At 40.7% G+C, this 144179-nt stretch overlaps 2 protein-coding genes across 2 annotated transcripts in view; both read left to right on the top strand.

Annotated features, from left to right (window-relative positions):
• dusp6 (dual specificity phosphatase 6) overlaps nucleotides 1–924 on the top strand; it is a 3460-nt gene extending 2536 nt beyond the window's left edge. Inside the window, exon 3 of the mRNA XM_058075410.1 lies at nucleotides 1–924. This exon is cut by the window's left edge and continues 260 nt beyond it. Within this exon, the coding sequence (XP_057931393.1) occupies nucleotides 1–54 (54 nt within the window). The 3' untranslated portion in view covers nucleotides 55–924.
• A 40998-nt stretch (nucleotides 925–41922) lies between these two features.
• Nucleotides 41923–116300, top strand: si:dkey-106n21.1 (solute carrier family 23 member 1). Its single transcript, XM_058076395.1, has 12 exons — nucleotides 41923–42040; nucleotides 60973–61119; nucleotides 69124–69281; nucleotides 73827–74010; nucleotides 76107–76288; nucleotides 83021–83138; nucleotides 85386–85542; nucleotides 90375–90628; nucleotides 98111–98275; nucleotides 102510–102618; nucleotides 113595–113690; nucleotides 114424–116300. Exons 1-12 carry the CDS (start codon nucleotides 41969–41971, stop codon nucleotides 114591–114593), a joined length of 1812 nt encoding a protein of 603 aa, XP_057932378.1. The 5' UTR covers nucleotides 41923–41968; the 3' UTR covers nucleotides 114594–116300.
• The last annotated feature ends 27879 nt before the right edge of the window (nucleotides 116301–144179 follow it).

The following is a 144179-nucleotide window of genomic DNA, read 5'->3' as shown; positions in this document are numbered from 1 at the left end:
ACCACCCCCACCAACCACAATGTCTTCCAGCTGGACCCCTTGGAGTCCACGTGAGAACTTACCGGCGCTGCCCCTGCCTCTCTCTTTGAAAACCAAGGTTTTGTGGGCCTCTGAGGTCTGGAAACGTTCTGAGAAGTTTCTCTTTTTTGTCCCGCCGCCCCGCCATGCGACTGGGCTCTTATTGACACAGCTGGATGCAGGCGACAGCTGCTGAGCGGTTCTGAAAGGCCGAGGAGGGCCGCTTCTAGAAAGAGGACAAAGTGGACAGTTTTTGTGTAAAAACTGCACTTGGCTCGGTGTGCCAAAGATTGTTCAAAGTGGACATTTTGTCTATGTTTGATTCTCAACTCAAACAGCTCCAGGACATCTGGACTCGTCTTCTGTGAAGACTTACCCGGGTGGGGGGCCGACTTATGCCAGTGTTACGATGGCACAAAGCGGACCGGTGGAGTCTTTTTATCATACAAGTGTACATAGCGGAGACGGGTGGACAGTGGACACAGTGGGGACTCCATGTTTGGTCTTTTACTTTGACATGTTCATTACTATGTTGATTATGCCAAAAAACAATCATAAAGGCGTGTACATGTGTAACATATTTATGTCATGTCAGCCAATGGGCCTTGTTATTGCACCTCCTTCTTCACAAATCAGTCCGATACGGTTAGTTTGCCTTACTTTTAACCTCCAGCGGACACCGACCATGTGCACTTGTCGTGTGACCCCCCCCCCCCTTGCCCCCTGCAGAGGACTGGTGGTGATGGTGATGTGGGTCCCTGGAGACTAACAGCATCAGGAAAAATGTGTGTGTGGAGATGATGATGAAAGTAGAAGAATGTGGATCCTTCCATAGCCCTGTCTCCTCCTCCTATGAATGTAAAGAAAATGATAAATTATTATTATTAAATGGATATTTTGTCTATACGTGCTGCTGTGTTTGTGTTTTTATGAGTGCTAGGTGTCTATTTGGGAGTTCCACAGCCTTTCACAAAGAACAAAGTCAGTCGCTGTAAACATGTAGACCAGTTTTGCCAGGTTGTGGTCCAGGTGGAACTTTTTAGCTGCTGCACACACAAACAGACACACCCTCAGGAACTTCCTGCCATCAAAGGACTACCTGAGTGCGTGTGTGTGTGTGTGTGTGGGAGGACATACACCTGCAAGAAGGAGGGGGTTTGTATGTGTTTGCACGCAAGCAGAGTGGCAACACACATAGATGTTTCCCACAGTCGAGTTACCTTGAATTACAGCTATGGTATGCTGTTAAAATAGTTATCACATTAACATTTTTGTAATTTCACATGCATTTTTCATTGTACAGTCTAATAAACAAACATTCATTCCTTCATTAATTTTCTACCGTTTATCCTCACGAGGGTCACGGGGGGTGCTGGAGCCTATCCCAGCTGTTTTTCGGGCGAGAGGCGGGGTACACCCTGGACTGGTGGCCAGCCAATCACAGGGCACATATAGACAAACAACCATTCACACTCACATTCATACCTATGGACAATTTTTAGTCACCAATTAACCTAGCATGTTTTTGGAATGTGGGAGGAAACCGGAGTACCCGGAGAAAACCCACGCATGCACGGGGAGAACATGCAAACTCCACACAGAGATAGCTGTGGGTGGAATTGAACTTTGGTCTCTTATCTGTGTGGCCTGCACGCTAACCACTCAACTACCGTGCAGCCAACAAACACATAAATCAAAATACCATTTATAGAAATTTGCAATTATAATTAGACAGATATTAGTGCACATTTGTATAATTAATACAACACACATTTTTAATCACTTTGTAACATGTATGTTATTAGATTATTTAAATTTGTAGACTTCTTTTATATCAATTACAGTACATACAGTAAGTATGTATTATACAAATTCAGTTAAAATGATTAATATTTTTTTACTACACATTATTTGTACATATTCATATAATTTATTTCGGTAACTATACCACATTTATGTCATGTTGGATTTTATATATCTATGATACATGTAGCCTTTTTTTAAACATAATTTGTTTTATTTTTTACAAAATAATACTGTGTGTAGTAAAGAAACACAGATATCCATATCAAGGGTTTGCACATTATGCAAATACATTATTAATCAGTATTCATATTATAATAATTATGCAACGCCCGAAGACAGCTGGGATAGGCTCCAGCATAACGGCAACCCCAGTGAGGATAAGCGGTACAGAAAATGGATGGATGGATAATGCAACAAACTCAAGTGTGTGTGTGTGTTTGTGTGTGTGTGTGCAATGTATCACCCGAGTCTGTTATACAATAAGAGTGGTTATGATGAATGGTTCTATACGGTTATATAATATTAGTACAAGAGTACTGCATCATGCTTTGGTTAGACATGAGTGTACGGACACTTTGGCAAAGCCAATAATAACAAGCTATAATTAACGGCAATGAGAGCTTTAAAAATAATTCAACTCAATGACAAATTACATGTGCCTTTTTTTAAAGGTGCGGCCTGGAAACAAAAGCAGTGAATCATTGACGACGTCACAAAGGTTTAAAGCGACACATGCACACATAATGAGTCATGAACACGCTTTCCACTGGTTCAGATATTTTACATTTTTTGGCCAATCATTTCAAGCATTAAAACACCGAGTGGTAACCAAGCAGCCGAGTGAACTTTATTGACACTCCATCACCCTCTCAGGCCAACATTAGCCTTGGTGATGTCATAGCCGGGCTGTGATTGACAGGCAGGGCCGGTGCTGTGAGGTGGGCAACGATGAGGAACGTGTGTCAATCCGAGCAAACGGTCGCTCTTCCTGTCTGCGGCTTGCTCGGCCCTTTACTTGTGTCAGAGTCAAGGATTAAAGGGCACAGGAAGCGACGGCCACTAATTTTAGGTTGGCATGTCGGATGCTTGGCGGGCGCCATCAGCACCTCATCACTGAGACACACACACTGTGGACCATACTTACAGATAGAAGTGGGTTCTTTTTGGGTGTGAGGTAATATCACACCTCTGCTTGGTGTGTCCACATCCACCCAAGTATGCTTTTATGGACCTTAATGTACATTGCAGTGTTATTGCAGTTGATACATGTTTTGTATAGTTTGATATTATGATATTCTGATGATGGGGAAGGATGGGCCTCTAAAGTGTGTGTGTGTGTGTGGGGGGGGCTGAGGGTGTGTTTGTTGTGTGGGCTTTAGCGTCCCGCTAAACTTGGCGCACCTGCTAATCCTCCACTAACACTTCCTGTCCCACCGACTTCCCACCCGGACGTGTTGACAGCTGGCCCCTCCCCCACTCTTTTTTTTTTTTACCTCCATCAGCTCACACCCTCCTCCCACACCCACCTGTCTCATGTCACATTGCTGAAACCCCCCCACCCCCCCGAACTTCCATCCATGCCAACAATTTCCTGTTGCCGTCCCAGATCGTGTTGCAAGGTCCAAAATGACAAATACACACATGGTGACTCTCAAATGCACACACACACACACACACACATAGTGTTGCATGCCAGCCATGCTATCATCCTTGTAAGCTCATCACTGACTCTCTCTGACACACACATGGACAGATTATTAATCCCACTCAGGGAACAGGCTGTGACCCAAAACCTCATCGGAAGCAACAGATGGCTCATGAAAACAAACAAAAAAAAACCAAACAAAAAAAGCCGCAAACACTTTCTGCTTTCACACACACACACACACACACGTGCACGCACACACCCAAACATATACTGACTTTGACTCCAGCAGTTGTTGTGACCTCATCTTGACCACATGCCAAAGCGATGACACTGGAAACATTCTGACCAAACATTTTGTTGTTCAACGTATTATTTTGTGTAGATGGCATGCAGATCCGAATCAGAATCAGAATCAGAATCAGAATCAGAATCAGAATCAGAATCAGAAATGGTTTATTGCCAGGTATGATCAAACACATGCTAGGAATTTGTTTTGGTGAAGTAGGTGCAGACACATCTATTAAAAATTGAAAATACAAAATATACAGAATAAACAGTATAAATATATGTACACAGTCTGTTGATTGATATTGATATGCCCTCTAGTGGCTTTGACAAACATATGCTGTAAGTGCTATGATCATCTGGGCACCATGATCGCTTTTCAAGAAAACTCTGTAGTTGTCATGTCGTTCAGTTTGGAATTTGACCTAAAACTTGGGGACGAACAACATTTTTCAAACTATAAACAAAGCTTATTTTTACACTTGTTTAACACACCATTATCTATGCAGCTTGTCACTAATGACAAAAAAATGTCCCAAATCTCGCCAAAAATTATTTTAGTTCACTTTGTTCACTGAAATGAGGGAATCCTTTAAAACAGCTGCAGGCTGAATTGGGAATAGAAAATACTTTGATATTTTGAGTCTTATAATAAGATAAAGATAAACCCTTAAAGGGGACCTATGATGCTTTTTCCACTTTTCTGACCTATAAATGTAGTTAGAATGTTGTATTCTCGTGTTAAACGATGCCAAAGTTTCAGATAATGAGGTTTGCACATTTGGAAGTGATCCCTGAAAGAAGTTGGGGATGGCTCAAAACACTCGGTTTCAAAAGGCGTGGTAAAACTGCCCCTTTGTGATGTCACAGAGGGGCAGACTTCCTTACATGGTTCATAGTTAGGAAGCACTTTGGGCGTGTGACCAATCCCAGAAAAGTTGGCATGCGGTCAAATTCAAACAGACCGTTTTGTCAGGAAGCACAAATCAAAGGAAATACAGCTGGAATAGGTGCAGATTCTGGAAAATCTAAAAAGTTTTCTGTGCTGGTTATTGTGTGTAGCTGCTCTAAAGGAGACCACAACTCAATACAAAGTGTAAAAAAATGAGCACAATAGGTCCCATTTAAGATTTATATTTTTAGACAGCTATTTTTACTAATTGAAGAAACAAACAAAAAACTTTCAAAAAGTTTTTGTCAATATTATTATTATTATTGCTAGACCCTGACATGTGTCAGTGACTGGTAGCATTCGTTCATTGCTATTTTTCCTACAGCATTAAAACAAAATCAAGGACAGAAAATGGCACTTTATGGCACTGCTGTGAAAAAATACAAAAAAGTAGCAGCATCTGGTGGACAAATATGAACATTTAAGGATGTGTTAGATTATTCTTAAACAAATGTATGATCAAACAAACCTGATTTCAAGAGGAACAAGTGTGTCAGTATTTGTGTAGCTTGGGACCCGATGCCAAAATGGCGTGAAAAAAAGCCAAAATGTCCCCACAATCTGTGATGATTCAGAATTGACAGTTTGGATTCTTGGTTTGTTTTTCTTTTATGTGATTATTATTGGTTTGCTGCTTTTATTTTTGTTTTCCTGTTTGACACTTGAATACTTCATCTTTACTCTTCTTTGAGGGTGCGGGGAGCGTACCTGTTTGCTATTGTTTGCTAATTGGGGTGTCTATTTTGGTAGAGTCGTGGATTCAGCTAGTTGCAGGTTCATTTGCTTTCATTGATCAAAGTAGCGAAGAAAAAAAAAAGGTTAGGCGCCAGGCTTCATGCAAAACTCACCATTGGAGGTGGAAACATGAATGCTCGCAAAAAGGAGAAAGGAAACATGGCAAAATGCAAACGGGAGCATCCAGCACATATGTACCATGTGTACACTCACTAAAAAATATCCAATAAAACAAAACCACCAGAAATAACCCCTTATAGCCTTGCATGGTGTACCTTGTATGAGTTCCAGAAACATAAACAACATAGAGTTGATCAGCTGAGCTGTAGGAGGAGCCAATGAGCAGACAGCTCGATTGTTCCTGACTGCATCTTTACTTGCTGTTAAAACCATCGTAGATACATCGGAGTCCACCTACGCCCACCGGAATTCTGGGAAGGAATGTGTGCAGTAGGATAGTCAGAATGAGGAGCTTTGTTTTGGTTGTTCTGAGTGGGTTCTTGTGTTGTAGTGCGGTAGTGTAGTGGTGTGGGCCCACGCTTGTTCCACAGCAGTGCAAGCAACAGCGCCTTCATTTGGCTCCCAGACCAGTCATTTTGCAACCTTTTCACTGATGATTGAGGTTCTGGGACAGAACATTCATACAGTATATACGATTATTGTTATCATTAATTATACTATGCACAAAAAAAGTCCAGACGAGTCACTTCTGCTTGGTGAAGTGAAAAAGCAAGCCTCAACGTAACCTGAGTCACGATGCAGAATTATGAAAGCTTTTCATGAAAAACTATCTTTGGCTCCCTCATCAGCCTTGAGTCACCACGTCCCACCGCCCACTCAGCGTCCTCTTGGAGAGACCACAATGGCCAAAGCACTGAAAAAGGTGATCTGTAATGGCCCTGAATCATGTGTGCTGTCTCCACCCAACCCACGCAGCACCACTGCCGGAGTATTAATAGCCAGCAGTGCTTAAAAGACACTTAGAAGACACTCCAACGCCACAACATGGACAAACAAATGGCAGAGACGGACGTTTTATATGCTTCTTATGTCCATACTGTCCGTAGCAAGGAATAGTAGGGCAATGGAAAGGTTGGTAAGTACAGTATTTGCGAGTACAGCCCTCTATAACAGTGATTTTCAACCACTGTGCCGCGGCACACTAGTGTACCTTGATAAACCGTCAGGTGTATTCCGTGAGGAATTATCCAATATCACTTTTTATAATCAACATTTATTAATCATCATTTGCAAATATTATGTATTTGTATATGTATATACATGGACCCAAATATTCCAATTGCATTTGGTATATTTGCTCAAACGGAAAGAATTGAACAGGGATGGAATATTCCTTTAACCAATTCGATTGAGGTATCTTGTGCCCGCTCAAACGGAAAATTGTCAGGGTGCCTTCTTCTTCGTGGTGTTTTTCTTCTTCTGTTGTTTATTGGCGGTTGGTAAGCAGCTTTCGTATGCATTACCGCCATCTGTGGAACAGAATCTAAACCCTTCTATACTTTATTCACAAGTGCAGTTTTATTAAAAAAGAAAATATATATCTATATAAAACATGTCCTGAGTTTAATTATAAAATATTAGCAAGATTGAATGTGATCTTTTCCTGTTTAAATTGATCCCGGGTGCGTTCTTTCAGCGCATGCTCAGATATGACGTAAAACGCAGATCCAGATGTTCTTCAGTTTTAAAAATGGAGGCAAGCAATCGGCACTGGACTAAGCAAAGTTTGTTTTTGATTCAAACTAAATTTCAAGACTGGACGAAGGAAAAACTGGCAATACGGAGTTATTCCAACAAGTGAAAGAAAAACTTGGGGAAGCCGGTATCACATGATGTTGGCGTTTACGTTTTACTGGGCATGCCCCATTGACTATTCTGGTTGATTTTCATGGCGCATGTAGACAAGAGATTGGAATATTCCTTTCCGTGGATGCCATTGTTTCCCGAAAGGTCATTCGGAAAGAGAAAAACTGGTCATGTAAAAACGTGGCTACTGTCGAGTGTCTGTGGTGTAAAGACTGGCAGAGCAATGTAATATTGGTCCGTGTGGCAACACCTGCCTTGTTCCTCCGATAGACTTTTTAATGCACGTGTGAGGTCGTGGTGACATTTTGTAACATTTTTGGTTAGTGGTGTGCCACAAGATTTTTCCAATGTAAAAAACGTGCCGTGGCTCAAAAAAGGTTGAAAATCACTGCTCTATACAGTCCATACTGAAAGTAAAGGCAAATAGAGACAGAGCAGAATAGAGTGGAAGATGCCGAGTGTGTTGCTGAGAAAGATGAAACTGAACCCAATTGAGCACCGGTGGGGCATCCTCAAACGGATGATAGAATCATAAATCCACCATTCAACGGTAAAGTGGACAAACCTAAGAATAAAATTGTCCAAACAACTAAACTCACACGCGGTCAGCCATAACCAATGCACATTGATGTGTAAACAGAGTTGGTAGAATGCCATTAGAGATTACAGAGGAAGAGAAAAAAACTGTTTCTCAGTCTGTTTGTTTTCGCTCTCATTTATTTGATCTACAGCGCCTTCCTGACTGTAACAATGAGGAACAAGAAAGGTGGTGATGCAAGGTGTGTAATGTCCACCAGCTCCACCAGTGACGTCATCATGGAGGAGTGGAAGTGGATTCCAGGAACAATCTGTGCAATTCATGTTCACTGTGAGGTGTAATCATTTGTGTTGCTAGTTGTTTACACAGTAATAGCTGTGTGTTATTTTCAGTGAATAGAAAATGTAAGCCAGGGGTCTCAAACTCAATTTACTTGGGAGCTCTGGTCTGGGTGAGACTGGGCCGCATCAGGTTTTCCAAATAAAAACAAAAAAAAACCCATTTATTAAAAACAAAAAAATTAAAAAAACTATGCTTTGGTTTCAAAAAAGAAAAGCTCTGATAAAACATTCCACTGTTCTCAAATATCTTAATTTTTATTTTTCTACACAAAATAAGATGAAAAATAAATAAACAAATCAATCAATCAGTAATAAATAAATAAATATAATCATAATAATAAAACGGCAAATAATAAAAAATTAAGAAACCACATATAGTTGGTGGGTAGACAAATTATTTTTTTCAGATTAAAATGAACAAAGCATTATTAGAGCCCTGTAGACATGACAAAACACGACTATAGTCACATTTATACTCTTTATTTACAACATATTGCGCGGTCTTGAGACACATGCTAACTCGCAAACTAGAGAGCTAGCGACCTAAACGGTAGCCTCCAAGTTATTTCCTTTAAACTTAAATAGCCAAAAACTTACCACTTCCACACGGATAGGGAGGATAACTATTAACAGTTATTTAACCTTTAACAAGAACATTAATCAAACGTAATATTTTTTTCTGGGTACATGATACCATACAGCATCCATATCAAACAATAAACTTTCATATCAAGGCGGGGGCCTCAAACTAGTGTCCTGTGGGCCACATTTGGCCCGCGGGCTGCGTGTTTGAGACCCCTGTTTTACAGAGACATATAGTATTGTTGCTTAGCCATACTCACTTGCTGTAGGTTGTGATTTGTGGGCTATTTTTCTACGCCGACATACGTCATCAGCTTTCACCCACGCTGGCTCATTGCCATGAAATATAGGAACAGGAAGTAAAAACCGTCCAGCTTTCCTTCCTTCCTACCTGCTCTCAGCCATGATGACTAACACTTCACTGCTGGCACAACATCAGCAACACAAGATGAGTGAGGAAGGCAGTGGGAGGAAGCGGCGCCTCATGACTTCAACACAACACTTCGCTGCAGTATAAATAGAGACAACGACTCCATGCTTGAACAGCAAGCTGTTGTAATAAAAATAAAAATAAAAATAAAAATAAAAATAAAAATAAAAATAAAAATAAAAATAAAAATAAAAATAAAAATAAAAATAAAAATAAAAATAAAAATAAAAATAAAAATAAAAATAAAAATAAAAATAAAAATAAAAATAAAAATAAAAATAAAAATAAAAATAAAAATAAAAATAAAAATAAAAATAAAAATAAAATAAAATACATTAATATAATATGAATGTTAATTTTCTCCTGGTACTCCGGTTTCCTCCCACATTCCAAAAACATGCTAGGTTAATTGGTGACTCCAAATTGTCCATAGGTATGAATGTGAGTGTGAATGGTTGTTTGTCTATATGTGCCCTGTGATTGGCTGGCGACCAGTCCAGCGTGTACCCCGCCTCTCACCCGAAGACAGCTGGGACAGGCTCCAGCATGCCCACAACCCTAGCGAAGATAGGTGGCATATAAAATGGATGGATATTAATGTTAATAATATTATTAGTAGTAGTAAATCATTTTTAGAAAAATTAAGTGGCCAAACATGATTTATGGTTGCATTTTTTTTTACCCACCTTCAAAGTTTGAGCGACCTTTATGTCTGTGAGAGCAACAACTCCGTTGATGATTACTGTACAGCAGGAGGTGAAATGTCAGATTATTGTCATATCATCATAAATCAACTATAGATGTTACTTTCCTTCTGGAAAGTCATTGATATGATCTGCTCTTATCAGAAACTAACCTTTATTATTATATTATACTGTATATCCTTTTTACTTATATCATTTAACAGCTTTTATTTGGATAAATGTGGAATGAGTGGATGTCAGGGCGCCATGGCAACCCGTCCCGCTCCTTTTTGTTATCAGCCATTGTAAAATATGTTGCCAGATATGGTGAAACTTCCAGTAATTAGCAGAGCATATTGCAACATGAAAGAGGCAAAGTACAAGTGTTGATAAAATTATTAAAGCGCTCATATTCGCTACCATCCATCACTGTTGTCCACAGAGCACAGTGGACACGATAAAAAAATGTTGCTGGGAATGGATTGCACTGACCAAGCCGACCTTGAATCACAGATAGAAAGCAGACACTTTATAAATAAGGTAAGCACATTTTTGTTTCTGGGACCAAGAGAAGACATCAGACTGCAAGGAGGAGCTTTGATCAGCATTTTGGGCAGTAGATCTTTAAATACAGCATAGTGCTCCTGTCTTATAGTGGATCTTTGACTAGGGTTATTGCATCAAGTCCTTAAAAACAGCGAGTTTTTAATAATAATAATAATAATACATTTTATTTGTATAGCGCTTTTCAAGATACTCAAAGACACTTTACAAAAGAATGAAGTTGAATAGAGCAAGTAAACAGAATAAAAGACACACCAAAATACAACATTCATTCATTGGTTAGTACACAGTTAAAAAAGCGGGGGCGGGGCACAGCAGTCAGATATAGAAGGTTAGACATTAAAAACAGATTTAAAGAGGTGGGTTTTGAGTTGTTTTTTGAAGGTGGGAAGGTCAGGGCAAGCACGGAGTGAGTGGGGCAAGGAGTTCCAGAGAGTGGGGGCAGCGATGGAGAAGGCTCTGTCTCCCCAGGTTCGGAGCTTGGTCTTACAGGGGAGTGCCAGGAGGTTGGAGTCTGAGGAGCGAAGGGGACGCGGGGGATTATGTGGATGGAGGAGGTCTGTGAGATATGGGGGGGTCAGATCGTGGAGGGCTTTGTAGGTGATGAGAAGAATTTTGAAGTGAATGCGTTGGGGGACGGGAAGCCAGTGGAGGTTTTGGAGGACAGGGGTAATGTGTTCACGGGAGCGGGTGGAGGTGAGGAGGCGGGCAGCGGAGTTCTGAATATATTGTAGTTTGTTGAGGGTTTTGGATGGTGTACCGTAGAGGATGCTGTTGCAGTAGTCGATTCTGGAGGTGATGAATGCATGGATTAGGGATTCAGCAGCAGAGAATGTGAGTGATGGACGGAGTCGGGCTATGTTCTTAAGATGAAAGAATGCAGTCCGGGTTAACTGTTTGATGTGGGGTTCAAATGAAAGGGTGGGGTCTAGGAGGATACCAAGGTTGCGGATGAGCGGGGATGGAGTGAGGGTGGCGCTGTCAAATTGAAGATGGAAATTATGGGTGGGCGCCGTGGTGTTTTTGGGACCGATGATGATAATATCTGTTTTGTCACTATTAAGTTTGAGAAAATTTTGTTCCATCCAAGTTTTGATATCAGCTAAGCAGTTGGTGAGGGTGGAGTAGATGTTGGAGGTGATGGAGGTGGTAGAAATGTATAGTTGAATATCATCAGCGTAGCTGTGGAAGTTGAGGCCATGTCGACGGATGATATTGCCAAGTGGAAGGATGTAGAGGATGAAGAGAAGAGGACCAAGCACCGAACCTTGGGGAACACCTTGAGGTAAAGGGGCTATGGAGGAGGAGCAGCTATTTATGTGCACAAACTGTTGACGGTTGGTGAGGTATGATTGGATCCAGGACAGAGCAGAATCGGTGATATTGAGGCTGGTTTTGAGGCGGGACAGGAGGATAGAGTGGCTAATGGTGTCAAAGGCTGCGGTGAGGTCTAGGAGGATGAGGATGGTAAGATGGCCGGAATCGGAGGAGAGAAGAAGATCATTGGTGATTTTAAGAAGAGCTGTTTCAGTGCTGTGTTTGGGACGGAAACCGGACTGGAAGGATTCAAACAGGCTGTTGGAGTTGAGGTGAGATTGAAGTTGAGCAGCTATGACACGTTCAAGGATTTTGGACAGAAAGGGGAGGTTGGATATGGGACGGAAATTGGAGAGGTTATTGGGATCGAGACCAGACTTTTTGAGTGTGGGGGTGATTGCCGCCAGCTTGAGAGACTGTGGGACGGATCCAGTGATAAGGGAGGAGTTAATGATACTTGTGATCAGCGGGGAGATGATGTGGAGGCAGGGTTTGATGAATGAAGAAGGGATAGGATCCAGGGAGCATGTTGGAGTCTTCATACCGGTTAGTATTTCAGTGAGTTGCACGGGTGAGATAGGTGTGAATTTGGAGAGTCGTTGGGTGGAGCCAGATAGTGGAGGGTCAGGAGGAAGCGAGTGAGTCGAGGGGGGGTTTAGGGAGCTGTATATTTTGGTAATTTTGGACTGGAAGTAGGTTAAGAAGTTGTTGCATTTGGTGGTGGTGAAGGATGAGGAGGAGTTGTCATTTGGCTTTAGCAGTGTGTTGATGGTTGAAAAGAGGGATTTAGGATTGTTAGAACCAGATGTAATCAGATTGGAGTAGTATCGTGAGCGGGCAGTGTTTAAGGCATCTTTATATTGCTGTAGAAAGTCTGTGTAAGCTTGAAGATGAACAGTTAGGCCAGATTTCTTGTACAGTCTCTCAAGCTGGCGTTTACGGGACTTCATATTATGGAGCTGAGGGGTGTACCAGGGGGCAGTGTGGGAGAAGGAGACCAATTTGGTTTTTTTGGGCGCCAGTTCATCAAGACAGGAGGAAAGGGTATTGTTGTAGTAGGAGACAAGTTCAGAGGGGTCCTCAGACAGCGGGTGAGGGGAGATAGCAAATTTTGTGGTTAGAAGTGAGGTAAGGGCATGAGGGTTGATGGATTTGAGATTCCTGAAGGTTATTTGACGTTTGATTTTTGAGACACTGAGAGATGTGTGTAAATCAAATGTGATGGCCAGATGGTCTGATATGTGCAGGTTATGGCTAGTGAGGTTGTGAATATTGGTACCAGTAGTGCAAACAAGATCCAGGATGTGTCCTCTAGTGTGGGTGGGGAAGTTAACTTGTTGAGTGATGGAGAAACAGCTGAGAAGATCAAGGAATTCTGTCGCAGGTTTGGAGTTGGAATTGTCAATATGAAGGTTGAAATCACCGAGCAGAAGGATGGATGATGAGATTGCATTTAATTGGGTGATGAGGCCCGTAAAATCTGATAGGAAAGAAGAGTTTGGTTTTGGGGGGCGATAGATGACAGCAGTGACAAGGGGGGATGGACCGGACAGTTTGAAGGCAGTGAATTCGAAGGAGTGAACATTTTGGAGGGATATTGGAGAGACTTTGATGTCCTTTTTATATATGACTGCTGTGCCACCGCCACGTCCATCGGGACGGGCGTTTTCAAGGTAAGTAAATCCAGGAGGTGTTGCTTGGTTTAGGGAGAAATAGTCCAAAGGTTTGTGCCAGGTTTCTGTCAAACAGAGGAAGTCCAGTTTATTGTCAGTGATGTATTCATTTAGAATGAGAGCCTTGTTGTTGAGAGAGCGGACATTTAGGAGGGATAATTTGAGATTATAAGAGTTCATCATTTGATCTTGGCTGCGGGAGAGTGGGCGGAGATTTATTAAATTTGCATGTTTATTGTTGTAATAGCGGAGTCCAGTCGGGCGGTATGACCAGTGGGATGGGATCTTGTTTGTAGGTGAAAGAACAGGCTGAAAAGTAGAGCAAGCAGTAGCAGGGTGCAGTGAACGCTGTGGCCTGCAGGAGGAGCTGTGGGTAAAATTGTAGCCGGATATGGAAGAAGAAAAAGAAAAAGGGGGGCGTGTCTGACCAAATGTAAATAGTCACGCACTGTGAGTTCTCCTGTCATGTAGAAGATATCTGAGTAGCATTTTTGCAGTAGATCCTTAAAAACAACAGAGAGTGCTCTTCTCAAATGGAGCATCTCTGAGTATCATTTTTTGGCAATAGAACCTCAAAAACAACAGTTTTATAGAGGACATGTCAATAGTGTTTTCACTGTAGATTTTTAAAAACAGCAGAGGTCGCTTATCATGTAGGGTCAAATTCAATCACACAGGGTTCCAAAACTCAAAGATCACTTTGGGTTGTGGGCTGAACTGGACATTAACCCCCCCCCCCACCCACATGGACATTTATGGAAATGTGCCTTTATTTGTCTAATTCTTCCTGCTTGCGGATATATGATTATATGATGATATATGATAATAGTTAAAGTGCTGCTGTTTGTAGTCATTCATTCATTCATTCATTCATTTTCTACCGCTTTTCCTCACGAGGGGCGCGGGCGGTGCTGGAGCCTATCCCAGTTGTCTTCGGGCGAGAGGCTGGTCGCCAGCCAATCACAGGGCACATATAGACAAACAACCATTCACACTCACATTCATACCTATGGACAATTTGGAGTTGCCAATTAACCTAGCATGTTTTTGGAATGTGGGAGGAAACCGGAGTACCCGGAGAAAACCCACGCATGCACGAGGAGAACATGCAAACTCCACACAGAGATGGCCGAGGGTGGAATTGAACCCAGGTCTTGTTTGTAGACATGTATGGTTAAATTTCCTGACCCCCCCTTCACCCCCTCACTCCCACTCCGCAGTATTTTCATCTTTTCTGAAAACGTTGTCTTTTCTTCAATATGCTCAAGGTTGTGTCCAAGGTGAGAATGTATGCATGTCAGGAAAGAAGATAAGTATGACATGACACCATGAGCGATGCTTTAACGGAAGCAGTAATGATATTGATAAGAAGACTACCGTACATTAGTCTTGTGTCTGCAGTGCTGTAAAGACATAAAGTTTAAGATAGCAAAGTCGGTGAAGCCATACATGCTGGAAAGGTACTGGTACTGTCTTTGTGACACTTTCTACAAGCTTCTATGTCTTTGGCAAATTGTGTCCTTTTGTGAGGACCCGATGGACATCTACTGTAAACTTATTTGAGTATGCTTTTTTTTCTACACTGGGAACTAACTCACAAGATGAGAATGAGACGAGACAACATTTTAACATTCATTTTAAGACAATTGTAACAATTGTGGGCACGGCGGTCTAGTGGTTAGCGTGCAGACCTCACAGCTAGGAGACCAGGGTTCAATTCCACCCTCGGCCATCTCTGTGTGGAGTTTGCATGTTCTCCCCGTGCATGCGTGGGTTTTCTCCGGGTACTCCGGTTTCCTCCCACATTCCAAAAACATGCTAGGTTAATTGGCGACGCCAAATTGTCCATAGGTATGAATGTGAGTGATGAAGTGTGAATGGTTGTTTGTCTATATGTGCCCTGTGATTGGCTGGCGACCAGTCCAGGGTGTACCCTGCCTCTCGCCCAAAGACAGCTGGGATAGGCTCCAGTATCCCCCGCGACCCTCATGAGGAAAAAGCGGTAGAACATGAATGAATGAATTGAAATGTAACTATTGTAGGATTGGAAGTTGTGAGTGTGTGCAAGTGTGTATTTTTTTACTTCCATATTATACTGTATTATCATTCATAGCAGTTCACCGTCTGATTTGCTTCTGGCTGCACTATTCTCTATTTCTCTAAATGACAAATCTTGTGACATCTGTACCGGGAACAGAAAGTGACGTTCACAAAAAGTTGTCCAGAAAAAACAAAACAAAACATCCTATTGAGTAGAAATGAAAGTGTGTATATTATCATGTGTATGAGTCACTTTTCACACATACATGAGGCTTCTGCTCCAAGTCAAACGTCCGTTGTGGCGTTGCCGTGGGAGGAAAATGCTTTATGCAGATGGAAATTTAGCACATTCGGAAAACCCCGAACTGAGATCCATTCATGGAAACAGCCATATTTCCCCAAAATGGCAGGCGAGCAAGTTAATTTTTTTTTAATGCGGCCTACAGTGAACATACTAACTCCTTATTTCTAAAACACAAATACTTAAACTTGCTGATATAGTGTATAATTATAATGCATAAGGCTAAAAACAACCAATTAGCTAAAAATGTCATCCAATACTTCTCTACAAGAGAGGAGAAATATGATCTCAGGTAAGAACTACATTTGAAACACTTCTATGCTAGGACTACGTTAAAAAGCCATAGAATTTCAGTATGTGGAATCAAACTATGGAATGGATTGAGTAAGGACCTCAAACAATGCACAACGATGAGCCAATTCAAGAAACAATACAAGCAGTTGATGTTTGCTAAATACAAGGATGAAGAGTCTTGAACCAGTCATGATGTGCTATATATATCACTATATTGACACTTACTATGATACCCATTATGTCATTGGATGGTCATATCACCTCGTACTTCGGTACGAGGTGCATTATTAAAAAAAAAACCTTAAACTGTATTATGGAAAGCAGGAAGTGAACAAATATAACAGCTAGTGATTGTAAAAGTACCAGATGGAGGGGTAGGATTTAATAAGCTTTGCTTCTTCCTACTCCTTTTGGACATGTGGAACTGTGAACTGATTATGGGATGCACTCAATTGTAATCTGATGCATGTTCAAATGAAATAAAACCATTACCATTACCATTTTAACTTTCATAATGATTTGCAGTACATGCTAAAGATGAAAGGAAAATGTAGCTCGGTCTGATCACATGATTTAAAATGATGATTAATTCAAAAAGTTCAATATTGCAAACTACAGGTTCACATTCTCATCAGCAAATGAACTAAAAATCATCTTGAGCCCCTGGAATCAAAGAACTTGTGAAGTTGATTAAAAAAAATAGGAGGTTGTCACAGCCGCCGCTGTTTTTCGACCTCGCGTCATTAGAGACCCCAGCAGATATTTGCTTTTTAGGCCCCGCATGTGGCAGCTGTAGTTAGTTGAGATGTTAATAAGAGCTTTTATCATACATTTTTTGGTCATATATTCACTGATGAAGGTTAAAGGTCACAGTTATTGTGTTTCCACACAAAGATCGCCAACTAGTGGCCTGCTACGCATATTGCAACCTTTTTCACCACTTAATAAACTTGGCTAGGTCATTGTTGGGTAAAGTGAAATTCATGTTCAGGGGGGTGGTGTCAACAAATGGCCATATAGTGTGTGTGTGTGTGTGTGTGTGGTTGAGGGCAGCCCACTAATTGGTTTTCACACAAAGATGCAAATATGGAAATACGCCCCCCCCTTTGAATGCTAGAATGCAGAGCACCACCTGCCCGTCCCTGATCTCCCCTCTCTTCTTTTACAATGGAAGGGTGTTAAATTGCCTCGACCCCGCAGTCAACTCCACCAAAAGCAAGGTGGCTTGCTTTGACGGGCCAAATGGTTCAGTTTACACGAGGCCCTCGTTGTGGCTGCTTAGATGGGTGAAAAGAGAGAGTGTTTATTTATGATGCAGGAAACTAGAGACTGCACCCTCCCATCATATGCTATTAAAAGTCACGTCAAAATTTCATGTTGTTTACCATCATTACAATTTCCATTTTTTTTTTTAATTCATTCACACCATATGTGAGTGAGAAAGTGGAGTCACACCTGTTTAAGTCATCCACATCAACTTCCAAGAAATGTCACATACCATCCTGTGTTTCCTTCTCCTTTTTACGACCATGCTCGCCCCCCTCCAGGCTTCCGGAAGCTGGAAGTAACAGCTGCACTTTAACAGCCCCCGGAGGTCAGGGAGGGGTGGGGGCGGGACAGCAATGGAAACAAGGAAGTGATAATACATTCCATAACGAGTGAAGGAAGGACAGGCGTGTGAGTCAAAAGATTGCTGAGGTCAGAGCTCACCTTTGAAAGAGACTATTTGAGAGAGTTAGAAACACAAACTCTGAATTTTTGGACCAAATTCCATTCATTTTCTAAAGCGCTTATCCTCTCTAGGGTCGCAGGGGTATGCTGGAGAAATAACGCTGAGTCAACATGGTTGTTAGCATGGAGGTGCCAACACCACTGCATTCCTTCTGCACATGCTAATTATGTTCCGGTCACTGAAATGACTTTTTTTGAGCTCTCATACAGGTGTACCTAATCAAACGACTCATTAGCAAACTTTTTTTAATGACTTCCTGCAAAGATGGATTGAAAGCATCTCAGCGTGGGTCCACTCTAATCACTCTAGATGTAGACAAAGCCCACAGGAGATCTGTGGCAAACGTAAACCTGGGTGACCCCAACGTAACCTACACTTGACCCCGCCATCTGGAGGCGGCAACAACCTGACAGGAAGTTCATGTTGTATTTAAAGCAAACTTTCTTTTATTTCCCTTTCTGGCTTACTTGCATAATCATGTGAAATACGTTTTTTTTTTCCATATTTAATTTTTATTTTGAAAACAAAATTGTCTTGTCCTGAAGTGATGCATATCTCACAATAATATAATAATATAATAATAATAATCCCACAACAAGCATAATAATTCCCAATAAAAACACACATTACTGTTGCTGATATCACCTATGCCAAACTAAAACTCAACTCTGAACCTGTGACCTCACTTCCTGTCCACTTGCCACTCAGCTCATCTAGCATACAATAATAATAATAATAATAATAATAATAATAATAATAATAATAATAATAATAATAATAATAATAATAATAATAATAATAATAATAATAATAATAATAATAATAATAATAATAATAATAATAATAATAATAATAATCTGTGATTGGCTGGCGACCAGTCCAGGGTGTACCCCGCCTCTCGCCCGAAGATAGCTGGGATAGGCTCCAGCACCCCCGCGACCCTCGTGAAGAAAAGCGGTAGAAAATGAATGAATGAATGAATTAATAATAATAATAATAATAATAATGTTAAAAACCTTAGAGAAAAACTGGCTTACTTGCATAATCATGTGAAATATGTTTTTTTTCCATATTTAATTTTTATTTTGAAAACAAAATTGTCTTGTCCTGAAGTGATGCATATATCACAATAATATAATAATAATTATCCCACAACAAGCATAATAATTCTTAATAAAAACACACATTACTGTTGCTGATGTCACCTATGCCAAACTAAAACTCAACTCTGAAACTGTGACCTCACTTACTGTCCGCTTGCCACTCATCTCATCTAGCATACAAATGTATATCAGCACTATGTCTTGAATGGCTTATTTGATCTCTTCTAATGTCTACTATATTGGGTAATACAAGTGTAAAGATCACTATAATGGCTATAATTAGTTCATAACGAGCTGGCTTAATAATGTTAAAAGCCATATATAGATTGGAATCAGGTCCAAACTATTAAAATATTCTATTCACATTCAGGTGTGCAACCAATTAACCGTGATAAATTAAGGATTATTGTATATCAAAGAATTTAACAAAACAATAGCATAAATTTCTGTCTACCAAGAGAAGAAAACAAGCATAAAAATCCTTTTTAAAGCTCTTTAAAATGTGACATTCTTCCGCCTAATAATGCTTTATTTACTCAACCTCTGAGCCGGGGAGTGAGGGAGGCTCACATGCTCGGCCTTTTAAGGTTGGACATTTTCAAGTGGGCCGCTTGAGGAATTCCCGGCAAAGCTTTCATGTCATAAAAATTCCTCCACATCCTGGTAAACAGAGTGGACCTCATCCTCACAGGAAGTTCGCAGAGGTCGCCATTGATCGTGGAGGGGTGATGGAGGAAAGGAGGGGGCTTTTCACACACACTTGATAAGCAGCAGATTACAGGCCTCGCTGACCTTTGACCATTTTAGAGACAGACAAATGACCACACAGCAGCACGGTGAAATATTCCCATTAGATTGACCAGTGAGTGGGTAGAGTGCATAGAATCCAATACAGTACATGAAAAAGCAGCTGGGTCATAAAACAAGGACGCCATTGAGAGCAGCTTCTTACTTCCCATCATGTGTCATCATCAAGTCTTAAAGAGACACGCCTTTAGCCTCCAAAGTTTAACGCTCAACCCGATGCTCTCAGAGTCCAGCATGTGACTTGACATGACTGTAATGATATAATAAAGCTATAAGCAGAGGACTGAAAAGACATCATATTTCAAATAATGTCCAAAGTGTGGCCAGCAACTGTAGTTTTAACCGCTCTTGGCACATTCAAAAGATAAGTAAACAGGAAAACAAAAATGGAGGAAAACCTGGCTGCGTTTTTTGGTTTACATTAGTACTATTTTTGTATTACCCTTTTCCCTCAACACATTTGTATTCATTCACTCATTCATTTTCTACCGCTTTTCCTCACGAGGGTCGCGGGGGGTGCTGGAGCCTATCCCAGCTGTTTTCGGGCAAGAGGACTGGTCGCCAGCCAATCCCAGGGCACATATAGACAAACAACCATTCACACTCACATTCATACCTATGGACAATTTGGAGTCGCCAATTAACCTAGCATGTTTTTGGAATGTGGGAGGAAACCGGAGTACCCGGAGAAAACCCACGCATGCACGGGGAGAACATGCAAACTCCACACAGAGATGGCCGAGGGTGGAATTGAACTTGGAAGTGCAGGCAAACCACTTGACCACCGTGCAGCCCTGTATTTTAACTTGAATTTGTAATTCTATTTTTGATATTTAAATTATTATATTTTATAAAATTATTTAAAAATATTTGTATTTCTTATTAAGTTGAAATGTATTTCTTTTTTTATTGATTTTAATATTTTTTCATGTTACAAAATGTTTGAATCAATTTACAATTGATATTTTTTAGTGATTAATTAAAAAAAATACATATTTATTTTTTTAATATAAAAAAATTATATATATATTTTTTTTATTTGCATGGTTAATTACCTGACATGGCTAACATCTGTTAGCAAGCTTTCTGTCTTTCTTTGTACATAGAAGACAAACACTTGGCTGTTGGCTGCCCTTATACTTCCTATACTTCCACGCATGCACGGGGAGAACATGCAAACTCCACACAGAGACGGCCGAAGGTGGAATTGAATCCTGGTCTCCTAGCTGTGAGGTCTGCGTGCTAACCACTCGTCCGCCGTGCAGCCCCACATTTGTACTAAACGTTTTTTCAGTATCACCGTGTTCCTTTCTGCATCTTTGGGTCTTATAAGCAAAAGTGACATTATTTGCTTATTTTTTTTTGTCAGTTTCAGTTTGTCTGTATGCAGTTTGAACTCCACTGCTATAGTATAGAATATACAGCATATACAGTATAAGACTTCAAGTGTTTTTTGTATGCAGCCGGACCAGAGAAGACCTCTGTCTCCTTGTGGGTCATTCCTAAACATTACAGAAGTGGGTCAGGACTTAGTTTGACTTGAAAGACTTATGTGACTATGTCTAGAAATGTATGGCGACACAACAGGACCATTCACACTCTAAGGGGATGAAGTGAAGTCCATAGAAAGGATCATGCTCTTATGGAAGTTATGTAATGTATGTGGGAATGACTCAGTGGCTTTACACACTATTAAATAGAGCCTGTGTGTGTGTGTGTGTGCGTGTATGAGCACGTCACAGCTAGACACCCACTAATCATCACATTTTGAAGAAATGTTGTTTTAGTTGCCTTCATGCAACAAAGCAGACGTTCCAATTGGCCCTGTCTTGGCGTTTCCCTCGACGCCATGTTTAGTGTGTGACACTGTTGTGTAGTGTAAGCATAACGCTGCATCTACACCACAGTAATCTGATTACTCTTATCACGAGGACAGTATTAAAAGGTTTATGTATGGATTGTTTTAGGGCTCTAAATATTGGTGACATTGTACAACAGAGGTCTCAAACTCAATTTAACTGGGGGCCACTGGAGCTAGGGTCTGGGCAAGGCTGGGCCGCATCAGGTTTTCCAAAAAAAAAAAAAACGCATTTATTAAAAACAGAAAAATATACAAACTTTTTCAGTGCTTTGGTTCCGATTTTCTACAATAAAAGCTCTGATAAAACATTCCACTGTTCTCAAATATCTTACTTTTTATTTTTCTTCACAAAATAAGATGAAAAATAAATAAACAAATCAAGAATAAAGAAAATCAATCAGTAATAAATAAATATAATAATAATAATAATAATAAAACGGCAAATAATAAAAACTTAAGAAACCACATATACTTGGTGGGTAGACAAATTATTTTTTTCAGATTAAAATTAACAAAGCATTATTAGAGCCCTGTAGACATGACAAAACACGACTATAGTCACATTTATACTTTTTTATTTACAACATATTGCGCAACTGCAGGGTCTTGAGACACATGCTAACTCGCAAACTATAGAGCTAGCGACTTAAACGGTAGCCTTCAAGTTATTTCCTTTAAACTTAAATAGCCAAAAACTTACCACTTCCACACGGATAGGGAGGATAACTATTAACAGTTATTTAACCTTTAACATGAACATTAATCAAACGTAATAATTTTTTCTGGGTACATGATACCATACAGCATCCATATCAAACTTGTGCGGGCCGCACTAACGTTACACTTTCATATCAAGGCGGGGGCCTCAAACTAGTGTCCTGCGAGCCACATTTGGGCCGCGGGCCGTGTGTTGTAGACCCCTGTTGTACAACATTTGACCTTTTCTCCCGGTACAGTCCATCCTCGTTTTGATTTGGTTTCACAATAGTCCATTTGCGCTGTAGTGTGTCATTCTGCAGAATAAGGTGGCCATACAAAGCATCCTACGTGTTGGGGACTCCATGTCTATGCAGTTCTTTTGAGTGCAACTGCTAAATAATCTGCTATGGAGCCAAAGAAAGTTGTGAGGTCCAGCAATTTGGTAAAGAAGGTGAAAAACACTATTGAATTCAAAGGGGACCTATTATGCTTTTTCCATTTTTCTGACCTATAACTGTAGTTAGAATGTTGTATTCTCGTATTAAACAATGTTTCAACAAGTTTCAGATAATGTTTGCGCATTTGGAAGTGAACCCTGAAAGAAATTAGGGATGGCTCAAAGCACTCGGTTTCAGAAGGCGTGGTAAAACTGCCTCTTTGTGATGTCAGAGTGGGGCGGACTTTCTTATATGGTTCATAGTTAGGAAGCACTTTGGGCGTGTGACCAATCACAGCAGAGTGGGCATACCCGGAGGTGGGTCATGGGTGGAGTAAATTAAAACAGACTGTTTTGGCAGAAAGTAAATATCAAAGGAAATACAGCTGGAATAGGTGCAGATTTTGGAATATCTAAAGTTTTCTGTACTCGTTATTGTGTGTAGCTGCTCTATAGGAGTCCACAAATCAATACAAAGGGTCGAAAAATGAGCATAGTTGGTCCCCTTTAAGAAAAAACTAAAGAAACTAAGAAAAAATGCACAAAGATGCCATTCTTTGTACATTTGTAAAAGTTTAATTTTGATTTATTTCACATTGTTTACTATTTTTTTGTTTTTATCAGACCCGTTGTTACCAATTAATAATGAAAACTGAGGTACCAATGTAGTTTCTACCACACATTGTTTTGAGTAGCATAATCGACTTGAGCTATACCCCTGTTTGGCTACCAAGTGCAGTGGTGGGATACTGAAAGGAGCGGGCCTAAACACATTGAAAAGTGCTGATTGGTAGAAAGACAAATGCCCTCTTCCAGAATGAGACAAAGAAAGCAAGAAAAATTGTGATGTATTCCATAACTTGTATGTACGTATGTTCAAAATAAATGAACTATTTCCATTACCATAATAAGAGCATGGCTGATAGCTAGTTCGTTTACATCCTGTAGGAGCCTTAAGTCATCCCAAACATCGTCAGCAGAGAGCAGGAAACATGCATGATGTCTTCCTTAACATGGCAATGACGTCATCTTCATGCATTATTTAACTTCCTGGCTCACGCTGACGGCAGGACTTGACTGTTCCTGCTCTGCCAGCCATTTGTTACAAATGGCCCATGCTTTTTTAATGAAGGAGGCGGTGGCGGTGCTTTGGCAAGGGCTGGGAGAAGACAGTTTGAGGTTGAATCATCTGGCACAGGAAGTTAGCAGTCAGATGCACTTTCTCTAATTAGGTCAGGTCAGGTGGTCACATGACACAACTAGATGCTTCCTGCTGTCATCATGCTGTCTCTCCCCTTTACTAATCAGGCTTCCTGTGGCCTCTGTTTACATTTGAAAAGTGCTTTTGCAGTGCTGTAGAACTGTGCCATGATGCGGCATCTGTAAAGCTGACATTTAGGATTGAGTTTAAGGAGTGTAGAAAAAAGCAACGTTGCTAAACTTTTCCACACTGACCCAAAAAAGTACAATGCTGTGCACCTAATAGATGCCTGGTACTCTGAGTACATAAATTGTGTTGATTCTGTAGTTTTCATGTGGAAGGAAAAGATGGTGTGTTTAAACTTTGATGATGTTGTTGTAAGAATGACAGAGTGAACATTTTTCTTTTCAGCACAGCCTGGGAGTTTGTTTTCTGGCGCCATTTTGTCAAAGCAGCTGTCACTTTGGGGAAGTTGTGAGAGTTGAGAATGAGAAAGTCCTAAAAGACCTTTTAATGCCACTTTTTAAATTCACCAAAGTCACACTTTGACTTTTTAAAAGTCACTTTTTCTAAGTTACATTTAAAGGTTTTTAGAGTCATTCATTCATTCATTTTCTACCGCTTGTCCTCACAAGAGTTGTGGCTGGAGCCTTTCTCGGCTATCTTCGGGCGAGAGGCGGGGCACACCCTGGACTGGTCGCCAGCCAATCACAGGGCACATATAGACAAACAACCATTCACACTCACATTCATACCTATGGACAATTTGGAGTCACCAATTAACCTAGCATGTTTTTGGAATGTGGGAGGAAACCGGAGTACCCGGAGAAAATTAACATTCATATTATATTAATGTATTTTATTTTTATTTTCATTTTCATTTTCATTTTCATTTTCATTTTCATTTTCATTTTCATTTTCATTTTCATTTTCATTTTCATTTTCATTTTCATTTTCATTTTCATTTTCATTTTTATTTTTATTACAACAGCTTGCTGTTCAAGCATGGAGTTGTTGTCTCTATTTATGCTGCAGCGAAAACAAACAACCATTCACACTCACATTCATACCTATGGACAATTTGGAGTCGCCAATTAACCTAGCATGTTTTCGGAATGTGGGAGGAAACCGGAGTACCCGCATGGGGAGAACATGCAAACTCCACACAGAGATGGCTGAGGGTGGAATTGAACTCGGGTATTCTAGCTCTGAGGCCTGCGCGCTAACCACTCGGTTTTTAAAGTCAATAATTTTTTTTTCTGAAGTCATCCATCCACCCATCAATTCAGCCATTTTGTGATAAAACCTAGAACCTCTCCAATCATTCTATGACATTCTTCTAACAACCTTGTATTCCGGCATCCAACCAGTAATTCATCCTTCTAGTCGTTCATTCATCCGCCATAGTTTGATCCATCCATCCATCTGGTAATTCATCCAAACTTCCATTTTCCCACCACATTGGCATTCATTCATAGCCTCCATGTATCTTTCCATTCACCCGATTATCAATCCATCGTTCATCCATTCATCTTATTACATTTAAATCGCACATTAACTTAATGTGTTTGATCAGGTTTCTGACTTGTGTGTCTATGTGTGTGTGTTTGATGTCCAGAGAAAAGAAGTCTTCCCAGACAAGCTTATGCAAGGTGTTAATCATTACAGCGTGATTCATGGCTGGGAGTCCATTTATAACCCCCCCCCCATCCTGCATGTCTTCTTCCAGGGAGGCAAGGTGACACACTCCTGTGACACACATCTTTCTTGTTGTCTCTGGTGGCTGTGGGTGGAGTCTTTGTTTTTGGGTCAAGTCCATTTTTAATAAGTCGCAACGCTGTTAACTGTTGAATGCCCACACTATACAAAAAGGATGCAGCAGGTGGCGCTATAAGCCTTAACTATGCAGCAATTTTAGTCTCAAGAAAGTCATTTGACCAAAGACACAATGGCGACAACAGTGCTGAACGGGGGGAAAGTGGAACGTTTCATACTGATAGTGAACTGCACCTTTTCCACTTCTATAAATAAACTATTACTGTTAAACAGCAGCACTTCCTCTCTTGTGGCCCCACCCCCTCCACTGTGACATCATCAAGGACCCCTACTATCATCATCATGGCAGTGAAGGAATCACATCCTGTTGGCGACATTATCACTCGGCAGCAGGCTGGGGCAAGCACCGTCTCTCCCCGTCCTCCCCCAGCGTCCTTCACCCGACCTTCCCTCCCATCCCGAATCCTCCCCTTCGCTCCGCCTTCCTTATGTAACAAAGTGATTGCGGCTGCTCGCAGAGCCCACAGGCCATGATGTGAATGAAAGAAGAAAATGATGAATGAATAAGCATCCAGCATCCCTGTTTCTCTCTCTCTCTCTCTCTCTCATGCTGCATTCCTGCTCTTCATCATCATCAGATTAAGTGCCGTAATCCTGAAGGGATGCAGGGATGTGCATGTGAGCGTGCACGCAGGATGATGTTACTGAGGAGGCGGAGGAGGCTTGTTGGCATGCATGCATGAGATGGGGGGCGGTGGGGGTAAAAATGATGAGGTCATGCTTTCACTGCTCATTCATGAAATCAGCATGGGGGGGTGGGGGGGGGGGGTGATGATGATGATGGAGGATGTGTGATGAGTGTGTGTTGGGGGGTAATCTGCCTTCATACAGAACATAATATTATGACGGTGATGGCCTGGAGGTTAACCTTTACATTACTCCCAAGGACTAAATACTGTGATTTAGTGCTCTATAAAGAAACATTGCAACTACTGGCTTGGCCCTCTGCTGGTCATATGACAGAATGCAACAATGCGACATGAGTTCCACTTAATATAGTCGGGTGAGTATACTACCAATTTCAGTATGGATTCGATCCCAATTTTTTTTCAATTAAAACTTTAAGATTTCAAGTTTTCTGTTTTTGTGCAAAATGACCATGAAAAACACAAATTTAGGCAAACTAAATCTATTTTTTGCTATTAAAAAATATATATAACTACACCAGTATAATCATATCAACATTATACAATTGCTTGAGCAGTCAATTATTTGCAAAATAAGTAAAGATAAACAAAACCTAATATTGGCTCTCATTCAAATCCCCCAAATCCCAATAATGTATTCATAATATAAATATTTGAAAAAATAAACATACCAGTTGATCTCATTACTCTAGTATTGAACCGACACTACCATTGGTATCGATGTTGTCAATACCTGAGTCGATTTGTTTTCCTAAATTCAACAGTGCTGCATTGTGAGAAAGTATCATACAACATCAGTAGCTAGCAAACACCAGAAAAGAAGAAGGAAGGAAGAAGCAGCAAAGTTGAGACTCTGGTTGTACTTTGATACTTGCTAATATACTTGCTAACGCACAGCAACAAGGTAAGCTAGCGTTAGCATGTGTGTGCTAAATTGTACTTCTTGTTGGTATCATATTAGTTTGATCGCTTTGTTTTGTTAAGTATTTTATTTATCTTCACTTACCACTTGTATACACTTTGTGTATTTCACAAAGTTTGCTAGTTTTAGTTAGCGAGGCAAGCACTGTAGTGACGTCATCAGATTGCAACTCTCACTTGAGTTGTGATGATTGTTGCACAGAGTCAGTTTAATTGTGTGAATGAATTGATACTTCATTAAATTGCACTACTTAAATAGTAGCCCATAATTTTAAAGGGGACCAAATATGCTTTTCCCACTTTTCTGACTTACAAATGTTGTTGGAATGTATTCTCGTGTTAAACAATGACAAAGTTTCAGATAATGAGGATTGGACATTTGGAAGTGAGCCCTGAAAGACGTTTTCAGATGGCTTTGAATGCAAGGTTTCAGGTTTCAGGGTAGCCATGACATCACAGTTAACCGGGTTTCCTTATATGGGCATGCTCTGGGACAAGCTGTAAGGGTGAAGGGAGACTACTGAAGTCTGATGGCTTTCCGACGTTACTTGATCATGTGGAAGAGTCAGAAGCACAAGCTATAAGTAACAATTTATAAGTGCCCTAACTGTATTTGTTTTGTATAAGCCAGCGGTTGTCTGTGTAGCATTATAGAGTGTGCATACATGAAGTGGTGCGCAAATGGCAAGCTCACCGAGTTCTGGTTTTGCTAATAGCCTTTTTCCACCACAAAAAAGACGTTCTTTTTAAACATGGGTAGTCCCACAAAAAAAGGTGTAATGGCCACATTTCTACATTTCAAAACCTAAGTTACCACTCTTTTAGTAGGATGGAGTGGTCTTTGGGTACCTTGGAAATTGAAATTATTAATTAAAAACAGTTATTATCATTAATATTCTTAGAAAATATTAAAATATAAATCAGTAAAATCCACTATAAATCCAGAATATCTACTGTACACACCAAACTGTGAAAAATAAGCAGCCAATTGTGTGTTGGTGGTGATGAATGATGCTTACACACACATGCACATTTGTGAGGTCACATGACTGATGATAGAAGTGGGTCACTACAGTACGGTGGTGCCCTGGGCCGTTTTGTCACACACAACAAACAAGGAAGAGATGTTTTTTGATCGATTGGACGGGCTCCAACTAGTACACAAATGGTAACATAAAGTATAGTTTATTTCCAATTTGCTTAACAACGACATACTGTGCATTGTTTTTTTTTTTCATTTGTTTACACACAATTTTAAAAACGGGGCTCCTTTCTCTAGATATTCTCACACTTGTCCAAACACCACACTCAAATTTGCGTAACTCTAAAGAGAAATGACACATATCTGTGTGAACTAATACATGCAGTCAGTTACCCCATGCTGTAATCAATACAAAACACATTAGTAAAAAACCCTATTTCAGGAAATAGCATGCACTGGACTTGTTTTGCCTTGTTTTGTAATGAGGAGAAAGTCACCTCTCATAATCCTTATTTGTGTCTAAGGTGTGCAAAATGCATGTCGAATTTGCAAATCACTTTGCGTAATGTTTTGCAAAACATGTCTGCAAAAAGCTGAATAGCTTTTAAAACAAGACTTGTCCTGATTTTCATCAGATTATTCATCTCACAGTCCTTCCACAAATCTAATAATATAGAGTCAAACATTTATGCAACTCCAGCAATAATGATATTTTTTCATAAAAGTGGGCCATCAGCATTGTGCTATTGTAATATTGTGGTGACTCACTGATGTGAAAGAAGCCTGACCTTGGCATGGAGTGAAGTGCCTGTGACAAAGAAACTTTATCCTGCTTTAGGCTGCAGCGCTATCTAGTGGCCGTTGAGGATAATGATGTTGTTCAACAACCTAAGTCACTATCATTAGGAACAATTGCCAGTTTGATACAAGCATTAAATGCATTAAAATATTGTTACTATTTTTTAGTAAAGACTGAAATTATGTACTGGTCATTAGATGATCATTAAAGAAAAACTTTCTTGGAATTCCCCCCCCCCCCATCATCCACAACCCTTATTTGAAACATTGACCACACGTATTACTCTTACGGCATGTACAGTACATAAAATGATAAACATTGATGGAGTTTATTCATTCATTCATTTTCTACCGCTTTTTCCTCACGAGGGTCGTGGGGGGTGTTGGAGCCTATCCCAGCTGTCTTCGGGCGAGAGGCGGGGTACACCCTGGACTAGTCGCCAGCCAATCACAGGGCAAATATAGACAAACAACCATTCACACTCACATTCATACCTATTGGAGTCTATTGGAGCCTATTGGAATTTGGAGTCGCCAATTAACCTAGCATGTTTTTGGAATGTGGGAGGAAACCGGAGTACCCGGAGAAAACCCACGCATGCACGGGGAGAACATGCAAACTCCACACAGAGATGCACGAGGGTGGAATTGAACCCTGGTCTCCTAGCTGTGAGGTCTGCGCGCTAACCACTCAATCGCCGTGCCGCCTGTTGGAGTTTATTAGCGGGCTAAATAGCCTACATAGCCGTGTTCCATGACCTGACAACATTGTTAGCTCCTTCCTATTAACTGTTTTTTTCTCTTTAGAAAGAAAGAAAAGGGAAAGACACGGGGCTGCACGGTGAACGAGTGGTTAGCACGCAGGCCACACATCTAGGAGACCGACTTCCATTCCACCCGTACATTGTACATTCTCCCCATGCATGCGTGGGTTTTCTCCAAAGACTCCGTGCATGATTATTCAAATGCTATACCACGTGGAAATATTTTGTCGGGTCCCATGTTATTTCTCGCAGTCAGAACTGGGCTTCAATGTGTTGAAACCACGAACATTGGCTGTTAAGCGTCGCAGCATCGATAGAGCCGACTTTTGCCTGACATATCACTCACGTCAAATACGGAGATGTGAATCAGAATGAGACTATAGTCGAGAATAAGTGGTATAACATGTTTACTCTCCACTGAACAACAAGCAACAACCACTTCACAATGTTACAGTTGCTAACAACCATCATGTGACAGAGAAACGGAAGTGAAACTTCCAAATATCGTAAATCCCGAATTCTTATTTTTTGCATGTTTGTCACATTTAAATGTTTCAGATCATCTAACACAGGGGCCTCAAACTCAATTTACCTGTGGGCCACTGGAGCTAATGTTTGGGTGAGGCTGGGCCGCATCATTCGTTCATTTTCTACCGCTTATCATCACGAGGGTTGCGGGGGTGCTGGAGCCTATGCCAGCTGTCTTCAGGCGGAAGGCGGGGTACACCCTGGACTGGTCGCCAGCCAATCACAGGGCACATATAGACAAACAACCATTCACACTCACATTCATACCTATGGACAATTTGGAGTCACCAATTACCCTAGCATGTTTTTGGAATGTGGGAGGAAACCGGAGTACCCGCATCGGGAGAACATGCAAACTCCACACAGAGATGGCCGAAAGTGGAATTGAACTCGGGTATTCTAGGTCTGAGGCCTGCGCGCTAACCACTCGGTTTTTAAAGTCAATTGAAAAAATATATTTTTCTGAAGTCATGCATCCACCCATCAATTCAGCCATCTTGTGATAAAACCTAGAACCTCTCCAATCATTCTATAACATTCTTCTAACAACCTTGTCGTCCGGCATCCAACCACCTTGTCTTTTTACCGTATACCTGTCCTTCCATTCAGTAATTCATTCTTTTAGTCGTTCATTCATCCGCCATAGGTTGATCCATCCATCCATCTGGTAATTCATCCAAACTTCCATTTTCCTACCACATTATACAAATATAATATAGACATATAGACAAACAACCATTCACACTCACATTCATACCTATGGACAATTTGGAGTCACCAATTAACCTAGCATGTTTTTGGAATGTGGGAGGAAACCGGAGTACCCGGAGAAAACCCACGCATGCACGGGGAGAACATGCAAACTCCACACAGAGATGGCCGAGGGTGGGATTGAACTCGGGTCTCCTAGCTGTGAGGTCTGTGCGCTAATCACTCAACTGCCTGCAGCATGGGCTGCATCAGGTTAAAAAAAAAAACGCATAAAAACAGAAAAAATAAAAAAATTCAATGCTTGTGCTTCTGCTATACCCTACACTTTTTCAGTGCTTTGGTTCCGGTTTTCCAAAAGAAAAGCTCTGATATAACATTCCACTGTTCTCAAATATCTTAATATTTATTTTTCTACACAAAATAAGACGAAAAAATAAACAATTTAATCTGTCATTTCTGAGTTCATGATACCAATACAGCATCCATATCAAACTCATGCGGGCTGCACTAACATTAAACTTTCATATCAAGGCGGGGGCCTCAAACTAGCGTCCTGTGGGCTGCATTTGGCCCGCGGGCCGCGAGTTTGAGACCCCTGATCTAACAAATGTACATATTAGTTAGTGAAAACAAAACTCTACACAAAATACACTTGAATGAAAATGTATTATTAAGGGAGAAAAATCATCAAAAACTACATGGCCCTGTGGGAAAAAGTGATTGAAGTAAACTGGTTGGGCCACCCTTAGCAGCAACAACTGCAATCAAGCATTTGCGATAAATTGCAAGGAGTCTCTTACAGCGCTGTGGAGGAATTCTGCCACACTGAATTTTTTTGAGCATGAAATGCCTTTTTCAGGTCATGCCACATGATCTCAGTTGGATTCAGGTCAGGACTTGGATTAGGCAACACCAAAGTATGAATTTCGTTTTTCTTCATCCATTCAGAGGTAGACTTGCTGGTGTGTTTTGGATCAGAACCCAAGTTTATTTCAGCTTGAGGTCATGCTAACTTCCATTATGAGTGTTGAGTGTCTTCTGGTGAACTTAAATGGTGAGGACATTGTGTGTTTCCTGATGCATTTGTTCCCAGTGCAGCACAGGAACAATAGGCAGAATTTATGTGCGTTACGCCATTAAACCTTTTTTATGGATATTGTTGCATGACGTCACACACTAATGTCTTGTGTTATCAGCTTCAAAAGTAGAAAGTCATTGTCTTCTTGTGAATATAATGTATGTGACATTAGCCTCACTGTTGTTACTACTGTTATTTTGGTGCCTGTGAGATTTTAGTTTGGAAAATGGCCTCTTACTAGCCCAGGATAGCCATAGCATCTGAAATATAGACCAGACACCGGGGTTGAGAGCGCTTTAGATTTCTTCTGCAGGACAATCCAGCGGCATTTCCCCCAGCACACACAAACAGGGCCTCTCCAATAATTCACCCAGACCACTTTACTAGGGAGAGCCCAACCACAAGTCCCTATTGAGAGGGTGAGGCAATTCCCATAAAAGGTACCATATTTACATTTTCAAGATGCTTCCTTTATGTTACAAAAGCATTTCAATATTACTTCATTTAGGTTTTAATTTCTGTATATATTTTAACCCCTATATTACATTTACCTACATTTACAGAGATAAACTACACAGTTAACCCCCACTTCAGGTGACACTTGGGAGAGTCCAATCAAGGTGATGATATGCATCTGGCCTCCATGCTTGTGCTGCAACCAATCACCTCAAAGAAAGGACAAACTGATGAAATAAAATAACTTCTATATGAAAAACTAACTAACTACAGTGGCAATTAACAGCTTGTTATATTAACAAATGTAATATAACTAAAGTACTAACCAGAATGTGTGTGTGTAAATGACAGGAGAAAACTATATACACAAATAGAAAAAATGACAAGGTGTAGGCGGGGCATACACCTGATCAGTGTGGGAGGATTGGCAGCCCCCCCCCCCACAGATTCACATTAATATAAGCGATTGTTGACATAACTGAAACCGAAACTAGCCATTACTTGCTTTGCTTTACTTTACTTTGGCCAGCGACATAAAGAGAATGAGTGATAATAGGCATAGGCAATAGGATAATAGGGCTAGGGGGGGTCGGGGCCAGGTGGGTTGATTGGCGGGGTTGGTGGTGTGCTTCGGCAATGTCCTGGGGTTTTGCTGGGGTGTCCGATGTTCCCACTCTTCTTTTGTTGTTTTGTCTTATGTAAGATTCTGTGATTATATGTGTGGGAAAAAAATCACATATTGAATTGGTAACTGCTACGGCGTGGAGAAGGGGTAGGATTTAATAAGCTTTGCTTCTTCCTGCTCCTTTTCAGACATGTGTAGTAATGAGGTGTTGTGTGTATGTATATATATATATATATATATATATATATATATATATATATATATATATATATATATATATATATATATATATATTGTAAGTGTATTGTATTGTAAGTGTATATGTGAGAAAGAATAATGTAACATAGTATGCATGTCTGAAATAAATTACGAAAGAAGAAAGAAGAATAATAAAGGATTTTATTCTCCATTTGTGCATTGTTTTATTTAGATTCCTAATGGACACTGAAAATGCAGGTGACGGTTAATAGGTAGAATAGCATGATAGCGCAGCCTAGCACTCAAACATCTGACATCCAAAAATGCAGACTTCAAACTAGCTATGATTCTTTAAATCACGGGTCACCAACCTTATTTAGCCCAAGATCCCTGGTCTTGGCCGTGAACCTGCAACATCAACCCCCCCAGTGATTACAAAAAATAATATATTGATGCATTGATGCATTAGCTTCAAAACCCTAGCAGATAGCTCTTGCATCAAGACCAAAGTTATTTGTACCTACTGTCACTATGTTTGCGTTTGAGCATTTTTTTTAGATGTGAGATAATGTGAGTCAATGTGATGACAGTGGTTAAAGTCAAGTGTTGTGCTAGCATTATCTATTATTGTATATAGCAAATATAGCAATTGATCAATCCATATCAATTTCACACTTAAAATAATGTACTGATGTAAGTCTCCACCCTTTTCTGGTTAAACCATTCCCACCTCCACTCAGAGTACAGATACAGATAGCAACATTGTTGTCATAGTTCTGCTAAGGTAGTGTTCTATTTCCTGTGCATAATGACAATAAAGATGAATCTAATGTTCTGTGTAAAGCAGTCACACCTAGTGAGCAACAAGGCGATGGCTGAAACGGCACTAGTGAGTCAAGATGTTTAGTTTGTCCTCATTTCCTGTGTATTTTATCATCAAGCTGTCCTTTGTCATTTAGAACTGTAACATTTGAGGCGCCCACCCTGTCCCATGTCAAGTCAGCAGCTGTTGCCAGGACTCAGCATCACAAGGGTCCGAGGCTCATGTGAGAAAATAGCCCTGATCAATTCTTTACAATGGACGTCCCTTTAGTCACGGTCTTCTTCACTGAGAGTAGCACAATGTTGTGTTAAAGCAGACAAATACAGCAATGATGGGTGTGTTTTTCATGGTCGAGGGCTTTGGTTTTATCGAGTGAGCAAATCTCCACAACCTCCTCCTCCTGACCAGAAAGACTAAATACAGTAAGTCCAAAGAGTCTTTCTGAGTGGAACTGTGCCGAATCTCTTCAAACGTCATGAGTGCGGACAAACTAAAGGCAGCTCCAGCTAGCAGGAGTTACTGTACATAAAAAAAGACTTGCTTCTTTTTGGATCTTTTTTTTTACGCAACATGAGAAGATGGCCCAGATTGAAGCTGGCGTGAATGGTAACTTTGCATGTGAAAGCGTTCAAAGAGTGTGTGAGATCAGCACAAGAGCAGCAGGCCCCTCAATGCTGATCATCTTACTTACAGAAATCACACAACGAGGCGCTGTTTACTGTATATAAAACACCTTTTTTATACGCTTCTCTTCGTTCAACATGTTTTATGTTGTGTATGGCTACCTTTACAACACCAAAGTGAGTTTTGGGTAATTGAAGGATAAAAACAAGTCAAACCATGCGTGTTTGTTTTCCTCATCTCCTTCTACCACACATGCTAGATGACAAGAGGGTTGGTAATGGTAATGGTAATGGTTTTAATTCGTTTGAACATGCATCAGATTACAATTGAGTGCATCCCATAATCAGTTCACAGTTCCACATGTCCAAAAGGAGTAGGAAGAAGCAAAGCTTATTAAATCCTACCCCTCCATTTGGTACTTTTACAATCAGTAACTGTTACATTTGTTCACTTCCTGCTTTCCATAATACAGTTTAAGGTTTTTTTTGTGTTTTTTTTAATAATGTACCTTATACCGAAGTACAAGGTGATATGACCATACAATGACATAATGGGTACCATAGTAAGTGTCCATATAGTGATATATATAGCACATCATGACTGGTTCAAGACTCTTCATCCTTGTATTTAGCAAACATCAACTGCTTGTATTGTTTCTTGAATTGGCTCATCGTTGTGCATTGTTTGAGGTCCTTACTCAATCCATTCCATAGTTTGATTCCACATACTGAAATGCTATGGCTTTTTAACGTAGTCCTAGCATAGAAGTGTTTCAAATGTAGTTCTTCCCTGAGATCATATTTCTCCTCTCTTGTAGAGAAGTATTAGATGACATTTTTAGGTAATTGGTTGTTTTTAGCCTTATGCATTATTTTAGCTGTTTGAAGATGAACTATATCAGCAAGTTTAAGTATTTGTGATTTTAGAAATAAGGAGTTGTTGAGTTGAGTATGTTCTCTGTAGGCGGCATTATGAATGATCCTTACTGACCTTTTTTGCAGTACATTTAGCGAGTGAAGATTGCTTTTATAGTTATTAGCCCATATTTCCACACAATAAGTAAGATATGGTAGAACCAGAGAGCAATAAAGAGTGTGGAGTGATTTCTGATTGAGAACAAATTTTGCTTTGTTCAATACTGAAATATTTTTGGCCACCTTATGTTGTATATTTGTAATATGAGGTTTCCAGTTCATATTTTCATCTATTGTGATCCCCAGAAATTTATTTTCGTTCACCCTTTCAATGTCCACACCGTCTATTTGTATTTGCTGGTGCGTGTCCTTTCTGCTGTTACCAAACAGCATGATTTTAGTTTTAGCTAGTTTAGCATGCTAGTGCAGCTGTGGTTGTGTGGAACTCAGGCTGGATGAGTTTATTCCCACCTTGTTGTGTTTTACTGCTTTATTGTAAGAAGCGTTTTACAATGCCCAATGACAAGATCCAGTTTCGGAGTGAAAAAAAAAACAAAAAACGGGCATTACAGTTTGTTGAAGATTTAGTAGTAAAGTGTGCAGAGGCTAACATCCCATTAGAACAGTTAGCCAGGCTACGTCCATTTCTCAATTACTAGCAAAAAATGTCAATTTATTTACTGAAGCAATAAATGTAGGGATTTTTGCATTTAATTAACGGACATTTTATTCACTAACCCAAAAAAACACACACTCTATGCTGGTAAAAGTAAGTGTAAAATGTAAAAACGAAATTCTAAAAAAAATAAAAATAAAAAAATGTTGGCAATAATATTATTTATCAACAATAATTTCGGGGACACACGGCGGTCGAGTGGTTAGCACACAGACCTCACAGCTAGGAGACAAGGGTTCAATTCCACCCTCAGCCATCTCTGTGTGGAGTTTGCATGTTCTACTCCTGCATGCGTGGGGTTTCTCCGGGTACTCCGGTTTCCTCCCACATTCCAAAAACATGCTAGGTTAATTGGCAACTGCATAATTGTCCATAGGTATGAATGTGAGTGTGAATGGTTGTTTGTCTATATGTGCCCTGTGATTGGCTGGCGACCAGTCCAGGGTGTACCCTGCCTCTCGCCTGAAGACAGCTGGGATAGGCTCCAGCACCCCCGCGACCCTTGTGATGAATGGATGAATGAATGAATTTTGGGGACAATTATCATCCAGTAAAATTTATCGTGACAGGCAGAGTTCTGGGTCTGACATCAAACATTTCTGCACCATGAATACGGAGGTGTTTCATCATGTTGGTCGTGTACCTTCCTTTGGATGATATCACTGTGTTGCAAATGTTACACTGACCAGACCGCGCTGAAGTTTTTCTGAAGTTGTTGGTGCTCACTGGCCTCCCCTTGTTGGTCTTTGTGGCAATATCTTCCGGTTGGCGAAGTGGACATTGAAAGTAAAAAATGTGAATGATCCTGGGAGAATGGCAATATTAGTCCTGGTTCACAATGATGCTCGAAACATGACTTTTTTCCCCACGATGTCATCAAAACTTCAAAATCAAGATTTTGAGCCCCCATTCTCTTAAAAGTGGAGCCAACAAATTCGATAAAGAGATAAAGTATCTATCTGAACATCATTAAAATGCTACCTTTGCACGAGAGCTGACCGATTGTGTGTAGTGTTAGAACGTGAAGTCAGGACACAGCTAAAAGTATCTGTTCATTTTCACGTGGGAGAATATCACTCCTAACGATCACTTAACTCCACTTGACGCTTGACTGGTAAGATTTATTGGTTGATCTATGCATCTGTGCACCGAAACAACAAGACCATGGGTACAAGGGGCTAAAATAAGTTCCTTCGGCTGGACTCACAATAAGGGATCCAGGAGGGGGCTCAGAGTAGAGCCGCCGCTCCGTCACATCAAGATGAGCCACTTGAGGTCACTCGGGAATCTAGTGCTCCCGTACACCTCCCTGGTGAGGTGTTTGGGCATGCCCAGTCAGGAGAAGGCCCCGAGGCAAACTTATGACATGCTTGAGGGATTATGTCTCACAGCTGGCCTGGGAACGCCTTAGGGTCCTCTTGGGCTAACTGGAAGAGGTCGGCGGGGACCAGGAAGTCTGGACTTCCCTATTGACCGGAAGCGGAAGAAAATGGTATGGACACTTGATGGCATTCAAGTGAAACATGCCCTACTAATAATGTGAGCTGTGACTGAACCCATCATGTGTGACAAAATGGCTATCGCTCTAAACCTGCTCACCTCTCACGCCATGGGAGCCATCAAGCAGGCCTTCAAAAAGCCTTCTTTGCAGACACTCTCATGACTTGTGAATGTGCCATGGAACAATCCATTGGTCAGCCCTGGACAAGCCACACACACACTTGTAGACAATTCCAATAATCAAGACTTGAACACTTAAACAGGAAGTTGTGAATGCTTCCCGAAAGGTCAGCGTTCGGAAGAATTAAAGTCAGGTGATGGTTGACGCCTGACTCCATCGTGTTTGTCTCTTCTTATGAAAAGTCATAGCAGGACGTGTTGGACATCTTTAATGAACAAACTGAGAATTCTACAGTAGAGAGAATGTATTTAAATTCCTACCTACGGCCTTAACAGCAGTGTGGTTATTATTTTGTTGTTGACAGGAAATAGCAAAGGTTTTGAAAATGTGTCACAAAGCACTTGTTAATGAGTGGTGGCATCTGCGGGCCTCACTTGGCCCCGATGCCAGCGGACTGTAATGGGACAGAAGTGAAAATAATTCCTCGATCTTCACATTCATCTGAAGGTTCTGGTCATGAGTAGTACATCTACTCACCATAGGCGTCAATTTCTCCTCCTCTGTGGCTATAACTTAGCTTTTGCCCCAATCAATCAGTACTGGGGGTTAGTGGTCATTCCGGTTCATTCAGTAAAAAGATCCGTTCATTTAGTTAATTTCTGTAATTTCGGTTAGTTGTAGTGAACCGGATCATTTCGGTTCATTCACTAAAAACATCCGTTCATTTTGTTCATTTCGGTCAATTGCTCGTTGGCCTTTGATCTCCCCCTTTGCATAGACCTGGTCAGCCGTGTCGAGTCAGACCATTCAATCATGTTCACATTCGTTCCCACTCAACTGTCGGTGATGAATGAACGGCCGAGGAGTGTCGGTCAATCTTTCAGTTTCGGTCTTTCAGTCAGCTAACCCCACCCACTCACAGAGCAAGGCGCGATGATAGGATAAGACAGGTAAGCACGCAGATAGTCCCACCCTGCATAAAAGGAACGGTGAACTGACTGACTCGCCACCCAATCAAAAAACAGCATTTGCAACTGAACGGACTGAAGGGGTATTTTAGGGGCGGTGACCTTGTTCATTACGTTCACAAAAAAGAACTAATTCTTTTGACCTGTTCGTTCACGACCGACAAACCACTACTGGGGGTATGCCATTTACTCTGATCAGTCAATCAGAAGTGGGGGGCCTGCAGGCAGCCCTCTGGGATGAATCATAAGCCTGACTAGTTAAAAATGAGCCTTGTTGAGACCAGCACTCCTGATTCTGAAGGCCCTGAGCAGATTACATTGATATGTAACACATGCAAACTGAAATCTCATTGGACGAAAAAAAATCAGTAGTGGTCGAAAACATGCTACTAAATGAAGATATAGACTATTTTGGGATGTCAGTAGTTCAGTGCTTTTGGTAGTGGTCAGACCAGCAGAGAAGGCATTGCTGGCCCTGACTGACTTTGGTGGATTTGTCTTGCTCAGTAAATCCAATCCAATCTAATCCACTTTATTTATATAGCACATTTTTTTTATAAACACACTTTTCAAAGTGCTACACAAACTAGTAGAACATTAAATAAAAAGTAAAAGTACAGTAGAAGTAACAAAATACATAAATAGAAGTCAACTTCATGACTTTACTGTCACATTGTTCATGTGTAGATGCAGCAATATGCAGTACCACATGATGTGTCGTCGTTGTTATGTCAGATGGCGACGACCCCGCTGAGTCCAGACCAGGGGTGACCCACCAGTCAGAGATCAAGAGCCACATGTTTTATTGTGTTACTGCATTTATTTTTGTAAGTCATGGAACAAAAGCGGTTGTCTGTGCATGCGGAGTGTGGAACGGGGAACAGGGAACGGGGTGCCAATTACAAGCTCACCAAGTCTGGAGCCATTTCTCACCACAATCAGTGCGTCTAAAACACTGATATTCACTGATATATGGTCAAAAATGACCATATAGGAAATTACTAACACCATAAACCACAGAAGGTGTCCAGCTGCAGTATTTATGGATTTCACAAAAGCCTTTGATACAATTAATCACCGATGAAAATACAGGAAGTGAATAAAAGTACCAATGAGCTTGTAATGTACGATTCCCATGTCATTGTACATTGTACACATGCTGCTCGCGTACTGTGTCCTTAGTCACGCTTATGTTGTACTAAGTGCGTGCAAGTGTGATGAATGGCCGCCTATTCCATTGCAGAGATTCACCGGATGGTTAAAAAAAGTCAATTACAGCAGTAATTGCTCAAAAATAAAATAATACATTTCTTTATTATTATATTATAGTCATTACATCACAGACCAAGAGTCTCAATCATGTTATTTCATTACTGAAATGGGAAATAAGGAGGGAATTGTGAGATGGGATAATTTGCATATGTGCATATAACGCCACAAAAACTGGTCAGAGCACTTGAAAACATGTGTTTGATAATATGGGGGTGCTACGTCATGTCAGCGTGCTCTCAAATTCACACTGAAGCTGTATGCACCACGGACAGATCCCCATATATTGCTCACGTTTTTTACCCATAGACAGCACGCACTTGTAAGTACAACGGGATGGGCCCCTCACTTTATACAAACACAAATGAATACTCAAGAACAAACAACACTGGGGTAGATTACGTTTTTATCAGCACCAGACTGCTGGAGTGCGGCAGTGATTAAAACGGTGTTTAACTGCTGCTGATGGATAATTAGTTTGCATTCACAAATGAAAAAGACATATTAAATATTACATTTCTGAAAAACCTGCAGTACAAGAATAACGGATGGAGAAGCAACAACTTCGAACTTTGTTTGGCATCTGAAATTTCCCAAAGAATGGTAAGCCGGACTGTTGTGAGCTAATGCTTTGGGTAACTATCTGAGCATCCATTTTATGCAACAGTACATGTTCCCTTGTACACTGAAATTAAGTTAGCTAAAGTGGATAAGCGAAAGAAGATTGATGTATGGATGGTTCATAACATCAGGTGAGTGTGTTTCCGCTGTGTTTATTTCGGTGCCTGAACAAACTAATGTAAATAATCCCTTGTTTACTTAACAACCCAAAAGTCGCATTACTTGTGATTATTTGTACTCAATACAGTATACAAAATAAGTCTAAATATCAATGTCTTTTCTACAGGACCTGACATGGGATGGATAGAAAGTGATGTTGGAGGTTTAGTGTTGAGTTGAGTGGGTAACGGCTGCAAAAGCTGGCCATGTTTTTTTTTTGTTGTTGTTGTTGGGATTATCGTGCCCGTTGTGAGACAATTGTGAGATAATAGTCAATGGTTTTATGGAGTGCGTTAGTGTGGGTTGGACCTTTGGAGATCTTGTCACTAGGGTGGTACCCTCAAAAGCCTTTTACAGTTAGGGAACATTCATGTACCTTTTTGGACCGGAAAGGATACATCAGTTACCTTTGAGTCCTGTAGTTAGTACTATGATGTGTAGATTGGACCTTGAGGGACCTTGATGGACTTCTGACTCTCTGTGAGACATAAAGCAACGTTGCTGAAGTTCCATCCCAACTGTTTTAACAAGTGTCTGACGTTAGACGGAGAGGCGACTCCCTGTGGTTGCATGACTTAGCGTTGCTAAGGCAGTTTCCACCTGATGAGGGTGACAAATGAAAAAGACGCATGTGACAAACGAGCTTGTTTCCTCTCATAGGATCCACGGTCACGCATCACATGACCATACGTCAGGGCGGATAAAGAACAGCACCGACTTTTTTTTTCCCTCCCACTTAGAAGCTCTCTTCCCAATTGCCAGGTTGAGCTTCCTCTGTGACGCAAGGCAGTATCGTCACGTTGCCCTCTTAGTTCCACACTCCTAACACACTTTACTCACTGTGGGTGTCTACTGTGGTGCTGGCAAGTCTGAAGTATGCACCTAAGCAAAGACGAGAGGCTGGAGCTGGGCTTGAAGACGGAGGGTGCAGACAATCTGGCCTTTGGGGTAAGTTCACCCTCATCATTATGTTTAGCAGCAGTTTGATGCCTTTTTATCAGTTACATTTTGTACATAGTAATACTGGCCTGCGTCCTTACAGCATTACTGCAGTAAGCCATAGTGGAATGCGGGCCATATCCAAGAGGAATTGATTGCATGGTGCTTAAATGTGTGGTTCACAAAGCCAAATGGAATCTGTGAAGCGTGGAAAGGATGCAGGCAGTGAATGTATTTTTTGGGGGGTCTCCTTTGGAGTGTACACAGCTGAACTTCCTGACCGATGACCTCTGCTGGATATCACAGCGAGGGCAGGGAGGTTTGAGGGGAGATGAACACAAAACAAAGATATTAGTTTGAGCGCAGATGGTAGTTTCCATTATTAGTTAGTTCATCTTTTTGTTATTCAAAATTGAGCAACTCTTTTATTCATTTCTAAAGCAATCAGAGTGGCATCATGCTGTTGAATTGTACTGGTGTCCTCTGTCTTTGTGCAAGTTCAATTCCAACAACTACATTGCTAGTTCAATTTAAGTGTTACCCCGAATTCATAGCGGACATGTCACGTTGAACGGGCGTAACAGCGCACCATACGCTTTCAAATTGATTCCATTCTGGCAATCAGTTCTCAGCAGCCGACACACACGTGCGTCTGATGTGTGTCTCACTCACGTTTTACTGGATGCAAAAGACTATTTTCTGTACCGCTTATCCTCATGAGGGTTGTGGGTATGCTGGAGCCTATCCCAGCTGTCTTCAGACGAGAGGCGGGGTACACCCTGGACTGGTCACTAGCCAATCAGAGGACACATATAGACAAACAGCCATTCACACTCACATTCATACCATATATGGACAATTTGGAGTCACCAATTAACCTAGCATGTTTTTTGAATGTGGGAGGAAACCGGAGTACCCGGAGAAAATGATACGCGACGCTGCATTTGAATCGAGCTTTTTAAATCTATGTGTGTAAAACGCTATACAGATGTGACGTCTAGTGTGAATTTGGGAACTTAACATACATGTCCCTCATACTGTACACAGAACACCACCAACACCCAAGAACACAGATAATCCACTGTCCCTGAATGCACCTCGCTCACTGTGACCGTGATAATATTTGCCTTGCTGTTGTGGGCCGCAACAAGGAAATGTGTGTGTGTGGTGTTGGAATTGAGCTCTTCTGTTGGCATGTTAAGATCTGCAATAAAATTTTAAAAATTGTCAGGATGCTACATGACTTAGAAGACGTTACTCATACGTTACTCCTTTTCCTGCCCTCCCCACTGGAAGGGACATTGCACGGGAGAGGGAGACAGGCTTAGTCTTAATGATAATGTGCTGCTTAGTTATGACATAACTCATTTCATAGGATGATTTACGATGTCTAATTTCATTCCGTACATAATGGAGGTTAAAGTTAACTAAAATGTGAGTGACTACTTATTCTTTCTCTGCAAACACATATTAGCTAGTTTTCTTTTTGTGCAATATTAAAGGGGACCCTATTAGGATATTTTCATTTTTAGCACCCCCGCGACCCTCGTGAGGAAAAAGCGGTAGAAAATGAATGAATGAATGAATGAATGACCTATAAATGTCATCATGTTTTATTATTATATTATCATGGTACAGGATGCCCAGAGTTGCACAGAGGTTTGCACATCCCGCTCCCCAGCACACTGTTTTGTCAAAGATTTCACTGTGTTAGCACAGAGAAATGGCTTCCAGGTATGTTCACGTTTGAGTGAAAGCTAGCAAGCATCAGGCAGAAGTGGTTGGAGTTACAGATTCCAGGTGTCCTTTATTTTGTGTAAGGAAGTGGTTGTCTGTGTAGAGCAGGGGTCTCAAACTCAATTTACCTGGGGGCCACTGGAGTTAGGGTCTGGGCAAGGCTGGGCCGCATCAGGCCCCCCCCCCAAAAAAATTATTAAAAACAGAAAAATATACAAACTTTTTCAGTGCTTTGGTTTCCGATTTTCTACAATAAAAACTCAGATAAAACATTCCACTGTTCTCAAATATCTTAATTTTTATAAATTTTTATACTTATTATTTTTATAAATAAACAAATCAAAAATAAAGAAAATCAATCAATCAGTAATAAATAAATATAATAATAATAATAATAATAATAATAAAACAGCAAATAATAAAAACTTAAGAAACCACATATAGTTGGTGGGGAGACAATTTTTTTTTCAGATTAAAATTAACAAAAGCATTATTAGAGCCCTGTAGACATGACAAAACACGACTATAGTCACATTTATACTTTTTTTATTTACAACATATTGCGCAACTGCAGGGTCTTGAGACACATGCTAACTCGCAAACTAGAGAGCTAGCCAAAAACTTACCACTTCCACACGGATAGGGAGGATAACTATTAACAGTTATTTAACCTTTAACATGAACATTAATCAAACGTAATAATTTTTTCTGGGTACATGATACCATACAGCATCCATATCAAACTTACTAACATTAAACTTTCATATCAAGGCGGGGGCCTCAAACTAGTGTCCTGCGGGCCACATTTGGCCCGCGGGCTGCGTGTTTTAGACCCCTGGTGTAGAGTGTGCATACAGAGAACGTCTTACCTGCATGCACGCAGTTGCTAATAGCCTTTTTCCACCACAACCGGGGGATTTAAAAGAGTTGTTTTAAATAGGGTTTATTCATGTATTATCAATTCTTGTATCAACAACCTTCTGGGAACATGGACCTATTACCTGATCGTGTGAGTATGAGTGACTAATACAACTGACATGCTTTTATGTCTTCTGATATTTTCTCTTATTTTATGTGCATTCACACCCTAGTTGCTCATCCTTGTGTTGTTGGAGCTAACAGCATTTTATTGGCAGTTTCTCAGTTTTATATGAACGTTCCTCACACGTCTCAGTTTTATACTGAAGGATTTGCAAGCGTTAACGTTAGTGTATATATTACAGTGTAAATATCCTTAGGTGTTGCCTCGTTGTAGCTCATTAGGTTACTTAAACACTGAAAAAAACAAAACCTTGGATAAACCTACAAAATATTCAGTAAGTGATCACACAATTTGATATCAATTCCATGTAAAGAAAAGTAATTTCCTTCAAGTGAAATTTTGTACATTGTCACCATGCAAATTATTTAGGTTAAAGGAAAACTGCACTCTTTTGAGAATTTTAACCCATCATACACAATCCTTATGTGAGACATGAACCAAAAAACATGAATAAAGGCTTATCTTACCTTATCTTAACACACGTTTTCTTTTCTGTGTGTTCTAAAAAAAAGGTATAAAAACTGAAAAAAAGAGGCAGGTAATTGATGAACATACAGGAGAGACCTATATACAGTAAACCTCGGATATATCGGACTCGGATATATCGGAAATTCGCTCACAACGGACAGATAAAAAAGAACCGATTTTTCTGTAATGCATTTCCAATAAAAATTAATTGCATATATCGGATTTTTTATAACGGATTTCGCCTATTTCAGACAAAATCTCCAGTCCCGTTCCCCTGCATTTCCATTAAATTTCCCTCGCATATATCGGATGGCCGCATCGTGGCGCTCCGAAGCTAGCTGACATTCTGAGACGTTTTAAAGCAGAGGACATTTTTAATGCCGACGAAACTGGGTTAATCTGGCAAATGCTGCCAGAAAACACCCTGGGATTTATTGAATGAGATCTTAACCTCACTATTGGAAATAACGTAGGCCCGACGGGCGTAACAGGGCCTAGCTTAATTAACAATTTGTTATGCTCAGAGTCCAATAAAGTTAAATTCTCATTACCTTACGTCTCTTTTCATTGCCCAGTCCAGGTACATTGGAAACATAGTCAAGGAAGTGCCTTTTTATAACGCATAAAATCCGATTTACGCATATACCGGATATAAATCCGATATATGCGTAAAACGGACATTTTCCGGTATACGCATATAACGGATTTCGCTTATATCGGACAAAACCAGTGGGAACAATTGAATCCGATATATCCGAGGTTTACTGTATATGGTTGTGGTTCCATAGAGGAAGCAGAGACACATACACAGACAGCTCCATCAACGTGGCTGAGGTATCTGGGGTGGTCAAAATGCTCCTTAGTGGCAAAGCTTCAGCGGTGGACGAGTTTTGCCCAGAATTCCTCAAGGCTCTGGATGTTGAGGGACTGTTTTGACTGACACGTCTTCTCTGGATTGGTAGACCGGGATGGTGGTCCCCCTCTTTAAGAAGTTCCAACTATATAGGGGGATCAGACTCCTCAGCCTCCCTGGGTGAGTCTATTCCAGGGTGCTAGAGAGAAGGGTAGGACGATTGGTCAAACCTCTGCTACAAGAGGTTCAATGCGGTTTTTGTCTCTGTCGCGGAACACTGGACCAGCTCTACACCCTTGTTAGGGTGCTGGAGGTTACATGGGACTTTGCCCAACTGGTCTACATGACTTGGAAAAGGCATTCGACTGTGTCCCTCGCAGTGCCCCTTTTTTGGGGGGGGGGGGGGGGGGGGGGGTGTCATCAGTGCATGGTGACACTGGAGTCTTTACTGCTTTCAACTTGAAGCCGCTCACTATCCTTTTCCACTATGACCGGTTTACCTTGTTCAGAGCTTTGGTTTTCCATTATCATAATTTCACAGGGGGCGGCACGGCGGTCTAGTGGTTAGCGCGCAGACCTCACAGCTAGGAGACCAGGGTTCAATTCCACCCTCGGGCATCTCTGTGTGGAGTTTGCATGTTCTCCCCGTGCATGCGTGGGTTTTCTCCGGGTACTCCGGTTTCCTCCCACATTCCAAAAACATGCTAGGTTAATTGGCCACTCCAAATTGTCCATAGGTATGAATGTGAGTGTGAATGGTTGTTTGTCTATATGTGCCCTGTGATTGGCTGGCGACCAGTCCAGGGTGTACCCCGCCTCTCGCCCGAAGACAGCTGGGATAGGCTCCAGCACCCCCGCAACCCTCGTGAGGAAAAGCGGTAGAAAATGAATGAATGAATGAATGAATAATTTCACAGGAGGGCTGACCTGGTGGATTTTTAGGTTCAACTCTGGCTCCAAACACTTGCTGTGGGCTGAGTGCTTAACTGTTTGCATAATGAAGTGGATGAGGTGTTACCGCATGTAAACACCTAACTATTAATGCTGCTTTAATTTCACTGACTAATGTTTTGTAAATATGAGAGCCCAGGCAGACTTTAATGACAGAATTTTACCATCCTACTGTTATGTTTCCCCTGCCAAGTAGAACACAAACTGGTGAAATAAAGGTTGCTAAGGGGGAAACTAACCTAAACTGCATGTAAATCAAAAGTGGGTTCTAAAAGGTGGCAGGGGAATATTAATTCTTCCTGCCGCCCAAGTCTATCAAAATGATAGAACAAAAAAAAAAACCCAGTTAAAGAAAAGAGCGGAAATCAGGGGACCAGGGGAGGGCCAAAACACAAAATCCCACACAACAGTTTATTCTCACTAAATACCAAGCGAGTCAACTGAGAGTGTTGACTCTCACACACTCACAAAAAGGGGGAAAAAGAAAAAATAAATACATAAATAAATAAAAAAATAAGAAAAAAGACCTGAGCAGCAAATGCTCCTTATATACCCGCCCAGCCTTGCTGATTACTCAGACCTTCAGCTGGGAGTGGACACCACAGGTGCTTCCACTCGCTCCTAACAAAAAGGTGATTCTTGTGGAAAAAACAAAACAAAACTCATAACATTATTATGAAAAGTCTGTCAAAAAATGCAGTGAATGACAAGAATTATTAAAATTATTTTGCACATTTCTATTATAATATTAAATTTAAATATTATTAAATTATATTATATATTATATTATTAAATATACATTTAAATATTAAATGATTTTTGATTTGTTATGAAAGAGTGTGTTTCCACCATAAGCACGCTACAAACCACTAAGTCACCACCTAGGTTATCCATCCATTTTCTGTACCGCTTATCCTCACCAGGGTTGCGGGCATGCTGGAGCCTATCCCAGTTGTCTTCGGGTGACGTGGGGTAAACCCTGGACTGGTCGCCAGCCAATCACAGGGCACATATAGACAAACAACCATTCACACTCACATTCATACCTATGGACAATTTGGAGTCGCCAATTAACCTAGCATGTTTTTGGAATGTGGGAGGAAGCCGGAGTATCCGAGAAAACCCGCACATGCACAGGGAGGGGGGGGGGGGGGCATGCAAACTCCACACAGAGATGGCCGATGGAGGGGTTGATCAAACCTAACTGTGTGGCCTGTGCACTAATCACTTTACCACCATGCAGCCACAATCTAGGTTCATTCCTTAATTACTCATATTACACTAATTTTACATTTACATAGTTTTACCTGTTTTTATGGTTATTTCTAGTCTGTAATTGCATTGTATTTTATTTTGGAGAGCAGGAAGTGTTTCATCTCTGTGACACATCTGTGACTGATGACTGCTTTACCTTAACGTTGTCAAATAAACACTGTAGTATTACACAAAATATAAAAAAATATAAAATAAGTATTTTTTTAAGCAACTCCTTGCTTTTCATCCGGATATAAAAAAAAGACATATAAACATTATTATTGGGCGGCACGGTGGTCTAGTGACCTCACAACTAGGAGACCAGGGTTCAATTCAAAAACCCTCGGCCATCTCTGTGTGGAGTTTGCATGTTCTCCCCGTGCATGCGTGGGTTTTCTCCGGGTACTCCGGTTTCCTCCCACATTCCAAAAACATGCTAGGTTAATTGGTGACTCCAAATTGTCCATAGGTATGAATGTGAGTGTGAATGGTTGTTTGTCTATATGTGCCCTGTGATTGGCTGGCGACCAGTCCAGGGTGTACCCCGCCTCACACCCGAAGACAGCTGGGATAGGATCCAGCACCCCCGCGACCCTTGTGAGGAAAAGCGGTAGAAAATTAATGAATAAACATGATTGTGATCGCTTGACTCACACTGATCTCCATCCATACATTTTCTATGCCACTTAATAATAATAATAATACATTTTATTTAAAAGCGCCTTTCAGGACACCCAAGGTCGCTGTACAGGAGATAAAAACACCAATATAAAATACAAGATAAAAGACAACAAACAATAAATAAGAACATACAATAAATAGGGGGAGGGGGGACCATGTGAAGCAGTTAAAGGGAATAGGCAAGTTTGAACAGATGGGTTTTGAGTTTAGATTTGAAAATGGGAAGGGTGGCAGAGTTACGGAGGTCTGGTGGCAGAGAGTTCCAGAGTTGGGGAGCAGAGCGGCTGAAAGCTCTGCTCCCCATAGTGCTAAGACGTGCAGAGGGAACAGTGAGATGGAGGGACGCGGAAGATCTGAGGGAACGGGATGGCTTGAGAATGTGGATGAGGTCAGAGAGATAAGGGGGGGCAAGGTTATGGATGGACTTGTAGGTGTAAAGAAGGATTTTGTAGTTAATTCTTTGTTTCACGGGGAGCCAGTGGAGTTGCTGCAGGATGGGGGTGATGTGGCGGAATGAGGGGGTCCTGGTGATGATCCGGGCAGCAGAGTTCTGAACCAGTTGAAGTTTATGGAGGGATTTGTGAGGGAGGCCGAAGAGGAGAGCGTTACAATAGTCAATGCGGGAAGTGACAAGGCTATGGACGAGGATGGCGGTGGTGTGGGGGGTGAGGGAGGGGCGTAGGCGATTAATGGAGCGCAGATGAAAGTAAGCTGACCTGTTCACGTTATTGATGTGGGATTGGAAAGATAGTGTGCTGTCGAGGATGACATCCTCTCCACTTATCCTCACTTGGGTTACAGGGGTATGCTGGAGCCTATCCCAGCTGACATTGGGCTGGTACACCCTGGAATGGTTGCTGATATTCATATCTATGGACAATTTAGACTCTCCAATTAACCTAACATGTATGATTTTGGAATGTGGGAGGAAACCGGAGTACCTGGAGAAAACCCAGACATGCACGGGGAGAACACGCAAACGCCACACAGAGACTTGAACACAGATCTTCTAGCTCTACTGACTGTGTGGCCAACTATTTCTGATTGGAGGCGTGACCCCTGTGATGTAAGGACATGGCTCCCCAGGACAATGGAAAGTTAACAGCACTGGTTCAACTCTAGCCCTGAACTAAATCTGCACCAGCACCAAAGTTCACTTTGGCTCTCGTGAGTTACGCTGACTTTGACTTTGTGAAGTGTGAAATGACAGCACAACTGATCCACACATGCACATTCCGTGCTCTCCGGCGGATCACGTTGACAACAAACCGCAGCAGAGAAATCAATCTAGATTGGCCGATGTAGTGAGGACAAGAGGACGTTTGTTGGAGGTTCAGAAGAGCTTTGCAGGTCAAAGCTACACTGTGACGTTTAGAATTTCAGGGCTGAATCCTCACCTGTGAGGTTTCATTAGTTTAACACTGGACACAATCTTGACACAGCGTTTGAGCTTTTAGCAAAAGTTCTTCGAGGGTGTAAGAGACCAGAAATCAAGTTCTAATCTACAAAAAGCGATGAAGTATATGTGTTGTATGTCATCTGTCATGTGCTCGGTGGAAAGAGCCAAATTGTCGCTTTATAGTGCTGCTGAAGCCCCACTTTTTAGATTTATAATTCAACCATGTTTGACTCTATTTTAAAAAACCCATGCATGCACCGGAAGAACAGGCAAACTCCACACAGAGATAGCCGAGGGTGGAATTAGCTGTGTGGCCTGTGCGCTAACCTCTCGTACGCCATGCAGCCTCTACAAATACATGGTAATGGTAATGGTTTATTTCATTTGAACATGCATCAGATTACAATTGAGTGCATCCCATAATCAGTTCACAGTTCCACATGTCCAAAAGGAGTAGGAAGAAGCAAAGCTTATTAAATCCTACCCCTCCATCTGGTACTTTTACAATCAGTAACTGTTACATTTGTTCACTTCCTGCTTTCCATAATACAGTTTAAGGTTTTTTTTTTTTAAATAATGCACCAATGACCATACAATGGCATAATGGGTCCCATAGTAACTGTCAATATAGTGATATATATAGCACATCATGACTGGTTCATGATGTGGTACATGACCTGGTAAAACTAGATACAGCAAATTTTTGGCAAATACCACCAGGAGATGTTTGTCTTTATCACTTTGGGGTTAAGTTGTGGAATAGTGTGGGACTTGGGACAAGACATTCACTGTTATAAATACAAACAATGTCTGGTTGCAATACAAAGACATTGAGGTCTCACTGTGTTCATGTTGTGTTGATGGTTGCTAGATGTTACTTACCTTATGTTGTTTCACTTTATATCCAATGTTGCCTACAGTTGTGGTACTCTTATTACCATTGTTGGTATTGACAATCCAGTTACTTCTTATTGAAGTACATTTTTTGAGAGATTGGGTGGGATTTAATAAATTTTGAGCCTTAAATATGTCTAAATATGTATTGTTTATTTTCTTTCTCAAGTCTATCGTGGACTTGATTGTGCGATACCTGTATATATTCTGTTGTTTTTCTGTTGTTTTGTTGCAATGTTTTGTTTTGCTCAAAATAAAAAATAAAGTGAAACAAATTCAACAAAATAATCCCACAATAACTGTCATACAAGTGTAAAAAAATAGTGAAACACTGTGTTGTGGCATGACACCTAATGCAGGTAAAATGTATTTTTTAATAGTAGCTGCAGTGCAGCAAATACCAATTAGCAACAGGTGCAAAAGAACAGAGAGGCAATTCGAGCAAAACACAGGATAGCAAAAACGGAGGTAATTCAAAATAAAAGCATGGAAACCGGAACTAAAGGCAAAAAGGGAAAATAAACCAAACTGGCACGTGGACTAACTCACAGAGCATGACAGTGAACCACTTTTTTTTAAAAAAATAAAACTGAAAATATTAAAATAATTGTCACACAAGTATAAAAAGAAGTGTACCACTGTTTAGTAAAATATAATGACGCATTGATTTTTAACCTGTGGGGGTGCATCCGGGAGGCGGGAGTGGAGGGGCATTATGGGCAGGGCGCCCGTTAACACGGCGGTAGATAATAAACCAAATAAGACCAGAATAACTCTCTGGAAAGCGGAAAATAGTTTAGCCATTGTAAAATAAAACAAAATTACTATAAAACAATATTAAAATACTAAAGTACTGTAGCTCTCATACTGTTGTAAAAATAAGATGTGTAATACGAGTAAATTGGTCCAAAACAACTCACTAAAGTTTATAAAGAAGTTATGCAATATATAAAATACTAAATTAGTGTCAAGTAAACTACTTGAGGGAAATTAACACAAGAAAAAAGGAACATACGACAGAATGTGAGAAGGAAACAGCAAAGGTGTGCAAACGAGCAACAAAACACAAAGCAGAACAGGGACAACTTCAATCCGCCATTTTAGGTCATTGCAAAAGAGAAAACCACACTATGGATCGGAATGGAGCAAACATCATTGGCACAGAGGACGACAAAGACCATCGATGGATCAAAGATGACGATAGGACCATAAACCAGGATGACGGGGTTTTTGTACTCTCTCACACCTGGGATGTGGCCCTACAGAAGCCGGACGGTGGATGGCGCTATCGCCCTGCCTTCATTGACAGGAAGACAGCGGGAAACATCCATATAAATCAGCTGGCATGACAAGGCACGGGAACATCACGTGACCTTCATAACGAACACTGCTAGCAAGCAGACGAAACTGTCAGGTAACTGCCAACTATCTTGGTCTGTCCAAAATAATTGTTTAAAAATATAAAAAAATTACACCAAATGAATCTAATTGTATAACAAAAGCAAGTGAGACGACAATAACTGTCATTCAAGTGTACAAGGAATTAAAGCACTATAATGTAACCAATTTTCTCCGGGTACTTCGGTTTCCTCCAACATTCCAAAAACATGTTAGGTTAATTGGCTACTCCAAGACAGCTGGGATAGGCTCCAGGATAAGCGGTAGAAAATGAATGAATGAATGAATGAATGTTAAATAGCCATGACGTATTGCTACACCGCCACTAGATGGTAGCAAATAACAGCATGTCAGCGCAGCTGTGACGTGCGTGTTTGTGTGTGTGTTGGTGCAAGCAACACTGCTGTTTTCTTTAGTTTGAAGTCGACACTAAATAACACGTTTTTAACAGAGGCAAAGGTCAAAGAGAAAGGCTACGTTGACGTCCTTGGTTACAAAACATTCATACATTTATAATTTGTATGTTAGGTATGCTGGCAGAATTATGCAACAGACAACTTTGATTTTGAAGTTTCAAAGAAGAGGAGAGCTTTGAAGTGTTTGCAGTTATACAATGAAGAGAAATATGCTGTTCTTCAGAAAGCTTAAGACCACAAACTTATGGATTCATTGTAAATTTCTGTCAGGTATTTTCTGGCAGAAGCAAAACATTTTTTCTCTCTTAGAACACAGTCGATTGTTGAGTAGCATATGCAAGGCCTCTCGAAGCGCACGTGGCTGCTGAGGTTAGATGTAGTAAGACAGTCACAAAGGGGACCTATTATGCTTTTTCCATTTGACCTATAAATGTAGTATGCCAAAGTTTCAGATCATGAGGTTTGCACATTTGGAAGTGAGCCCTGAAAGATGTTTGGGATTGCTCAAAACGCTTGGTTTCAGAGGGCATTGCAAAGCTGTTCCTTTTTGATGTCACAGAGGAGCGGGCTTCCTTATGGGCGTGGCTGTAGGTCAGATAGGCTTTCTGCCCTCCCCTAAGCTCTGCTTCTGTGTTTACGTTGATAGCAATGGCTCATAAAAAGTATTTCTTTGGGTATAAGGGAAAGACAATTTGCCACCATGAGGCACAAGCGGTTGGAGTTTCTGATTCCACAGTAGAGTGGGCGTGCTTGGAGGCGGGCCGTGGGTGGAGTAAATTAAAACACACTGTTTTTATGGGAAGCACAAAATCCAAAGAAATATACCTGGAATAGATGCAGATTTGATAATATCTTGAAAGCTTTCTCTATCGGTTATTGTGTGTAGTTGCTCTATAGGAGTCCACAACTCGATACGAAGGGCCAAAAAATGAGCATAATAGGTTCCCTTTAAAAGATTCTGGGGCTGATGGAACAAAAAAAGTCAAGTGGTAGAACAGAGAAAATATCACAGGCCCCCATAAGACACAAATAAAATGTTGTTTTACAGCCAGAAATACAGGTCATTTATTTACGTTGGGGCCAACAGATGGCTATGGTGCAAAAAAGCAAGCTGTGTGTCAGAAAACATTACCACCTCCTACAAACGAGATAATGGATTTTTGCCGCATACGAGTATGAAACGAGTACATTTCGTCATTATCCATATTTGTGTTTAAAAAAATGCTCATTATGTATTCACCCTTCACGCTCCTGAGACGCGCTGCACCCACAGAGGAGTGCGACGGTGCTCCACACGGTGCAATTGGGAAGTTGAAAATGGCTTGGCATTTGTCACAATGCCTCCACTTTTCTTCAGCTTGCCACTATTTTGGTTTGTACAGTTTCTAAACTTCCATAACATGCACGATTGCGCGGTGAACAACGCTGCGCATTAGGTACTTTAAGTACACTTGCACAGGAGCACGAGAGTGGGCTGACATGAGACATACATAGAAAAATAATCCCCTCTCAATATGTTGCAGTATCCACCTTGCAATCGTAAAGGTCATTTATAAGTGCGGCGTGCATTTTGTTCATGACTGGGCACGATCGTGCATCAGTCACTGCCGGTGTTTTTTTTTTTGCTTTTGCTTGTTTCGGGTGGTTTGGCTGGTGATATAATGTCAGAAAACTGCCTGTAATACTGAACGTACTGCTTATCAGAAAAATACAGCAATGCTGACACATTATTGTTAGATACAGATAATGGTGTACTCGATCATTCCTTGTGTTTACTATTTATTATGATTGTGAAAAATGATAATTACATTACCACACTGTTATTCATGTTGCCTTATCACTTTTCCATCTAGTAAAAAAAACACATGGAATACAGGAAGTGATCCCGAGAAATATTGTATCATACTCTGGAGGCCATGTTTTGGATTATTTAGCTTTGGTGGTTTGTAACATTTATACCATCTGTACCATATGTTATCGCCCGTCTCCACGCCACCACTAAAAATTGTCCCGTCTGCTCCACCCATGAAACTTGTGTCTTCCTGAGCTGAAACACTGATGGTGTCCTCTCTTGCACTTCAAAGGTCCTCTTCAGGATTTATTCAAATGCTTTGTGAAAGTGATCTGTGCTAAGTGGAGCTGACCTCTTTGTGTTTGGAAGACGCTCACTCGGCCTCTTGGGACATCCTATACTGTATGCTGCATGCCCACCTACAGATAAAAATATCCACAGGCTTGATGCTTTTACATTGTTAGAACTCTTAGACTGGCTTCAAACAGACTTGTCTTCCAAAGGAAAGCGATCCGTCCCATGCGACCTCCTCTCACTGGGAGTTGACCTAGTTGCATTTTTCAGGCGGCCTCTGGTCTCACATATCAAGAGTGCCCTTAAGGAGCGATCGGTCTTCATAAACATGCCGACACCTGTGATCAGCCGTCGCTTAAGAACAGGAATACCTCACACACTTTCAAGTCTTCGAGAAGAATATCTGTCCATCGTTGACGTCTTGCCATGTGGTCCCAACGTAATGAATCAGAAAATATGGAAAGAAGCAGAGGGTTTTCTGTCATGGACAACTTTTCCTTTGGGATTAATGCCGTCCTTGACACCTGTCTCTGTTCCAAAAAATAGGGCACATAGACTTTTCTCACTAGAAGACTAGAAGATTGTGGTTGTCAACAGGTCCAAAAAACGTTTTCCATTTGGACAAGTGCTCGATAGATTGCAGACTTTAACTTCAATCAGAGTTCAACATGGTTGGGTTTGATTACTGCAGTTCAGTTAACATCCATATCCCGGTGACCAGCAGACAAGTGTTCCAATTGCAGTCTGCAAGGACCAAAAAGAAAGACCATTGTGTGGTCCCACTGGAATGAGTCAGGGGACATTAGAGAGTCAATCACCATTCTCTGTTTGGGCGGACTTTTCCTCTGGGATTGATCACGTTGTTGGAACTATCTTGGTGACAAAGACAATTTGTACAAAAAGAAAAGGACCTACCATTGATTCAGACTCAAGCTTAAGGCAAAACTGCTCTTTTCTGGGGGCATTTTGCCCATCATTCACAAAGGTTATGTGAAACATGAACACATATTTTTTTCCCTTTTCTGAGCATTCTACGGAGATAAAGCAAGGATGAGCTATCTAACAATGCATGTCATGCGACCTACATATTTTTTCCTAACAAAAACCCTCAAAAAATGCCAACAAAAACGGCTACTTTTGTGCAACGGTCCCCTGGTCTGCATCAAACCCTCTCCACACGAAGGCGGGTATCTCTGTGGTTATAAAAATACCCTGCTACGTGTGGACAAGGCCTGAGACTAAGCAAATTATGTTTTACATTTTTAAGTAGTTTTGTTTGAATTGGGTTTTGAACAATTATGACAATTGTCCAAGATTTATAGTAATAATAAATAACATTATAGGTATTAAATTAAATAATAATATAGGAATACCAAGACACAATGCTATCTATGAATTTAATCGAAAAACAAAAAAAAATATGTTTATGATAGTACAATCCTATTTGCATAATCCTTTAGAAGATATTATATAGATTACAGACTGAAACCGTACAAAACCTGGTGTGATGCGTGTAGGTTCAGATAAAATGTGAATGCCGCATACATGGACCAAAGACATGGACCAGTTGTGGGGTAAAATCACAAAACTCTTAGCAATGAAGTTGAGTCCAGTTGTCAGGGAAGTAGGATGTTTGTTGTGGGGCTAAAGACATGAATAAAAAAAACAGAACTGCCACATCAACAAAAGAGTGTCACGTTGTCACACTACACTGAGATCAGGTATCACTCTCATTTCTTGAGATCTTTGTTTGCAGCAGCCCAACAATACAGTAGACTATGGTAAAAACACAATGTATTTTAATAGATGTGTCTGTCAGCTGACCTCCGGCAGTTCTGGCCTCTGTTTTGTTCACCCAACTATCATCTCACTCTGACAAAAAGCCATTGACCTGACAACATAAATTACATATAGTGGAGACTATTTCTTGTGGGAGGAAATGGCTGCCAAATCTGACCTGCGGAGTAAGTAGTACTTGTGATTAATGACAGCCGTGTTGGACGAGGTGGGGGAGTGTGGACACAGGCAAAATCAAAGGCATGGAAAAACACATTGCACATGCTGAAAATATGACATGACCTTTTTAAAAATCACGCATAATGATGATATCCTAGTTTTGTTTGAATTTTGGGTTGACATTTGAAATTGGAAGTTCAAAAATAGTGGAGTTTAGGACCCCAGTGTCCTGGTCGTCACATATTACTGATTTATCAATATTACTGGAAAATTATTATTATTTATTCTAAATTATTTAAATTATTTGTAGAAATTACTGTTTACGCTGTACATTGTTCATATTTGATGAACATTTGCAAACATATTTGCAACAACATTTCGTCGGCAATTTCACTGCTGTGTTATTGTGCAATGACAATATAATAATGACAATTCCTTCCTTCCTTCCTTCCTTCCTTCCTTCCTTCCATCCATCATCCATCCATCCATGCATCCATCCATCCATCCTTCCTTCCTTCCTTCTTTCCTTCCTCCCTTCCTTCCTTCCTTCCATCCATCCATCCATCCATCCATCCATCCATCCATCCATCCATCCATCCATCCATCCATCATCCATCCATCCTTCCTTCTTTCCTTCTTTCCTTCCTTCCATCCATCCATCCATCCATCCATCCATCCATCCATCCTCCCTCCCTCCCTCCCTCCCTCCCTCCCTCCATCCATCCAAATCAATAGAGATCTTGTTTTGAATCAGAGCAATCATTTTTACAAAGGTCAATAATGTCATGACTGCTACTTTAGTCATTAGGTGTTCTCCATAATTTAGAATAAATAGAGGTTCACCTAGAGGACTGAGAACTGATGCAGACACCAACAAATGCCTGCAGCTGTTTTGCGAGGTCGGTTGCTGACAATCACAATAGTAACAACACACAGGAGACACAGTAGCCTGGAGTGACGCCCAGCCTGACGATAAACCTTCTGCACGGCAGCGCACACGGTTCTCATTTAGGCACCAGGAGGCGGCTTTCCCATCCGCGAGCACTTTTAGCTCAATTGGCCTTCAGCGCGATGACACACAAGACGTTGTACCTGCACACTCGCACATGCCACAGCTAACGTGTACTAATGAAAGCCATGCTGAGTCACACTTTCATCTGTCTGTTAGCACTCAGCATGCTGCCTGGCTTCTAAATCAGAAAGGCATTCACCCTAATGGAGCTATGCGGTGTGTCAAACATCCCATGGTCACCTTCTATAGCGTAATACCACATTCTGGAAACAGAATCTCACCCCTGTGTATTCAAAAGATGGCTCTATAGGCAGAAATGGAGTGCAACAAAATATTTCTCTGCATAAAACCAATTTCAGATGGTCAAGCGCAAGTCAAAACAACAGGTGGTGCTATAACCCCCCACACATTAAGAGGGCCATTTTGCCCAAAGTTTTAATCAGCGTCTCAAGTTTTACCTTGGTATCAATGTAAAAGGGGGGACTTGTTTTTAGAAATTCCCTCATCACTTTTGGTTCTGGATATTGAATATTGGATCTGTTGATATTGTTATTGTTGAAATCTGTTGACGCTGCTTGTTCAGAGAGGTTTAGCGGCCAAGGAATGATACTTGTAATGTTGGAAAAGCTAAGTTCTTGTTTCGCTAGTCAGAATTCATGTTCCAGGGTTTTTTTTTGTCAGAATTGCTTGTCCATGCTTTTTCTCTCAGGACACTGCATTTTATGGCAGACAACATACATATCTAACTCAGACTATTAATTTCTAAGTACATGGTAGTAAAGCATAAAATGTACAGCATATGTAATAATATATCCTACATGTACTAAGTAACAACATGACGTCAGTGCAAGATGTTGGCGCCTTTTGTGGCTACGGAAGCACAAGCTTATATAACTTTGTAAGAATCTGGCCTCAAAACTCCCGGTGAGGTGAACACAAGTTGATTGTAAATCGTTCCTGGAATTGCAACAGGCAAGCAGTGTGGATTATGTAGATACAGTGGAGGTGGAAGAACGCATTCTTCTACCACCGCCGCACACCACGGCAAGTCGCTCTAGAGGGAGAAGCAGTTAGTCCCACAGCAGTCAAAAGTGCAGTGGTAGTGCTAGTCTAACAACCAGGCTAAAAGCCAGACCGTGAATTGAATTTGTGGTGATTACCCAGTAGTATGGGCCACATGGGCAATTGCCTAAAGCCGCCAAATTAATTAAATATATTATAAACAGACTGCAGTGGTTAGTGCGCAGGCCACACAGCTAGGAGACCTGAGTTCGATCTCTGCGTGGAGTTTGCATGTTCTCCCTGAGCATGCATGGGTTTTCTCCGGGGAATCTGGTTTCCTCCCACATTCCAAAAACATGCTAGGTTAATTGGTGACTCCAAATTGTCCATAGGTATGAATGTGAGTGTGAATGGTTGTTTGTCTATATGTGCTCTGTGATTGGCTGGCGACCAGTCCAGGGTTTACCCCGCCTCTCGCTCGAAGACAGCTGGGGTAGGCTCCAGCACCACAGCGACCCTCGCGAGGATAAGAGGTAGAAAATGAATGAATGAATATTGGAAACCAAGAGTCTTAAACATATGTTATTTCACTCTGAAAATGTGAAATAAAATGGAGGGAATTCAATATGTCAATATGAGCGGTTTAGCCTTGACTGCTAGTTGGGTCACGGTGGGAATTAATGACAGAGTGCGGTTAATTTGTGTCACCAAAACATGGAAAAGTCAAAGCCATCAGGTGCACAATTTGGAAAAAAGAAGAAAAGAAACAGGCAACTGATAAAAAAATATATATACACGCCACGTTCCGGAATGCATATGATCAAGCTAATGTTACTCGGTGGTTGTAGACTAACTGCACTGCATTTGTTATTTTATTAACAAATGGGGGGTAAGTCACAATTGATGCACTACACTGCTGATACAAGTCATACAAGTTGTTGTCAAAGAATGTGAACTATCCTTTTAAATTGTATTTGATTACACTATTATTATCTTATATTTTGTGACAAGGCATACCCTTTCTAATGAAAACAATATATGTTTGTTTCTTTCGGCTTTTTCCTTACGGAGTTGCCACAGCGCATCTTTTTGATCCGCATGCTGATTTTTGGCTTGAGCCCTTTATATTCCGGATTTGTCCTCTTATAGAAAAACTCGAAGTCAGAATTTGAGTTGGGGGATATCATACAAATATGATGATTCTGTCTTCTGGCCTACTGAGTGACAGTCTAGTTATGTACAGCCTTTGATAAAACAACACAGGCTTGATTTTGCAGGGTATGGTATGAGTTTTGAAATAATTCCTTATAAGGCTGCTGTGGTCTTAATTGAAAGCAGTAAGCAGGAAATTGGGAATGGGAATGTGGCAGAAGAGAGGGAGGGCTGAGGTATGTAATACATACGTTATGTTACTGTAGACCAGGCCAGGCTTGATGTGAGGATGGACCACCGGAGCTGCTCAATCAATGTGGGTGGGTGTCAAAGCACGGTATGTTGTTAAGACCCTCAGCTCCCCATCCGCCCACATGCAATTCCATCTTCCACATGCCACAAGTCAATTTAATTCCAGAACATATGCTCGGTATTTGTGTCTCATTTGGTCGACATCTTGAGATTACAGGATCAAGGCTTTCCTTCATTTGAAAGGCCAAATAAAAACAAAACCAGAACCTTTGACTACTATGTTCCCATGAGTCTTGTCTAGTCGGCTGGAATGTGCCTCCAAAGGTATGCTCTTGCTCGACGCACAGGAGCTTTTGTACATTGAATGATTTTGTTTCTCCTCTCCAAGGGCAAAGATGGTGATGAACAGCCAGACGTCCTCATTGGGGAGTCTCACACGGAGGCCCGCCAGAAGACTGTGGACACAGGTGCGGACCTGGTTTACTCCCTCAATGACCGCCCCCCATGGTATCTCTGCATCCTGCTTGGATTCCAGGTACATCCATCTTCATTTCACTTGCTATTTGATTTACAGATCCTTTTGGTGAACTACCATGCATACATTTTTCCTATATTTTGTGTTTTTTTGCAAAAACCTTGTTTTGCTGTCTGTAGAGGGTGGTAGAGAGGATAAATAAAAGTCATAGAGTTAGGAATTTTAGAAAATGTGACCTCTGGCCACTGTTGGCCGCAGTGCCAAACTGGGTTTAAGCCACATGTCTGCATGCATTTATCATTCACTTCATACTTTGATTTGTTTTTATACAAATATGTGCTAGTGGCCTTGTCACAAGAAATGTATGAGCAGAATGCACTTTGCCCTCACAAGTAAATTCATGTGTTAAAGAAGAGAGAATTTGTAATGTTAATTCCCAAAGGAGGGCTGCAATATGTGTTGATGGAGTAAAGGAGGAAATCACAGACTAATGACACATTAACATGTTTGTAATTCATTTCCTATTAATGACCTCAGTCTCATCCTGGAAGTCATCAATCAGCTTAATTAGTCATTGAACATTTTTCAACAATTACATCTGATAATGATAATAATAACATTAACTTAACTTTATTTATCACATTTGCAATGTACAGTGAAATCTGTCTTAGCATTTGTCCCATCCTCTTAGGGAGTTGTGGGTAGGCAGTGTGCCATACCCAGGAACTGAATTCCGGTTGTAGGCCAGCATCTTGGTCAATGAAGCATTCCTGTGTGGGCAACCCCCCGCCCCCATCCCATGAATTTGAGCAAAATTCTTTGCTCACACTCTGGAGTGGTCGCCAGCCAATCACAGGGCACATATAGACAAACAACCATTCACACTCACATTCATACCTATGGACAATTTGGAGTCACCAATTAACCCAGCATGTTTTTGGAATGTGGGAGGAAGCCGGAGTCCCCGGAGAACTTTTGGTTCTGGATATTGGATATTGCATCTGTTGATATTATTTCTATTGTGGACTTTATGGTCGTCATAAACATATGACGATATGATATGATATGGTCAGTGGCCGGACAGGACATAAAAGGAATTAAAGGCACCGTCCCTCCTTGGCTCTAAATTACACTTTTACACCAAAAACTATAAGAACAATAATGTTACCAATAGTGGTTTCAGAGAACAGATTGTACAAAAAAATTATAAATTCTTCACAATTATGAGTTAAACTGAATGAGATTTGTCATTCGGCTCGAATGGTGAAAATGACTAACTCCCTCACGGCTAGTGCACAAGACACATGGCTGTATTGTGGGTGTACATACTGTACACATACATGCAATCTCACATAAGCTATTGACAATAGCAGTAATGGCTAAGCAAGAGAGGGCAGGTATAGTACATTCAAACGCTAGCTCCCCCATTGGACCACTTAACCATGACGGACAGCTAGCACGTTGCCTGTACATTTAATACAGCCTTTAGGATGACCGCAGTTTGACCGTGATTATTCCTCTCCACATTAAGGGAAAAAACATTGTGAATAAATCTGTCCCCAAAGTCTAGCATAGCTTGCCTATCTACTGACAACCGTAAGGAATTTTGGACCCATACGTTCACATGTTCCGAGCTTGCATACATTTTTCAGGCCTGCTGTGCAACCAATCTTCTTCACTGCGTGACTCTGACATCACAGCTGCTACCAATTCTAATCTGACTGAACACTTACGTTTTTTTCCATAAAATTGCTGTCCTCCCTTGTTGATTTGTACTCCATGGGAGTACACAGGTCATGTACATTAACAAGAGAATGTACTGCATATGATGTTTTTAGACAAGTACCTGAAGACCTCCGACTTATATTTTTTTTTAGTGCAGTGTAGAGTAGACCTGTTTTGGCTTCAAACATAATACTGAATACTGGTCCATTTGTTCTGTAAATATATTGCTATGCTCTCGTTAATTACAGTTCTATTTCATCCCTACTGACCACCAGAGGCGGTTCTTAAAGCACTGGATGAGCATCTTTGCGCAGGTCGAGAATCTAATGAGTCTATATAGTTATGTGAGACCAGGAGTTCAGTCCCTTTTCACCTTCTTGCGCGCAGGTCTGCAGAGTGCATGTTGGTTCGCCACTTGTTGCAAGTAGCCTCGAGACAGTTTGCAGTCGGAGTGGCGGGAACGTGACTTTGCTGTCATTAGATTCTCGACCTGCGCGTGCGCAAGGATCATCCAGGGCTTTAAGCATCGCCTCTGGCGGTCGTCCGGGATTCATAGAACCGTAGTTACAGTCGTAACTTTCGTTTTATTTTGCTGTGCAGTAACTTGCTTCAGACTCAACTCCAAAGTCCCTTACCTTTTTTCTCTACAGTCAGACTTCCCTGTACTTGCTCATCAAATCAACAGTTAGATCACAGTCTAGATGCATCCACTGACTTGCCGGGAGTGGGATATTTCACATTATTTTCAAAAACGCATATTTCCCTACTTCCTTATTAAAAAAAAAAAATCACAGAACTCAGCAAAGGGAACCACGACAAGGAAGCTGAAGATCCATGAGCGGCTCCGGAATGGTAGTGATTGTTGAAACATAGTTGAAATTAATTGAGATCTATTAGTCTGGAAAAGCTTTTAAAGCTATCTTTAAAGCTTTGGGACTTCAGCGAACTACAGTGAAATCCATCATCCACAAATGGTGAAAACATGGAACAGTGGTTAAACTTGCCAGGAGTGCCCAGCCAACCAAAATTACCCCAAGAACGCAAAAACGACTCATCCAAGAGGCCACAGAAGTCTTCACAACAAAATCCAAAGAACTGCAGGCCTCACTTGCCTCATTTAAGGTCATGTTCATGACTGCAACCACCATAAGAAAGAGACTGGCCTAAAACGGCTTGCATGGCAAAGTTCCAAGATGAAAACCACTGCTGAACAAAAAGAACATTAAGGCTTTTTTCTGGCTGCAAGGTTAGCGCAAAGGCCACGCAGCTAGGACACCTGGGTTTGATTCCACCCTCGGCCATCTCTGTGTGGAGTTTGCATGTTTTCCCCGTGCATGCGTGGGTTTTCTCCGGGTACTCTGGTTTCCTCCCACATTCCAAAAACATGCTAGGTTAATTGGCGACTCCAAATTGTCCATAGGTATGAATGTGAGTGTGAATGGTTGTTTGTCTATATGTGCCCTGTGATTGGCCGGCGACCAGTCCAGGGTGTGCCCCGCCTCTTGCCCAAAGACAGCTGGGATAGGCTCCAGGATGCCCACGACCCTTGTGAGGATAAGCGGTATGGAAAATGGATGGATGGATGGGCTTGTTTCTTTTTTGAAAACACTCTGTGGTCTAATGAGGCAAAAGTTTATTTTTTTGGAAGGAAGGCGAGAAATACTATTTAAAAAGTGACCTGAATTTAAGAAGTAAGCAAACTATATATAGCAAAACTAAGTAAAATACAAAGATGGTGTCTGAATGGATATCTGCTCGTCCGTTCTGCCTCACAGCCATCTTTGTCATCCATCAAGTCTCCAATCAAATGAAACATGCTGTTAAATGTTCATTAATACCATTAATTTGTCATTTATATGCATTGTTCTATTCGTAAAACTATAAATGTGTAAACTATGAACCGTGTTGTATGTTAACATTTTTGGATTTCTGGAACAGATGAATGATATATTATTATTTCCTATTAGAATTTTTTATTTTGGTGTGAATCGAACCTTTTGGAAATGATTTACAGCGGACGTGAACTGAGGTTCCACTGTTTTGACCACTTTATGGAGCACAATTATTTACTCGATGTCTCACTTTTGTTTTTAAAGTACACAAAAGTCACATTATTTTTAAATAAATCCTCATACTTAAAGGATGACAGGAAATAAAGGTGACAATCCAGAAGGGTCAGAAGTTACGTTCATGATAACACTGAGCGTAAACAGCAGCAGCACCAGGGGCAACCTTCAGGTCTCTATCCCTTCTGAAGCTTTCACAAGCAATATCCCTGGCAAGGGATCAGTTGGGCACACTGGCATGGCATGGCAGTGGCTCTTGGGGCTCCAGGGGGGAAAATATGCCTGTGGAGGTCCGAGAAGCCCTCATGCGAAGCCCTCTGCTGTCATCAAACTGACCTATAGCCGCAACTGACTTATAGGCGTTCAAAAAGTATCGATGTAAAGCTGACCAGGCTTATACACATCTGTCTTTCATTACTCTCTCCCTCTCCGCAAGCCTTAAATCAGAACATCGCAGTAAAAAGATGGATTGTATGGGCGTAAATGTCATACCCAGATGCATGTGCATCTCCTCTCTTTCTCAACATCTTAGCCAAACTTATTGTGACAAGAGAAACTGGCAGTGCCTTTAAGCCATAAGGATGACTTAGCTACAAACAAAGCCTTGAATAGAACAGAAGTCTCAGTGTGGTGGTCGTAGAGAGACAAAGTAGAGGGTCAGAGTGTAAATGGAGGGAGAAAACACGATAAAGGTTAAGCAACCAGTGGAGGGACAAGAGAGCAACGGTCACAACACAGACCATGACAGCAACGACTGTAATGGTCGACTCCCGGCACCAATGGTCATTGGATAATAAACGGGTCTAGCCTTCAAACAGTTTTATTTTGAGCAAATTTTTTTGCACTAGATTTTATTACAATAGACCCTCTGATTCATATAAATTAACATTGTTTAGGTAGTGGGTGATGTAGTGAAAAGCAAACGTAGTACAAGACCTTGGCTGTCTGAACTGTTCGGAGTCTCCAGTTGCCTTCATTTTAGGTATGTTTAGTGCACAACTCCATTGCACCCCTTTTATGTTTCTGGGGTGAGGGGGGCCGGCAACTCTCACCCATCAATCATGTAGTAGTAGTGTGGATGAATTTAAATGGAAACAACCTTAGCCTAACTAAAGACTACAGGAAGCAGGCCTGACTAGTCGTGAATTTGGGGCACTATGCTCAAACATAAAAGACATTAGAAAAGTATTTGAAGCAAAGTTTTCCAAATGACTTCATCTCACCAACCAAATGAGACGAGAGCAGACAAAAAAATAATATACTAAAATAAACACCTGCAGTGAGGAGCCGTGTACAACTCTACCGCCGCTTGCAGAGTCAGTCTCAGGAGAGGTGGTTACTGTGTGCCAATCACATAGCGTGCGAATAAGGATAACGACCAAAATGACTTCATTGGCTTTGCTAGCATGTTTTGGTCCAGTGTGAACACAGTCCAGGGCCAAACAAAACCGGACCAAACCGGAGGTAAAGAGCTGCCTGAGAGATTGGTCTCAGTCAGCCTGCCGTGGGACTGAATCAAGTGTAAACGCCACACCAAAAACAGAGGGGACAATGTCACAGAATGTGAATAGCCATGCGACACATAGCAACACCCAACAGAAAGTTGAGGGAAAATAATCCATTAATTAAAATGTATGCCCAGAAGAATGAATATACTATAAAAAAAAAAAAACATATCTGGATCTTTTTAACAAAGACATCTTGTTGTTAATTACAGCAAGTCATCAGAAATGACGTCTCCTTGAAACACATCTCAAAGAATCTTTTTGACGTCTTCATATCATTTACAGTATATTCTGTTTATCCTTCCAAGTGCATGTGACCCAGAAAATGTCATGTTGTTTTGAGTGCGGTGTCGGACAATGTATACATCACATATGCCGTCCAATCGAGGTACAACGCTACGCATGTGCTTATCTAAGAGCATTTTTTGAGAGCAGACACAAACATTCACCAAACTGCAGTAAATTGACTTTGTAATTTAGTACTGTAAGGTGTGAATGTACCCCAGAAGGTATTAGTCGCTCTGACAACTGTAATTGTTTACTGTAAAGTAATTGGGACTTCTCTGTTGACAGTCTATAAACATTTAACACGTTGGCTCTCTTTTATGCACTATTCCGAAAGTTTGACTGGCTCTTGTCAGGCTCACGACTTTGCTGCGTCTGTAATGCACTCCACATTGCCAATTTACATGTCAGAATGCCATTTGTACCTATATTATACTGGTCTGAGGCTAACCTGAAATAGACAATTTGCACCCATTATGGTGGTCCCCACTACACAGAATTTCAAATTTTCTTTAGTATTTCTTTTTTGTTTATTATTTTATTACTTTATTCCTTGTACTCATTAGCCTACTTTTTATGTACAATTACTGACTTACTCTGTGTTGTTTTTTTGTCCTTTCCTTACAGTTGTTAGTGTTCACAACACTTACTTGATGCTCTATGTGACTTTAATTGAATTCATTCATTCATTTTCTACCGCTTTTTCCTCACAAGGTTTGCGGGGGTGCTGGAGCCTATCCCAGCTGTCTTTGGGCGAGATACACCCTGGACTGGTCGGCAACCAATCACAGGGCACATATAGACAAACAACCATTCACACTCACATTCATACCTATGGACAATTTGGAGTCGCCAATTAACCTAGCATGTTTTTGGAATGTGGGAGGAAACGGGAGTACCCGGAGAAAACCCACGCATGCACGGGGAGAACATGCAAACTCCACACAGAAGATGGCCGAGGGTGGAATTGAACCCTGGTCTCCTAGTGTTTGAAATTTGAATGAGAAAAAAAAGCTTCATAGGAGTCTTTAAGCTCATAAAGCCAGTGACCCCAACTAAATATCTGAGTCCTGAAAGAGTGCAGTGCGGAACTGACAAGATCTCTTAGCCAGATGTTTGACCTCTGCTTTTCATGTGCTGTTTTTCAAGCCAATGGAAGACAGCATCTGTCATCCCAAATTACAAAAGAGATCCAATGCATCTGGGTGCCCCACCTCCCTGCTGTGTATCATGGGGTAATGCATTGGAGGCTGTTGAGTAAACCCAACATCAGAGTTACCTCAATGGGAATCACCTAAGAAAATTCAAAAACAATTAACACCTAACACTCATAATTACAACTGCGCCAGAATGCCTCACAATCTATAAATGTGTGTGTCAGGATGAGACAAAATGAGGCTTTATCACTGGTTGTATGTATTTTTGTACTTTGGATACTGCTTTATCGTGTTTGTGAAACATTCCTCTTTAATTTGGTATACTACTAATATGCAGACTTAAACTGCAGTGATTGCAAGTGGACAAAAGTGAAGCTCCAGTCCTTAACATCCCCAAATCCAGCTGAAAAAAAATATGGAGGACAAATAATTATCTATTTACCAGTGGTCATGTAAAACCTTTACCATGTAAAATAAAAATGTTTTGAACCAGAATCATTTACTATGAAATGAATTAACCAATTAATCATGTTCAATATTTGAGGTTAATGAATATTTTTGCAATGTCTGAAGGAGTATGCGACTAAAAAGTTTGGGAACTACTGACTTAATATCTAATTGTCACTTCAGTTCACCGTAGTACTGCAATCAGAATCAGAATCAGAAAAGGGTTTATTGCCAGGTATGATCAAACACATACTAGGAATTTGTTTTGGTGAAGTAGGTGCAGACACATCTATTAAAAAAGAATGAAAAATACAAAATATACAGAATGTACAGTATAAATATATGTACACAATCTGTTTTTTGTTTATTATTCCGGAAGTGCAGTCTGATTGTTTTCCTAAGAGTCCAAACTGGGCGTTAATGTAACGCATATAGTGAAAGTGTCAAAGTGGCAGGATGAGGCAGGGTTGGGGTGTGAAGAGTGTCAGGGCGGGTTCCGGGCCTTGTTGATGAGGCTGACAGCAGACGGGAAGAAAACACCCTCTATCACCCTCTATCACCCTAACTTGGTCAAACTCACTGGTTCAAGGCAATGAGGTATACGGCTGATAACTCTGGACATCAAAGAAGCATTTAACTAATAGCATAATGGTATTTGCAGCAAACTCTCTGCAAAAGAAATGAAAATGAAAAACTGCTTGTGTCAGATTGAGCCAGCCAAGTTGTTTTGTCTGGCCTGGTATCTAGTACTTCTCCCATCAACGCATCAGTGCCAAAGGAGTCAGTACTGGGCTCAAATCGGTTCTCAGTTTTAATGGATGATATGGGAAATAAAGTTGAGACTCAACACTCAACAGTTCTTTTTCTCCACTTCTACAGCATTATGTGCTGGCATTTGGCGGCATCATTGCTATCCCGCTCATCCTGGCCGAGCCCCTGTGCATCAGTGACAACAATGTGGCTAAAAGCCAGCTCATCTGCACCATCTTCTTTGTGTCTGGCCTGAGTACGCTCCTGCAGACGGCTGTCGGCATCAGGTAAGATGGCGCTTGCACACACACCCTGGGCCAGGAAGCAGTGGCGGGCCATGAATTTGGTACGTGGGCCTATCACTGTTTGTCTGCTATATAATATACATATTTAAGTGAAATTGCTGATCCAAACAACCAGTGATTTATAAAGGAAAACATTGAAAATAAAAAATTAATAATTATATTACACTAAATATTGTTTATTACAATACTGCAACAATTAATTAGAAATCCCAGTTTTTGAATGTGTAATGCGATTTGTCCTACTTCATCGAACGCACCTTCTACCATCCTCCGGATGTATTTTTCTCCTTTTTCTTTCACCTAATATTTGCACCCAACTGCTGACACCATCGGCACATAAAGATAAGATTTGATGACTTTGAGTGCTAACGTGCTTAATTGTGGTACACAACCCCTCTGAAAAACAAAGTCCACCAAGTGGGATAGTGGCTATGTATTCATTTGATGTTGTTCCTGCCATAGTTTTATACAATACATCATAAATAGGATCAATCACATCGCTATGTTTTACCGAGATGTTGAAAATCTTCCCCTAGCTAGTTGGATGCTAAATCGTTTATGCTAGTACAACACTGGACTTCAGCCACAGGTTGACTCACCCCAGTCAACATTCTCCTGGTATTTTCTTCTTGTACTCCAAAAAGACTTAAAAGTAATTTCACTTTGTCGTCAGTCTAAACAAGCCGATCAAATGGAAGACGACAGTCAATGTGTTATTTCTTCTTCTTGGAGTCATGTGGTTCTGTCTGTGCATGTTAACAGCGCCACACGTAGGGGAACCTTGTGTATTGCATCATTGTCACACAGTAATATGCTCCCATTTGGATGAGATTTTTATACTGTAGTTAGCATGCATGGAAAATGCAGGACATGGCAATTTTTCATTGAATAACTTAATCCTCACACAAGCAACGCAAGTTTGTGGACCCTCATGTAGTTTTTACTGTATATAGTTACGTTTAAATGGTAAACGGTCTTTCACTTGTATAGTGCTTTTCCACCTCCAAGGCGCTCAAAGCGCTTTGACGCTGTAACTGGAGGTTCTGTATCTTCAGTATGCAAGGATACTTCGAAATGATCACAGCAGGACGGAGGATCAAACCCACAACCTTCAGGTTGGGAGACGACCACTCTACCAACTGAGCCACGCCGCCCCACAACATTAGAACATGAAGCAACTGTGTTAAATACATGTAAAATGCTTAGTCCACCACTGCCAGGAAGTGACGTAATCACAACCAATCACATTGTATCCAAGGATACTTTGAAATGATCACAGCAGGACGGCGGATCAAATCCACAACCTTCAGTTTGGGAGATGACCATTCTACCAACTGAGCCACGCCAGTTGGTAGAATGTTAAATACACGTAAAATGCTTAATCCACCACTGCCAGGAAGTGAGGCAATCACAACCAATCACATTTCAAACGACATGCTTCAGCAAAGTTGAGTTTAAATTGAGTTTTGAGGCTCAAAAATGCTATTGTCATGGAAACATACACAAGGACAAGACTGTTTCACTGTAAACAAGGGTTCTCCCTGCAATCCTCCTTCCATGTTCTCAAAAAAAAAGACTTCATGCCCAGACAAAGTTGAGTTGTGTTAGCCTGAAGTCACATATCTTTCTCCCTCCTTGTACGACTCAAGCACACTGTAAACAAGAAGCGTACGCAGGTCAATGCATACCTCATTTTTTTCTATACAAATCCTGGTTTGTTGAACACTCATATATAAAACAAATCCCACGGGGAGATGATGCATCCATCCATACTCTTTGTTAGGGCCGGAGCCTCCCACACAACGTACAATAGAGTCCAATTCACCATGCTGCACTCTGAGCAGCCCTCTTACTGGAAACCTGAGCAAATAATGGACGCTTTTGTCTGAGATCCCATCCCACGCAGGTCAAGGGAAGCAAAACACAACATAAACGAGATGCCTGCAAACACTTGGTCACTGAACAATCAGACAGCTAATCTTTATTTGCTTTGCATCCTGTTCAAATTGGGAATAGGTGGCTTTGCTGCGCTCGTTGGAATTGGGGAGCGACGAGTAAAAGACAAACACTGTGGTGTAAAGTCAAGTTGAACATCATCAATTGCGCAAATACATTTTACATAGTTCAACTTTCATTAAATTTAAAATTTCCATAGTTTAACAAATTTAATAAGTCACTGTATGTAGGCAGGCCAAAGAACGACTTAACTAGGCCATAGCTCGTTTTTTTATTGGCCATCGCCACATTCTATGCGATAATTATTTTTTCTTTATTTGACTTTATTTGTCATGGATATTGTGAAAAGGAGGTGAAGAAGCGTGTGCAGGCAGGATGGAGCGGGTGGAGAAAAGTGTCAGGCGTGATGTCTGATAGAAGAGTTTCAGCTAAAATGAAAGGAAAGGTATACAAAACTGTCATACCTGTCAAAAAACTCTCAAGCCATGTTGTTTCGGCTAGACACAGGGGAAAAGACAGGAAGAAGAACTGGAGGTAGCAGAGATGAGGATGCTGGGGTTCTCATTGGGAGTGACCAGGATGGATAGGATCAGCAACAAGTATATCAGAGGGACATTACACGTTAGAGGCCTCGGAGATAAAGTTGGAGAGGCCAGACTGAGATGGTTCGAACATGTCCAAGGATACTGGGGTTCTCATTGGGAGTGACCAGGATGGATAGGATCAGGAAGGAGTATATCAGAGGGACATTACACGTTAGAGGCCTTAGAGATAAAGTCGGAGAGGCCAGACTGAGATGGTTGGGACAAGGAGAGATAGTGAATATATTGGTAGAAGGATGCTGCCAGGTAGGAGGCGTAGAGGAAGACCAAAGAGGAGGTTTATGGATGTAGTGAAGGAGGACATGAGGGTAGTTGGTGTGAGAGAGACAGATGCAGAAGACAGGGTTGGATGGAGGAGATTGATTTGCTGTGGCAACTCCTGAAGGGAAACCCAAAGAGAAAGAAGAAGACATAAATAATAATCTTCTATTTAAGTTAATTCATTAATTTCACTATTAATTTTTTTTATATAACTATTTCTGAATTATTAATTTTACTAATTAAGTTCAACCTTTTCTTATATCACATATGTATATAATGTATTATATACATAATACATGATATGGGGTTCCCCCAGCGAGTCGATATTTTAACATGGTAATGGTAATGGTTTAATTTTATTTGAACATGCATCAGGTTACAATGGAATAGGAGCAAAGCTTGTCACTACCATTATTCCAGGTATGATGTTTTTTTTCTTTACACATAAAGAAGTATAAGGTTATGTAATCATGTAGTGAGATAATGGGGATTTTTTTTTACAACCGTAATAAATAATGATCGTAGATATAACCATCAAAATAGTGATGTATAACAACAAATCCTTGTATTTTGCAAATATTGACTGCTTGTATTGTTTCTTGAATCGGCTCATCCTTGTGCATTGTTGGAGTTCCTTACTCAATCCGTTCCATAGTTTGATTCCACATACTGAAATGCTGTGGGTTTTTAACGTAGTCCTAGCATAGAAGTGTTTCAAGTTTAGTTCCTCATTGAGATCATATTTCTCCCCCTTGAGAAGTATTGGATGACATTTTTAGGTAACAGGTTATTGTTAGCCTTATGCATTATTTTAGCTGTTCGAAAATTAACTATATCAGCAAGTTTTAATATTTGTGATTTTACTTTTAAAAAACTGCGATTTTTTCATTTAACTGAGTCACAGAACAATGCAGGCGCATTTTGAAATGTTTTATATCTTTGCATGCACGACTAAGCATAACGCATTTTTCACAAAACCTAAAGAGTTAAAACAATGACAGCAGTTGTAGCTGATACTAATCATCATTGTTAACGTGTACTACTGAAAAGACACGTGCAAAATAGATTACAGAAGCGTAGTTTCATGTTTAAGCAAAAAGAACTCCACTTCCCATGATGCTTGCAGGTACCAGGAAGTAGTGAAATAGACGCTGGTATCTCATGTTTAGATTGAAGTCTTAGGCAATGATCGTCTTTTGTTCTGTTAAATCTCAAGTAACTTTCACCAAATTTGCTGCTTCCATATTACGTGTATTATCATTCCCAGTAGCGATGCCATAGTTCACAGTCGGATAAACTTCGGGATGACCTGTTCCTGCAAGACAGCTTTTTTCCAAATAAACAATATTGCCACGTTTTAATCTTGCAAGATCTCCTGACACGGGATGTGACAATTCGTGTATTATATGTCCAGATTTTACGGACACCTGTTTCCATTGTTTCTCATCCTAAATTTATCAAATAACATGTTGTTTTATGAAACACAAGTAAAAAGGTTTAATATGCTCCTAAAAAAGTCACATACACATTTTCACTAGACAGCAATAGTATAGGACAATGTTTTACTTTTCTGAGAATTCCAACCAGTGAGTTACACCCCTCATTAAATGTTACAGCTCTTTCCTCAGGACACATCCAGGTCAAACCCAATTCCTGGTCCAGTAACCTCTAACCTTTAAACCTAACAATTTATTGACCCTTGTTGTAGGCTTCCAATCCTCCAGGGTGGGACCTTCAGCTTCATCACACCCACCATTGCCATTCTGTCTCTACCCAAGTGGCAGTGTCCGGTCCCTCAAGGGCCCGCCATGTTGTCCATGCACCTGCAGAATGGCACCAGCCCACTGCAGATGGAAAACAGTGACGAGGTGTGGATGTCTCGAATGCGTGAGGTAAGTGCTCTCACTGAATGGTTCTGTAAAATCACGTGTCAAACTAGAAAAGGAATTAATTAAAGTTTCACGGGTTTTAAAATACAAATACAAGGCAGAAGAACCACCGTATTGTGAATGTAGTACTGTATTCTACATTGACCACTCGGTGTCAGTAGATGGCAGTAATTGAGACTATTTATGTTTACTTTATGTATGTTTCATATGTCTTATTTCGGCTGCATGGCGGTCGAGTTGTTAGCGCGCAGACCTCACAGCTAGGAGACAAGGGTTCGATTCCACCCTCGGCCAACTCTGTGTGGAGTTTGCATGTTCTCCCCGTGCATGCGTGGGTTTTCTCCCGGTACTCCGGTCTCCTCCCACATTCCAAAAACATGCTAGGTTAATTGATGACTCCAAATTGTCCATAGGTATGAATGTGAGTGTGAATGGTTGTTTGTCTATATGTGCCCTGTGATTGGCTGGCGACCAGTCCAGGCGTTGCCCCGCCTCTCGCCCAAAGACAGCTGGGATAGGCTCCAGCATCCCCCGCGACCCTTGTGAGGATAAGCGGTAGAAAATGAATGAATGTCTTATTTCCTCTGATTATACCTACTATATTGGTTTATATTTTTACAATTAAATCCTACTTGCAGAAATGTTCTTATCACAGTTTGCAACCAATTAACCACGATAAACAAGGGACAACTGTACTTTTATCTTTATCACTTCATATGGAGAAACAAGCTGCCATGCAGAAAGGACACTACAATATGCAATTCAAGTGTATCTGCTGTCATTGTTTACATTAGTTTTAACCGCATACTGCATTAGCTGAAGGCAGGCTCCATTTTTGGCAGATTGATTTTCCCCAAGTGTAGAAACTCCCAACTCAAAGTGCTCCTTCCATTTCCCCTTTTGCCCGTGTCAGAGGTCTAAAATGTCCAACTTCCTGGTTTGAATGGAAATGCCTAAATACACAAATCCCCTAAAAGATAAATAGAGGTTTTGGAGGTGAATGAATCAGCATTTGGGAATTTGGTCTAACTTAACCGAGCACTTCAGGTATTTTGCGGCCATATATCTGGTCGCTGTCAGCAAAGTGTTGCACAAGAAATCCTCCCCCCGTGAGAGCGACCGCACCTTTTGAAGGTGCTCGGCGGAGGCCCGTAACTTCCACATTAACATTTTTTTCTCTTTTTATGTGTTGTAGCTGTAAAAGTGTAGTTGTAAAGGTAGTAGGCCTCAAATGGCACATTCCTATGTTGATAGATTGATGGGCTGTGATGTGGGTGACATTTCAGACACTAAAACACTACTTGCAATATAATGCTGTCATGCTTTACCAATATAATATTGCTCACTTTAAATTGGCACTGTCAGTGATGTATTAATTCATCAAATCATTGTTTTTGTATGGTTTTGTGTAATTCCTGAACGTGGTCTTGGATCGTCTCCATATGGAAAATGCCTGAAGATAATTTCATACACAGAAATTGTCCTGACTTGTTTGTGGCTGTCTTGTGGCTGCATCCTACTGAGAACTACCTTTTTGAATGTTGCAAACTGCAACAAAGAATATAGTGTTCACTAAATGCCTCAATCGAGTGAGTATTATTATCTTTGGTGCAGACCTTTTGTTGGATTATTAGGATGTACCTGATTTTGTGGTTGTTGAACTTCATTCATTCATTCATTTTCCACCGCTTTTTCCTCACGAGGGTCGCGGGGGGCGCCAGAGCCTATCCCAGCTGTCTTTGGGCGAGAGGCGGGATACACCCTGGACTGGTCACCAGCCAATCACAGGGCACATATAGAGAAACAACCATTCACACTCACATTCATACCTATGGACAATTTGGAGTCACCGATTAACCTAGCATGTTTTTGGAATGTGGGAGGAAACCGGAGTACCCGGAGAAAACCCACGCATGCACAGGGAGAACATGCAAACTCCACACAGAGATGGCCGAGGGTGAAATAGAACCCTGGTCTCCCAATTGTGACGTCTGCGCGCTAACCACTCTACCGCCGTGCCGCCCAGTTGTTGAACTTAAAATAAATATTTCCAACCTGCATGTCTGTTGATGATGGATCTTTGTGCTTTCCCTTCACAGATCCAAGGAGCCATTTTGGTGTCGTCGTTGGTTCAGATCATGCTGGGCTTGACTGGGCTGGTGGGCTTTGTGCTGAAATACATCGGACCCCTGGCCATTGCCCCCACCATCAGCCTCATCGGCTTGTCCCTGTTCATCGAGGCTGGCAAGAAGTCAGGCGGTCACTGGGGGATTGCTGCTCTGTGAGTTTAACTTTGCCTCAGTTTGTCGGACAAGGAACTGTAATGAATGAATGAACAGGAAACACACAGAACACATTTACTTATGTACATAAAATGACAAAAAACCCAATACACAACATACACATAATATTAACACATAATTTTAAAAAGCATTATGGGAGATCACACTAGACTTATTTGGCATACACTACTGCTACCCCAATTGTCGCGAAGTCGTAAAAGTTGTATAGAACAGCTGGAATAGTGCTTGGGTCCAGACCCAGAGATGATTGGTTCAATGCCCGATTTGAGCTCAAACTACCACTTTTCATATTTCCACAGCATTTCAGTCCAGCTCCCGTTTCCAAACGGCTGTTGTGTTTCCTTTGAAATTTTGATTTTCACACCTTTTCAAAGACTTTGAGTTTCGCATGATCTTTTCAGCATTCACACGCAATGTCCGCTGCCGTTATGCGGCGCCACTACGCACCAATCACATCATCTTTGGCACCAACTGGCACCAACTGATGCCGGCCCAATGGACTCCTTGCATCATTGGCGCAACTTGGTGCCATTACATTCCAGTGGATTCCAGTAGGCGGATTGTTTGCGATATTTTGTTCCACTTGGTGGACATTTTGCGCCGATTGCTTAATGCAACTGGTGCAACAAAGATTTTAAACATTTAAAAATTTCCTTGCCGCCAAAGTAAATTTTTGCCATTTGCGGACTACCACGAGCCAGTTGGGAGGCAGTTTGAGCCACTGCACGCCACTAGGCACCTTATTGGCGACACTAGGTGCCATAGCAAATTGCATTGGCGCGAACTGGCACCAGTGGACTCTTAGCATTAGGTTAATTGGCGACTCCAAATTGTCCATAGGTATGAATGTGAGCGTGAATGGTTGTTTGTGGTTGGTGGTTGTGCCCTGTGATTGGCTGGCGACCAGCCCAGGGTGTACCCCGCCTCTCGCCCAAAGACAGCTGGGATAGGCTCCAGCACCCTTGCGACCCTCGTGAGGATAAGCGGTAGAAAATGAATGAATGAATGAAGGATACAAATGAAGAAACCTGGATAAAGAGGACAGCGAGACATGATGCTTCTCAGTAAATATAATATAACCCACTCAAGTCTGAATGATGAGAAATTTTAGCAGTAGGTCCATTAAAAACAGTAGGAGACTCATATCATACAGCAAATTGAAAAAAACAATTGTCACATATTTCTGCTTTTATGTTCCTTTATTGGTTCAGCGTGTTACTTCCTTATTCACGTATGACAATGTAAGACGTTGCAAAAGTGATGCACATTTATCCTAATCTGTACCAGATTTTTCTGTGCCATGTGCACCTTCTCTCTACAAAGTCCTTCTTGCCTCAGTGGTTTAAAGAGAGCAACAAGTGTGGATCAAACCATACTGTGGCCTCCGGGAGGGTGGCTGTAACAATGCAGCTTTTCAGCATCACAGCTTTACTCCCTGTGCCATGTTGCCTCACCTTTAAAGCTTAAAGTGTGCATTATGTTTCTGATGCAAGACACGACTTGTGATCAACTCGTTCCCACAGCCAAGTAATTTAGTGTTGATGCCAAATGACAGTTTTGCGCATGTTATTTAGCAAAGCAGTAATATCCATCATTGTTCCACTTAATTGTTGTTCCACATTAGCCCCTCGCGTTACTCAGCTGCTGCTGTCTGCTTGTTCCAGCCAAACAAAGTCTGTTATTATCTGCCGCCATCTCCAGCTAATAAGGACCCCCTCCGGCCCGCACACACACATACATACCTCCCCTCACAGGGATAGTTATCCCTTAGCCCTGGGGCCGCTTCACTCGCAGCGGGATGGCTCACTGCCGACAGGAAGTGATATCGTGTAGTTGTAATCCAAACCTTCCACTGCAACCCGGAGCACTGCAGTAGAAGCAAATAGGGGCCTTTCTGAAGGAGTGATTACTGGATTTGGTGGCCTGCAAATCTCAGGAGAGCGCCAGTACAGTCCAAAAATTTCATTGTTACAGCTGCTTCAATTTATATGGACTAAGAAGTTGTTTGTTTTTTTTTACAAACAAAAACCCTTTAAAGAGGGAGTCTCAAACTCAATTTACTTGGGGGCCACTGGAGCTCGGGTCTGGGTGAGACTGCGCCGCATCAGGTTTAAAAAAAAAAAAACACATTTATTAAAAACAGAAAAATTAAAAAAACTTTGCTTTGGTTCCAATTTTCTACAAGAAAAGCTCTGATAAAACATTCCACTGTTGAAAAATAAATAAACAAATCAAGAATAAAGAAAATCAATCAATCAGTAATAAATAAATAAATATAATCATAATAATAATAAAACGGCAAATAATAAAAGCTTAAGAAACCACATATAGTTGGTGGGTAGACAAATAATTTTTTTCAGATTAAAATGAACAAAGCATTATTAGAGCCCTGTAGACATGACAAAACATGACTACAGTCACATTTATACTTTTTTTATTTACAACATATTGCGCAACTGCAGGGTCTTGAGACATGCTAACTCGCAAACTAGAGAGCTCGCGATCTAAACGATAGCCTTCAAGTTATTTCCTTTAAACTTAAATAGCCAAAAACTTACCACTTCCACACGGATAGGGAGGATAACTATTAACAGTTATTTAACCTTTAACATGAACATTAATCAAACGTAATAATTTTTTCTGGGTACATGATACCATACAGCATCCATATCAAACTTGCGCGGACCGCACTAACATTAAACTTTCATATCAAGGTGGGGGGCTCAAACTTGTGACCTGCGGGCCACATTTGGCCCGCGGGCCGCGTGTTAAGATATGCCTTTATTCGTCCCTCAGTGGGGAAATTTTTAATTTGTTTGAGACCCCTGCTTTACAGGGAAGAGTGTGTGCAGCATGGGGAAATAATATTTTGATTAGGCTAAGTATTCCTTGTATTATGACGCTTTCTGTTCTGAGGTTTCATGATTGTGACACACTCACACAGATCGTTAATCCAGTACAAAAATAAAGGATTTACTCACATTTTCATGTGGGTGGTAGAATAATACACACTTATTTACAGTACCTTCATCATGTCTCTCAAGCACGAGGGAGACTCTTCTGGTTTCAGTCTGTCAAAGAAAAGGCAAGTGAAACGTGAAAGTGAAATGAGACATTGGAAAACAGCGTTGTGCATGAATCAGTTAAAACCATGTACGTGTTTGTAAATGAAGAACTTGAACATGAACTTGTTCAGATTATGTGACAATCAGCACCACTGTTTAGGTCCAGTTATTACCCGACGAGAGATATTTGCACTCCTGATGCAACAGCATGGTATTGTCACTGTCTACATTTTACCAGTGGGCGGCGCGAAGTATTCGACTTGTGTTTTATTTCATTACCCATGAAACATTATGCACACTAGCGTAACAATCCAGCAATTCTTAAAAGGGACATACTATGCACATTTCAACACTTAGCAATGACTTGTGAACTCCTAATCAGCAGCAACACAAGATCACCCGCATAGAAAGCTTTCGAGATCTTCCAGATTCTGCACCTATTTCTGTGGTATTTCAATGGACTTCCTGCTCCCAACCCAAACGATCTGTTTAATTTACTCTTCCCCCGCCGTCCTCCACCTACTCCGCTGTGATTGGTCATACTCACAAATGCTCCCGAGGACTTCTGGATATGTAGCTCCACCTTTACTAATTGATTTCATTGCATGAAACAACACCAAAATTTGTTGTAGCTTTTGTTGGCAGGGTGTGAAAAAACCTGCACACTTGAAAAACATAAACCATATGATGTTAATTAATATGAAATTTGAACATAATTCATTAATTGTATAGTAATTCCAGGTGAAAAATGTGTATTTTGCATGGTGACATAAGCGCTAATAAATAGACAAGTTATCATCCTATATATGTTTAATTCCACTCTGATGTTGGAATCCTTCCCTTTCAATCCATTTCATTTGAATGGACTTAATTTGAGCTTCACTCTTTTATCCACTCAGGATGTCTATGGTTTAAGTCTGCATATTCATTTCATTCCAAATTGAAGGGAAAAATTTAACAATATGATAAAGCAGCATGGGTCCAAACGTTTGTTTAACATGATGTCTGTTATAAGTAAAACATTTAGTGACATTGTCTTTTTGTTGTATGAGCAACAAGCGGCTGCTGGACTTTTTTTGGATGCTAAACAAGTGCGTGAACTCAAGCCAGGGCAAAATTTCAGGATTTTATTTTTTGTTAGCTGGAAAACCGGGGTGGATCAAATACATTTACCTCAACCTATAAATAATAATACTAAAGTGTGTCTTCCAATGCATTAGAATTCTGTTTTCAAGGCATTCTGCATTTTTACTTGAGCAGCTTGCCTATGCAAGAAGTCTACTGTTGTCAGTCTTTATGCTGGAGCAAACATTTCAAGGATGTGCTGCAGATTGTTTCCTTTATAGCGACACTTTGCATTATTATCAGCAGTGGAGCCCTTGAAACAGGCCTCAGTCAGATTTCAGTGGAAGAGAGTCTGGAGAGCAGATGGATAGAAGTCCTACGCCGGGAGAAAAAGAAGATACATCTTCATCCGCTCACCCACCACAGGATTTATGTTTGTTTAATGTGCAGGTCCGTCTCGTGATGAGGGATTTGTCAGGAAAAACGAGTTTAGTCACAGAGGTCTGATGGCAATGTGTGGCAGCTGCAGACGGTTAATGTTGACCATACATCAATTAATGGTTGTCGCTTGTTGATGCTCTGTGTTGCAGGCCAAATGTGGTGCATTGTCCTCTTTCCTCCGGCATTTCCAGCTCTTTCTAACATGTTTGCGCCAACAGTTAACAAGAAGCGTTTGTTTGTCACATTGTTTCCTGGTCTCTCAACAATATCTACATCCGCTTTGAGGACCCTTTTGGTAGACTGGGCAAATCTACTGTCAAGACCAACCAAGGGTGTCTGACTCAATGTCTTTGATCAACCATGCGAGAAATCAGTTAATTGTTTACAGGTGGACCTCAGATTACTTTCGACTTTCGTAGGATTACTATTACGTACGACTATGATCTAAGTTGACTTTTGGTGAATTGAACTTAAATTAACTCCAAATTCACTGAACATATGAAGAACATAAATACAAGAAATCAATGAAATGGTAGAATAAAAGCCAAAGCACTAACAACCTAATCTCAGTAATAAGCCCAATAAACTGCCTGTCAGGAGTTATATGAATTGTAGTGTTAAAATGTTTATTATTTTTCATTCACAAAATAGCGGCTATTTTTAGATACAATTTTATTTTTATGTGCAACTTGCATTAAGCTTAAAAATAGTTTAAATAGTTAATAGTTTATTTACTTACATTCCTATTTGGCTTTGATTGTGTCTAAACTCACTTTGTGGAAAAAAATATTGGAATATATATCATATATTGATATTCAACCTAAATACTTTATATCGGGATATGGGTTTTTGGTCCATATCGGTTCATATTGCCCAACCCTGTGATAAACTGTGGTAGCTGGTTTAATAATAAATAATTTGGCACCAAATGGTAAAATTACTGAAAAATGGGAAAATTATAATTTTGTGGTTCAAAAGTGTCCATCTGTTTTTGTTTGAGGAGACACTTCTATCCCAGGAGATAATACTGCAGAGTTCAGTTAACAAAACTTGGATGGTTTGGCAATTTTGAAGACAATTTAAAGTCCGGAATTTATCTGGGCACTGGAATGGCTTTTTTAAACTTATTTAATTTTGCTACCTTGTGTTGAAGGATTAAATTAATCTTCATCTTTAGGACAGCTGATGTTTCCACAGCAGTTTGGGTGATGTTTGGAACAATTCCCTGCACCACTTCCAGCTGAATAAAAATATGATGTTGGTTTGGTGTACAACGACCTGGAAAAAGGTCTTTAATCTTTAGTACTGGTGTTGTAATGGTATTGGAACATTAGTGCACCTTTTATGCCAGATGTGGTGATAAAAATGTTTTTCACAAAGTGCAGGGCTTGATAACCAATATATTTTTCTGAAGGAGTCCTTATGGATGAGTAATAAGTAATGTTTTTCCTGTCTTGAAGGGACAGCCAGCACAAATGTAGAGAACAGATACTCGGTAAGAAATTGTAGTGGCATGATGCTGATGTCCACATGGTCACAATTAACAAGTCCAAAACATTTTTCACATTCATGAGGACAAGTAATGGAAAATGCATGTATGTTTACATTCATAAATATAGTGACCATTTTTGCATGCATGACAGGCCGAGTGATTGATTGACACTTTTTTTTTGCTTAGCTCACCATTGTTGCTGCTGTGCCTTTCCCACAAGTGACTTTCTTCACGCCTGTAAATGTTTTCTATATCAAGCCAATTTAAAAAATAAATAAAATTAGGGCTGTAATCGATTAAAATAATACATTGCAATTCATCACATTTTCTCCATAGTTAACTCATAATTAATCACAATTAATCACAGACATGAGCTTTTATCTATAATAAGCAGAGATGTACATTTCTTTGTGGTAAACAATTTCATAGGCATCTAGATGCATGGGTTAAGATACGATTAAAAACAATGTAGTCGATGGTGTAAAAGATGGTGTAAGAAACAATTACAATAGTGTTTGATGCAGCCACTACAGAGGTGTGCATTCTTCCTCCATAAAACCCTGATCGGAACATCCCTAATATTTATATACATACATGTATAGTTTGTGTGATTCTGTGATGACAGTCTAAAAGGGTCTTCTCCACAGCACGGTGTGTCTCATCCTGCTGTTCTCACAGTACCTCAGCAAGGTGGACGTCCCCCTCATCGCCTACAAGGACAAGAAGTGGAAGGTGTTCCATTATCCTCTCTTCAAGCTGTTTTCGGTGAGTTGCTATCTTTGCAAAGAGCACCTTGCCCTCTGTCCACATGATCCATTAGGTAGGTAGAAAATGGATGTATTGAATTTAATAAATACAATACATATACATTGGCATGAAAAAAACCCTTGCGGATTTGTTATTTCTTTGCATTTTTGGCACACTTAAATACTTCAGCGCATCAAACAAATTTAAATATTAATCACTAATAACACAGCTAAACATAAAATAAAAATTTTAAATGAATCTTTTCATTCTTGGGTGGGGGGGTCCAAACCTACATGGCCTTGTGCGAAACATGGATTGCCCCCTAATCCTAATAACTTAACAGCAACAACTGCGATGAAGCGTTTGTGGTAACTTCCAATGTGTCTCTTCCAACGCAGTGGAGGAATTTTGGCTGACTCATTTTTGCAGAATTGTTGTAATTCAGAAGGTTTTCCAGCAGGAACTGCCTTTTTAAGGTCATGCCACAGCATCTCAGTTGGATTCAGGTCAGGACTTTGACTAGGCCACAGAGTCTTCTTTTGGTTTTTCTTTTTTTAGTATTGAATCATTGGCCTGCTGCACAAAGAGATGGCCGGACATACTCCTTCAGGATTTTGGTCCTTCAGACCATCATACTACCGCCACCATATTTTACTGTTGGTATGATGTTCTTTTTCTGAAATGCGGCGTTACTTTAGATGTAATGGGACACACGCCTTCCAAAAGGTGAAGATTTTTTGTCATATTTTCATATTTTTCAAAAGTCTTGGGGATCATCAAGATGTTTTCTGGCAAATGTCAACCTTAATGAACCTTAATGTTCTTTTTGCTCAGGGTTTTGGTCTTGGAACATGACCTTAACTGAGGCAAGTGAGGTCTGCAGTTTTTTTGGATCTTGTTCAGGGTCTTTTGTGACCTCTCATTTGTGGATGATGGATCTCATTGTGGTTTGGTGGAATCCCAATGCTTTATCAATGTCTTCAGAACCTTTTCCAGACTGATCTGGAATGATCTCAATTATGTCAATTACTTTTTTTTTCTACTCTTTTTGTTTTTATTGATTTAAAAAAAACAATTATTTAGTGTTTATTAATTGATTATGATTAAACTTTTTAATTAATGCATTTCTTAGGTTAACATAAATACATGTTTTAAATTAAATCTATTAATGGTAATCTGTTTTTATTTACTAATGTACAATTTTAAATAATATAATCAATTTATTGTGTGTTTTGTATTTTTGTATGTCGCCGTATTATAATCGGCCGCAGGCCTCACAGCTCACAGACCCGAGTTCAATTCCACCCTCGGCCATCTCTGTGTCGAGTTTGCATGTTCTCCCCGTGCATTCCAAAAACATGCTAGGTTAATTGCCGACTCCAAATTGTCCATAGGTATGAATGTGAGTGTGAATGGTTGTTTGTCTATATGTGCCTTGTGATTGGCTGGCGACCAGTCCAGGGTGTACCCCGCCTCTCGCTCAAAGACAGCTGGTATAGGCTCCAGCCACAACCCTTGTGAGGATAAGCGGTCGAAAATGAATGAATGTAATATAATCCATTTTTTCGTCTCTTGGCTGGCATGCTGCCTTATTGTTGAGCAATCATTCGTTGCAAGAGGATGCTGGCCCAACTTGTTCAACACTTGAAGCGTGACTCTCAAAAAGAACAGTTGCCGCCCGTAGGTTGTGGTATGCACAAACACGCTTTGAGGTCCTTCATCTAAATGGCATTAACATCAAGATGACTGCTGGAGCTTATCTAAGCGACTAAAGCACCTTGAGTCACTGGTGCTCCAGGCATAAATGTTTGAGCCTGGCTGATTGACACATTCTGGCACAATGAATCACATTTGAGAAGAGCAGAAAAGCCTAAAAAAACAATTGGATCTTATTTTCAGTGCAAAATGTAGTAGCCTCCCACCACTTTGTGCTTTCCGTCATCAAATACACAAATGATAAAGGATGCCCTGGCATGACGGAATGAAGCTTCATTCAGTAGCAATGAAAGAGAGGTTCAGCACACGCCCCAGCAGTGTCCACATTACACTGCTTAACATGGAGCATTAAAGTAGACGGCCTGGTCTGCTTGATCTTCCTCTCATCCTACAGATAAACAGGTCAATCAGGTCAAAGGCTAAAGCCAGGAAGTCCAGATGAAATATTTAAAGGGCTAATTTTGCTTTCACGCTGTCTGCATCTGATATTATTGATGTTCTCCAGCTCCTTTCATTCACAGACTCTCACAATCTGCTTCCAAATTCCAGGCATTGTTTGGGATGTGTGGCGGCTGGCTGTTCTGCTACCTGCTGACCATCTTTGATGTGCTGCCATCAAAGGCGGCTGATTACGGCTTCTCTGCCAGGACTGACATCAACACGGACGCCATCACCACCTCGCCATGGTTCCACATCCCGTACCCAGGTGCCCAAATACCTCTTCAATTGGTGGTTCTCAATGGGTTATAGAGATCTCCTGAACTGATCTTCATGATCGGGATTGGCTTCCGATCCGCTGTATTCTGAAGATCGTATAAAATCAGGTTAAGAAGAATCAGAAGAAAACGCAACACCACTATGCAGACATATATGCGGTGTACAGTAGTGAAGTTCACGTTTTTACGTCGGCGATAGCTACAACAGTAGTTCTCCCGTCACAGGGAGCACATGGGAAGTGCAGCTCTAACCGCTGGTTGGTTATACTAATAAATTACTATTACTATTGTGTTGAAGACAGTTTGTTAAAATGCAATTATTTAGATTTTAAATTAAATTGGACAATTAAGTGGATGCAGAGAAGCCTTTTCAACCGGTTTCAAGCATTATATCATGGCCTCTTCCTGCTTGGATAATGTAAGATGTGTCGCAGGTAATACACATGTGCAGGAGCCTTTGCTAAGCACTGGTGCTGTCATTTTGAGGCAGTTTCAAACAGTCTCTTTAATGAAAATACTTTAAAGTGCCATTTGAATTTGAGGTAGTGCAAGATAAAACATAATAATAAAATAATAATAAAACTTTGGACCTGGATGAGAAGTGAAACAAGAAGTTAAAAATCCAGTTGCTTTGATTCAGCACTCAGTAAGTAAGTTTAATAATAGGACCACTTCTTCTGTAGACCACCACTCTGCCTGGGTCATTAGATCGGCCCTCACAGTGCTGTCATGCTGTACCTGGTATCCTCCATTGTGGGCAGAAATCTCCCATGCAACACAACATGAGCTGTTGCTTTAGTCAACGTGTCACAATGTGGGCGTTACCCCCCCCTGACAGCTGTTTTAGTTCCTTCGTTGCCTCTGTTCCTAGTTCATACCCTTATTTTGTATTAACTTCCTGTGTTGCTCTGTTCTGTTTTTAGTTCTTTTCGCTCTTTTCTTTGTCGAGTCATTGCCATGTTGGAGTTAGTCATGCTAGTGCAATATATTTTTACCTGCAATTGGGTCGTCATCTCTGCATCCTGGGGTCGAACCGTAAAGCTCTCAAGCCGGAACGTGATATCACGCTCTTCACCAATAGATACCGTATCGTGCTATGTCACTGTGTGTGTCACATTGTGGTGGCGTAGCAAGCAAATAGGACAAGTATGAGGAACAGCCACGTTGCATACATAATGTTTTTTATTGGCTAAAGACCCCATGTCACCCACTTTCTATGCCGCTTATCCTCACAAGGGTCGCGGGTATGCTGGAGTCTATCCAGCTGACTTGGTGGAGATGTGGGGTACACCCTAGACTGTTGCCAATTAACCTAACATGTTTTTGGAATGTGGGAGGAAACCGGAGTACCCAGAGAAAACCCACACACGAACGAGAAGAACATGCAAACTCCACACAGAGATTCTTAGATTGTATCCAATCTAAATACCCTTTTTTTCTTATTTCACCATTGTTTCTGCTGTGCCTTTTCCACAAATGACTTTGGTCAGGTTGTTCATTTCACCTGCTTATTGATACTGTCCACCAAATCTTACTGGTTTAGTTATTTAACTGGCTTGACATTTTCTAATTTTTAATTTTGGTAGAGAAAAACTAAATATCTAATATCTTCATTATCCAAAAAATGCAATACATGTTTTTCCAGTCGCTCAACTAGCAGAATTTTGTCTCCTTATTTTCATATTCCGATCTTTTTTTATGGCATGTTTCGACTGTCACCGAATGTTATGGCTTGGTAAGCACGGTTTAAGCAATCATCTAAGAGAGCTGTCACAAAGATGACATATCAATCAAACTGTATCTGTATAGAACCTTTCATACAAGCAAGTTGTGACACAGAGGACTTCACAGGTTATTATACATAAGAAAAATTAAATCCTAAAATGAACCCTTTCTGCCTGCACACACACACACACAAACACACACACACACATATATTTATATATGTTGATACAGACACATGCTTCCAAGAAGCGTGTTGGAAAAATGCAATATAATGCACTGTTGACTTGATGCAAACCACAAGAATGTGTTGCTGTCCTCACCATAATCTAAACTCCATCTTGTTTTTTTTACATGGAGTAACGAAGGCAGTCGCTGTGACTACGATCGTGCAGCAAAATTTGACCACATGCACACGCACGGCGTGGGGTGTCACACACAGTCGCAGAGGGGGCCAAAACTCAAAGCCACTTTCAGGTCACTCAAAGGTGAATTTAGGTCCTCTGCTGAACAGGACAGATTTGGCCTGTGGGCCTGTGTTTGGCTTTGAGATTTAGAGCAGCTGACCGTCAGGAGCCGGATTGGGGTGGATTGTTCACATTGTGCGCAGAAACTGCTTGTTTTCCGTGAAAAAAAAATGCTTGTTTTTATGTGTTTTGTCTCATAGCTTCGCGTAGACCAAGTCTGCAGAGAGAAGGATGAACATAAGTGATTCAATCCATTCTGGGTTGGAAGCACTTTTTTTCTTGTCAGAATAAATGCGGGTCACTTGTCTCACAGTCCTCTCACTCCGTCACCATTGCCAATGGCCTACCCTGGCCACCCTGGACAAGAAAGTTCTTCCATGTCACTCGCTTTGCTTCTCTCCTGTTTCATCCGTCTCTCTTGATGTGTCGGTCAAAATATAAACGTCCCGTCAAAACTTGAAATAATAGATCATAGTTATAGTTACATTCGCGACACAATTAGTGCACATGTGCAGCGTATGTGTACATGTGTGTGCCATATGAACTATCTTTGTCTTCTTCTACTGTTCACTACTTTCCACCTTGACGGGTTGCTCCTCCGGCTGGGATTGACAAGTTAACCCCCCCCCCCCCCCCCCCCCTTGTGCATAGTATTGAGAATGGTCAGTGTTCAGCACTGCACACTCACCATTTTGAGTGATTTGACTGCAACACATGGGCTCAGACAATAGCCTTACGCTATACTTCTCAGCCTGTGTATATGACATCAGTCAACAAATGAGGAAGTAGCAGCTCGAGGCTGCAAAGGTAGATGTTTTGTATCCAAACCAACGCAGTTGACATACTCCAGAAGCAGTCCAAAAGGTCACCATGAGGAAATCATTTAGCATGAAACAAAAAGGAATCACTGTGCGAGATCTTGGAAGGGATTAGAGAGATAAATGACGGGTCTGACAGAAATCCGACCAGGCCAATGAACAGTCAAGATGACAAGATAATGAATATGGAGTTAAGTGCATGTGAACACAGAGGAGGACATATGGAAAACAATCTGACAAGTCACATAAATCAAAACGGCGCAACCTCAATGCATCCATCACTTTTGAGCCCCCTCCCAACACAAACAACCCCCCCTCTACCCACGCCCCTGAATTCACCCGAAAAGCTTTGTCATGTCGCTACGTAAAGATGAGCGTTGTCTGTTTCATCGTGGTGCAACAGAATGACTCATGAGAAATAGTTCATGTGTCCAGATGTTTGCATAAAACATCAAATAGCATAATGTTGACTTTAATGTGGCAGATGTTGTTTACTGACGCTCAGCTGTACGTCATCATGATTCGTCACCACCCTCTCTGAGTGGCACTCACATTTACAATCAATTATTCAAGTAACAAGTCATTAGCACATAGGTGAACTGCCTTGTTCATATTCAGTTCTCCCAAATCGCAACATCTTTATAGGATGTGTTGAATCAAGAACCTCGTGTGATTTCACACTCTAGTTCTCTTTTAGGACTAGGTGGCTTAATCTCCTGAAGAACATACTGTAGATACCTGAGGGATGAATGTATGCAACAGTCATCATGAAGCTGTGGTGATGTATGTCCATATCATGGGTGGGTTTCATGCTTCTTTGGGATGGTCAGGTGGGCATCCATCATTGGTGTTTCGATGATAGGCAGACAGAAGGGGGAGTTAGTATGTGTATGCATCAGTCATCTCCAAGTTGTGGTATGTAGGGCTGGCTTTCAAACTTTATTGGGGTAGTCAGGTAGGCACTAGTACTTAATACTATTGTGCCTTTCATGCAAACATGATAAAAAAAACAGGTTTTGAAAATGAACCACAACAATCCAACCTTTGCATTAGTCCGACATTATTCCACAATGCTGACATTTACGTTTCACAGATACAAAGTGGACAGAATCAACACACAAGTATCAGTCTAAAAAAATTCATTCATTCATTTATTTTCTACCGCTTTTCCTCACGAGGGTGGCGGGGGTGCTGGAGCCTATCCCAGCTGTCTTCGGGCAAGAGGCGGGGTACACCCTGGACTGGTCGCCAGCCAATCACAGGGCACATATAGACAAACCATTCACACTCACATTCATACCTATGGACAATTTGGAGTCACCAATTAACCTAGCATGTTTTTGGAATGTGGGAGGAAACCGGAGTACCCAGACAAAACCCACGCATGCACGGAGAGAACATGCACACTCCACACAGAGATGGCAGAGGGTGGAATTGAACCCTGGTTTCCTAGCTGTGAGGTCTGCACGCTAACCACTCGACCGCTGTTCCGCAGTCTAAAAAAATGCTGAATATTTATGTTTATATATACACCAGGCTATAAAAAATATTTAGCAGGAGCGTATCTGGTAAATGTACATTAGTAAGTAAGTACTGTACTATACTCTCAGGGCATTTAATCAATCGCAACTGGACTGATCAGATTCCTCAGAAGACGTTTTGACTCTCATCCGGGCAGGCTTCATCAGTTCATGCTCAAAGACTAGGTGGGGCACCCCCCCCCCCCAAATAATACTAGATAGTTTTCTCGTCTCCAGCAAAACTGAAGGTGATGATGCCATGTCTAAATGTCTCTCCTGTGCACGCCCCTTACAGGTCAATGGGGTTTGCCCACCGTGAGCGTATCATCTGTGTTGGGCATGATGGCAGGCGTCCTGGCATCAACCATGGAGTCCATTGGTGACTACTACGCCTGCGCTCGACTGTCGGGCGCTCCACCTCCGCCCACCCATGCCCTCAACCGAGGCATCGCTGTGGAGGGCATTGGTTGCATCCTTGCCGGCCTGTGGGGGACCGGGAATGGAACCACCTCCTACAGCCAGAACATCGCTGCACTTGGTATCACCAAGGTACGTCACAGATGACACCATAGCTGTAGTGGATGACACGACATTGCTTAAAGCAAGGGTTCTTAACCTTTTTGACGTTGAGGCACGATTTTTTTCAGTCCGTAGTGGCCCGGGGTCCATTAAATATTAACACTGTGTAGATTTAATTGATTTTATTAATTTGTTTTCAATAATAAATCAAATCTTCTTCAGTTTAGCAAGCTAACAAGCTAAAACCTTAATAATGTTTAATGAATAATGACATAATAAAATGACATAATGAAATGTTATCATCACAAAGATTTTTATGAAATCTTAACTTTTGCTAATAATTTCTGGAACAAATCAATCACGAAAAAAAGTAAAGGCTTAAGTCAGGCTCATTAATAAAAAAGGTCAATATTTAGATTTAACTTTTAACAAAAAAGGGAGTCAGAATAAAAATCAATAAAATCAATAAATCAATCAATCAATCAATAAAAAAGGTAGTGATAAAATACTCACGGCTCTGCCTCGCTTCCTCCATTTACAAAAGTCAGGATTGTACTTACGTAAAAATGTAGTCTTTTGGGGAGGGGGGGGACTGGCACCACTTTTGTCTTCATTTTTTTGTTTTAAAAACGTCTCCATTGCTCGTTGTAGTTGAATGTCTTCTTCTGATCTTCCGTGAGATTGTTAAACAACTGACTGACATATTACCGCCACCATCTGGTCGGCAGATGCACTGTAACTGAGCGTCTCATGGATAACATACAGTTGAACCTACTACGCAGTCCTCGTGTCCCTCTGGTGCAAAGGTTTTTTGCGGCCCTATAAGTGGCGCTTTAGGCCCAAGATTTGGTTGAGGTGTTGTTTCTCTACAGTTACTTTAGTACACTGTGGTACTGTAATATATAATAATAATATATACAACTGTAATATAATGGTAACATAATAGGGGAAAAACAGAGCAGTATCGAAAATGAATGGGTAGGTTGAACTCAGCTACCCTGAATGTCTTTGAACAGAATGGGATGCATCAAATTAAACCCGATCCAGTATCTATTACTCGCTGCCAGCTTATATATGATATGATGGTGCTGTTGATAGGTAACACCTCTTCATTTCAAATACTTTCCCCTCTGGCAGTTTACAGTTCTTGGAAATGCTGTATCTTTCTTTTAGTGCCAACTTGTTGAAACTACTCAAGTCGACTGTTGAGAGCTCTTAAAGTCTTTGTGAGGGACACGCAAGGGTCACGTGTTTTTACCTGCCATGCTTCTCAAAGGTGCAGGATGTAGCTTCAGTTGTCAGGGTGTTAGCAGCTTCCTCCACAAATGGGCATCACTGTCATATCAGCATTTATAAGGTCACTCATATTGCTCTGCATTACTGTAACAGTACATACAGTACAAAGATAACTTAGTAGGTGTTGGAGTTTCAACTGAAGTGTCCAAATAATGTTAGCTGTCCAGAGAGTCCTCGCGTTATAATGTTTTGTGTTATGACCTTTTGTGGTTATGAGTTTTCTGATCTCAGCACATCAAGGAAAGTGAAAAGTGCATTGGAATCCGATGCTGTAAGATGTGCAGAAATCCGATCAATAGTGGCTCCAGCAGCTCCATATAATATATCTTTTTTTGAAATGTGGAAGGAAACCGGAGTACCCAGAGTTCAACAGTTTGCCTACCACCCCAAATGTTCTACAGAAGATACAATCTCTTGTGCACCCCACCTGAACCACCTGGTTCTAGACGATCATCCCACAGCATATGGCTTCAAACGCCCCCCCCCATGGAACTGGCTACTTGACTTTTTCACCAAAAGACCTCAGTCTGTATGGGTGGCCAACAACACCTCCAATGTCATCTCCCTGGGCACTGGCTCCTCTGTTGTGTCCTGATTCTGCTGCTGTTCACGCTGATGACCCATGACTGCTGTGGTGTTACAGAGGACACAACAGTTAGTGGACCTTATCCGGGATAAGAATGGCCTGGCCTACAGACAGGACTGAATGTCAACAAAACCAAATCAATCATTATCGACTTCAGGAATAGCCAGCCCAGTCTCATCAATGATACAGCAATGGAGATCACCAGCATTACCAGCATTATAGGGGTGTCGATGTTTTTTAAAAAGTCAGCAGCACGTGCATTTCTGCACAGACTGAGGAGAGCGCCTCCACCCCACGCCCCCAGAAATCATTTCATGAAGACGTTGCTTGAAGAGGACTCAGAACATCAATAGAGACTCCTCCCACTCCCACCATGGACTGCTTTTCTAACTTCCATCTGGAAATAGTTTATTTCCATAAGACTGCTGAACTCATAATAACACTCCCCACATACATCCTCACTCAACTTTATGTACAGTCATGGACTATCATACTATGGACTACATATGATTATTTTTAACAAGTTTGCAAACTGTGGTTGCAGAATAATAATCGGACGGGATGGGGAGGATATGAAAGTTTTACAAAAAGAAGTTTTACGTTACTGCCGGTTGCTCTGAGATTTGCCATTGCGTGTTCTTACGAGGTATTCATAAGTATAGTACACATGCTAAGGTTAGATTATCACCTGTGTAGTCCTGCTTTGAACACGGTTTATTTCACTGTCTCCACTTTCATTAGTTGCCTGTAAAATAAAATGCACCACACATGGCAGTACTAGAGCCACAGGTGTTGAAGTAGGACAACTTTGACTATGTTTTATTTGGAGTCTGCAGGCTGCAATTTATGGCACACTCAGGGTGTCTAAACTTTGTCCGCTGATGGTCGCAAACTGAACAGCCTAAGAATTTAAGGTCCACGGGATAAAACCAACCCATGTAAATATCCTCCGAGCTCTGTTCCTCGACAGTGAGTTTTGGTGTAAGTGAGATCTTATACCTAAATGAACTCCTACGACACTCTCACTGTACACAAAATAAATAAATATATTAGAACTGAAAACGGGCGGCACGGCGGTCGAGTGGTTAGCGCGCAGACCTCACAGCTAGGAGACCAGGGTTCAATTCCACCCATCTCTGTGTGGAGTTTGCATGTTCTCCCCGTGCATGCGTGGGTTTTCTCCGGGTACTCTGGTTTCCTCCCACATTCCAAAAACATGCTAGGTTAATTGGTGACTCCAAATTGTCCATAGGTATGAATGTGAGTGTGAATGGTTGTTTGTCTATATGTGCCCTGTGATTGGCTGGCGACCAGTCCAGGGTGTACCCCGCCTCTCGCCCGAAGACAGCTGGGATAGGCTCCAGCACCCCCCGCGACCCTCGTGAGGAAAAAGTGGTAGAAAATGAATTAATGAATGAACATTATGGTGATAGAATTATTGACATCTTTTCACAATCAATTGAACCCTGGTCTCCTAGCTGTGAGGTCTGCGCACTAACCACTCGACCGCCGTGCCGCTCGTGTAATAATCAGTGAAATAATAAATAAATCACGCCACTCCAAATTGTCCATAGGTATGAATGTGAAGTAGTGTCATGAATTGAGTAGTCTCAATGTGAATGGTTGTTTGTCTATATGTGCCCTGTGATTGGCTGGCCACCAGTCCAGGGAGTACCCCGCCTCTCGCCCAAAGACAGCTAGGATAGGCTCCAGCACCCCCGCGACCCTCGTGAGGAAAAAGCGGTAGAAAATGAATGAATGAATGAATATATACCTAACCACAAAGTGCCGTAACACAGAACTCTGTCACCCAAAGACCACCTGTATAGATATAGTTGAAGAAAAAAAGCAGCCTGCGTGTCAGCTTTGAGTTACAGTATAAGTAGCAAAGAGTAGTATTGTAGTATTGTTAGTATTGGTATTCAGCAGAAAGTCCGTGTAGGTAAGCAGGGGGCACGTGGCATGAACATCGATGCACAGAACCACAGATCTATGCTTAATCCCTACAGTTCAAGGTGCTTCTGAGGGAAGCTGCATTAGAGGAAAAAAAGTAAATTAAACCCACACCAGTGTAAGAATGTACTTAATCAAAAAGATTACGTGAGTTCCACACTGAGTATTTTATGTGGTGCCTTTCATGCAAACATGACAACATGATGATAATGAAGCTTTACAAGCCAAACCACACCAGTCAAAATACATCAGTGAAAGTATAAACATCTGCACGACTAAGAAAAGCCAAACAGGATTTACAAGGGGGTAAGCAAAGCGGTAGTTTAGTTAGACACAAAACTCATTACATGAAATTGAATATGTAATTATAAGTCACACATTTAAATGAACTGCTGCCATTTCAAAGTTTTGTTAGTGTTCCTGCCCAAGAAGTATTGCTGGAAGGTTTGTGGTGAATTGGCTGACATTGGAACCAAAGATAAAAAGAAATAGCAAGTGATTTTTTTTCACCAGAGATCTGAAACAAAAATATTAGAATTCTTGTTGTGAAATAAAATAGTAACTTGAGAAAGTTTGAAGAAAGTGGTTTATCAGTTAATTATGCTGAATTCTATATTTACTATAATCTACATCAGTGGTCTCAAACACGCGGCCCGCGGGCCAAATGCAGGACACTAGTTTGAGGCCCCCGCCTTGATATGAAAGTTTAATGTTAGTGCGGCCCGCGCAAGTTTGATATGGATGCTGTATGGTATCATGTACCCAGAAAAAATTATTACGTTTGATTAATGTTCATGTTAAAGGTTAAATAACTGTTAATAGTTATCCTCCCTATCCGTGTGGAAGCGGTAAGTTTTTGGCTATTTAAGTTCAAAGGAAATAACTTGAAGGCTACCGTTTAGGTCGCTAGCTCTCTAGCTTGCGAGTTAGCATGTGTCTCGAGACCCTGCAGTTGCGCAATATGTTGTAAATAAAAAGAGTATAAATGTGACTATAGTCGTGTTTTGTCATGTCTACAGGGCTCTAATAATACTTTGTTAATTTTAATTTGAAAAAAATAATTTGTCTATATTTATTTATTTATTACTGATTGATTGATTTTCTTTATTCTTGATTTGTTTATTTATTTTTCATCTTATTTTGTGCAAGAAAAATAAAAATTAAGATATTTGAGAACAGTGGAACGTTTTATCAGAGCTTTTATTGTAGAAAATCGGAACCAAAGCTTGGTGTTTTTAGAATATGTAAACACAGCCACTGTTGTAGAATTGGAGAATTATTTTAGTTTATGTTGCATTTTAAAAATCATTAGGGGTGTTTACATTACATGTTGTATTTTGTTCCCTTATTGTACCAAAAATGAATCAAACCGTGACCTTAAAACTAAGATACATACCAAACCATCAATATCTGGTACCACTACACCCTTGTGTAGTGGTACTTGTTGCCAGCTTGTCTATGATATGATGGTGTGTTGCTGACAGGCAACTCCTCACCACGTCAAACACTTCCACCTTTGGCAGGTTTTGTTGCTACTCTTGGAACTGCTGTTCCTCTTAATGCCAACTCAATAAAAACTCCTCAAGTGGAGTGTTGACAGCTGTTGAGGTCTTTGTGAAGGACACGCCAGGGTCATTTGTGAGGAACCCGCCATGCTTCATTAGCACATCCTCAGCGTTGTTTGTAGTACTTCAATGTGAGCATCCTGACATTGGAAGAAGTAGTCTCAATCACCAGGTTGTCAGCTACTTCTTCCTCAGTTGGACTTTAAAAGATTGCACATGATGCTCCACACTTAACACTGACGTCCTTAAAGGATGTTCACGGATCAACGGATGTTCCTTCTGCATCACTTTACAGCATTGATGCAAGAACACTATGGCTCTCTGCCACCGTTTTAAAAGAAATATATAATCTGTTGATGTTTCATGCAGGGCAGTCAAAAATAGTGTGTTAACAGCAGGAAGTAATTTATTTAATGAATGACATTAAACTTTATTAGCGTAACGCATGTGCATCATGTCAAGCCACACCTCACTGTTAGGACAGCAGACTGGAGGAACAGTACAACGCCCCTTTTATAACTTTATTCTGACTGGAACACATCAACAGCAGTCCAATTCCAACACTACGTAGTGTATATGTACACTACCAGGACATCCTGATTTTTCCAGTTATTTTTTGGCATTCAAGTCGTTCAAGTCCATTGAATAGCTTGAAGTCATACAAAGGTAAGTGGTGAAGTGCCAGAGGTTAAAAAGGGACCATAAAAAGGGTCAACAATGTAAAGCGGTTCTGCAACTAATTCCTACAGGTGTTCCAAGTTCTGGATTACTCACTACCTTCTCTGTCTGCATAAAAACAGTGTTCGGAGCACACTGTGGTACTATTGTACTGGAGAAAGTATTGCTACAAAAATGACAAAAAAAAGGGAAATTAACAATTCAACCGAGACAGACCATATTAACACTTAAAAATCTAGGGTTTTCCTCCAAAGAAATTGGAGTGTTCTAAAACATTTGACCGTTAGTGTGTGTCCAACGCACAAACACGTCACACTGTATGTGTGCTTTCAAATTAAGATCAGCATGAGTATTGATTTGAAAAATAATTGTATTGTACCTCACAGCTAGGAGACCAGGGTTCAATTCCACCCTCTTTGTGGAGTTTGCATGTTCTCCCCGTGCATGTGTGGGTTTTCTCTGGGTACTCCGGTTTCTTCCCACATTCCAAAAACATGCTAGGTTAATTGGCGACTCCAAATTGTCCATAGGTATGAATGTGAGTGTGAATGGTTGTTTGTCTATATGTGCCCTGTGATTGGCTGGCAACCAGTCCAGGGTGTACCCCGCCTCTCGCCCAAAGACAGCTGGGATAGGCTCCAGCACCCCCCGCGACCCTCGTGAGGAAAAAAGCGGTAGAAAATGAATTAATGAATATATATATATATATATATATATATATATATATATATATATATATATATATATATATATATATATATATATATGGCTAATCATATACAATTTTTTACAAATCAATAAACATGCTGATCTTAATTTGAAAGCACACATGCAGTCTGATGTATCTGTCAGATATATATATATATATGTATACATATATATATGTATATATATGCATGTATGTATGTATGCGTATGCGTATGCGTATGCGTATACGTATATATATATATATATATATATATATATATATATATATATATATATATATATATATATATATATATATATATATATATATATATATATATATATATATATATATATATATATATATATATATATTCCTTTTGAAGTACCACAACTTTGTGCCAGCAATCTGCCAACAGATTACTTGCTGAGTTTTCATGCATTTTTAACTCCTTCACACTGAACAGGCCAAGAACACTGTTGGTTGATTTGGATCTGTTTTCTCTGCAGTGGACTGTGAATATGTACTCAAATATTTAATAAATATATAATATTTCATATATAGATTGTATTTGGTGTGTTATTCCTCGAAAAGGCAACATGACAAAATCATGTCATGTTTGATTGGCTGCTAGGTTGGCCTGGACACTTCAGTTCTCTTGCCTAAATCCACATCAATTCTACAATAGTACAATAGTTCAATAGTACGATGCTTCTGGCATGATAAGAATCTTTTTTTCATCCTAGGTTGGCAGCAGACTGGTACTCCAAACAACTGGAATTCTTATGATTGTCCTGGGAATCTTTGGGAAGTTTGGAGCCGTTTTTATTACAATCCCGGATCCAGTTATCGGAGGCATGTTTCTTATTATGTTTGGAATGATTGCGGCAGTGGGAATATCCAACCTGCAGGTACACACACACACGTACACTTAACGCACACCATATATTTCACTGTTTATTTACTATGGTGGGCTGCACAGGGAACAAGTGGTTAGCGTGCAAACCTCACAGCGAGGAGACCCAAGTTCAATTCCACCCTTGGCCATGAGTTTGCATGTTATGTTCTCCCCGTGCATGCGTGGGTTTTCTCCGGGTACTCCGGTTTCCTCCCACATTCCAAAAACATGCTAGGTTAATTGGAGACTCCAAATTGTCCATAGGTATGAATGTGAGTGTGAATGGTTGTTTGTCTATATGTGCCCTGTGATTGGCTGGCGACCAGTCCAGGGTGTACCCTGCCTCTCGGATAAGACAGGATAAGCAGTAGGAAATGAATGAATGAATGAATTAATATTTACTATGGTTGTTTTATACAGAATGTGTGGTTTTGTTTCTTCTGATCCCTCTAATGCAGTGTTTCTCCATTATTTTCTCTCATGCCCCCACTGGGGGCCAGAACCCCTCCCCCCCATCAACAAACTGATAATATCTGTTTATGAAACTGAAACGCATCTGATATTTCTTGTTCTCAAAGCAACCATCTGCATTTTTCATGCATATTATGAAATCAAAACAGTTCAAATTCCGGTGTCGAACACTTACGGGTCACACCGGCACCCAGATGCAAACAAGCACAGCCATGACTGCACGCAAATATTACTCAATAGCAACATTCACTAACATTGTGTTGTGAGCCGTATGACAGAAATATAGCCCCCCAATTTGAAATACCGTTAAGAAACTGATATGTATTTATTTATCTGTACTGTACAGGCCTAACTCAAAACTAGCAAAATGCAACAAAATGGACAGCTGTGAAGCATACAAGTATGCAAATTGCATGCTGAGTATGACAAATTCAGACATGTTGGCAGGTCTGCACTTATACTGAAAGTCCCCCCCCTCCCAGTTTTAGGGTGATGTGCAGGGTTTCATTCCATTTGATGTTCATCTGAGCTGGTCAGTTTGACACAATTTTAAGTTAAAATAAGTTCCGGACCTTTGCTGTGAAAAGATTTGCATCAACGGACCTATTGTGAGTGATTATGTTCTACGTTGTTCGTTCCATTTAAAAAATTACATTTATTGTTCATAGCAAGAGCCATGACGAACTGCTGTAGCAGGAAAGGGGCATTTCAGTTTATTTTTAATCAACATAGTAGTTTTGCCAAATAGTTGTGTTCCACTGGCTGTTCACAGTTGACTACAATAATAAACGAAGCAACTACATAGAACAAGAGACAAATATATGCTCACCTTGCATTCTGTGCCTTGCCACACAATGCACTGACAAATTAAAATTCTAGTTTGTTAGACGCAATATTCATTCATTCATTCATTTTCTACCGCTTTTTCCTCACGAGGGTCGCGAGGGGTGCTGGAGCCTTTCCCAGCTGTCTTTGGGCGAGAGGCGGGGTACACCCTGGACTGGTCGCCAGCCAATCACAGGGCACATATAGACAAACAACCATTCACACTCACATTCATACCTATGGACAATTTGGAGTCGCCAATTAACCTAGCATGTTTTTGGAATGTGGGAGGAACCCGGAGAAAACCCACGCATGCACGGGGAGGACATGCAAACTCCACACAGAGATGGCCGAGGGTAGAATCGAACCCTGGTCCTCCTAGCTGTGAGGTCTGCACGCGAACCACTAGACCGCCGTGCCTAGACGTAATATTGTACAACATATTTTTTGGAATATTTTACAATTATACAATTTTTGTTGAAATTCTACAAAGACTACAAAGACCAGGGCATACAAATACTGAGATAATACTGTGTCAATGTACTGTATCTATTCCAGAACGGGCACAATGAATGCATAAAGTATATATAAAGTTCTGCCATGCATGCAACTAGTTCACTTTTTCTTTTTGTACAGTATTCATAATTTATTGGAGTCCGTCATAACCACTAAACATATATAAAGGCAGGATTGCTGCCTATATAATATATAAAGTATGTCCTGTTCATGTTGTAATAATGTTTTCATGTATATTATACTAAAATTGCGTATGTATTGTACGTATGTTTACAATCTTGGTTATTCTCCATTTCAAGTTTGTAAATACATGTCATTGTCACATCGTTAAAGTTGTTGTGTACGCAAGGAAGAAAAGCCAAGACTCTGGTGAAATTAATGAGGAGCCTCATCAACAACAGGCGGCCCTCGTGCTATGACATACTGTGTGATCATGTTTTGTGGTTATGATGGACTCTCATAAATTATGAATACTGTACAAAAATAAAAAGTGAACTAGTTGCATGCATGGCAGAAGAATACATAGTCACACGTTGCAATACTGAACAAGAACAATGTCTCTTATGTTCCCCTTAGTTGACCTTTTCCCCTTCATTCTGTCTCCCAAGTGTGAGGCAGACTACTGATTGCATTGCATCAGAGAAAGCAAAGTAAAAAGTGGAATTAAACATTTAAAAATGTTGCTCAGAAAGTGGAGAAATGACCATCATGATTGGTTGCATGCCTGGTCCAAGTCACTCAAAAGGTCACAACGATCATGAAGGCTAACAGTGCAGTCTTTGAACAGGAAAGAAAGGATCCGCTCATATGAAATAGACTTTGACTACTAAGCAGCGCAAATGGTCTTATTCTTGAGAATTCCTGTCTCTCCCTCTTTTGTAACGCCCCTTCCAGTGTGCAAGACCCCCGCAGGGATAATTGTAAGGACTTGTTCTCTTTTTTATTACTTTTTCATGTCATTCTTGTGTCTAATCTTTTTATTACTGTATTTTTATCTCCTGTATGTATTCTGTTTGTGAGTGACTTGGGTGTTATTTTAGCTATAATTCGGGTATGTGTTCCGACATGCTCCACCAGTTGTCGGAATGGAAGTTGTAAGTAGATGGAGGACCACCTGTAAAGTAAGGTAAACTGAGGAATAGGTAAAAAAACAAGTTGATAAATTGCCCATCTGACAGTCTTGGTTCTGCAGCTTAATTTAAATCCTTGTCGTTTTTGTAACATCCAGCTTTAAACCAAAGCAACACTTTTAGGAATAGAAGTGGTAGATGGTTGTAGGCCCTCGGGGGTGTTGATGTATCCATAAATGTTTTATAAGGATGGTGATTCACTCAGGATGGAGGTACAAACAGTGTATGTTTGAGGGCACATCTTCACTTGTACTCGCTTCCCATTAATGCTCCCATCAAAGTCCGGGATCATGTGATGTTCGTGTAGTTGCTTTTTTGGCCCAGAAAACAGCACCAAAGATTGTATTGCTTTTCAGAAACATGTGATCTTAACAGGCTCGCTGCAGTTCTATCACTTCAAGGGCAAGAAATTATATGCAGGCATTTAGCAGAATGCAATAAATCCCGCACCCTCCCACATCATGTGGAAATTATTTACAACAGAAAAAAAGAATGTAGCAATGCTTGATCCTTGTTGTTTTCCTCTTGAGTCTTCCTCTTCTCAGTTCCCCACTGAGTGGAATTCAGAGTTCGGAACAGTAAACACAAAATTCAAAGTGTGACAGTGACAGTGTGACATACAAACCGCTTTGTGTCATGTGCTTACCAACAACAACTAACTTGATTTCCACGTGGCAAAACATCCAAAAAAATTCAAAAAGACTTTAAAGTCATTTAATTGACATTGTGCCACACTGGTGGACATAAACAAGAAGGCAAAGCAGCAACTGAAGAGGGTTTTAGGCAGGTGAGAACACAAGAACATCCAGGACAGAAAAAACTGTGAACTAGAAAAAAAGACAACGCTCGATAGAAGACCCGGGCAGTCATTCCATAATGACCACCACTGCTTGTAAAGTTGGTGCTCAGCCAGATGTATCGAGTATAAATATATCGGCTTGGAGATGAAGTTAATGCCACACCTCTACACTACACACGAGACAGTTCAGAATCAATATTTATCTTAACAACACGACAAAAACCTAGAACGAAATACATCTACTCACTAGAGCTGTCAACATCTCCTCAGTCAGCAATTGTGGCCAGCAGAGAATATTTTGCTGGCCCTGACTGCACACTCAGTATGTTTACAAATAAAACCACTGGTGAAATACAAGAACACAAAAATCGAAAACTGAACCCCGTTTCCTCAACATTCCACCTTTCAACAGGCAAGCAGAAGGCAGCAGAGGCAGAACAACAAAATAATAATTTGCATCTGTCACTATAGGAATTTACTATCACTCTGTCTTTATGTCTCTCCAGTATGTGGACCTCAACTCGTCCCGTAACCTCCTCATCCTCGGCTTCTCTACATTCAGTGGCCTGGTGCTGCCCACCTGGTTCCACTCCAACCCCGACATCATTGACACAGGTAATAACCCATTTAAAGCATAAAAAAGAGGAACAGGTTTTCGAGTGAGCACAGAGGTCTTTGAGACTCTGGTGGACTTTTCATAAGAAAGCGTCACAGTGACGTTCCACTTAGTTAGCAGACAATTAAGAATTAAGGTCAGCATCAGTTACATGGGTTATCTGTGTGTTAGAAACTGATCAGAGTGAGACCTCTGCATATACTCACTAAAGAGATGGTACTCCATAACACAAAGTTTACGATAGCTTGGGATGATACTACTTTTTTATGTCTAACACTGATGCTGCAATGTTTTGTGTCCACTGATCCAATACCTTCTTTATTCTTTCTTGTTATAACTATGTGGGTGCTAACATATTTACAATTCAGCAATCGCAATGTTTGGTCAAAGAAATTGATTTGATACTTTTTTGTCCGGGGCTTCGAAGCGTGTGTCGAGTAATTGAGTGGGCACTTCCATGAAGCGTGTACCGAGGCTTGATTCATTGGGGGGAGTGGCCGGAATTGATGACGTCCGAAGCCTCGATGCCCGGCTGTACCACGTGACGGCTTCGGGAAAAGGTTCAGAATTTGCCGCGATGTTTGCCTGTCACTCAGCGATATAAACCCCTCAGGCTTAAACAGTCAAATGTGGGGTTTTGTGGTGAGAGTCAGTCAGTTGAGTGTGTGGATAGTGTTTGTCGATGGTTTGGTTACTATACGGTTATGTTAGTTTGGAGTTCAGAGAGAGAAGATATGGAGCCAGCTAAAAAGAGGAAATTGTGTGGAAACATTTTGACTTAAGCCAAATCAACACTATTAAGAGATGATATGTTTGCATTTCAAAACCTATATTTTCACTGTTTGTCATTGTTATTGAGAGGTGAAGTGTTTCTTTGGTTTCAAGGAGTTGGGGTACAATAATAACACCTCATCCATGTTCAAGCATTAACGTGCCTTTCACGAACATAAAGATGACACTGGCCCTTTACCCGTCCGTCCATGGTAAGATTAATAGTACTACATTATAATATTAATATATTACAGTATTACCAACACAACCATGATAAAGCTAGCCCTATCACATGATACATGCCATTTATGGACAAGAAAACATTCAGTATTTTATATATACTGTATATTTTATTAAGATTAAGATTAAGATATGCCTTTATTCGTCCCTCAGTGGGGAAATTTATCTTACACTTTGTAGATTAATCATTTGGTTATACAATTTTTTGTAGTACATAATCATTTCCAAGAGCCAAAAGAGATCAACATTCAATGCATCACACATGAAGATACTACATCCACCTGTAATTCTATCCAAGGCCAGCAGGTGGTTTCGTGTGCACATGAAGCTGCGCATGAATCCATTCTCGAACCAGTTGACTGAAATAGTTTGAAGCCTCATCTTGTCATCACTACTTTTTTGTATGTTTCTATTAATTTTTTTTTCCCACAGAAAACACATCTCATTCACCCGGTAATAATTTGTATATACGTGATAATAAAATATAAAACATACAGCATACAAGCCAAATGTTTGGAAACACATTCTCATTAAATAAAAACTAATCAAAACTATGAAAGAACACATGTGGAATTATGTACTTAAATAATTTTCAGAGTAGCCTTTTTGATAACGCTGCAAATTCTTGTTGTTATTTCAATGAGCTTCATGAGGTAGTCACCTGAAATGGCTTTTCACTTCACATGTTTCCTCTTCGGGTTACTTAGTTGAATTTCTTGCCTTATTAATGGGGTTAGGACGATGGGGTTGTGTTGTGTGTGTCCAAACTTTTGGTCTGTACTGCACATGTATGACATAACGATGTGGAATCACTAACTTATACGTCAGAGTCGTACTATTGGCATGCAGTGCCAGTGGAGCTTTGTATCAATGGAAGCCAGTTTAGAAGGAGATGGAGCCTTCCCCACAATAAACAGAAGCGCAGTTGTTTTGAGGCATATTTATGGCCTCCAACTGGATGTTAGCTTCCATCGTGAGCAAGCAATGGCAAATGAAGAGAGACAGGGAGGGTTATTGGAGGATAATCTAAAGGGGTCTCAAACTCAATTTACTTGGGGGCCACTGGAGCTAGGGTCTGGGCGAGACTGGGCCGCATCAGGTTTTCCAAAAAAAAAAAAAAACGCATTTATTAAAAACAGAAAAATGAATAAACTTTGCTTTGGTTTCGATTTTCTACAAGAAAAGCTCTGATAAAACATTCCACTGTTCTCAGATATCTTACTTTTATTTTTTCTACACAAAATAAGATGAAAAATAAATAAACAATTCAAGAATAAAGAAAATCAATCAATCAGTAATAAATAAATAAATATAATAATAATAATAAAACAGCAAATAATAAAAACTCAAGAAACCACATATAGTTGGTGGGTAGACAAATTATTTTTTCAGATTAAAATTAACAAAGCATTATTAGAGCCCTGTAGACATGACAAAACACGACTATAGTCACATAGTAAGTAGAAAGTACCACTACACAAGGGTGTAGTGGTACCAGATATTGATGGTTTGGTATGTATCTTAGTTTTAAGGTCACGGTTTGATTCATTTTTGGTACAATAAGGGAACAAAATACAACATGTAATGTAAACACCCCTAATGATTTTTAAAATGCAACATAAACTAAAATAATTCTCCAATTCTACAACAGTGGCTGTGTTTACATATTCTAAAAACACCAAGCTTTGGTTCCGATTTTCTACAATAAAAGCTCTGATAAAACGTTCCACTGTTCTCAAATATCTTAATTTTTATTTTTCTTGCACAAAATAAGATGAAAAATAAATAAACAAATCAAGAATAAAGAAAATCAATCAATCAGTAATAAATAAATAAATATAGACAAACTATTTTTTTCAAATCAAAATTAACAAAGTATTATTAGAGCCCTGTAGACATGACAAAACACGACTATAGTCACATTTATACTCTTTTTATTTACAACATATTGTGCAGCTGCAGGGTCTTGAGACACATACTAACTTGCAAACTAGAGAGCTAGCGACCTAAACGGTAGCCTTTAAGTTACTTCCTTTAAACTTAAATAGCCAAAAACCTACCACTTCCACACAGATAGGGAGGATAACTATTAACAGTTATTTAACCTTTAACATGAACATGAATCAAACATAATAATTTTTTCTAGGTACATGATACCATACAGTATCCGTATCAAACTTGCGCGGGCCGCACTAACATTAAACTTTCATATCAAGGCGGGGGCCTCAAACTAGTGTCCTGCGGGCCACATTTGGCCCGCGGGCCGCGTGTTTGAGACCCCTGATCTAAATTATTAACTACAACAGTCATGTATATTGTGAAATGTTGATACAAATCAGAGGAGAACATCACTGTCAAGCGAGCAGGAAGGAGGTATTATAGCAAATAAATTACTGAAATAAATTCTTATGTACGCAATGTATGCACAAACTTAAAAAATAAACCCACCATGTTGAAACTATATTCTGCTCAAGTGATGCATCACAGCTGCTTCTTTTTATTCAAACTTTAAACACACAGCTTTTAATAGCATTCTTTACTGGCCACCAGACACAGGATAATACTTACTGTGATGCTTTTGATGAAAGCTGTGCTGTCGAAAAGTGCAATGCTGCTGCCACCCGTTGAGACGCTTGTATTGCCCAAATGGCACTCAGCTCCTGTTCTCTTCTTTACACGTAGAGCAGCTCCACACAGCTGACACTGGGATAATTGACTCAGGCTCTTGCAGCTTTGTCAGCTAGTCGCTGTGCTACAGTGCATTGGAGCCACTGCGTCTCTGTTTACAGCATGTTGCATTTACTTGAAAGTTTGGGATTTTGGATTTTCTTCCCTTGATATCCAATCTGGTCATTTTGACCAGTAAGAAATTTAGGGAAATGGCGAGAAATGTAGCTTCTGTGTAGGCTATGGTGTTATTTAATCAGTAAAATACCTTCACTACTGACAAGATATTTGATGCAGAAAACGTCTACATTACGATCACTCAACCGAGAAATGTAGTTCAACTAGTAATGCAACAATATGTATTAGAGCAATCAGCCAAACTGATTTTGGTCCTACACATCCCTGACACCCTCTGGCTTCACCTTTGTCACTCCAGTCATAAATCATCACCTAACTTAACAATACGGGTAATTACCTTTGGTTCAGGATTTTTTTCTTTTTTTGTTAGCTGTAGGTGTTGACCAACAATGAAAAATTGTCAGACCACCTTTTAGTGTTCTTTTCACGTCTCCTTGGTACTGCTGTCTCCATCCATCCCAAAGCAAATTGAACATTAGGTATACAGAGCAGGTTGGGTAATACCAAGTATTCAGCTGGGGGGGTGTAACATTACCGGATGATTAAACATGCTACTGTTTTTGCTGGAAAATTATATAAATACAGAAAATCAACAATATATTAATGCAAGATACCGACACTATCCAGTATTGGACTGATTTTGATACTGAGTATGGGATCGGACTGTCCATAGTTATGGTGTCCACCAGCTGTTCGTCCACACTGGTGCTGTGACATTTGGCTTAGAAACCAGGCCTTTTGTGCCTTCACTCATATTAGTGTTTGCTTGGTAACTTAGTCTAGCCCTCTTGTCTGTGTATCCACTCAGTAGTATAATAATACAATAGTATTTTATTATTCCATTAATTGATTTAGCTACTATCGTGACACGTGATGTTGATGTTTACGCTTTACTGCGCATGCCCCATTGACTATTCTGTTTGATTATAGCGGTGCATGTAGACAAGAGATTGGAATATTCCTTTCCATGTATACCATTGTTTTCGGAAAGGTCATTCAGAAAGATTCCATTCGGAAAAAAGAAAAACTCCTCATGTAAACGTGGCTAGTGTGATATCAGTTCGCACAACAACCATTGCAAGCGCGGTGCAAATGCTCACTCGTCACAACTCATCCGGAGTCTGATGCAGCTACGCACACAACGAAAGTTCCCTCTCCACTAAAAGTGCTACATAGTGTCTGCATGCTCCCAAATCCTTAATGAGGCGCTACTCATCTTCAAATTTTGCCCACACTGGTGCAGCGGGGAGACCGGGGCTTTAGCCGCTGCCTGATGGATGATCACATCGCGAGCCTCAAACTCACCACACCCTGCCAGAAAGCTTTTTAAAGCGCCACCCCAATGAGATATTTTTGAGGCATGCTTTGCACTTTCACAATCGTAATCCTGTCCTGTAATTTATCTTTCTGTTCATTAAAATAATGGTGATTAATCGTGATTAATACATTTAAAAAGTGTGATTAATCTTATTGAGATTTTTAAACATTTGACAACCCTAATTGTTACATTAAAAAAAGATTAATTGACTACCAAAATAGTTGTTGATTATTTGCATAATCCATTAATCATCGATTGATTGTTGCAGCTCTATCTGTTTTTACGCTTTAAGATGATCAGTGGTTAACTTATTTTTGCACGTTTGCACTATGTCAGTCCCGGACTGTTCATTAAAGTTCATTAAAAATTGCCAGTGGATGGCTGCTGTACAGATGCGGGTTGACTTCCTGAGTGCCCTTGAGCAAGGCAAAAAACTCGAAAGCTTATCTGACAATCCATTTTAATCTATTGTCCATTTAATGTCTGCTGGCTCTGTTTTCCATGGTTATAAAGGTTTTCTTCCTATTGTGTTACAAATGTTATTCTATCCCGTTTGTCATGTCCAGTTGCCCGTCCTCCCCTCACTCCTCTTGCAAGATTACCTCGTGAAGGATGGCAGCGGTTCTGCCAGCCTAAGCTCCTAAAACCAAGGTCTCCCCAAATCCTACAGGCCCAGATGGCAATGGCCACTCTGTTACCTTTAGTCCTTAGCCTAGATTTGAATACTAATTGTATTAACTGCCTCTGAACTCTAAATATGCTTTTTAGTGCTTGTTTGTTTGGGCTGAAGTCAGGATTTTCGGAGTGGATGTCAGCTCTTTCAAACTCTGCTTTAGGCGCTAATTGGGCGAAGAGCCTGTGGGAGACACGAGTGAGACTCTGTACCGCCATTCTTGTTTTTTTTGCCTATGGCTGCTCTGCAATGAGGCTAGTCAGCTACATTTGTTGTGGGGTCCGGATCTTCAGAACGCTAAGGGCCGGGGAGGGGCAAACTAACGGCCGCGCAGGGGCAGACTTCTCCCTTCATTCACTATTACTCTATTCTTTTAATGGCTAATACAGTCATCAATAATGTCGTAAAGTCATAAAATAAAACAGAAGCCAGAAATTTATGATAGTCAGAGATCCTCTGAATGACAGGAGTGATTTGCTGTCTTTTAAGACCTTTCTACTTTATAGTAGTCATTCTCAACTGGTGGGTCATACACCAGTTTACAGTAGGTTGCAGGTTTTAACGTTGCACCTTTTTGCAGCCATCCCCTATAGGTGGCGACAACACTCTGTAGTACTCTGTAGTACCTGTTCTTTTAGAAGACCATTTGTTTGTCTTATGCCATTGAGATTTTGAATGTGCCAGTCCTGGCTCTTGTTGAGCCTTAGAAAGTGTTTGACTGTATTTTATGCTTATTATAATTACATCTCGTATCATTATCATCCATTCATTTTTTATGCCGTGTATCTTCACTATGGTCGCGGGTATACTAGAGCCTATCCCAGCTGTCTTTGGGCGAGGGACAGGGTACACTCTGGACTGGTCTCCAGCCAATCACAGGGCACATATAGACAAACAACCATTCACACTCATATTCATAACTACGGACAATTTTGTAACTTAACATGCATTTTTACTGGAGTACCCTGAGAAAACCCACGCACGCACAAGGAGAACATGCAAACTCCAGAGAGAGATTATTATTATTGTTATTATTATTACTTTTATTTTTTTTTAGTACCACTTTGTATGCTTTGTATGACAAGATAAATCATACAGCAGTTCTGATATCATTCATGAGCCGGATTAGTGGAATAGCCCTGTTCTAAAAAGGTTCTTGAACATTACTGTTCTTTGTTGGTGTTTGATGTTCTTTGGCATCTGATGTGCCTCAATTACACTTGGCTCTTGCTGCAGGGGATGTGGATGTGCAGCAACTTGCCTTACTTGTCAGCAAGGCAAGATGCTTCTTGATAAGCACACACTCATACTACAGCAATTTTTATGTGTGTTTTTTTTATGTGTATTTGAAGTGATCAAGTTTCTACGGGACTTCTCTGAAAAACATTATCGACTATACAAATCACAACATGGAGCTTCTTCAAAGCATGAGAGAAAGTTGCAATCACCTTCAGCTGTAGTGCTGGTGCTGATACTGGTATTTACTGGTGGAAAATTCATTGGCAACACCCCCACTAGCCTTTCATTGGGAACTTATTATGCTATCTAAAAATTAGGGCTGCCTAATGATTCAACTTTATTTTTTGAATTATCACAGTTTTCCATTTAATCAATTGTGATAAATCACAATTTGTAACTGTGAAATATGCCAATTTTGACTGTATTTAATGAGAACAAGGTAAATGATACGACACAATTACATATACCTCTGTATGTATCAACAGCTCCAAATAACCTGAAACCTTTACTCAAGCTAAAAGAGAATTGACATTTTGAGTTTAGATGTATTTTCTGGGATTTCCGGGCATACTTGTAATTGTAATTGTTAGCAGTTGTACCTCCGACTTAGGTAATAAGTACATATATCCACTTATTGTTTTTATTTGTCTTTCTTTTAGTTTATAACACACATTGACACACAATTAAGACATTATTGTGATTTTCAGAATGTCCATGAATACATCTATGTCTCGTGACAATGAGGAAGTGTCGTTGTAGAGTACTAGAGATGTCTTTTGTGAGGCGGAGTTAAACTGAATTGCACTGTCTATGATATATACTATTGTATACTATACTACTACTCAGGTTGTAGGAAAGTTTGAAAAGAGCCTCAGCCTTTGTGTGGGAACACTACACTGTGTTTCCATCTGCCATCATAACAGAGAGGTGGCTTGACATGACACACATGCGTTCATTATATCTTGTTTTGGCTAAAGCACAAGATAATATGTCTACTTTCATGAATGACGCAGAAAATTGAAAAATATTCACATTTGAGAGGCTGAGGATTTAAATAAAAAGAAAAAAGAATACCAGAATAGTTGTTGATTTATCATCCAGTCGGCCGAGTGGTTGCCGCACAGGCCACACAGCTAGGAGACCCGAGTTTGATTCCACCCTCGGCCATCTTTGTGTGGAGTTTGCATGTTCTCCCTGTGCATGCATGGGTTTTCTCCGGTTTCCTCCCACATTCCAAAAACATGCTAGGTTAATCGGCGACTCCAAATTGTCCATAGGTATGAATGTGAGTGTGAATGGTTGTTTGTCTATATGTGCCCTGTGATTGGCTGGCGACCAGTCCAGGGTCTACCCAGATACGCAGTAGAAAATGAATGAATAATCATCGACACTACTTATGTATTCATTCATTGTTAATCTGTGTACTTACTTTCAATTATTTTATTTTCAGTAATTCAAACTTTTTCAAAATGCCATACATTTTTTTAAACAAAAAAATATTTCTTCCATCACTACAATACATCTGCTTCTTCCTACTCCTTTTTTAACATATTGACTTGTGCAATTGTAAACATGTAAGGATGAGTCTTATTAAACATGTAAACGTGTCCATACTATACCATACCATGCTTATAAAAGCATCAAAAAGGAACCTTGTTGGACGAGTGAGGTCAATGAATGACTTAATCAAAGACTTAATCAGTTATTAGCGGATGACTCAGAGGTTTCCACCAGTCATCCATGCTGCAGAAGAGCACTGGAGATGAAACAGCTCTTCATCACAGACATAAGACCTTGAGCCCAGCAGTCATGTGATGCCAGTGTCTCCCAGGAAAGTGCTAATCCGGAGTTCAACTTTGGGCATGAGGGCTTGTCTGGTTGTCTCAGGTCTAGGCAGCTTAGCGCCCAATCCTCTTGGCTGGCCCCCATAGCACTGACTGTAATCTGCCCGGCTCAGATAAACAACTCCTGGCTGGCCCGCTCACCCCATCGCCACAATAAGTTCTGCCTGCCGCTGCTCCCTCCAAACACACTCTGACATCTTTAGACTGGCTGTCCTGAATTTTTGACTGCTGTCTCTTTGTGTGTTCGTGTTTGTGCGTGCTCTTTGAACAAGATTACTAACAACATTTGCCTTGTTTGCCATCCTTGATTCGATTTGATGCTTCACAGGGCATCTTGCTGCCAAAGGGCAGTTCGGATAAGCAGGCCATCAGATGTCAACATTTTGCATAAAAGGCGGCCACTGATTTAGGGAATTGGTGTACAACAGTGGTCTGCTCATATGACAGAATGGACACATTTCAGTAAGTCCACTGACATGCAGACTTCCCTTGTTGGGGCATGTGCAAAACAACATCCATGGAGACATTGGGCAGCATTTCTTTAGTAACATTTTTTTATGTAATTTATTTCTAGCGGGCAGCCATAAATACAGTAGATATTTAAACACAACGTAATGGGACTGTGAATGCAGCTTGTTGTTACAACTCTGTGCAGTAGGTGGCAGTATGCATCGTAACTGTGGTTGTTAACACACCACATACACATACTGGTCTGGCAGGGAATAAGAAGACCTAGCAGGAGGGATTAATTTTGCAAATTAGCCAGTATTCAGACCCCTGCGGATCAGTCGTTCTCAATTGGATTGGTTGCGGGACCCGCCATCACTTTTCAATGACAATAAATAAATCCAATTGTGGAATTGGATGTATTTATTTATACAACTTTTGAACATGTTGCAAGCATTATTTCCTGAGCATGCTCCGAGCACGTAACCAACGCCCAGACAACACACACATGCACAGGAGACTTGGCAGTGTCATTTTCAGCTGTGCAACAACAATACTTTCATTTATTTAGTGACACAGAAAGCAAAACAAACAACATCGAAACACGATCACTGTCGGCATGCATCATAAACATGCACATAGAATAGGAACAACATGGCTTGAAAAACAACTTGACAAAACCCTCAGTTAGTTAAAGTTGGCGTAACGACCTTACCTGTTTTAAATAATACGCTGTTGGTAGTTTTCGTGTCATTTGTGAAAGCTGCTGTACTTCACTTTCTGGAATCATTCAAATACTTCCACAATTTAGATGTTTTTTTTTTAGATTCTTTGAGTAGCCATTATGAGTCAATAAGTCTGCTGATGTTGACTGTCTTACCTCAGCGACTTTGGATTGTGCCACTGAAGTGGGTGATTTTAATAATATGCGGTAAGTATAAACACATGTCATGTTTAAGTCAAGTCAACTGTGCCACACCTTGAAGATTTCAGGTAGTGCCGCAGTTTGCTTATGGAGTACTAAAATACAATGTTTGTACAGTATAACACAATAAGAAAATCGGTCTTGCCAAGGCGCTTGAAAAGTGTCAAATCCAATTTTTGACACGTCCAATGTTATTTATTTTAAGACCAATATCTTTGGTATATCTTTAATACTCCATATGCTTTAGATAAGCAAATGGGTGTAACATAGTAAGTCAACACTAACATATTCAACATTTCATCACTTTTTACAGCATGCTTGACGTTGGATGAGCCGTTCAGGTGAAAAGAACAATGTTGACATCGTCCATGTGGACGTTGTCCAGATTGTCTTGTCATTACTGATATCGTATCCTCGTTCCAGAACCTCATTAAGTCTTCATGAGCGTTCATAGTTTCGATCTGTTTGCCGTTGGTCAAAATGTTGTAATGATGAAGAAGACACAATTCATGTTGGGTCCACGTTGCCTGTCTTTCAGTCTCGTGACATACAACCAGGTGAAGTGGACCATGTGTGCTTGGCTGACATCTTGCCCGTCCCTTCCTATACCCCCACATTAGAAGAAAATCCTCCCAGCATGATTTCCACTTGCCACATTCCTACTTTATGAGCTCCTGTAAGGTAAAAAAAAATCATTGTCTTGTGTACTGTAGGAATCAAAGAGCTGGATCAGGTGATCGTGGTGCTCTTCACCACCCACATGTTCATCGGAGGCTTTTTCGGCTTCATCCTCGACAACACTATTCCAGGTTTGCCCATTCCAGTTTGCATGCACTATTATTCCTACACATGGTGACCCTAAAGTGTGGACATAGTATATGATACATATGATATGTACATCATCTAAAAATGTAATTTACAGATTAATAATACATTCCATCCATCCATTTATTTTCTATGCCGCTGATCCTCACTCAGGTCGTGGGCATGCCGGAGCCTATCCCGCGAGAGGCGAGGTACACGCTGGGTACACACAGGACACACAATCATTCACACTCATTCACTCACATTCATACCTATGGACAATCTAGAATCGGCAATTAGCCTAGCATGTTTTTGGAATGTGGGAGGAAACCGGAGTACCCGGCGAAAAGCCACAAACGCACCGGGAGAACATGCAAACTCCACACAGAGATGCCAAGCAGAGATTCGAACCCAGATCTTCCCAATCTCCTGACCGTGTGGCCAACATGCTAGCCACTTATAGATATTACATATTTTTTATTATTTATATTCCAGTCCAGGGTGTACCCCGCCTCTTGCCCAAAGACAGCTGGGATAGGCTCCAGCATGCCGCGACCCTTGTGAGGATAAGCAGTACAGAAAATGGATGGATTATTTATATTGACAAATAAAACATATATGTATTTTTTGTAATTGTACAACACATGTATTTTTGCCCGTGTGTCTAGACTTGAGGGAAACCTTGCATATGACTCCATCCTTCATAACTTCATAACTAAACTGATCATTTCCTTCCAGGTACGGAAGAGGAGCGAGGTCTGAGGAAGTGGCAGCACACAGCACAAGAGGGCACACAGGTCACGTGTGACTTGTCATGCTATGACATTCCTTACTGCAACTTCCTATGGAAACAGTCCCGCTTCTTCCAGTACCTTCCCTTCCTTCCATCCTACAAGACCCATCAATAGGGGTCGCTCACTCACTCACCACTTGAGCCTCTTGACTTGTTTACTGCGGGCACATTTCAATGTGCACAACATGGACTCACAATCAGGACACTTGTTTCCAGAGCCAAAAGAAGCAAACCAGTTTGTAGGGATGAGCCGGATACTCGTTTTAAAGGAGTATCCGTTAAGGATACTGATACAAGTATGAAACAAGTACATTTTGTCCTTATCTGTATTTGTGTTGAAAGAAAATGTTCATTATGTATTCACTCTTCATGCTCTGTGATTGGCCAGTCACACACAGCAACCGCCTCCACTTAGACCACGGCAAGCGGCAGCCACAAGGGATGCCTCATTTACGTACGCAGTAAAATTGTGTGGTTGAAAAGTTACTTGGGAGACTTGTTCCATAGCATGCGTGGTGCATAGCGCTGTGCACTCAACAACTCATTTTTTCCTTGAAATGCGTTTTTGTCTTATTTAAGTCATCATAAAACAGCCGTGCTACCTACTGTATAAGAATTTTGGTAATTTTCAGTTAGTAGCTGGGATAGGCTTCAGCAATGCAAATGAATGAATGAATGACTGAGTACACAGACTGTGGTAACGGTAACCTGCATTGACTGGCCACAACATTAGGTACACCTGCACAGTAGCGCAAGAACGGCATCAAGCATCCTGTGTGGCTGACATAAATGTGCTAAAATATTATACCCCTCTCAATACCTTGCAGTATGCACCTTGCCATCTTAAAGGGGACCTATTATGCTAATTTTTCGACCCTTTGTATTGAGTTGTTGACCCCTATAGAGCAGCTACACACAATAGCCACACACACAATTACCTTAATACGTCCCTTTTAAACTTATGAACAGATACGGATACAGATAGTGGTGTACTCATCCCTACCAGTTATAAAATAATCACTTGTGATTAATAGACAATGATTTTAATTATCAATGATCCAGCACTTTGATATTAAAGTTTTGTTTTTTTTTTACACTTAAACCCGTTATAAAATATAAGAACTTGAAAATATTCAATGTATTCCAATGTTTTTTTTAAATAAGTTTATTCCAAGTAAGCACTGATTAAATGTTTGTATTATTAACTTAATATTTAAATAACATAGTATTTATGATTTTGGCTATATCTCCGCTTGGGCATCTCTGTGTGGAGTTTGCATGTTCTCCCGTGCATGCGTGGGATTTCTTCGGGTACTTCGGTTTCCTCCCACATTCCAAAAACATGCTAGGTTAATTGGTGACTCCAAATTGTCCATAGGTATGAATGTGAGTGTGAATGGTTGTTTGTCTATATATGTATGTGCCCTGTGATTGGCTCCAGCATACCCGCGACCCTAGTGAGGATAAGCGGCCTAGAAAATGGATGGATGGACATATGAATGTAAGTATAGTGTCAGTGGAAGTAGAAGAAAATAACATTAGTGCCCCAAGGCACCAACTGGGGTGTTGCCCGAGTTCTATCTCGACTTTCTGTTGCGTCACTTTTTTTTATATTCCTACCAGGCGTCGGTGAGCTGCCATGTTCTTCCAAGGTAAACATTTTACTACCTCGTCACTAACTGTAGCCTTCACGCAGAGATCAACTGAATAACCTTTTCGTTACTATTGTTTTGATTAATAGCCTTAATTTTTTCATTGTATAGAAGTACACTGATTTAAGAAGTTATACGTTCTTTTGCATTTTTGTACTTTAATAATAATAAGTATGTATTAAACTATGCCAATAAATGTTGATAATGTTGAAGCCTTTTTTCTTCCTATCTGTCAAATAGCTTAAAATGGAAATTTATTTTTTGTCACCACAGAACGGAAGTGTGACTGAATCATCATGCAATATGCTAGCTTGTCATGTGTTAGAACTCCCGCTCCCTCACTATATCACGTAAAAAAAGAAAATAAATGTTTTGTAGTTTTCTGTGGCCAGTTATTACTTTAAAATTATTGAAAGACAACTTATATGTAGTAGTCTGGTCACTTGGCATCAGTAATGTTATGAGACATGGGACTCTAATTTTTTAAACCAGACACAGGTCTCAGGGCCAACAATTTTCGTAAGCAGCACAGTCAAGCACAGCGCAGCGCACCCACGCCCCTGTTCTCCCACCGGCGCTAGTGGCAAAGAAAGAGGATAGAAGGTGCGAGAGGGTTTAACATAGCCGAATGTAATCTTAGCCAACTAAATGAACGCCTTTCTTGCCTTTAAATTCGTAAGCAGCACAGTCAGGCACAGCGTGGCGCACCCACACCCCAGTTCTCCCACCGGCGCTAGTGGCAAAGAAAGAGGAAAGAAGGTGCGAGAGGGTTTAACATAACCGAATGTAACCAAATGAACGCCTCTCTTGCCTTTAAATGCGCAGGATTGGACTATGCATCAGAGGCCACAATGTGCATCATGCATCCCTTGTGGGACACGTCATGTGACGTGTTACATTAAACAGCATCAGGCTAATGCAGGCACCTTGCTTCCTGATCTGCATCGCCAAATAGGAAAACCTTTGACTTGCATTGTTAGCTAGCTCATATCATGTATCCTCGTACATTACAATATTGCTCCTTCACGATATCATGGGTCTTCATATAATCAATAAATGACTGAGATAGATATGGCCTATTAGTATTTGTCCAAAATTAGTGAAAGACAAGTTATACAGATCTGGAACCAATTAACCGTGATAAAAGACGAATTATTATATTGGGAAACAGTTATTATTTAATTTCAAGAGGGCTGGAATAATATTAATAACCAGAGTTAGAAGGTTATAAATAGGTTTCTATGCTTCTAAGACGTAAATATTCTATTTATGAATTAGGAATCCTACTTTAAAAAAAATTCACATATCACAGAACCAATAATATGCGATAAACGAGGGATTACGGCAGCATTATTATTCTGGAAAATACTGCTTTCTTGTTAATCTTCTTTCATCTCACACTTTTTATAGTTTGTGTTCAATGCAAACCACCTTAACCTGAACACCGCCAAGACCAGGGAAATGGTGGTGGACTTCAGGAGAAACAGGACACACCCGGAGCCTGTTCTCATTCAAGGTTGTGGAGCCTACAAAACCTGGGAGTTCACCATATTTGACCTGATCTGTCTCATGAATTCACTATATTTTATGTATTTAAATGATTTTTCACAGAGATCACGTGTAATGTTTTGTCAGCAGGTCATGCTGCAACACACCACTTTCTTTCCGGTATTGTACCCCCCCCCCCATACGTCCATGTGTGTTTCCACAGCAACATAAAGAGGAGTTCAAATGGTCATCGTACTTTGAAGACCAAATTAAGGGATTAAGCCAATCTGAGCCACCAAATTGTAGAGACAGATGCTCATTAAGTCAAGCGGCTGCTTGGGGTCACAATGTTCTGAACGTGGCGCTTTAGAGAAAGTCTGTCAGGGCGGGAGGTCATGTCATCTACCAGTCATGTGACTTACAAACCAAGTCATGTCAAGGGGTTTTGCACGCACAAACATCCACAGACAACATTCGGACCCCCCATGGTGTGACTTTAAATGACGACCAAAATTTTTGTTGCCCCCTGTGGGTTGTGTTCACAGTGTCATTTTGTAATAATTAAGAAATTATCAATGATTTATGGTGGCCGACCAGTTCAGGGTGTGACCTGCCTCTTGCGTGAAGTCAGCTGGGATAGGCTCCAGCATACCCCCGCGACCCTAATGAGGATAAGTGGCATAGAAAATGGATGGATGGATTAAAGCTCACTCTGAAAGTCACTCTGACATTAAGGTTTAATAACAGCATCACCATGTGGTGTATTTAATATAATATATATTTATATATTATTATACATATATAATAAGACCTCACAGCTAGGAGACCAGGGTTCAATTCCACCCTCGGCCATCTCTGTGTGGAGTTTGCATGTTCTCCCCATGCATGCGTGGGTTTTCTCCGGGTACTCTGGTTTCCTCCCACATTCCAAAAACATGCTAGGTTAATTGGCAACTCCAAATTGTCCATAGGTATGAATGTGAGTGTGAATGGTTGTTTGTCTATACCAGGGGTCGGCGACCTTTATTATGAAAAGAGCCATTTCACCCCCTTGCTCACTAAAGAAAAATAGCCTGGAGCCGCAAAACATAGTATGTTTAAAACAAAATTGGAGGGAATTTGGGGCTATCAAAGTAGTTCAGATAAGAAAAAAACAAGTTGGAGTACTCTTGCTAGTATTATATTAAATATAAACTTACATAAATATATGTGTAAATTACTGTAAACTTACCTGATACCTGAAGTTCCAATGCCGCTGTTTTATATGAGCTCTAATTTATTTTTTAGAATTGTCAAATAGCTTTGGGAAAGTATGAAAAGTATTTATAAAGTATTTTCCTTAATGTTTACCTGTGAGAGAGAACTGAATAGCATCCTGTCTGCTCATCCTTGTACTCATCCAATCACCAGTCAGAACTCAGTCAGGATGCATTCATGGACTCACACAAAGTTGGATTTTTTAAAACTCATTACAAAGACATGCTTTTTCCCCACTGTGGTGTTAAAAAATATTCAAGCATTGCAAAGGGAGCCACAACAAAGAGGCTGAAGAGCCACATGCGGCTCTGGAGCCGCGGGTTGCTGACCCCTGGTCTATACTATGTGCCCTGTGATTGGCTGGCGCCCAAAGACAGCTGGGGTAGGCTCCAGCATCCCCTGTGAGCCTCGTGAGGAAAAGCGGTAGAAAATGAATGAATGAATTAATAATAGCACAGGAAACACAGTAGGGGTGCATATTTTGTCATATTTTTACCTTTTCGTGTGAAGCGCTCCAGCAGTCAAAGAGTTGGCGTACAGTAAAATACATAGTGATTTTACAAACTGAGGATACCCTAATTGCTGGGGTGTAAGTGTAACCAAGAAGCAGATCAGATGGGGGTCAAACAATTAATATGAACACATACAAACTCACATATATTAAAACAAATAACATGCTTGTCAAAATTATTATGAGTGTGCATGGTGTGTTGCATAAAAGCATGAAATTGTCAAAAAAAAAAACAAGGCAGTGAAAGCTTACGCTTGCATCAGACATAATGAACGTAACAGAAAAAAAAATGCTGCATGTCAGATAGCCGTGGGGTCTGAAAATAATTTCATCTCCAAAAGAGGGGTGCTGGGAACCACTGGATTAGGAAGACATGTGTGCACACATGTATGATTCCACCCTAATGGATTCATCTTCAGAAGGCCTATGTTGAGTTTGATAATTAGTTTGCCATGGCTTTTATGGTCATTGATGAACTTTGTAAATTTGAAAAGGTCACTAATGCTAACTGCAGCAAAGTGTGTACATCTTATGAATTTATCAATGATGTAAAACAACATACTGCTACTTAGTCACATGGATACATTTGAAGTTTCTTCACAGTAAATAAAAATCACTCTTCACGCTCTGTGATTGGCCAGTCACACACGGCGACCTCATTCACGTACACGGTGCAATTGGGAAGTTGAAAACCGCTCGGCGTTTGTCACAATGCCTCCATTTTATTAGCTTTTCTTCAGCTCACCTCTATTTTGGTTTATATCTAAAGTTACTTGGTAAACCTTTTCCGAGCGCTTTGCAGACTTGCACTCACTGACTGGCCACAACATTAGGTACACTTGCACAGAGCAACATCAAGCATCCTGCATGTATGGCTGACATCAGCATGCTAAAATATGACCACCCCACTCAATAAGTTGCAGTATGAGAACCTACACGGTGCATTTTACAAGACAGCGGGCACGGCGATGTTTTCTTTTTTTTTTTGCCTGCTTGCTTCGGCTGATTTGGCTGCTGATATAAAATCAGTTGGAAAACACCTTGTAGTACTGAAGGCGGTGCTTTTGAGAAAATTGCAGTCAACAAGTCTCACAGATTAATTCCCTGTTTGCCATGTTTGCATGAATCACCTTGGCAACACACATACACAGTACACATATAAGCTGAATAATAAACAATACATATAGCAACTTCTGATCAATCTATCCATATTTCAAAAACAGATACAGATAATTTAGATGGGTGAATAGACACATATAAGTAGTACTTGGATGGAGGCCCCACAATATTAGACTTTGAAAAACCTTCTTCTCCTTCAGCTGCCAGCTGACCTTCAACCAAGGTTGTGACCAGTAGCACCATAGCACATCTGGAACTGATCCATCCTCTAGTTTGGCTCCGAGGCGGACAGCGACCGTCCAGTTTACGGAGCTGTCCAACGTGTTGCTGTATATGAGCAGTGTAGATGAGTCACAGCTGTCCTGCGGGTTCGGCAATGAGGCTGCTTGTGATCCATCACATCGTTGCAGCGTGATGCTTTGACAGCTTCTCTATAACTTTTCTCACAATAAAAAGGTAAACTCCAGCCCATCTGCTGCTGCAAAGTCTTTTTGTACAATCCACTCACACAAATACTCATACACATACATACTACATTTTAAATCTTTGCACCATAGTTTATTCACGCATCTGCTGCAGGTTTGATGTCCCTGAGCCAAGAACCATCCACTGGAGTCTTTGGAAGAAAACTCCTGTTAATATATTATTTTCTACAGCATTTGGTGGTTTAACTGAATCGTTGTAAAGCCCGGGGGGAGGGAGGAACAGAGTGTGCAGTGGAACATCCCCGCAGTCGTAAAACAAAATGGTGGCTTTCATCCATTCAAAGAAACAGCAAAATGAAAAGATTCCTGTGTCCTTTCTACTTAAACCCTATTTTCCCTATTTTATGGTACCCGCTAAACCAGGGGTCTCAAACTCAATTTACCTGGGGGCCACTGGAGCTAGGGTATGGGCAAGGCTGGGCTGCATCAGGTTTTCCAAAAAAAAAAAAAAACGCATTTATTAAAAACAGAAAAATATACAAACTTTTTCAGTGCTTTGGTTCCGATTTTCTACAATAAAAGCTCTGATAAAACATTCCACTGTTCTCAAATATCTTCATTTTTATTTTTCTGCACAAAATAAGATGAAAAATAAATAAACAAATCAAGAATAAAGAAAATCAATCAATTAGTAATAAATAAATAAATATAATTATAATAATAAAAGCTTAAGAAACCACATATAGTTGGTGGGTAGACAAATTATTTTTTTCAGATTAAAATTAACAAAGCATTATTAGAGCCCTGTAGACATGACAAAACACGACTATAGTCACATTTATACTTTTTTTATTTACAACATATTGCGCAACTGCAGGGTCTTGAGACACATGCTAACTCGCAAACTAGAGAGCTAGCGACCTAAACGGTAGTCTCCAAGTTATTTCCTTTAAACTTAAATAGCCAAAAACTTACCACTTCCACACGGATAGGGAGGATAACTATTAACAGTTATTTAACCTTTAACATGAACATTAATCAAACATAATCATTTTTTCTTGGTACATGATACCATACAGCATCCATATCAAACTTGCGCGGGCCGCACTGACATTAAACTTTCATATCAAGGCGGGGGCCTCAAACTAGTGTCCTGTGGGCCACATTTGGCACGCGGGCCGCGTGTTTGAGACCCCTGCCCTAAACGTAATAACTGGTTGGGTCACAGTAACAACTAAAATCAAGAGTTTGCAGTGAGTCTCTTACAGTGCTGTGGAGGAATCTTTGCCCTACTCATTCACTCAATTCTTTGCAGAATTGTTGTAATTCAGCAACATTGGAGGTTTTTCCAGCATGAACTGCCTTTTTGAGGTAATGTTACAGCGTCTCAATAGGATTCAGGTCAGGACTTTGACACGGCCACTCCAAAGTCTTCAATTTGGTTGGACTTACTGGTGTGTTTTTACTACAGAACCCAAGTTCATTTAAGCTTATTTAAGCTTAGCTCGCTATATACATCCTGATAACCATTGCAATTGAGTATTAGGAATAAATTAATAACATTTCATGGAACAAGTACTATAAGTTGTACACGTAGGCCAGTGATTCTAATTCTAATAGTGTTTAAGTCAGCAGAGAAGGCTTTGCTGGCCCTGATGGCATATGACTAGTTTATAGACACAACAATTCCAAGGCATGCAGGCTAATGCTAAATCTTCCCTGTGAGGCCAGAAGATTATGCTGTTGTTTTGTAAATGATTAGTGCCTTAGGCCGGGAATGCCAGTATTCCACAGTAGTGGTGCAGGTGGGAGCATGTTCGTGCACAGCTTTGATATCCTGATGTTTAGGTGATTTTACTCAATAGAAGAGTTAGCTGAGTTCAAACTACACTGAGGAATCTTCATTAACATATATATATAGTATATATATGACGTACCTGGTACACTGTAGACCTCCATACACGCTTTCATTTTGTTAACCAAATGCATGCTTGTGTTTCTTTACATGCTTGCACACATAAGTCAAACACAAGGTTGCCGGTGCAGACCTTGATCCAGTATAACAAAGAGTCCAGTGTTGCCAATGTCTTGTTTCCTGATCGAGGTGAGGAAGTGTAACAGCGTGACCGGGATTAGGCTCCTCCCCCTGCCAATCAAGGATCAAGCACAGGGACAGGAGGCTTGGAACAGATGAGCCCTGGCTGACCAACGCGAGGGCAATGAGTTTATTTCTTGTAGAAAATAGAAAGTGTTGTAATCTCTGAATACTCTTTACTCCATTAGTGCACCTTCACGCTCTCGGTTAAAACATCAAAAGGAGCTGAAATGAGGTAGTAGGTAGAAAAGTTGAACAATTTATTTGTAAATATTGAAGAAATTACAAATTCTAAAACTCTAGACCAGGGGTCTCAAACTCAATTTACTTGGGGGCCACTGGAGCTCGGGTCTGGGTGAGACTGGGCCACATCAGGTTTTCCAAACCCCCCCCCCCAAAAAAAACGCATTTATTAAAAACAAAAAAATTTAAAATACTTCGCTTTGGTTCCAATTTTCTACAAGAAAAGCTCTGATAAAACATTCCACTGTTCTCAAATATCTTACTTTTTATTTTTCTACACAAAATAAGATGAAAAATAAATAAACAAATCAAGAATAAAGAAAATCAATCAGTAATAAATAAATATAATAATAATAAAACGGCAAATAATAAAAACAAAAGAAATCACATATAGTTGGTGGGTAGACAAATTCTTTTTTTCAGATTAAAATTAACAAAGCATTATTAGAGCCCTGTAGACATGACAAAACATGACTATAAGTCACATTTATACTTTTTTTATTTACAACATATTGCGCAACTGCAGGGTCTTGAGACACATGCTAACTCGCAAACTAGAGAGCTAGCGACCTAAACGGTAGCCTCCAAGTTATTTCCTTTAAACTTAAAAAGCCAAAAACTTACCACTTCCACACAGATAGGGAGGATAACTATTAACAGTTATTTAACCTTTAACAGGAACATTAATCAAACGTAATAATTTTTTCTGGGTACATGATACCATACAGCATCCATATCAAACTTGTGCGGGCCGCACTAACATTAAACTTTCATATCAAGGCGGGGGCCTCAAACTAGTGTCCTGCGCGCCACATTTGGCCCACGGGCCGCGTGTTTGAGACCCCTGCTCTAGACAATGGAGTAAAGAAATGAAACCATAGAATCCAAATTCCATGTTCCTGATGACAAAATGGAAATCACCGATATTGTCAATAATTGAACTCATTGGAATGGAATCGAAATAGAAAAAATAAAAAAGGTTATCAATGAGAACATACTTATCATTTTCAGACAGGAACATTTTCTAATCAAATGACGACAGTTAAAGTAGTTACATTTATTTATTCTTAACCAATTTACATACTAAATACCTGTCTCCTTATGACCATTCATTCATTCATTCATTCATTTTTTCTACCGCTTTTCCTCACATCGCGGGGGGTGCTGGAGCCTATCCCAGCTGTCTTCGGGCGAGAGGCGGGGTACACCCTGGACTGGTCGCCAGCCAATCACAGGGCACATATAGACAAACAACCATTCACACTCACATTCATACCTATGGACAATTTGGAGTCACCAATTAACCTAGCATGTTTTTGGAATGTGGGAGGAAACCGGAGTACCCGGAGAAAACACACGCATGCACAGGGAGAACATGCAAACTCCACACAGAGATGGCCGAGGGTGGAATTGAACCCAGGTCTCCTAGCTGTGAGGTCTGCACGCTAACTAATGTTACATTCCTCTATCACTTTTCTATGCAGTAAAATGACATGTGAAAGACAGGAAGTAAACAAATGTACTGCAACCAATGTGGAACGGACGAGGTGTAGGGTTAAATAAGCTTCCTACTCCTTTTGGACATGTGGAACTGAGAACTGAATTATGTTATGCATTCCATTGCAACGTATGTGCATGTTGAAATGAAATGAAACCATTACCATTAGCATTACTATAACAATCATGCAGCGATTTTTTGGTACGAATACACACAACTATTGAGCATCCACATAGTCCACTTCGTCTAAATTGTTCCTCAGCCGGTGAAAATTTCAATCTCCCCATAGGTCTAATGAGAGGACTCCACCCAGTCTCAGGTCTGGTACAGTGTGTACTATTTTGCCGTCACATTCTGAGTCATGTGACAACCAGCCTGAAGTGTGTCAAAGCCATAAAGTGAAACTGTGCCTGAAGAGAAACAAACCTCGAGAAAACATCTGGTTGCGCTTTGAGGAACGTTGACTTGCCGTCTGCAAACACTGTCTGTGCCGCCCTTGAGAAAACCAAGACTACTTCCTTGCAAAAATGGTTTCTCTCTAACTCGCTGATGTCTCTCATAATGTAGGTACACTAGGAGTCCATTTGTGGCCCTCAAGGTCCCTATCCCTTAAAGGGGAATTGCATTTTTGGGGAATTTTGTCCTTTTGTGAAACATGAAGACATATTTCTTTTCCTATTCTGTGCATTATAACATGAGAAAATAAGTTAATATGAGTTAGCTAACAATGCAAATCATTGACGCTATTTTGACGCTTAAGCCTGAATAAAAAACGCCAACAGTGTCTATTTACATAACTGACCTGTAAGACGACAGACCTGAATCAACACCTAAAAAACAAACACCTGACACAATACAGTCAGTTTACTCAGGCAACCCAACCCAAGTTGAGTCAGCTCACACTGCAGGTAGTTTTGAAGAGTAGAGAAAAAACGGCATCACAGTCAAGGGAGCACAAATAATAGCAATGAGTGACCTGACATTCCATACCATTACCATACCAAACACAGGATTTATTATACTAATGGAGCACTTTGAACCCCCTTATTTTACTATCACCACTATTTCAAAGAGAAAGCCCTGCCAGCGCTTCACAAGAAGATACACATTTTCTTATTTATCACGAATTTAAGTTAAGGTGCAGTTTGTTTTTCCTATGGATGAGCAAGCACACCACTATCTGTAGCTGTATCTGGATCTGGATCTGGATCTGGATCTGGATCTGTATCTGTATCTGGATCTGGATCTGGATCTGGATCTGCATCTCTACCTGCATCTGCATCTGCATCTGCATCTGGATCTGCATATGGATCTGCATCTGGATCTGCATCTGGATCTGCATCTGCATCTGGATCTGGATCTGGATCTGGATCTGCATCTGGATCTGCATGTGCATCTGGATCTGGATCTGGATCTGTTCACCCATCTATGTTATCTGTATCTGTATCTCTACCTGTATCTGCATCTGCATCTGCATCTGCATCTGCATCTGCATCTGGATCTGGATCTGCATATGGATCTGGATCTGGATCTGCATCTGCATCTGCATGTGGATCTGGATCTGCATCTGCATCTGCATCTGCATCTGCATCTGGATCTGCATCTGCATCTGCATCTGCATCTGCATCTGCATCTGCATCTGGATCTGGATCTGTTCACCCATCTATGTTATCTGTATCCGCATCTATATTCGGAGTGGGCGGGGTATAAACCAAAAATAGGTGTTCAATGTTCTATTATGTCTATTTATGTATATTTTTATATTATTATTATCATCATTCATTATGACTGTAATATTAATTATTTACAGTGACAAGATCTTTTACAATTATTTTACCTATGGATGTTCTGAATAGGATTTTATGCTTCCACTGAGTGAAATCGGCAGCGTAAATGTTTAAATGGTACTGGCTATATTAGGGGTCACCAAGGTTTTTTCTTGTGAGAGCTACTTTTACAAAATGAAAATGGACAAGAACTACTTGTTTTTGTAACATTTGTTTTCATAGTCATTTTCATGCTCGTTATAAACGAGTATCCGTTACATATAATGCACTTTTGCCGGATACGAATATGAAACCAGTACAATTCGTCATTATCTGTGTTCTTGTTGCTTATTATGTATTCACTCTTCACGTTCTGTGTTTGGCCAGTCGCACACAGCGACCGTGGCCGTGGCATTTGGGAAGTTCAAAATGGCTCCCGTTTGTCCCAATGTCTCCAATGCTATATTTGATTTTGTTCGGCTTGACTATTTTGGTTTGTATCTAAAATTACTTAGTAAACTTGTTGTGTAACATGCGCAATTTTGCACTGCACAGACACTCTAAATATATATAACTGGCATTGAGTGGCCACAACATTAGGTACACTTGCACAGTAGCACAAGAGCGTGTGTGGCATACATGAGTCATACATAAAATATTACTCCCCTCTCGTTGCAGTATGCACCTTGCAAAATTAAACTTGTTAATAACTGCTTTCAGCAAGTAGGCGAGCAAGATTATATTGATGCAAATTAGTACTACATGTGCATATACAGAAGTATGCATGCATAATATGCATATGCTTAAATAAAACCATATGAAAAGAACAAAAAAGTCATTGGCAAACCAAGTAACAGGTTGAGCTCTATAATCAATCTCTGTTCCCTTATGGAAAGACCATTAAAATAAATGAACACTCAAGAATGCAAGAATGTCTGGAGCCCCCAAGGGGACATGGGGAAAAAAAAACACTGATGAGTAAAAAGAAAAGACAAAGACACATTTTTGCAAGCGCTTACAACAGTTTTTGGGTATCTCCCAAAACAGTGTAAAACTACAGGAATTCTGTTATTCGACTTTGCTAACAGGCAGTCTGAACGAGCGTTGCTGGAAACACTGGTACTCGGAAGGAAATGAATAGAATTTCATTTGTGTACAGTGCTTGCTTGTCTTATAAGTCAACAATCATCTTGAAATACTTTTGCGAGAACTCGCAAAAGTTTTACGATTTCTTGTAATAGTCATATTTTCTTTCTCCTGTCCCCTGCAGGGTTCCATAAGAAGGGGAAAACTAAGAATTGAAGCTCCTTTCTTCCATTCTAAAACTGTGATATACAAAACATATATTTACTGGGTGGGAACAGCACTGACCAGACTGAAGGTACTAACTTTTCAGCCACTTTGCTCCAGGATTGGCATATGGATGATCCAGCTGACATTTAGTACTTCATAGTACTGAATTGTACTTAATAGTTCTCTTTAAATGGACTGTTTGAACTTCTCAATGAATTCTTTATTGATGTGAACATTACCATGAATTTCTTACTGGGCTGTTTTCAATCAGTGCTTAAATATCAAAGCATTGAACTGGAATATGAATATTGTGAAGTTTGTTTTAGTACACTTTCACAATATATGTTTACGAATGAAAAGTAGTATACTTTGTTAGTCCCAGTTCCCATTGATGCTCGATAGTTGATGCCCAACCCTAATTCATTCATTCATTCATTTTTATCGCTTTTTTCTCACGAGGGTGGCGGGTCCCAGCTGTCTTTGGGCGAGAGGCGGGGTACACCCTGGCCTGGTTGCCAGCCAATCACAGGGCACATATAGACAAACAACCATTCACACTCACATTCATACCTATGGACAATTTGGAGTGGCCAATTAACCTAGCATGTTTTTGGAATGTCGGAGGAAACCGGAGTACCCGGAGAAAACCCACGCATGCACGGGGAGAACATGCAAACTCCACACAGAGATGGCCGAGGGTGGAATTGAACCCTGGTCTCCTAGCTGTGAGGTCTGCGCGCTAACCACTCAACCGCCGTGCCGCCCCAACCCTAATTATCAGCAAATATCCATTTGGCACATAGAACTGATACTCTGACACCCCGCCAGTACTTAATCAAGAGATATGGACCGCCTGTATCCTGGACCCGTCACTCATTTGCGACTTCCACTCTTCACCAGGTAGGCCGCCAGGGGGGGTACTGTCATGATCTGTTGTAATGCTTTGCTGCCACTTGTCTTTGCTTGCAGTGCACTTCTGATTCTCGGGGGGAGGAGCACACCTGCTACCAATTACCCTGTGACTACTTAAGCTGTGCAGTGTGGACTACTCGTTGCCAGATTGTCGAGTGTTCCCTACCTGTCTGTGCCTTGTTGCATTGTGTTTTCCCGTCTGGCCAAACCTGTATATTGTTGGTACCTCTAACTCCGGCAGTGCTTTGTATCTCGCTTGGTTTTCAGCAGTGTTTTTTTTTACTCGTTATACTGCATGTTTTTCTGTTTTTGTTATTCTGTTCTGTTTTTCCGCAGCGCTTTTTGTTCGACTTAATTCCTGCTTGCTTTTCAGCAACGTCTTTTGTTTGTTACTTCCCTTTTCCCTGTGGCTAGGCCCGCCGTATTTTCAGTTGTACTTTGTCAAGTTTTGGGTGTTGGTTTTTTCCTCACTCGCAAGTGACCCTTTGTTACAATAAACCTTGTTTCACGTAACAACTGCCTCTGCATCTTTGCATCCTGTTAACTGGCCTTGGCTGCCTGTGACAGAAGCGATAACAAGACCTTTCTCAGCACAATCAAATTGATTTATTTTCATTTCTTTTTGGTTGACATTTAAAAAAAAACAGTGTTAAAAATAGTGTTCAAAAAAACCTAAAGGCTTAAAGTGTTGATGACACACAGAAACCTGTAATTTGCACTCCAGAAACTGGAGATTCAACTATCACGGCGTGGCGTCGCAGAAGCGCTGTCGTAAAAAAAAATACTAATTCCAAGCATGTGTAGGTCTGTCACATTGCGTAGAACCAATATGGATTGCATTATGATACTAACTAATAACGCTTTGAATAACACAGTGGTGAGTCTCACACAGAGTTTGAAGCAGGGTCCATCCACTAGCTCTGTGTGATGTCATATTTTTCAAAACCTTTGACTTGAAACTAATTTATTTGCTCATATAAAGTGCAAATAAGTAAAAAATAAGTAAGCAAATTAAAGCATTTTTCTATGTAGATGGTACTCCGGTTTCCTCCCACATTCCAAAAACATGCTAGGTTAATTGGCGACTCCAAATTGTCCATAGGTATGAATGTGAGTGTGAATGGTTGTTTGTCTATATGTGCCCTGTGATTGGCTGGCGACCAGTCCAGGGTGTACCCCGCCTCTCGCCCGAAGTCAGCTGGGATAGGCTCCAACATACACTTATTGAAAATGGATGGATCGATGGATGTCACAAACTATACGTGGTATTTTCTTCATAAAAAGAAGTAAAACAAGTGATACTTTTATTTTTAATATACAAATGATTTAGAACGTACCCTGTGATTGGCTGGCCACCAGTCCAGGGTGTACCCCGCCTCTCGCCCAAAGACAGCTGGGATAGGCTACAGCACCCCCCGCGACCCTCGTGAGGAAAAGCGGTAGAAAATGAATTAATGAATGAATGATTTAGAACACTAGAAACAGTATCCACTGTATCTAGATTTTGGTCTTTAACCAGGACACGCAGAGACCAAGACACTCCTGATGCCTGCCTAAGTTTTTCCATCAACTCCAGTCCAAGGATGTTGTGTATGCAACTATCACAACATCTCTACAAATCTCTATTCACCAATAGATTAACCAATTTCAGTCACCGCATGACCCTTGACCCAAAGCTTCCAGTATGTCAGCAAGACCACATCCCATATGAAGCCAAGCAAACAAGCCACAAGCCCCAGCCATTGGAGCCTCAAGGATACGTCCTAGGCTCGTGCTTGTTGCTGACTCAAATCTCCAGATTATGTGCCTAAAACACCTAAGAATGGGTCAAAGTTAACCCAGGTGGCCTCTACATTTAAAGGGATTTGATTTAAGAAGTTCACGACCTCCACACGTACAGCACAGAACCCCCGCCCCAGCCCATTGGTGGCCTAAAGCTTTAGTATTAAAGCTAATCTGTGTCAGCTCGGAGAAATCTCAAAAAGTCAAGTTGCTGCAACATTCATCTGTCAGGGTGTTGTTGCAACTTGCTTACTGGTTGAATACTCACACCCATTACTTGGTGACCTGGAAATGGCTGAACATGCTGGTTTATGACAGAGATAGCATCAGCATGTCCTCAGTTGGTGAAGTCAAACAGAACCAAAAAATAGTGACAACATGGTGGAGAGAGGCTGAAAAAAATAACACATTTGATTGGCAGAAGCAGGCAGGACAACCATTTCTAGATTACGATGTTTATTTCTAGATTACGCTGTTTACAGTAGTGGAGCTCAACTTAGACCAGTGTTTTTCAACCTTTTTTGAGCACGTTTTTTACATTGGAAAAATTTTGCGGCACACCAATAACCAACATTATTTGCTTCTTTCAGTTTTTTCCTGATTACGGACTCGCCACAGCAGATCCTTTTGATCCGCATACTAATTTAACCAACAATGTTACAACATGGTGAGTGTGAATGGTTGTTTGTCTATATGTGCCCTGTAATTGGCTGGCGACTAGCCCAGGATGTACCCCGCCTCTCGCCCAAAGACAGCTGGGATAGGCTCCAGCACCCCCGCGACCCTCGTGAGGAAAAGCGATAGAAAATTAATGAATGTTACAACATGTCACCACGACCTCACACGTGCATCACTAAGTCTATTAGAGGAACGAGGCAATCAGCCACGTGTTGCCACACGGACGAATATGACATTGCTCTGCCACTCTACACCAATGACACGCGACAATGACATAATATTTGCAGAAAATTATTAATACATATTAATTAAAAAAAGTGATATTGAATAATTCCTCACGGCACACTTGTGTGCGGCGGCACAGTTGTTGAAAATCACTGACTTAGACATTCATTTAAAAAACTACTCATAATGCTGGTTGCGGTAACATCGAGGCAGCACGGTGGCCGAGCATGTTAATGTTGGCCCCACAATCAGTAGTTCGGGAAGGTCTGGGTTCAAATCTCCGCTTGGGCATCTCTGTGGGGAGTTTGCATGTTTTCCCGGTCCATGTGAAGGGGGTTCTCCGGTTTCCTCCCACATTCGAAAAACATGTTAGGTTAACTGACGACTCCAATTTTTTTTTTTTTTGACAACGGTTGACATCGCTTTAGGTCTAATGACATTAGCCATGTTGCCATGGTAGCAGCAAACTCCTGTTGGGACTCAATTTGGGAATCTCCAGCCAGTAGCTCATGAGCTACCAGTCGCTCCTAACCACATTTGAAGTAGCTCTCCAATGGGATTATTCATTCATTATCAACTCCTATACCCGCAAAATTAGAAATTGGGGTTCGGCAGTAGTCCAGAAGTCTTCGGGAACGCTTGGGAATGTGACTAGTCACAGCGGAGTAGGCATGCCTGGAGGCGGTCCGTGGGTTGAATAAATTAAAACAGATCATACAAGGAAATACAGAAGGAAGATTTATAAAACTTTCTGTGCGTGTTATTGTGTGTAGCTGCTCTATAGGATTCCATAACTCAATAAAAAGGGCCAAAAAATGAGCATTATAGGTCCCTTTTAGTATAAAACATCACCTCAAGAGTAATTTTTCAGTGAGACATGAAGAACTTATTTTTACACAATAGAGCTTGAAAATGTTAAGTCATAGGGACTTGAAAACATGTTACCTTAAGTCATACGTCACAGGTGAAAAAAGCTTCACTTGACATGTTGCGGCTGTTATTTATTAAAGATGATTCAACTTGTTTTAAGAAATATGCTCAACTCAAGAGAAATAACTAATCTGCTATTTTACTTACATTTCTTTCAAACATTTCTTTCAAGCTCTGGAATTTATTACCCCTTTTCTATGTTCTTTTATACTCTGAATAAATCACATCCCGTTATATCACAATGTTATAAGTGTAAATAAATATTGACATTAATTACTGTGTCTATCATCAGTGCCTTTCATCCGACCTACCAAAGATTGGTAAAGAATTGCCGAAATTAGGTAAAATTTGCAATATTATTAATTTTCCTGCCTGGTCTTTCCACTAGGTGGCGCATTCCACAAAGTGATACACTGACTTGAGCTTGCCAAGCCCAGGCTAGTCACTCTGTTATTACCCAAGAAAAGACAAGTCGGCAGTGAGTGCTGATTGTTTAGTAAGGAGTCAACAGCTAAGAATTTTTTCACCGCTCAAAGGCTGTAAGTCTGTTGTTTTTAAGAAACTTTTGCGGTTTTAAAGGAATACAACATCGGTCGTCACTTTTCCACCAAACATCCTTACCTTCGCTTATGCTAAAAACCTGTCAACACAAGAAAGGGCGGCAACTGTTTGGTGGCTAGCTTGAAGACTCAGCAAAACACCTTTGTCCAACAAACTGCCATCCAAGATTAAAGCACGAAGGCAAGTTATCTTGTGGCATTCAAATTAGCGAAGACCGGTAAGCCTTTCTCCGAAGGGGAGTTTCTGAAAGAGTTCATGTAATGCAGTCGTTTTGAGTTAATTGACGAAGATTTAGCTAGCAAGCTAACAGACTCATTAAGACTGTAGTGCTTCTTTTATGTTTATACTTTGGTGCTGGCCCACCCCGTCTATCAAATTTCCAAGCCATTACCCAAAATGTTTGCCCACCCTATTTCTATACTGCCATCAGAAAAATGGAGTGGATATTGGAAAGTTTTGACCCAAAGTATGCTGCTTGTAACAATGAGTTATCCCCCAGCAGCTAACAGTAGAAAGCCCCATGTTATCAATGAACCAAATGCTCCTTGTCATGTCTTTGGGTGGTTTCATGCAACTTCCGAGTTTTTTTTAAATGTGTAAACAGGTTAATGTTCGTTAAATAAATATGTTTCAATGTATAGTTAACTGGTTGAAAAAAAATATGCTTAAAAAGTGAGTGAGAAGTGAGAAGTGAGACATCTTCTCCAAAAACAATTGTTTCAGTGACAGCAAGAGTGAGTACTCCTCATGATTACACAATCTTTGAAATTTTTTCTTCTCTCCGCAAAGCACATGTTAGCAATGGCAGAAATGATGTTTGAACAAAGCTAATAAACAAGCTGTGTTTGTTGGTAAACTTTTGTCTTTGTGAGTATCTGTGTAAAAATTAGCTGAAATAGCAATGTCTAATGTCCCTGAATTGTTATTTTGAATGTGTTTATAAATTTGACGGTGTGATGTAGCTGTTAGGTATCTTGTGTTTTGGCTCACTACTTGTGTTGAGCACATTAGATAGTAATTGTATTTTCTATATATGCATACATGCACTACAAAGAACGCTTCACTGAAGCAAGAAAAGTAAGCCTTGTGTTCTACCGTAACACGGGTTGGGTAACTTTGGTTGGTTTATTTGTTGGACTGGTCACTAATTTTTGTTGTTCTTTTAGATTTGGCCACTCCTCCCTTGAGCGGAGCTATGGGACGTGCCACAGCTATTGACTATGACTATTGAGTTACCATCACAAGAGAGAAACATAAAATCGTGTTAGTCAAGGGGACCATGCCCCCAGTGACTGCATAAAAGGACATGCAAACATCAACAGTAGCCTCAGTGATTCCCCTCAGTTTACAGCTTCATGCTGAATGGCGATATCAAGAGCAGTTTATTCTTGGGATGCTAATCCCGCGACTTGTCTACTGTTGGCCACAAAGGCAGCTCCAGTTCCTGTTTACAAGCATGTTATAATCTGGGATAATTTTAGACTACTCTAAATGGCACATCAATGTGTTTTGGTGCCACCATGCTGGAGGGTGGCGCATGAGTTGACTGGGGGTGACGTTGATGCCCCGAAGCCTCCACCCACTCATGCTTGCTCCAGTTTACTGAGAAATACTCATTTACTGTGCTGGAAGCATTGTGATGGAGCAGGAGGGTTATTCCAAAATACCTCACATGTCAGCTTGTGTAGCCATTTATCAATTATCATTACATAATTCACATAAAATAACTCACTTTGCATGTTAATGTCTTGTTGGCCGTGTCCCTCACCTTAAAAAAATATGCACAGCATTAACAATTTGCACTACCAACAACAACCACAGTACCACAGTGACATTTTAAATTGCTGTTCAGTCATCCCTCGTCTCATTGCGGTTCAACCAAACTATCACGGTTTTCAAAAATAAATTAATGATAAGGCAATAAGCATTTTAACGCATTTGGGGTATTTTTTAATTGAGCATTCATGCACAAAGATGAACCAAAATAAAACATTTCTAAGACTAACACTAAGAATCAGGATCAGCTTTACCAGCCAAGTATGCTTATACAAACAAGTCATTTGACTTTTTTTTTTTTAAAGGGGACCTATTATGCTCTTTTTTCGACCCTTTGTATTGAGTTGTGGTCTCCTATAGAGCAGCTACACACAATAACACCTCAAAAAACGATTTTGCAGAATCCGCACCTATTCCAGCTGGATTGGCTGTCACGATTGGGCTTCACCCCCTTGTGACAGCTCTTAGTTTTCCTTTTTTCCTCAGTTCTTTGTTCATGTTCCTTGTTCATCCTGGGGTCGAACCGTAAAGCCCGCAAGCCGGAACGTGACAGAATGACCCGACCAGACGACGACCTTGCGGAGATGGACTTCTGGACCCTGCAAGTCTTCAAGGTGATGGAGGAGGAGTGTGCGAAATTCACTCCAGAGGAGCTGGAGGACATGGTGTGGGGCCCAGACGGCAGGGTCTGAAGGATCTGCAGTGATGTTCCCAACTCACTCCAGGTCACCTACGGAGGGAACATCTGCTCTAATGATTGTTTTCTGCAGATTTGATGGTTCCTTTGTAGTCTGTTCCTATCCTGTTTGCTTGCAGATCAAAACCAGACTGTGATAAAAGAGGATGAACAAACCAGGATACCTTGTCTTGCATATTGTCTGACTTCTCCTGAAGTCCAGTGTCATCTCCACAGTCTTGAGCGGAGAATCGGTTGGTCCACGTCCCATCTGTATGCAGACTCCGAGACGGATGAAATGGTTGTCATGTCAACTGCAAATGTCAGGAGTTTCACAGAAGGGTCCCTTCAGGTGCAGTCATTAGTGTAGAGGTGTGGAAAGAGAACACACCTACAAGGGGTACCAATGCTGGTGATCCTGATGCTGGATGTGATGCCCCCCCAGCCTCACCTGCTGGCTCCTGTCAGTGACGGTCTGGGGGACTGTCAGTCAGTAAGCTGGTGATCCACTGACGACAGGTCTAGGCTGGCAAAGTAAGCGGCGACAGCTTCTGGGTGAAGATCTCGTGGATGAGAGTCCACAAACAGGATTCTTGCATAGGTCTCTGGGGGTTGCTCAAAGGATTTCATGACCACCTTTCTGATCTTTTGTCTCTGAAACATGTGATAGACATCCCCATCAAAGATCTTCAGTGCAGAAACGTAGAAGGGAGGGAGAAGGAGGAGGCCAGGGGTGCAGGTAAGGGAGTGAAGTGTGTAAAAGGTCTTAAAATCGTTGGAAAGTTGGATGTTTTCCACAGGATGGGAGGGTGGGGCGGGGGTCCTGGCATTGGTGATGTCCTCGAGGCCTCTCCAAACTGACAGCAAAGGGTTGGCAGCAAAGCTGTTTTTTAGTTTCTCAGTGTATCTCCTCTTAGCTACCTTGATCTCCTTTGTCAGGAGGTTTCTGGCCTGCCTGTACAGGATCCAATCCCCACTTTTGTAGGCCTTCTCCTTGGCTCAGTGGTTCTCAGTTATTTTTTGTAATGATCCTCTAGGGGACAGGAAAATGTTTTCATGACCCCCCCGACTCCCCTGATTCAAAATACTATTGAGAAACTCATTTATTTATTTATCTGTAGACTGAACTTAACTGAAACCTGGGAAATACAACAAAATGTGAAGCATACAAGTGTAGTCAAGTGTCAAATTGCATTTGGAATAGTTGAATATGATAGATTTGGACATGTTGACAGTACTCCCTTCCTGTCACCCCCCCCCACGACAGTTCACTTCGGCGGGCATTGCAAAAAAAAGTTTGGGAACCCCTGCTGCTCACAAGGCCATGCATCAATGAAATCACTACATTTGAAATGTGTACTTCTGTTTTAAACATATAATCACAGTGTGTTTTCTTTGAAGAAAACATATACATAATTACTAGCTGTGGTTCTGTTACGCATTCCTTTTCAAATGTAACTAGGAAGCTCACAACACATTTACAAGCTAAGAAAAATAATAAATTCAATCAGTGCACGTATTGGAAGCCCAAACACATAGAAACACCACCACCAGCTAACATATGTTACCAATTAGGGATGAGTGAGTACACCACTATCTGTATCTGTATCAGTCAATGAGGCAGTCAATCGGTTACCACTGTCTGTGTACTGCCAACTGAAAGTTAACTAAATTCTTATATTGTGAGTAGCATAGCTGTTTTCTGATGACTTCATGGAATAAGACAAAAATACATTTCAAGGAAAATAGCCGTTTACCAAGTAACTTTTGATACAGAAGAAAACCAAATAAGTGGAGGCACTATGACCAATTACACCGTGTACATGAAGGAGGGACGACTGAGCTGCCGCTGTCTAGGGAGAGGCGGTCACTGTATGTTACTGGCTGGCCAATCACAGACTGCGATAGGGATAATGATGAAATGTGCTCATTTCATATTCGTATCCGTCAAAAATACATTATCCATAACAAAATCCATCCCTATTTTTAACTTGACTTGAATAGAAATACTTTTCCACCTCAACTAATACAAATACGGACTGCGTTGCACATCCCTAATATATGGAATGGAATGGCCTTTATTGTCATTATACAAGCTGTACAACGAGATTGGAGAGCTTCTACTGTCAGTGCAGTAGTCAAGTAAAAAAAAAAGTATACAAAAGTAGAGTAAAAAAAAGACAATTTAACAAGATATATACAAGCTATATATAAGATGTCCAAAATATACACATAGTATTGCACAGGAGCAGATATATTAATTTTAGTGCAATGATAAATATACATATATACAAATTGAACATTGTAAAAATTGTTATGAATTTTAATTTTCCCGTTTATGCCCCTGGCGCGTGCGCACACAAACAAAACACACACCAAGCCTCAGTGAATAAACAAACAATTTGGAAAGGCTATACATTAAATCATGGCTAATGTTATTATCTAAATTTAGCCAAATTACTGTTATTAGCTGTGCGTGCACATGTTACGTCTAAAATCTGTACTTCTGCTTTAAAACTTGTACCGATGTCTGATGACAATCTGCAATAGAAACAGTAATTAGGGATTGGAGTAGATGTTAGTGTCTCTCATTATGTGTATCACATTGCTAACAGCTGCAGGCTAAGGACTTAATCCTCAACATCCAGATCGTCTTTGACATCTTAGGAGTTCTTGAAGCGTTTATGTTGTTTTGAAGGCCCCGTCACAGCCTAAAAACCACAACAGACCGGAGGTAGAGAAGGCCCTCCCTCACAGTCAAAATGAAGAAAAGGAGACTTGTGCTTAAAAGTAAGCGCTGGCCCTCAGATCACATGAAGTTAATACTGCTGGTCCAGATCAGAGACTTGATGTCTAAACATGATCATGACCATCCTGGTTGCCTCCTGGATTGTTCATTTATCTCCAGCAGGCCATCACACAGCCTCAGCTGACGCACAGCAAGTTCCGCTACCTTTCACAGCGACAGCAGCAGGGTAATTTAATTTCACTGTCCATCTACACATTCCATCACAAGCTGATCAATAAGTGACGCTGCATTGTTAGAATTAAACACGCCTTGCTAAAGGCTTCTGTCACACTTGGAGCTGAAGGCCACTATGAACTACTAATTATGTATTTGTAAATACATTAAGGTGCTCATGACACCAAAAAGTAATAACAATAACAACATGAAAGCACAGTGGAACCTTAAATCTAACTAAAACGGATGCTAACCAAATCAACTTTTAAAGTACAATGTATCTGTTAAATACATATAAATGATGAATGAGAGGGATAAATAACTTTTTAAGGTTACCTTTACCTTAATGACTGTTCCAAAGACACAACGTGACAGCGAGACACCACCTTGTTGCTTTGCCATTGTCACCTCAATAACCCTAATAATAATAACCCAAAAAGTAATAATAACAACATGAAAGTACAGCGGAACCTTAACTCTAATTAAAACGGATGCTAACCAAATCAACTTTTAAAGTACAATGTATCTGTTAAATACATATAAATGATGAATGAGAGGGATAAATAACTTTTTAAGGTTACCTTTACCTTAATGACTGTTCCAAAGACACGACGTAACAGCGAGACACCACCTTGTTGCTTTGCCATTGTCACCTCAATAACCCAAATTGGAGCCAAAGAAAAGTGCCAAGATTTTGGTTAAAAAAGACACGAAACACTATTGAATTCAAGGAATAACTTGACAGAAAGATGGTTTCCCTATGGATTCTCCCTGCCATATCATGTCTTAGGGAACAGCCGTGTCAACAATAATGTATTTAATGAAGTTATATGTAACCTAAACCAGACACTAACTGAGGTTTCACAGTACTCACTTAAAGTTATGCTCATTTTTCGGCCCTTTGTGCTCCTATTGAGCAGCTACACATGATAACCAGCACAGAAAGCGTTATAGTTCTTCCAGAATCTGCACCGAATCTAATGAATCCAATGTATTCCAACCACAGCCCGCATCCAGGCACGCCCACTCTGCTGTGGTTGGTCACACTGCAAATTTATTTTTCCCTAATGGTTTTTAAGTTTTTCCTTGCCCGGATGGGGATTCAGGGGACGTCGCCTATCATCTACTGTTGTCTACTGTTGCCTGCTTGTTAAGCCCTTTGATGCTCTTTTGTGATTAAGGGCTATATAAATAAACTTGACTCGACTGTAGTCAACCAACAATTGACATGTTGAGATATGTTTATTGTATTGTTATTCATTATACAGTACGGATGGTCAGGAAGTCAGCTAAATAAAATATGTAAAAACCATGGCCATATGTGGAAAGCCTTCGGAATCTATCCTTGTCCATATATATCTTTTTTTACAATCACTCTATTTTTGTTTTGATCTCACTTTTACTATTATGATTTGTATTTACAATGATATGTGTATCCCATCAATCATGAATGCTTGTCATTCCTGCAGGAAATGCTGAGCTAAGTGAAGTCAGCACACATCATTCCAGGACCAATCAAAAGCTACAATCTCACTTCGGAAAAGTCAAATACAACAAAATGCAATTCTGTTTGTTCTCGGAAAACAATCTGACAGAGAACATCAGGAGGATGTGAGGAGACATTTGTGGTGTTCAGTTGTGTTGCCATAACAAGAGGAGAGTGAGGCCAAATAAACCTTATGAAGCCAAAATGATGCTTGATAAGGGTTATTCAATTGTTCATGAAGTTGTTCATGTGATGTTGTTGTGTAAAATGTGTGCCTTTTATCTAAAATGGGTGTTGTGAGTTGGACAGTAGAAGTTTGAAATAATGTAGAAAGGTCTGCACCGTACTTGATGGAAGGAAACATTTATTGTGAACAATTATATAAGTAGGTGGTGTCCCATTTCGGAGTGGCTTCTTCCCCTTGGCCCTATATTTTAAGGAGTAAGGGGGATAAGACAAGGGGTAAGATGAAGTAGACGAGCGAAGGGGTAGAATTGGGATTCAACCTCAATGTCAGCCAGGTGAAGTTTTTTTTTTTCCAGCCGCAGCCAAAGTGATATAAAACATAGTGCCAACTTGTCTTATATTTATCTGGTGGAGCAACACAACCCCTCACTAGCCACTCGTCTCAGACGGAAGAGTGAATACCGAGCTCTTTACCGAATTTTGCTGTGGAGACTCAAAAAGATGCTTGTTTGCTGTCTTGTGCTGGCAGACACAGCCAGTGAGTGGACATTGTACGTGCCGTCATTGTTCCTATGCTGTTGTTGTCGACGTAAGTAGCGTATGCTCCAGCTGAATCAATGTGCCTCGGGAAGAAGTTTCGGTAATGTTCAAAATACGGCAAGATACTCTAAGTATCACATGTTGTCCTCAATGTACGTGTTAATGCATGATCATGGCATGTTTATCAAAGGATAAAACATTGTAAGAGTTTTTTTAGTAGGCCCCAATGATGTGAATTGTTAGCCTGCTCATACTAACTAATTTTCTCTTGCAATAATGCACAGAAAAAGGAAAAATATGTGTTCATGTTTCACATCAGGATTGTGCTTATCCTCACAAGGGTCGCGGGGGTGCTGGAGCCTATCCCAGCTGTCTTCAGGCGAGAGGCGGTGTGGTCGCCAGCCAATCACAGGACACATATAGACAAACAACCATTCACACTCACATTCATACCTATGGACAATTTGGAGTCACCAATTAACCTAGCATGTTTTTGGAATGTGGGAGGAAACCGGAGTACCCGGAGAAAACCCACGCATGCACGGGGAGAACATGCAAACTCCACACAGAGATGGCCGAGGGTGGAATCGAACTCGGGTCTCCTAGCTGCGAGGCCTGCATGCTAACCACTCAACCGCCGTGCAGCCTCAACTAATACAGTATCTGTCTTTTTAAGTGCCAGACGGATACCGAGTGTTTTGACTCGCCCTGGGGTGAACAAAGTTCACACGACCACTTTATGTGGCTCCAACTGCGTTTGTTTGGTGCTACCTGGGACAGACGTGTACCTGCCTGCAAACACCAGAGTTGGATGTGTCCTGTCCAGCTGCTATGGATAATGGATGGGAAGGCGTAGATGAATGATCCACTCTTAAGTGTTAAGTAACAATTTATTTAACTAATCATAGCATGTAAGCGGAAGAGTACCATGGTTAATTCCTTGTAAGTAGTGCTTGTGGAGCAGGGTCATGTCATGCAAGGGAGGGTACAGGGGTCTTCAATCTCCCCTTGAGGTTACCCAAGTCACGTGTGCCAAAGACATAGACACTGAATGGTCAAAGGATTTCCCTCTAAGCCAAATGTGTCAAAGGTGGGACGAAACACTGCATGTTTTCTTTCCAACCAGTTTCTCCAGCAGGTGATTTAATTGATGAGCTCCATCCATCAAATTCAAAGTGTTGATCATTACAATCATCTGCTTTAATGACTGGCTAGAAAGAAAACCGGCAGTGTCTCGGCCCTCCGTGGCACCAGTTTGACACCCCTGCTCCAAGCTATCCCACAAACTTGCTGGCTGAAGGAACTCTTCTCGCAGAAAGGCCATGGATTGTATGCCTCTTTTTGTGTGTTAGCAGGATTACGCAAAACCAATTTTGGTGCAACAGAAGCTCAGTCCGTTAGGACTTGGCTTTGAGACTGGGAGGTCAAGTTTCTAATCCTGCTATGGACAAAAACAAATGACAACAGCTGATAGAGAGCCTGCTTCCTGACTGCTGTCCTTAAAGGGGACCGATTGTGCTTTTTCCAATTTTCTGACCTATAAATGTTGTTAGAATGTTGTATTATTGTCTTAAACGATACCAGAGTTTAAAATAATGAAGTTTGGAAATGAATCCTGAAAGAAGTTCGGGATTCTGTTTCACCGGTTCACTTTCTTATATGGGCGTGCCTGGGTACAACTTGTAGGTCTGCCCCCTGCTTCTACCTTGCCTAAAGAGGCAAGCATTAGGCATAAGTAGTTGGAGTTTCAGACTTCAGGACTTTCTTGTGAGCGTGAACAAAGCTGAACTATACGGAGATGGACTAGCCACCAAATCTGATGCCTTTCCAACGTTACTCGGTCATGTTGAAGCAGAAGCGCAAGTTGCAAGTAACAATTTATCAGTGTCCAAATTGTGTTTATTTTTATGTAAGTGAGCGGTTGTCCGTGTAGCATTATAGAGTGTGCATACAGGGAGCGTCTTACCTGCATGCATGCATGCAAATACAAGCTAAATGATGTCTGGAGTTGCTAATAGCATTTTTCCACTACAATCGGTGGATCTACCCGAGGGGGTGGAGCCAATCACAGTGGAGTGACGTGCCCAGAATACATTAAAACGGATGGTTTTGAAAATCCAAAGAAATAAAGCTGGAATAAGTGCAGATTCTGGGAGTCCACAACTACAAATACAAAGGGCCGGAAAATAAACATAAGAGGTCCCCTTTAACCAAAGCAAAAAAAAAAAAAAAAAACACAGTCATCCCTTGCTTTCAGGCAACGTAATATTTAAGATTTAGGATCTCATTTTACTACATTTCAGTGCAGATACAATAATTATTCTCTAATCTTGGTTTAGGTTTTAGATTAGATTGACTGATGTTGGACCAGAGATAGCACCTGATATTATTTTTGTTGACTTTATGTGCTCCGCTGTCAGCATTCCACTTTTGTCTGCATGCACTCTGACACTTGAAAGTAAAAAGAGGCAGATGGGAGTTTGAGTCGCCTGGAGGGCAGAGGAAATTGCTTGTGACTGAAAAGGTCATCACCTCCTGATCATCAAACTAATCTGGATGTCAGTTGTGAACATGCATGAAGGCTGTCAATGATTCCAGAAAAATAGCAATTATGGCCCTCATCTTAACAGTTCTACTAACTACAGTAAGGAGGAGGTTTGTCAGCTAAGTCATCATGCAGGCTGGATGTCTTTCAAGCTGTTGGTTTGGTGCGTCATGGAGAAGTTGTTGTGTAACTGCCCTTGTTTAAATTATTATTGTCCAAAAATAGAAAAAAAACAACACAGAACATAGAAAAAAAACAGAGAACGACCCTCAATTCATTCATAATTAAGGGTTAGAAGCGACATATGACACACAACTCACATAACAGACAAAGACAAGACACAACAAAGAAATATTGTCACACATTAACCCACACATCTACACAATATTATATTTAGATCCAGATAGTGTTGGATTGCTTTTTAACTGGTCGCATCGACCGTTCAAATGAAATAGTTTAGTTTGTTAAATAGGCTATACAGCATCAAAGATTTTCCTCCATACAGCATTTAACATCTTTTCTTTGTTAGTCTGCTGCTCAATCCTCAAGCAGTACGTCAATAATGATTTCCATGATATAAATGATAATAATAATCCTAAGGGATCTCTAATCTTGCATGTGTCTTGAAGACAAATCTCAGGCTTAAAGATAGACACAGCTTGACACCTTTCAACGTCCTTCCAAGTTTTATGTATTTTTTCACAGTACTAAAGTAAGTTTGGCGCCAGCACTCAAAGTGCTCATGACACCAGAACAAATGTTAATCGTGTTATTTCCGCCATGAAAAATAACATTGAAAGTGATATTTCCTGTCTTGAAAGTTGATTTTTTTTTTCACTTTTTATCACTTCATCTAGGACTGGAGAGTTAACCCCAGAATTTCCAAGATACGACTGTCCACTCCAATGATTGTTTTGTTTTGTTATATATATATTTTTAGGGCTGTCAAAGTTAATGCATTAATGATGATTTAACAGCAGTTTCTTTTGACAGCGTTTGTTTTTTTTGTCGTGCGATTAACGTGCGCGCCTCCTGTTTGTCCTTCGGCCCACACCGTAGTTTGACTGAAGCACCGTAACAGTGTAGCCACAAGCT

Source organism: Doryrhamphus excisus, chromosome 6 (assembly GCF_030265055.1).
Source record: "Doryrhamphus excisus isolate RoL2022-K1 chromosome 6, RoL_Dexc_1.0, whole genome shotgun sequence".
Taxonomy (NCBI): domain Eukaryota; kingdom Metazoa; phylum Chordata; class Actinopteri; order Syngnathiformes; family Syngnathidae; genus Doryrhamphus; species Doryrhamphus excisus.
This window is presented reverse-complemented; position numbering and strand designations above follow the sequence as displayed.

Bases quoted from the DNA above. Each gene is read 5' to 3' on its own strand.
- si:dkey-106n21.1 (XM_058076395.1), top strand. From the start codon at position 41,969: ATGCACCTAAGCAAAGACGAGAGGCTGGAGCTGGGCTTGAAGACGGAG. The intron at 69,282-73,826 runs GTAAGATGGCGC...CCCTTGTTGTAG, and splicing joins CAGACGGCTGTCGGCATCAG to GCTTCCAATCCTCCAGGGTG. The intron at 76,289-83,020 runs GTGAGTTTAACT...TCTTCTCCACAG, and splicing joins CACTGGGGGATTGCTGCTCT to CACGGTGTGTCTCATCCTGC.